The sequence below is a fragment of the Talpa occidentalis genome, unplaced genomic scaffold (assembly GCF_014898055.3).
Source record: "Talpa occidentalis isolate TD23 unplaced genomic scaffold, MPIMG_talOcc4v2.1 talOcc4.9, whole genome shotgun sequence".
Taxonomy (NCBI): Eukaryota; Metazoa; Chordata; class Mammalia; order Eulipotyphla; family Talpidae; genus Talpa; species Talpa occidentalis.
In genome coordinates, this window is record NW_023605305.1 from 28,948,341 (window position 1) to 29,053,268 (window position 104,928).

A 104,928-nucleotide genomic window follows, 5' to 3' on the forward strand; every position below is an offset into this window, starting at 1 on the left:
GCTTCGCGAGTTCAGGACGGCGCTTTGCCGCTCCCTGCGGAGCGCGGGTCTGGGCTCCGCGGGCTCTGCCTGCTGCCTCGGAGGCTCCCCCACCTCCCGGGAGGGGCGGGGGCGAGGGGCCTGGGGGGGGGTAGGGAGGTTTCCCGGGCCCGGGGCTGGTTCTCAGCACCCCTTCCCCAGCCAGCCTCCGCCAATCCTGCCCCCTTGAAAGGGGTGCGGCCACGAGCCCCTTCCCGGGACGGCTGGAAATCCTGGGGGATTCCTGGGGACCTGTTGCGGGCGAGGAGAGGAGAAAACGCGGGCACCAAGCCCACCTGTAGGCTGGGCTGGTAGAGGCCTGGGTGGGAGTCTGAGGTCCCGACTTCCCAGAACCTCGGACAAGTGTCTCCTTCGACCTCCGCCGTGGTCGTTGGCTCGTCAGCTCCCCCATTCGCAAGCTCCTGCCGGGCCCCGGCCAGGAAGCCTTCGCCCTGACGGCCAAGGAGGTGCTCGCTCATCCTCGCTCTGCAGATGCAAGGAGGCGGCTCAGGGCTGCTGCCTCTATCTAGGCCAGCACTTGGGGAGGTGGGGTGGGGGGCGCAGGACCGGGGTGAGTCTATGCCTGGTCTCCTCCAGCTTGGCCCGTGAGGAATGTGACTTCCAGGGCGCAGCCTGATCAGCGCCCCCCATCTTTGGGTCTCAGGTGTGTTGTTTCCAGCACTCAGCTCCCCCCCTACACCCCCGACGCCCCCCACCTCCCCGCAAAGCGTGGGTGAAGTCAGAACAGCTCCGTTATTGGACAGAACTGGTTTCATTTATTGAGCAGACAGCTGAAAGAGAGGACCTGGTGACCAGGGCCTGCCCATGTCCCTTGCCGGCTGAAATACTGGAGGGTTCTGGAGCTGCTTAGAGGTGAGAGGTCACTTTCAACCCCACAAGGAAATGGGGAGAATGGGGAGGTTGATTTCCCTCAGGCTGGGGGAAACCACAGTCCTCACAGCTGGCTCATACTTGTGAAACTGAGCCCCTTCATGGAGGTGTGTCCACTGCGGTCAGGGATTTAGTTCCTGAGGTCTATGCAGAGGACATGGAGGGTAGAGCCTTGGATGGGGCTCCCCAGCTTTCTCTGTGGGACTCAGTGAGCCCCATCTGTACAGTGAATGACCTCTCCCGCTTTTGCTTTGGGAGAAACCTGCTGTGAGCCTGGCCCTCTGCCCCCACCCTTGACAGGGGGAAAATAGTCAAGGGTCACTTAGAGTGGTGTGGGCTATGACAGGGTTGGGGGGAAGCACTGGGGCTGTGGGAGCACAGGGAAGTCAGGGGAGGCTTCTGAGAAGAGGTGTATCGGCACTGATGCTTGGAGAACGAAACTCTTACTAGCTTGTCTTTGGTTCATCAAACCAAGACAGGTCACGAGGGGCAGATGTCCCCGGAGAGTGCGTGAGAAGCAGTGCTTTCTGCATAGCCATATGCACCTGGGCCCGGCCCTCCCTGCCCCAACCCTGTGAGTATGTGGGGCCTTGAGGTGGCTCTCCAGGGAAAGTCTGGGGAATTGCTTCTCCATTAAATTTAAGCCTTTAACATTTATTGTACACCTACTGTGTGCTCTGATGGTGCTCAGTACTGGAAAAAAACAACCACACAGTAAGCTTAAATAGGATTGATTATTTATTTTGTGACAAAGACAACTTCAACCTCCCTAGGGGGGTCAAGAGAAGGGGACACAGGTGGCAGAAGAGGATGAGAGGGCGTGTGATTAAGGGTGTTCTTGGAATGGGCCTCTAAAGGCGAAGAGTCTTGATAGGCAGAGAGGAGTGGGGGGCAGGGAGAGAGCCTCCAGAGGAACACAAGGCAAAACTTGGAGACTGGGAGTCTCGATTGTTCAGGAACAATGAGTAGGTTGGGAAGAAAAGGGAAAGCTGGAGGTCTCCCTTGGAGCCAGATCACAAAAAGCCTTGAATGGTGGAGTCAAACACCAAGTGTCTCAGGGCAGCGTTCTGCTCAGGAGCCACCTCCTCCCGGAAGCCTCCAGGTTCCAGCCTCACCTGGGCTGCTGTCCTGGCAATGACCATTTGGTCTGCTGGGGGACCAGGAGCCCCTCAAGGCTCTGTCCCTGTCTGGTTCACTGTTGCCTGGGGTGTATCACCGAGGAGTTGCTGTTGGTTTTGAAATTCTGAAATGAATATGCTGATATTCTGAAAAGTTTTTGATATTGTGAAAAGAATCTGCTAAGTTCTAGAGACCCAGATCCCGGTCTTAGGGACTGAGGGGCTTAGCTAGAGTTCTACGCATGGTTCCTGCAGGCCTGTGCTTCACTTCTCTAGCCAGGCTGAAGTAAGGGACGGGTGTCCCTGGGCCCCAAATTCCAGAGAAAGTAGTCAGTAGATAAAAAAGGGAAGGAAGTGGAGCTGCAATCCAGAAAGAAAACCCAGGTCAAGAACCTGAAACAAGAGGTTCCCCCTGGGGAACCAGCGACACCTTGCTTCAGGCCAGGACTGAAGCAGAGCCACGTGGAATCCGTCTCCTGAGCCTTGGTCCCCGCGAATGTAGGTCTGGTGTCTCCAGGGCCTGGCTCACCTCTGGTTTAGACCCCAGGAGGGTGGTGGGCTGGAAGGGGCAGACCCTTACACCTCAGCCCTCCCCAGCCCCCCGGCCTCCTGGCTTCAGCTTCTCCAGGGTCCTGCTCACGGTGGACAGGCTGCTGCGGGCTCCTGTGGGGAAGACCAGGATGGGGCTGTCTGAGGTGATTATTTGGTGACTCAGAGTGAACCAGAGGGGTCCGAGCAGGATGGAAGATGCCCAGTTTCAGCAACCAGCTTTGAGAGCTGGCTTCCACCATGGGAGAGGATTGTGAGAAGCTGAACTGGGATGTGAGACCGAGGGAAAGGAAGGGGCACCGAGGTGGCCTCTGTTCTGGTGTCCGTGCTGGGCACCAGAGTGAAGCCCCGAGGACAAACAGGAGCTCAGCTTGGCTTGGAGCAAGAGAGTTTTGACTAAATACGTGGAAGGAAACCAGCTATGATGGGAAGCCTCTTCCGCGTGTCCCTCAAGACTTCTCCCTGGGCCCCACAAAGCTGCTGAGTCAGACAGGGAAGATGGAAGACGTGCTCTGGAATTTCTGGAACTTACCCTCTTTATTGCCATTAGTGCTGGATCTTCCCTCCCCATGATCTGGCCCTGGATGGGGGTGGATCCTCAGGCTCCCTGAGGGATGAGACCCCCCCCCCACCAAGCCCTTTGGTTACTAAATCGTTCCCAAGTCAAGTCCAGCTCTGGGAAGGAAAGTCCTTCCTGCTGTCTAATCTAGTCTCCATCTCCTGCTATCTTTTCTCTTCAGGCCCCCCGTGAAGAAATGGGCCCTTGAAGGTGAAAATGGTAGCTTTTTAAAAGGGGGTGGGGTTTCTGGGGTATAATAAAGTAGGGGTATAATAAAGCCACACTGGACTGCTAGAGATGGGAGTATGTATGAAGGAAGCTGAGGTAAGGTGGGGAGCTGTTCAGAAAGGAAACAGAGGGTCTTCATGGGGGCTCAGAGATGAAGTGGGGTTATTTGAATATCTTGGAGGGTTTGGGGGAGATGGAGTATCTCTTAGGGGAGATGGGAGCTCAGAGCAGGCACCTTTGTGGTGACAAGCAGCAGGTTGGAGTGGCTGCTCTGTTGTCATGGCAACACCTGCACGCCCATGTGTGAGCGCGTGCACATGTATACAGAACCAGGAGCAGTTGTGTACATGGGTTCAGCTCCACTGCACATGGGTCACAGACTTACCCACAGGGTCTCCCACAGGCCTTGGCAGGGGCTCAGCAGGGCGGGAGAGGACTCACCTAGTGTAGGCAGGATGTGGTCCAGGTTGAGCTGATCCTTCAGGAAGGGGTAGGCCAACATGAGGAGCCCTGAGAAGTGAGACAGAGGGGTTCTGTGATGGGAGGGACCTGGATAGTGCCAGCTGAGTGAAGCTGCGGGTGTGCTGCGAGGGGGGTAGGTTTTTGAGGGTGCATGGGAGGAGCAGGAGTGGGCAGGGCTGTTGGTGCAAATGTGAGCTTGAGAGTGTGTGCAGGAGTGGCTCCCCAAAACCCAGTGCCAAGAGCGGGTGGGGATCAGTGTCTATCTGGAATAGCAGCTACAGGCTATGAAGGCCCAGACTCCGGCTCCACCCTGCCCAGGTGACTAGCAGGTTAGCTTCCTGCCTTCTCAGCTGCCTGGAGATGGGCCCAGCCGACACCACCACCGACACCACCACCGACACCACCACCGACACCACCACCGACACCACCGACACCTCTCTCTTGCTCCACCCTCCTCTAGAGTCCCCAGGGTCAGACTGGGGGCTCCTTGGGGTGCTCCTTTCCACCCAGGCCTGGAGAGAGGGAGACAGGAGGGCAGATCCTGCCCTGCCCACTCCCGCTTCAACCCCAGACCAATCAGCTGTGGTCTTGGCGGAGTTCCCAGGGTCAGAGGCCCAGAGCCCCGGGCTGCTTTTGGCGTAGGGTGGTGGACTGGGGTGAGGGATGGTCCTTGACTTCACAGGGGGAATGAAAGTGGGACTGGCACTCAGCAGAAGCTGCTGAGACACACAGGAAAGAAGGGAAACGTCTCTGAGCTGGCAGCTGTCTTGGCTCAAGGAGAGTGCCGCTGGGTGCCTGTCTTTTTCCTAACCCCACCCACCTACCCTCATCACACTTATGAATCCCACCAGAAACTCAAGAGCCCGAGGCTCTGGCCTGGGCAGTGTGTGGGGGGACATTCAGAGAGGAGTGGGGTAACCAGCCGCCTCCTCCACATCTCCTCACCCCCACTAGCCCATGGAGGGAGCCACACCCCGACCTTCAGCTCCCTCCCCGTACCCTCTGACTCACTCTTCTGTGTTCCATCCTCCCCAACCAATTCCTGTGGACCCAGCCCTTCCCTCCATTTCCTGTTCACCCGAGGGTGCCCTGCTCCCTCTCAAGCCCAGCACCTGCTCACCCAGACCAGCTGCACCAATAAAGATACCACCCACGGCAGCTGCAGCTTTGGACACCGAGACGCCGATGATGATGCTGCCGGCCGCCAGGCCGAGGCCCACACAGGCCAGCTGCAGGCAGCGGAAGTCTCTGCTGCTGATAGGGTTGTCCATGCAGGCCTACGGGGCGCCGCCTCCAGCCACTGGGACCAGTCCCCCGAAAAGCCCTCAAGGTCTGTCTTCTCAGATGACCCCTTTGTTGAAGTTCAACCTTCAGGCTGGGAGTTTCTGAACAGTGAACTTCTGCGCCGGTACCTCTGGATTTGTCTGTAACCCTGTCCCACAGCTCTCTAGCCAGCCCCCAGAACCCCTTAACTAAGGGCTCGACCAGAGAGCCCAGCTCACTGGTTCTCCACGAAAGGCTTCTGCAGCTGGAGACTACACTCGGGACTCCTTCCTGTCCACGTCCTGCCGAGGCTGCCCGCGTTCTCAAGAGCTGGGCCTGCCCCTCAGGGTCCTCCCCTGCCAGCCTCCTCTTAGGAGAGCTCAGCCTACGCTCCCCTGCCCAGGACATCCTGCCCCAGCTCCCTGGAGCCGGCTCAGCTGCCACGGAGCCTCGCCTATTAAAGTTTAAAACAAGGAGGGGCGGGCAGGGGGCCGTTGGCCCAGGGGACAGGGCTCCTTGGTGCTGCAGGCAGCGGGGAGATGCTGGGTTATTCATGAGGCTGCAACATGAGCTCTGCCTGGGCCCCAGAGGCCCCCAGGGGCGCTCAGACCAGGTTCCACTGTTGGCTTCTGAGGGCATAGGAGGAGCTGGTGGCTTTGTGGGAGGAGACTCCCCAGCCACGCGCTGAGGGCCCACTCTGCTGTCCTCTGCCCTGTGGCTTGGAGGCGCACCTGGGCCTCTACTAGGGGACTTGGGGACAGAAGCATGGAGGACACCCCGGGGGAGGCTCAGGAAACAGGAACAGCGCCTGGGCCAGGAGGAGGAGAGGGGGAGGTGTCCCTCCAAGTCCAGTCTCTCCCTGCCCGCCTTCCCATCCTGCTCCCCATCCCAACCACCTCTGGACTCTTGAGCAGGGCTGAAGGGCCCTAGCTTGAGGTTGAGCTCAAGGGAAGCCCTTCTCAGCTTGATTTGGTGCTCAGCTAAGCCCCTTCCGGCTGCTAATGGCTAAGACGCTGAAGCCCTTCCAGCTGTCCGGCATCCTTGGTGGGGGGCAAGGGGAGCTGACGGGGAAGAACAGCGGTCGTGGGGGTATGGGGAGGAGGAAGGTTGGTTCAGATTAGAGGCTCAGGAAGAGGAATCAGCAAGGCCTGGGTGCTGGGCAGCGGCAAGCAGGAAACCAGATCAGTTGGGTGCATCCGGACCCAGGACTGAGGTCCTTTGCCGGCCCCTCTGACCTGCTCACAGGATCCACCCCTCAAGCTGGGGGGCGGTGACCCAGCCCAGCTCAGCCCAGCCCTGTGCCACCCCCCAGGTCATCCTTGACCCCAGAATATGGCCCTGGCCCCAGCCCTTTGGCACCAGGGTACAGTTCCCAGGGTTCCATCACCAGCTCCCCGGCCTCCCTTCAGAGCCCCAATCTTTCTCCGCTGCATCTGCAGGCCACACAGCCGGACCAAGGCCTTCTACTTCCCCTGCCTCCACAGCCACCCCCTCAGCCCACCCCCACCTCCGTGACCCTCCGCTGTGTCTTCCTGGCCTCTGAGTTTAGAGAACACCTTTTCTCCGGCAGGATTCTGCTCGGCCAGCTGCCACCCTGCCAAAATTCCTGGTGGCCCCTGAGCGGGTGGGCTGTCGACCACGGCTGCCGTGTCCCCACGCTAAGTGCCCACCGTCTGTCCTTGTTTCCGTCTCCCCTGTACCATGTCATGGGCAGGTTCAGGGAGTGAGCTCGACGGGCCGCCATGGCTAGAAGGGAGCTGGGCGAGGCTGCTGGTCACAAGCACAGAACTCGGAGGCTTGGGCACTACCACCACCTTGGGTCAGCAGGAGAGGGCTGTGGGCCCCAGGGGGGCTCTGTCTCTAATAGGCACTTCCCTTGGCTGTGGATTGGGGGCCCAAGGCGACCAGGGTTCCTCAGCCTCACCTGAGGGAAGGCAGGATGTGTGGGGACAGGTGTGGAGAGAGGAGGTGTCGACTCGGGTTGAGTTCCTGGTCCCAATAAGACTCCTGGAGCTGGACATCCCCCAGCACAGCTGCTGCCACCGACATCCCTGTGCCTCCCACCAGGATGAGGTCTGATTATCCCTTCAATTAGGCATCAAATGACAGCCCATGTCTCTGTCACACGTAATTGATCCCCCACTGACTAGTTTTAGAAGGAACCCTTGATATAATTGTCTATGAAAATGTGTTCCTAGAAGAGATGCTCTGGGAGGCCGAGCACCCTCCACACAGCCTCTCGTCCCCACTGGGTGCTGGTGTTGGACAGCCAGGGCCTGTGATGGCACCGCCAGGGGTGTGACTCCCACGTCAGCAGCATCGCAGGCTTTGGGCCTCGCCTCCCACCTTGCACTGTGGGACCTGGACCAGCCCTGCCTAAGCTTCTCTTCCCTCGTCTGGTGACTGCGGATGGCAGAGACTGGAGTTAGGGAGGCTTGTGCACTTGAGTTCCAGATTCCAGAAGAACACTCCGACCTCCAAACTCTGGAGACCAAATTCTAAATTAGTTTTCTTTGACATTGTAAATCCCTCAGGGCAGAGTCAGAGGAGAAAATATGGAGGAGAGACACATTAAATCATTATCAGTTACAAGCTCACAGGCCCCCGGAACCAGCTCAGCTCATCATAGAGTAGACGGGGAAACCAAGGCACAGGGAGGCACTTCCCCAGTGCTCCAGGCAGGGCCTCTAGCTCAGCTGGGAAGTCCTCTAGCATATCTCTGGTCCTGAATTTCTAACTTGTCTTTTTTGAGGTGGGAGGAATTGGCAGCCCCACCATCAAAAGGAGGCATTGTGTTCAAAAGAATCATTCCAGCCTTCATCTTTTCGCTCATGACAGGAGGGTGTCATTAAAAACTGCTCAAAACTTTTGTGATGCCTGCTTCTCCTTTGATTACAAATATAGAGAGCGAGGCTTGCCAATTCTTTCCTCAATATAGGCTGTATCATTTCTGAAAAATAAAATACATGCTTGTCCTTGGGTGCTGCGTTTATTCTAATAGGTAAATGAGTTAAAAGAACCCATCTATGTGGGTGATGGAGCTGGAAGCCAAGGCACTGGAGCCTGACCACCCATACACTCCCCCTCACAAGCCTCAGAGCCCTCCTCCCTGAGGCCTGGCCCCCCACCCCCCACTCCCTCCCCCAACCCCAGCTCAGGGTGTGGCTAGAACCTGGGTCAGGTCGAGCTGTCACAAAATCTCTCTTTGTCTCTGGGAGAGGCCAGGGCTGGAAGGTGCCTGCCAGGTTCTTTCCCTCCCATAAGCACCAAGTCCCAGTGCGGGTGGGGGTAGAGTGGGTGAAAAGGACTCGGCTTGGTTTAGTTCTGTTTATTTTCCTTGAGGGTTGAGGACCCTGGAAGAGCGTGATTAATTCACTGATCCCCCGGGGCCAGGGCTTTCCTGACTGCTCTGAAGCTGAAGTCAGGAAGCAGCTTCCAAGGCAACTGCTACCATGGCAACAAGAGTGCCAGCTATGGTGGGGGGGTTGCTCCTCACTCCCCTCCAAACGGAAACAATCGGAGCAGTGGGCACAGGACCAAGGCACTCCTGGTCTCGCAGCTGGGCCTGGGGCGGGAGAGTCGGCCAGCAGGTGGACACCAGAGTCTTGCTCCCTGTGCCTGGGGCCCCAGAGGTGGCTCAGACAGGAGTCCTCAGGGTCCATTTGAACCAGGAGGGGCTGCGGCCAAGGTCCGCTGACTAGATTTGAGGCAAGAGGCCTAAGGTCTGGAACATTCCAGCCAGGTGGAACCAGCTCTCCCTTAAGTCCCAGTCCAAGAGATGGAAGCCCTAGAGACAGGAACTGGTTGCCATGGTTCTAGGTGCCACAGCCTCCTGCAGTGTGTCTGCCACACCTGCCTCTGCCCAGCAGTCAGACATACAGCCTGGTTCTCAGAAAGGTCACCTAGTAGACAGTGGCAGGACTAGAGAACCCAATCGGGCTTTTGCCTGGCTCTACCACTGCCCCTGGAGGACAGGGGCTCCGGCCCACAGGAGCCGAGCAGCCAGTCAGCAGCAGCAGCCCGCAAAGGACAGAGGCCAGCCCATCTGCAAAGTCCCTATCCATTTCCACCCACACAGCCCTTCTGTAGACAGAGGGCTCTGGGAGCCAGAGGAGGCAGAGCTCGTCTCCATGACAGCAGGAGCTGAGTAATTCTGCCCCAGGATACAATAAAAACCACCATAGCTAACATTTACCAAGCACTCACTGTGTGTGCCTGGAATTGCTCTAAACACTTACTAATTTGCAATTTTCACAACAGCGCCATGAGGTAAGCATGGTGAGTCACTCCGAGATTAAGTGACTTGGTCAAGGCTTAAAGTTAGTAGTGAGAGAGCCGGGATTTGAATGTAGGCCACTGGGTGCTGCGATTCTCTGGGAACTCTATTTCTCCCATCTTTAGGTGTAGAGCCCTGGCAAGCTGTTTCTCCTTTCTCTACTTGGTTTCTATGTCAAGCGGGATAATAGTGCCTTACCTTAGGACTGCTGTGAGAATTAAAGCCAATGAACTTCTCAGAATGGACCTTTTATCTAGTAAGTGCTAGCAAAGCCAGAGGGCACAGTGGCGTTCAAACAGTGCCTTGGAGCAAGTGAGTGGACAAGATGGGGGAGGCCAAGTGGTAGAGGGCACAGCCTGAGAGAAAGCAGAAGCAGGAGAGCCTGCTGCAGCCCCACACAGGGCAGGGAGTGGGGAGGGCTTGGTCCAGGCAGCTCTTAGAAGGCACATTCCTGCTGGGCCAACCTGGACGAGGACTGAGCCGTGGCTGGAGTCTGGAGACAAAACTCATAGCCTGGTTCTGATTCGCCAGGGACTAGATTTTGTGCCAAAGGCTTGGATCTCACAGGCGTATCTTTCCAGCCCATCCCGCTCCAGGTAGATAAAGAAGGGAGGTGAGGGTTACTGCAGAGGGAGGTCGGTCACCAGAAACTATGCCATCGCCAACAGGGAGGCACCACGGTGGAGAAGAGCAGTGGCCCAGTCCCCCGCCTGCCCTCAGAGCCAAGAGCGCCTAGTCCCGTCTCCCCTGCGCTCTCCAGGGAGAAGGGCTGCCAGCAGGGCCCAGTCTACTGCCCTCTCAGACCTTTCTTGCCGCCTCCTTGAGAACAAATGAAGGTCCTCCCCACTCCAGCCCTCTTCCCTGGCTATTTGGCGCCACACAGGAGTTGTCTGCCGTGCACACGGGCTGTGGATGTGAGGCGCTCTTTCCCGGGCACACAACACCGCCTCAGGAAAGGCTGTGTGCCTGCCAGGCAGGGCCCATCTGCTGACGCGCTTTTTAAAGCTGGTCTGTGAGATGGTGGCTGCACTGCCTGGTCCAACACTTGGTGGGGAGATCCTGAAGGGCGGAAGGAAGCCCATTCTCATTCATCTCTGAGCCCTGACCCAGAATAGGAGATTGATAAATGTTTGATGAATTTCATGTCCTCATCTAAAAAAAGAAAAGCAGTGATGTCTCCTTCACCTTGTTTTATGGATCCAGTGAAGTCCTATATTTAGAGGGTCCTGACAGGGGCACCTTCTCCCCGCCCAGCTGGTCTTGGCCCCTCTCTGGAAGGTCTGTCTCCTCAGCTCTGCTGGTAAAGAAAGGACTGCCAGGAAGACCAAAGCTGGAATTTAAAACAGTTTTATTAAAACAAACGCAGTGTACACTAGCATCACGGTGTTACACGAACTTCTGTCTGACTTATGTGGATCAGTTTTCTCCAGGCCACTGGGCAGGGCAGCTAATCTGCATGGATGTGCCCTCGGGCTCCCTGGTAGCGGGCGCCACATTGCTCAGACCAGGCAGCCAGGCTGCCTCTGACCTGGCTCCACATCTGGCACAGAGGCCTTGCACTGCCCCTGGCAGGTCCCACCCTGTACACCAGACCTGAGGGACATGGCAGACATGGCCTCTCAGTTGCCTCTCTTCTTAATAACTTAAAATCCGGGTAAGAGGGAAGACCTGATTAAAACCCCAATGCAAGAAAGTCCAGGAAAGAGTGACCTACATGCTCTGGAAAGTCTGTGGGCTTGCAGTGGGAGTTTAAAGTCTCATCTTGACTGGAAAAGCATGGTTTAAAAAAAAAAAACAAACAAAACGAAGTAATACTGACTTTAGCAGCAATCCCAAACAAGGAAGATGATGATAAATGAGGGATTCATTCTGGTCACGGCAAAGAAAGATTATGTGCTTCTCCGTGCTACAGACTGGAAGACTGATCTGGCTTCCGGAACGCAGACGCTCCCTGCCCTTCCCTGAATTGAGGGTAGCTTTGCTCGGCAGAGGGGGAGGACATCCAGAGGACAGAGGAAGGTGGAAAGACTGGAGGGGGGCAGGCTGTGTGACAGCAACGAGAGAGGGAAGAGGCCTCTGTCGGACTTCTCCAGCCCAGCTCCCTGAAGGCTGCGGGCGCAGCCCACCACTGCCATGAGCACAGGCTCCATTCTGGATCTACGGGCAGGCGAGCTGGTGGGCAGAAGCCTAGCACTGACAACACTGCTGCAGGCGATTATGCAAAGTGACAAGTGATTGCTTTCCTTTTCAGAGACAATCCCTTTGGAAAAAGCCTTTTCCTGAAGGTCTCTGGGCCTTTGTGGACAAAAAGGCCTGAAAGGTGTTATGGACCAGGTCTTTCTGCTTGCTCTGCAGACTCTGACCACACAGTTTTCCAGAAGGGCAATGCCTGGACGGGCCTAGGGCCTGGAAGGTGCGAAGGAGTGTGTCAGAGGGCTGGGGGTGTCGGGCACGGTGCCTGCCGTGTCTCCGCTGCGGCCTGCCTGGGCCAGGGCTCTCCGGCGGGCCAGGCGTGACTTCGAAGGAGGGGAAAGTTTCACAGAGCAGAAGCCCTCAGTCAGTGCCTCTGACTCTTCTGCCAGTTCGTTCTCCTCGTGCTGAGATAGCTGGCGGTTAAGGGCTATGGCCTCAGCTGCAAAGAGAGTCAGGTCCATTGTGCTGCTGTTTCTGCAGGGGCAGGGCAAAGGCACAGAAAAGAGGCGACGGGGCTCAGTGGGGTCAGCCGGGTCAAATCCTGACACCACCACCAGCTGCTGCTTTTCATACTCCCACCAGATTTGTCTGAGCTGGCACAGACTGCCCTGCAAAGTAGTTCTTTCATGGGGTTGACTCTCACTTCACTGAGGCTGAAGTGGCTTTGGGCCTTAAGTACAGTCCCTGGCCTGGGGAGTCAGGCCAAATGCCCCCTTCTGTTTCAAGCACCCGCCTCTGAGCTCCCGTGGTTGTGCACACAGCTCTGCCCAAGGAAGGGCCCTGGCAATTGAAACTCACCAGGTATGCCCTGCTCCTCACCAGGGAGGGAGTGCCAAGAGCTGGGGCTGTGCCTTTGTGTCTGTGTCCCCAGAACCCAGCTCAGGGCCAGCATATAACAGGCACGTTGGACTCAGCGAGTAAATTTTCTAAGGTGGATCTGAGGTTTGGGGTCTTAGGATATCCGGAGGTGTAGCTCTAGAGAATTAGGTGGGAACCCAAGCAGGGCAGTGGCATTTTGGCTCAAATGAAATTGGAAATGTAAAGGTGTAAGACTTCTCTGTGTAGAAACTGGCTATGAGGTTGGTTCCCACAAAGCTTTAGCCTTGGCCCTTTGGGATTAGGGCACTGCAAGCTGGAAACACAGTCTAGTGTTAGAAGGCACCAGAGTCAAACAGATCTGGGTTCAAAGTTTAGCTCTCCAGACTAGTGTGTGGCTTTGAGTAAGTTAGCTGGAGCTCTCTCTGGTTCGCTTTTCTCATCTATAGGAGGGATAAATGTGCTGTAAACACCACAGAGGTAATGTATGCAAAGCCCTGAGCCCCACATCTGGCATGTGCTCTATGCTGTACAGTGGCCAGCGTTATTGTCTAGCAGTGTCTCTAACAATTGGTCCCAGTGGCTTCTACGTTCCTGTTTCCTGCTGCTTTCACCAACCCAACGCAGAAGACAGCTTCAGTGTCAGTAGCCAGAGAGGCCTCTTTTTGGGTGTAAATGCTGATTAATAGTTAGGATTCAAGTGGATATACACCACAGCACAAAGAGAGGCCTGAGAAGTACTGGAAGGCAGGGGAACCAACCAAGTAGAAGAGAGGGCGACAGATCTGTTATAGAGAGAGGAAGAGAAACGGGCAGAGAGGCAGGGAGCCCCTTCAGGAGAAGGGTATCTGAGCGTAGTGATGTGTTCTCTGCCCCCACCTCCACCCCAGTGTGTCTGAGAGCAGGAGGGTAAGTCACAGCCAAAGAAAGAAGAGTGCTGAGTGTCGTGGGAACATTTACCTCTGGAGGACTTGCGGCGTGGGGAGTCCCCTTTCTGGAGCTTGCTAGAATGGGAAGGATAGATGTGTGGGTCAGCAAGGCTTCCTCTTCAAGAGCTGCCCCCACCCAAGTCAGCACAGAGTGGGTAGAGGCCCTGGCCCAGCACCAGCCTTAGGCCACATGTGCTCCAGGTCAGACCTTCCAAGGAGGGAGGGAGCAAGGTACATCTCCAAGCCACCTGCCCCTGCCTGCAGGGCCTCTCTTTGCCAGGCAAGGTCCTGCTCCAAGACCCAGCTCAAGGGTCACTTCCCCTGTGACATATTCCCTCTTCCCTGCTACCTCCCTAGATCCTGGTCCTTTGGGGCCCCTAGGGCTTTTGATGAGCATCTGTCATGCCCGCCCTGTCATTTATCCCTCGTCTCCTTCTCCCCATAAGAACATGAAGGCAGGGGCAGGGTCTTACTCATCCCAATGTCTGGCATGTGGTTGCTGCTCAGTAAAGAGAATAACTCCGGGGTGGCTGGGAATGAGCTGCTAAGAGACTCTTGGATTGGGTCCGCATCGGGTTGTAACACAGGGCAGGTGATGCTTGCTTTCTTCCACTGGCGGGGCCACAAGACAGGCTAGGGCCAGGAGACACAATAAACCACAGCAGGTCTGGCACACCCCCTGGAAGGGCTGAGGCCAGGAATAATGATTAACCAAGGAGGGATGGTTAACATGGTTTCTAGTGAAGAACTGGAGGCTTAATTTGGGGATAATATAACGTGTCCTTCAGGAATGATGTACCCAGACCCACAGGATGAGAAGAGCCAACATGCCCACAGTGTAGCCACACAGCAGGGCAGCAAGGCCGTGCTTCTGGATGTCCCCAGCTAATGATATTTTTGCATGAAGGGATGGTACTACAGGCCTCAAATATTGAAGCCACGCAGTTTTCTGGGCTGTGTGCCTCTACCAAAGTGTGATGGACATGCCAATTCCCCAGAGACCTCTGTCCATTCCAGAGAAGCAAGGTTAGAGCCAAGTCTGTCACAGCAAGGGGATCTGCCTGGGCTAGGTTAGTCCCCAGTCCACCCAGGTGCCCAGGAATGGAAGCTGCTACAAGATTTCCCTCAGTTCAGCTGATATCAGCCACCTGGGCTACTGGTCAGCGCTCCCTGGTATGCGACTTCCTCATGGCTGTGCCACAGGCCTGAAGAGGTGGACCATCACCCTTCCCTGAGTCACTCACCCCCTGCACCCATGGGTGCTGCAGAACTTGGGCAGCACTCAGTCTCTGCTTTGCATCGCGAACCAGTAGCTTGGAGATGAGATCTTTGGCCTCCTTGGAGATATGTGCCCAGTCCTTGTCAGGAAACTCATACTTGCCTTCTTGGATGCTCTCAAACAGCTTGTCCTAGGTAAAGAAGATTCCTCCTGAGGCCAGACTGCCAGGGACTGGGCAGCTGACCTCGGCTGAAGCTGCAGCTCATGTCTTGGGTGCCTTCCCTGACACCCACCCCCCAAGTCATCAACCATACAGCACACCCTCGGAGGGCCAGGGTGGTCATGCCACTTGGTGAGTGAGGTATCGGGACTAGAGAAGAAAGCCTACACTCCTTGGCCCTTCGTGCTGGCCCACCATGAGAGGGCCGTGGCCTCCTCCCAGGTCTCGTCTCCCACCATTAGCTTTATCCCACTCTTCTTCCTGCACGCATGCAGCTGTTGACATCTCTGTGCCTCTGCTGTTCCTTCTTGTATTTCTCACCCCTCCTTCCTGGGGCCAAGACTCATTCTTTACGACTCAGCTCAGGTGTGATCCTCTTGAACAATCCTCCCCTGAACAACCAGATGGGTGGAGGGCACGATTATCTTAACTTTGCAGCTGTCCTCGGATAGCAAAGGGAAGTGGCACTATAAACCCCCTTCCAGATCAGGAACAATTCCCAGTCCTGTCTGACATTGGACAACCACACTGAACGCCCCTCCAGGCCCCCCACTTTCCCCCACGCAGGCCTATGCAGTAGGGTCCCGGGGCTGCACTCACCTGGCACACCCTGCAGACCTCTCCCCGGTCCCAGCCACAGTCAGCCCCACAGTGGCCCACGAAGGGGGGGTAGCCGCTCAGCATGATGTAGAGGACCACTCCCAGGCTCCACAGGTCACAGCGCTTGTCATAAAAAGTGGCCTCGTCCCTGAAAACCTCCACCACCTCGGGGGCCATGTATTCCGCAGAACCGCACTGTGGAGGTCAGGGTTGGGAAGGGGAAACGGCAGAGACGAGAGAGGCTTAGTCACAGGGGGAGGACATGGCAAAAAGCAGAATGTCACAGGACTTGAACAAGGGGATGGCGCTGCAGAGGAAGCTGTCAGGAAAGTCAGAGTCTGCCTGTTACCCCAAAGCACTTAGAAAAGTTGGATCGGCTCGACATTTGTAAACTGAGTCCTATGATGCCCCACAACTGGCGATCTTGTCTTGTCCAGTCCTTCCCCTAAGTAGGCGAGACTTAGTCAAGAAGCTCTAGGAATCTGTCCCTGCCCCAGTTCTCGGTAAGCAGATACTTCCTGTCCAGGTACCTCAACAAACCAGGGGCACGGCTCTGGGAGGGAGATCTGCAGACACTCAATTCCGTAAGGCAAGGGTTTCTTAAAGTGACGTTCTGCTAAGTTTCCCTGCTAGCTCAGAGCAAGGAAGTATATGAATTTAAATTTGAGGCTATCAAAGCTAGGTGAGCTCTTGGAACAAATCCAATCTCCCACTCTTCTCACTTACAGATGGGGAAAACCCAGGCCTATGAGGAAACAAGGCAATTGGCTCAAGCATGTCAGTGGCAGACCCAGGACTGGAATCCAGGATTCTTTCCTTCCACCCTTGCAGAGAAAAATACTAAGATGAAAAATCCAATTCTTTTTGCTCACCTCTTCATTATTTCACCAAGAGATATCTTCCTCTCCCACCTACCCAACTAATGTGATGGGAGGATGGTAAGTGGAGAAAGGACGTTTTCTTTGTTATTGGCAATTAGAGTTAATAACTTTGAGAACAGGGCCTCCCTGGTGGCGCAGCGGGTGGAGCACAGTGTTGTGGAGCTGTACACAGCCTCTTCAGCACCAGTTTGATTCCCAGCCAGCCAGGGAACAACCCACATGGTGCAGCCGACCTCTCCTGACTCTCCCGCTCAGCAGTGTACTTCGGTCAATCTGCCTGTTCTGTTCCCCACTCTGTCTCTGGTGAATCCTCTCACCCCCCACATCTTGGGCCTGTACCCTAGCTCTTCTATGCATAAATAAATAAATCTTTAAAAAAATAACTTTGAGAACAACGTAGCTCAGTATAAAAGCTAATACAGAAACATTTCTAATAATGTTGTTCAGAATAAAAATACGGGCACATTTAAATGCATGCCTTAAATAAAAATTATTAGGAAAATTTACTTATGAAGCATACGAATCTCAAAGAATCATGATAATTATAGTGTATCGAGCATGTACAAGAGATGTCTTAGGATGAAGGAGCCCCCAGCAGCACTGTGTGAGTGTGAAATGTGAACTGAAAGCAGCATTGGATTGGAGCAAAGATAACAGCCAAGCAATCCTGCATGCATGGAGCCTGGGAACTCAGTTCCCACCACAGAGAGACCATGCGCTCCGTGCCCCACACAGGTGGATGAGCCATTTGTCTGAACGTGAAGAGGACCTGGAGCTGTCTGCATGCTTGTATGTGAAAGGGCTGGCCTGGGAGCAGGGCCTGTCTTTACCTGGTCAGGAGTCAGATCTCAGCCTCTTCTGAGAGGCACAGTTTGTCCGGTCATTGCCAGAGGACCCACCCCCACCTAAAAGCTCTAATGTCAGTTTCACTAGCAATGAACCACTTAGGAGGAAGGGTTTTACCAACATAAAGCAGTGAGTCAAATAACCCAGGTACCAGGAAGCGATGAAGATACACCTGATTTTCCTTCTTTAGCCCACTGTCTGGGCTCCGAAGCTTGGGTCAGGGGTGCTCTAAATGCACAGGAGCCCAGAAGAAAGTGGCCCAGAGGGCACGGCCATACATACTGGTGTAGTCAGCTCTGGTGTGGTGATGGGGGTGCAGGAATTGTTCAGTTTCACCTCACTACCCAAGTCAAAGTCACAGATTTTCACTGGAGACACCTAAAAAAGAAAGCCGAAAACAAAGATTACAAATAAAAGAAACTAAAGGGCTTAAGGAGCCCAGCATGACCCTGGGGGCTCAGGACTGCGTGCAGCCACTGCAGCTTCCTGTCACATCACCGCTCCCCTCTCTGGGTTGACTAGAATCACCTGCGGGTTTATCCTAAGTCCTCTTCCCCACACTCTTTACTTCCTATGCTGTGTGAGCTCATGGTGTCAGACTGCTGCAAATTTAGTATGAAACGTAGCAAACCTATGGAACTCTTGCTGACCAACAACTTGTAAGCAGAGAAATTAATACATATTCCTGAAAGGTGCACTCCTACAGCCCATTCAGTGGAGGGCAGAAGAATCTGAGTAAAACCCCTGACCATCTCAAGTGGCTTAGTGTGACTGACTCATTCTGGTTTGCTTGCTTGGTATTTTGTGGGTTTAAGCATGGAATGTCCTGAGGTCCAGGAAACCCCTTGGCTGCAGGCAAACTGGGATGGTTGATATCCAGGTGATATCAACACAGCGGCCAACCCCCCAGAATTGGATGTGTGCTGCCCACAGACAGCAAGATTCATCTCTGGGGCCAAGTGGGAGGGCAGTTTGTGTGCACAGAAAAGTTGGAAGCTATATAGTGAGTCAAAAATGCTGGTTCTGTGAGTCCCAGCTCAGCTATTTACCTGCTGGGGAAGCCTGGACAAGTCTCTCAATTACTCTTTCTTTCCTTCCTTTCTCCCTCCCTCCCTTCTCTCCCTGACATTCTTTCTCTTTCACCAAGCTTCTCTTTTAAAAAAGAAATTGGTAAAATATCCATATACAGAACATAAAATACAGCACATTTCACCATTTTTGGTGTACAACTCACTGTTGTATAACTTGTACCACTGTCTGGTTCCAAAACTTTCTATCACTCTAAACAGAAACCCTGGATCCATGAAGCAACAACTCCCCATGCCTCTTTCCCCAGTCTCAGTAACATCGAATCAACTTTCCACCTCTATAAATGTGCCTATTCCAGATATTTCATACAACATTTGTCCTTTTGTGTGTAGCTTTTTTCACGTAGCACACTGTTTTCAAGGTCCCTCCATGTTGTAGCTTGTATCAGAACTTCATTTTGTTTTATGGCTGAATAATGTTCCATTGTGTGGTTATACCACATTTTGTTTATCCATTCATCTGTTGATGGACATAGGTTATTTCTAGCCTTTGGCTATTGTGATTCATGCTGCAGCGAACACTGGTGTTTAAGTCTGTTTTCAAGTCTTCTGGGCATATACACAGGTGTGGATTGCTCAGTGCTGTGCAATACTATGTTTAGTATTTTTTTTTATAAAGTTGGGGCTCCAACCCCATAAGACTGGTATCCTTTTTTTTTTTTTTTAAAGATTTATTTATTTATGCATACGACAGCTGGGGTATATAGGCCAGAGATGCGGGGTGGTGAGAGGATGCACCAGAGACAGAGTGGGGTACAGAACAGGCAGATTGACTGAAATACACTGCTGAGGGGAGCAGCAGCGAGACAAGAGAGGTATGCTGTGCCATGTGGGTTGCTCCCAGCACGCTCCTCATGCTGCAGAGGCTGCGGATTGCTTCATAGTGTGGTGCTTAACCCCTTGCACCACCAGGGTGGCCCTATGTTTAGTTTTTTGAGGAACTTACAACCTCCACACAGATTATACCATTTCATGTTCCCACAAGCAATGTACCAGGGTTCTAATTTCTCCACATCCTTATCAACACTTGTTATTTTCTATTTTTCTAATTATAATCTAAATAGTAGGTGTGAAGTGGTATCTCATTGTGGTTTTGATTTGTATTTCCCAAATGACTAAGGATGTCAAACATCTTTTCATATGATTATCAGTCATTTGGATACTTTCTGGAGAAATGTCTATTCAAGTACTTTGTTTTTAAATTGGATTTGTTCTTTCGATGTTGAGATTTAGAAGTTCTTTCTTTCTTTATTTTGGATATTAAATTCTTACAGATAGATGATTTCCATATATTTTCTCCCTTTCTATGGATGGCCTTTTCACTTACTTGATAACGCCCTTTGACACTCAGTCTCTCTTAATTTGTTTTTCAACCACAAGAAAAGGGCACCAAACCTGTGCTATGAGGATCAAATGAAACAAAGGACAAGAAAGTCCACTGGCAACCAGGTAACAGAGTAGTTTAAAGCACCTCTGGAGTTCTGGGGCCAGACTGTCTTAGTTTTAATCTTTATTCTACAACTGGCCAGTTGAGGTGACTTTGGGTGCATTTCTTTTTTTTTTTTTTTTAAAGATTTATTTATTTATGCATACAAGAGCTGGGGCACAGGCCAGAGATGCGGGGGGATAAGAAGATTCACCAGAGACAGAGTGGGGAACAGAACAGGCAGACTGACTTAAATACACTGCTGAGGGGAGCAGAGGGCGAGACAGGAGAGGTCTGCTTGGCCATGTGGGTTTCTCCCTGGCTGGATAGGGATCAAACTTGTGCTGCAGAAGCTGTGGATTGCTTCATAGTGTGGTGCTTAACCCCTGGCACCACCAGGGAGGCCCTGGGTGCATTTCTTAATCCACCTGAACTTCAGTTTCCTCATTCATAAGAGGAAGATGATAATCATAACTACACCATGAGATTTTACAAGTACTGAGTAAAATGAGTGCTGGGCACAATGAAAACATTCAAGAAAATGTTAACTATAATAATCATTAATGATCATCATGATAAGGATAAATCATACAGTTATATATGCTGGAGTCACTGACAGGAAGTCATAAGATCTTATTTGAACCAGCACATTACTGTTCCCTAAAAAAGGGTCTTGAGCACCAGATGGCTCACACATCTATGCAGTCATTCCTGATTTAAGAGGTATCTCTAAGTCTAGACCAAGACTTGTGTGTTCATGCACTGGCACATGTATACACACACAGAGCTATGAATATGGGCTATGGGAATCGCCACGGCCTACCAAACAGAATTGTTGAATTCACACATGCTAATGGAAATACAAACACTCCCATTTACTACCAGACTGAGTTAAAGTTTAAAATAGGTTGCATTTGTTCAATACCAAGTATAAGTGTTTGTTTGTTTATTTATTTATTTACTTAGATTTATTTATTTATGCATACGAGAAAGGGGGTACAGGCCAGAGGTGCGGGGGCTGAGAGGATTCACCAGAGACAGAGGGAAACAGAACAGGTAGACTGACTGAAATTCACTGGTGAGGGAAGCAGTGGGTGAGTCAGGAGAGGCCTGCTGTGCCTGGCCCGGGATCGAACTCATGCTGCAGTGGCTGCGGATAGCTTAACAAGCTGCATCTTAACCCCTTGCACCAACAGGGAGGCCCAAGTGTTTTTTTTTAATGAAGGAAAAGATAAACAGCTGGGACTACATTAAAGTAAAAAGCTTCTGCACAGCAAAAGAGACAATAACCAAGATGAAGAGACACCCCATAGATTAGGAGAAAATATTTGCACGCCACAAAACTGATAAGGGACTGATATCAAAGATCTACAAAGAGCTTTTACAACTCAACAAAAACAAAACAAAGAATCCAATAAAAAAGTGGGGAGAAGAGGTAAAAAGACACTTCTCCAGAGAGGAAATGCAGGTGGCCAAAAGGCCCATGAAAATATGCTCAACATCACTTATAATTAGGGAAATGCAAATCAAAAAAGCACAATGAGAAACCACCTCACATCAGTAAGAATAGCCCACACTAAAAAAAACTAACAACAACAAATGCTGGCAAGGAAGTAGAGAAAAAGGAACCCTCTTACACTGCTGGCGGGAATGCAAACTGTGGAAAGCTGTGTGGATGGCCCTCAAATTACTAGAAAGTGATCTACTATATGACCCAGCAATTCCACTCCTAGGGATCTACCCAAAGGACACAAAAACATTAATTCAAAAAGAAACGTGCACTCCTATGTTCATTGCAGCATTATTTATAATAGCTAAAATGTGGAAACAACCTAAATGCCCCAAAACAGATGACTGGATCAAGAAAATGTGATATATATATATATTTACACAATCAAAAAAGATAAATTTATGCCATTTAAAGCAACATGGATGGAGCTGGAGGGGATTATCCTCAGTAAAATAAATCAGAAGGAAAAAAAATCAGATGGTTTCACTTATAGGAGGAAAATAGGGAAACCATACAAGGGATTGGAAAAAAAATGACAAAACTAGCAGGGAAACTATAAATCGAGACATTCATCAGGGGAGGGGGAAGGAGAGGGATAAAAACAGGAGGGAAGAGCACAAGAATCTGTGGTGATGGTTCACGGGTGCCTTGGTGTGGTAATTTTATGGGGACAACACCTGAGAGGAGAAATCAAACATTGCATAAAAATGAACAATGATGTAAAACTATAGAAATGAAAATGGGGAAAAAAGTTTTCTTATTAATAGGTCACTTTGAAAACAAACCCTTCTCAAGAACCTGCTTCCTAATTATTACTTCTGGTGGTACACACCACCTGGCATATATACTACAACAAAAACATCATTTATAGGCAGAGATTTGTTTAATATAAGGTTGGGTTATTTCTTTGTGACGCACATCAACCGCTCTAGGTAGATGCCTTGGACTAGAAAACATTCATTTTGTGAAGGTCTCGTATATTTTAGAAACTCTCAGACTTAAGCCAATCACACTGCTGCTAAAGAGCAAAGAAAGGACAAAGATTAGCCCTGCTTGGAATGTAGAAACACTATACATCAGGCATAATGTTCCCACGTATTATTGCCATGATACTCAGTCAAGTTGGTCACTGAGGCTGAGAACTGCTAATGGCCTAACACTGAAAGCAACGGTGGCTTCCCTGCATCGGTGTAAACTGTAACATCCCAAATCGGGCCCCAGGTACCTTTTCTGGAGATTCACATAATATATTTTCTGGCTTCAGATCACGGTGAGCAATGCCTGAGAGGACAAAGAGCAAAGAAATGGTTAACATATGCACATAATTATCAAACATTCCACACACAATTAATTTTTTCCAAATGCTGCTGTTCTCAGATTAATTCCCAATTATGGTACATTAAAAAATCAACGAGCTGCAGGAGGCAGAAGGAGCCAGAGACACAAACCAAAAGCACAGTTGATTCTGCAAGTTCTTGAAGCAGAAGCTTTAGAAACCTGGCAGGGATAAGAAGGCTAAATGAATCCCAGCCAGTCTACCTTTCAGCAATGTCAACCAAGAACAAGAAAGCCTAATACAATGACACAGAGCAAAGAGCTCTGCAAATGGCAATGCTTGGAACAGCAATGCAGAAATAATTAGTGCCTTGTTTGAGAGCATCTCAGGGGGCTGAGGCTGCTCTACCTCATTTCTTCTTGTGTGGCCGATTAAAAAAAAAAGATTCCTTCAGTGGGACTCCCTGAATGTTCAGAGGATCAAGTGTTAGTTAACAAATGCCCCAAAGCTTGTCTGACTCCCTTTCTCACCTGCTCTGCAAGTCCAGGACAGTTCTGCCAGAAGCTCAGCAAGGACAGCTTTGGCCTGAGAGTTCTGTTCTTAAGAGAGGCCACCCCTGCATTTTGGCCAGAGACCTCTGAAGGAGCGGGCAAATAGCAGCTTACCCTGTGAGGGGTTTAAAAGCTACTGATCTGACTAAGGTGGCACCTGGGGTAAATCACCTTCTAGACAAAGACAGGGAAAAAGAATCGACTCATAGGGTCATGGTGATCAACTGGCAGACACAGGAACCTCCAATTCCTCTTTCTTCCTGCAGAATGTACAGCTCAGAGACAGAAGGGTGGGAAGGTTGAGCAAAAGCCAAAGAGCTACTGCCTGGGAGTGCTGGAAAGCAGTAAGGGTTTCCTGGGCTAACAGGAAAAGCAGAATCTGTTTTATGAAAACTCCCTCGTTCAACTTCTCAGGCAGCCCTCCCATTCCCTACAGGAGGGCAGCGGCCCAGCCCACCTGAGGCACTTCACTAGAGAGGAAAAACCTGAGCTCCAGCAGCTAAGTAACTTCATCAGTCACCTAATTGAATGAGAACCCAGAGCAACTCTGCCCAGGCTGCACAAATTGAGTCAGGCTACAGCTCGCCGCACTAAAAGTGAAAGATATTTTCCATTACAGCAAGTGCTCCCACAGAAGGATCACGAGCCACACATGGCGCCTTACTCTCCAAATAGGTGCCGATGGCCCAGTCGGCCTCCAGCCGGAGAACTGAGAGCCACGCTGTAATAATGGGCCTGCCTCGGTGAGCATACCAGCCATCGAGCGGCTCTGGTTCATTTCCCAGAGGTTAAGCTGCAGTGTGTCCAGTATTTAAAAGTATGGAACTTGTTTCAGGGCTGACCCATTCTTGCCCAATTCATCTTCCCAGCGTGAAGTTATTTAGAAAACAGCCAAGTTCGGCTAGAAATCGTTTTTCATCCCCTCCAACTTCTAGTCACGTGGGCGGCTGGCCAGCTAAATGTTAACAAGCACTTCAGAACTCCTAAGACACCACCAGCCTCATTCCCTTTAGTGCATTATTGTAAAAAAAATAAATAAATAAAAAATAAAACCGCCTTTACCTCCCTCCGAGGTATGGATCTTGTAAAAAGCGTGACCCAGTTTTGCAATCTACAGAGGCAGCTCGGGGAGCAGTTGTAAATCTTTGTCAGGCAGGTGTTACCTACATGCATCCCAGCTTTCAGAAACAGAACTACTGCTATTCATCATGCTGTGGAAAGTACAGGCACCCCCTTCTAGGAATTTTCATCCCATGTGCAAGTCAGGCCCCCAATGTGGGTGCTGTCAATATGGAGATCTCTTTCAGCCACTGGAGGAAACAAGATGGACCAATGAACGTGAGCCCCCTGCCCACATGCCGCATCAGCCTGCACCATGGGGCTGGCACAGGCGGGACACACCAACAGCCTGTCTGCCAGCTGCACTGAGCATGCACATCTAGGGCGGCTGCCAACATCTACAGTCGTGAAGGGGACAGAGCTAAGTTACAGGTTATTTGCTCCATCCCACCCCTTACCAGGTAGAGTGCTTTATTCTAAGGGAATCTGTGTAAAGAATAAAAATGCTGGGCCTCCCCTGGTGGCGCAGTGGTTGAACACTGGGCTGCGAGGCTGCCTGCAGCCTCTGCAGCACTGGTTCGTTCCCCGGCCTCCGGCGAGGGTCCCACAAAAAAAAAAAAAAAAAAAAAAGAATAAAAATGCCTGTAGGGATGAGGGTGGAGGAGATGACGTTATTGAAGAACTACTATGTGCCGGGCACATAGTGCTAAACAAAGCAATACATGTGTATGATGCACACAAGGATAAAAGGGTTAGAACAGAGCCTTGCACATCACAAGGGTGACTAAGTGTTAACTACTGCCCATGATGTTATCATCTCTCCTAATTCCCATCATAACTCTGTGGAGCAGGCATTATTATTGAGTAAGCACACAGCTGGTAAAAAGGTGAAGCCAGAATTCACTTTTTTTTCCCTGAGAGTGCTGTTGGGTGAGTTTTAAAAAAAATGCATGGAACAGTCCAACATATTTATGAAAAAGTAAATATGTCTATCTTGCAAAAAAGATTTAATTTACCACACAAATACATATATAATCAGTTCTGGATAAGAGATTGTAAACCTAAGTGTATCTCAAACTATAGTAGTTTGCTAGTTACTATCATGATAGTCAACGGACATCTCTAACTTTACCTTGTTAGTAGAAAAATGCATTTTCTATTTATTGTGAACAGCTATGGAACTACATATATACCATCATGTCAATTTTGAAAAAGGAGATAAAGGTGATGTATTTTAACAGACTAGGAGGAATAACACCCAAGTAGTTATATTAGAAAAGTCACATTATGCACAGGCTTGCAGTCCTCGTTTGGCAAGGAAAAGGAGATCATCTATATATGCGCACATGCACATATACGTTGTTCAACACAAAATTTATTCATTCTCTTACCTGCCCTTTCTCCTGTGTTTCTACCCTGCTCATTAGCTCCACATCTAGCCACCATCAACACCAGAAACCTAGGTCTTCCCTTGCTCTCAGGGGTGGTCTGCCAGCTGCACCAGTTCCCAGTCTAGCTGAGCCTGTCCCTCTCCCGGGGGCCCTGGAAGCTGGCTAGCCCGACCCACCAAGCAAGGCAGAGGCTTGGCTCACCTTTGGTGTGCAGGAAGTCAAGGGCAGCAGCAACATCCCGTACCACTCGGCTAGCTTCTCGTTCATTGAAGTGCTTCCGCTTCTGGATGTGGGTTAGGATGGAGCCTGGAGAGCAGAGGGCACAGGAATGCCTCTTCTGGTTCTAGGCAGTATGACTTCTCAGAGGCCAGGCATTCACAAGTTTGGGATGGGGACATAGGTTTATTCATCTCTAAATGTCCAGCACCAAGTGCGGTATCTGGCACAGAGGAGGTGCCAGCACAAAACTGTACTGAACAGATCTGGACTGCTATCTCCTGCTATCTATCTGGTATCAGCTATGAAGGACACAGAAGGGAGAGAGAACAACTATTTAAATGACCAAAAAATATAAATGTCATTGGGGTACATTTGAATTCTGAAATTAAAAAGAACTAAAAGCGAATCCACACGGGGTTGGGGGACCTTAGGAACTTTTCCTCCTCTGCATCTGATCTTAGATGCACACAACAGTACAAATTTCTAAACCGAAATATGAGAACCTCACTGGATATGTAAGACTCTAGAAAAGAGAAAAAAGCTGTTTCCCTCAACTTTCTCATATTGTTATCACTATCATCATTATGTTAACAATGACTAACATTTATTAGATAGTTACTATGTGCCAAGTACTACATAATACTCTTTAAATAGATTATCTTATCCTTACAACTGTACAAAATATAGTTATCCTCATTTTATATGGAGAACCTGAAGCCATGAATGGCTAGGCAACTTGCTCAAGATCACACACCAGTCAGTGGTGGCATCAGGACTCAAGCCCATTAAGACCAGCCTCTGTGAAGATGGCCCTCAGCGGATTTGTGCCCTGATTGCTGGGGGGAAAGGTTGCCTTGAGCCAACCACATTCCCTTTGCCCACTGGGTATGGCCTCAGTGGAACTGTACTCTAAGCGATAAGCTCCCAGATAACCCCGTTGCATCTCGTATTCAGACACATCATTCACAATCCTGGTGCTGCTGGGCTGGGTGGAGGCGGACCCAAGAGTGAACATATGGTTCGTTCTGTGGCCTTTGCTCACGACCAAAAGTCAGGGTTCTTATCTCTGTATCCTAGAAATGGCACACGTTTACTTATTATCTCTGGTTCTTGACATAGGAAGGAGATGAAAGATCTTTCATGTGTCATATTAATTAATCAAAGGACCCAACATGCTAGGGAACATTTGGGGGAAACAAGCTCTTGGCTAGTTCTCAGGCCTAGAGTCTCTTGTTTCCAGCATACCCAATTGGTTTAAAAATGTTAAAGGCTAATGTGTCACTATACAAAGGATTTCACATAAACTATCTTCTTTCATCTCCACAGCAACCCAGGGAGGTAGGTGCTGTCATCATCCCTATGTTACAGATGAGAATACTGTTTAGAAAGATTACATACTTGCCCAAGGTCACACAGTTGGAGTTAGACTTAAACTTAGCTTTGATGGTTTCCAAAGCATGCTCTGCACCGAGCCCCTCTGCAGCCCTCCACTCAGCCCCAGACATCCTCCTTAACATTCACCTTGCAAACATGTCCTAGGGGTTGGGTGAGTGATGAGGAAGAAAAGGGCATCTCTATCCCTTTCTCTGTGTCAGGAAAGCAACTTTAATATCCATCCCAGTGATTACATATGTGGGGGTGACAGCAGTGGTGGTGGTGAGGAATGGCAGCTCCCATCTGAAGGATGGCACATTCTCAGGCCTCCTCCCTACTCTGGGTCTGTGTCCTAAACAATGGGACCTTCCTCCCCTCTGGTGAGCCTTCCTGGACTTCACAATGTATGCAAGAGCTTCCGGCCCATAATTAATTTAGTTAAATAGTGAACACACCAAAATAATGGATTGATAAATTGATGACTGAATGTATCTATATATGAGCTCTATTGTAATGAGAAGGTTTTTGTAGAATGTCCACACAGGTGACATTCTAAGCTCTGCAAAATGCTAATTATCATCCTTGCCTCCGGCCTCCCTTCTCCCAAATCAAGGGCAGTTTTAAGTCCTTCATCCTTTTTATTAGCTTGACTCGTTTTAGAAGTCTCTGGGATTCATGATGGATGATCTCCATCCTGGATCTTAATCAGAAGTCCAAACACATACTCAGCAGTAAGTACCTCCTTGCAGTTTCTCAAAGACCAAGTAAAACCTTGTATCATCTTCAAAGAACTCAATCAGCTCCAAAATGTTCCTTAAATAGGGGAAAATAGGAGGAAGGGGAGAAATGGTATTACATATTAAAGCTTAGAAATATGCAATGAAAATATACAACACCCTATAGCAGGGCAGAAAACAACTTAGAATCAAAATGCTTATTAAAGACCCGTGTTTGAGAAGTAGCCAGTGGTGTTAGCAAGATTCAGGTCACCTTATCTTTCCATAATGTTTAGTCTCTGGTGTTTTCACCAAGTCTGTGCTGTCAAACCCCAACCCTAAAACCCACTAGGTAGAGTTATAAAAAAGTCTCGGTCACATTAAACTGAATAAAATCTGCAGCCGACTGGAAGCAATTGCGGCTAATAACACTGAATAGTAGGTGTGTGTCCTGGAGGCAAGCAGCAAATAATTACTTGCCCTCCCTCTTGCCCATAAATCACGGGGCAGTATTTACATTGCCTGGAGAAAATGGAAACATCTGTCAAATAGACTTGGGGCCTAACGTGGGCACCGCTAGACCCTAACTGCTAAGCGCTGCTTAATGAAACAGCCGCATTCCGGCCACCACAGCACTTGTGGCCTTCCCCCGTGAGCACTCTCTGTCTGCCTGAGCATTACCGTGCTCTGCCAACAAGGTCGTCTTGTAACTCAGTAGGGAAGTCACCAGCCTGGATATCGGAGGTGTTGGGGGCTTTTTTCTTTTAAAGAATGAAATAAACCAAGTAGAGTCTCTAATGCTGAACTCAGAAGCTGCAGGGTTGAAAATAAAAATCTGTCCCTCATAAAAAAATGCTGACCACTTTGGGAGACACCAGGCTTTTACTAGTGTGAAGGCGTCCAAATAAGATGGCCAAAATGGCCTAATTTAAAAGAAGATTGTAGAGGCACTGCCTGGAGTTAAATCAACAGCAGCCCCCATCCTCCAAGCTTAATGACAAAGCCATCAATACCGGGCAGGGCCACTGGCTCCCTGCTGACCCTGCTGTGGAGGGAGAGGGAGTGGGAAGCAGAGTCTTAGAGGTGACCCTGATTTAAAGCCACAGTGGGAGAGCCACTCATTTGGAGCTGGAGGTGAGCAGACTAAGAGTGGGCTAAAACTACCTTGGCCCAGTTATTGAGTACAGGGTGTTACACAAGGGTTCCTAACTCGGCAGTAGATGCACGTATATATATATTCTAGGGACAGAAAACATCAAATACTTTTAATGGTTCTTTACATTCTCACTTATTAATTAAAACAGGTCCCAAAAGATTTCTACCAGGTAATACTTAGTCTCATTTCCAGAGACACTTGAAAGAAATAAAACCCAATTCTGCCCCCAAACAGACACCAATTCAGATTCCTCACTCCTCTAACTTGCCTGAATTGTTAATACTTACAGTATCTCGGCCTAAAGAGTTCCTTTGCTGCTGCTGCTTTTCTCCATCTCTCATTGAAAGATGAAAGGAGCTATATGCATTTGGGGCGGTGTGGGGGGAGGATCTAAATGCTAGAGTAAGCAGGTGGTAATAAATAACCTTTTCTGTGTCCAAGCATCCCCTCAGAGATGCACAAGTTACCCAAAATTGTACTCACTCGTTTCCTTGACACTGATAGAGCGTCTCCACCTCTCGAAATACCCTGCTCCGGCTGTGCCCTGCTTGTTTTTCGATGATCTGTGGGAAGAATAAAATCTGTCATATACACTCACCTGACCTCAAAACACCCCCCAGCAGGGGCCCTCTGGGAGAAAACATGGCCAAATTCAGGCCAAACCCTGAGTAGGCCTGGGTGACATGGCACTGTGGCTCCCTCAGCAGAGCAAGAGACGGTCCCGAGGACTTTCCAATCTGTTCTACTCTGAAAAGTTACAGAGAAAATTCAGGATCAGATTACCTTGAAATTCCCTCCCAACCCTGAGACTCTAGGATTCTTCAGTTGGATGCTGGTAGGGAAGACCCTAACAAGACCAAGAACTGGGGAGTCATGCTGGGAGAAGAAGCCTGTCTCCAGGGAGCTTTCAAAGACCAGGAAAGGCATAGACAGAACTTCTAAAACCAAAGAATGGTCAAGTCAGGGGTCAGTGTTTGCACAAAGAAGCTAGAGGGCAAGGAGGAAGATTTTACTCTTGTGATTCAACTTTGAAGAAAAGGTCTATCATCCATAAATGTATTCAGATCTTTGAAAAACAATTCATATTTTTAAAATGTGTTTTTTACCACGCTGACACATATTTTAAAAATAAATTAGTAATTTATACTAATCTGTTTCCAAAAAGGAATTGAGATGACATATATTTTTTAAACCTATGAAGCAACGGCTTCAGCAAAAAGGAACACAGCTCATCAGAAGTGTTCTCATTTATAAATCCATAGCTAGAACGATGGCTACTTGGTTAAAAGGAGAAAAAAAATGCCTCTTTTAGGAGCTGAAATTTGGCTGTGCTTCGACCTGGTGGATTTGAAATAGCATGAACCCTTCGATTCTAGTTCAGTGGTTCCCATACTTTGGTGGGCATCAGAGTCTCCTGGAGAGCTTGGTGAAAATAGACTTCAAGCTCTATTAAGCCTCAGTTCCCACATCTCTAAAATGAAGATAATAATACCCGCCTTCCTACTGTTTCATGCAGTGGTTTCAGAGATGAAGATAAAGTGAACTGGTTGAAGTAGAAATATTTTACAAATTACAAAGTGCTATATTCTATATCAAGAAACCAGGGCCTCTGTGGGCTGTGTTAGCATTCCAGGTAATTCTGATATACATGCAAAGTTTAAAACTGCTCTACACCTGGGACTCTCAAACTTTAGTGATTATCAGAATCATCCAGGGAGCTTGTTAAAATTCATATTTCTGGGCCCACCCCTAGTTTCTGATTCAGTAGGGTTGGGACAGGGCCAGACTCCCAGTACTTCTAGTCAGTTCCCAGGCAATGCTGATACTGCTGGTGCTGGGGCCACCCTTTAAGAACCACTGCTCTAGCTCCATCCCTTCTTCCATGGGGAGTTGGCAAATGGGAGCACAGAGGGGCCAAGTGAGCCACTCCAAAAAAGCCATGCAGCTAGAAGCCACCTTCCTGACCCAAAGCGGAGTGCTGGGTGCTCATTATCATGATTCTGCACTTCATTTGTACAGCAATTTGTAATTTGTAAAATGTTTCTACTTCTACCAGTTCACTTTATCTTCATCTTCAAAACCACTGCATGAAACAGGGAAGGAGGGTATTATTATCTTCATTGTAGAGATGTGGGAACTGAGGCTCAAGTCAGTGACTTGCTCAAACTCAAAGAATAGTAGTTTGTCCAAACACATATTCAGGTAGGCATTCTAATTCCACATCTGGTTTTCTGTTCCCTGAAGCTGACTTCATCTGTCAGAATAATAAACAGCAGCTTACCATGAGTCAGGCACTTTATACATACTAACTTACTAAATACCCACAAAAATACTATGTAGATTCTATTATCATGACTGTTTTACAGATGAGGAAACTGAAGGACAGAGAGGTTAAACACATTAACTTGTCCAATGTTACACAGTAAATGATTACAGAAACCAAGATTTGAAGCCAGTGAATGTAGCTTTGGAGCTCTCGTTCTTTCTGGCCACTGTATTGTGAAATACTAAATTTATCTGGCTTAGAATGAGCTAGGACTGATCATTTTCAAAGTGAAGCCTGGCATCCAGGGAGACACTCACTTTGACAGCATACTCTTTGCCATTCTGCAGGCTCACTGCACCTTGAACTTTGGCATAGGCTCCCTCTCCAAGCAATTCAGAGGTCAGCTTGTACACATCTAGAGTTGAAATGGATGAGAGGAATAACAAGGTGAGTCACCCTTTTGTAAGCTAAGATGGAAATAAGAGTTTCTGTCACTCAGCTTCCCTGGCCTGACAACACAGGCACAGGGTAACTCCACTACACTCTTAGACCGAAGATGACTAGGTCTTCCAGCCTCTCAGAACCCCGCTTCTCAACAACCAGACCACATGGTAGGCATCTTGTTCCTCATGTCAGAAATGAGGTCAGTGGAAGGGTTTCAACTTGACACACACATCCTGAGCACCTACCATGTGCCAGAAAACATTAACCTCGTACTAGGGACAGAGTGAAAAATAAAACATAGTCCTACCTTTGAGGGTCATAGTCCACTGGGGAAGATAGATACACAGGTGACCCCAGAATAAACCAGGCTGGGGTAGGTACTACCACAGAGGGATAAGACACAGTAAAAAGAGCAGGGGGTGGGAGAAGTTATATTTCTTCAGGGAATCTGGAAGATCCTCACTGATGGGGTATGATTAGTTGAGCTCTGTACTAGCATTGGTGACACAAAGGGGGGATAAATCACCATTTTATTATATATCACACTCAAATGAAGTCATTGGAGATTTTTAAGAAGTTTCTAGAAATTAACCACAGGAAACAAGAGACAGAAGATGCAAACAGATGCTTTGAGGTTTTTAGGGTATTGAGTCAGAGGTTTTAACAGAGTAATAGGTCTGGGTTGAAAGAACATTTAGGTGACCTGTCCAAGCTCACAAACAACACAAGATCTTTGAGTTCCCTCCAAAGGCAGTCACATTTCCATCATGGCCTCGGGGGAGCTGACCTCTTCTCCTCCTTTGGCCTCCATTCTTCAATGTTTTCCTCTGGAGGTGGCCTAGCTTTTAAACCCACAGACTGAGCAGAGTACTTTTTGACCAAGAAATTAGATTTTATCACTCTTAGTCATGGGAAGTACTATAATTGCAAAAGCTTTCCTTGAATAACAGGAAATACTCTTGTGTTCATCAAAAAAGAAAGACCTGTTGATTTGGAAACCATTCTAGAAACCTTTGGGTGTTTGTACAATCCCCTGCATTTTTCCCTGCTCCAGCTACTATTTAAGTGAAACACAGGCAGCCAGACAGACAAACACTGCACTAACTATCTTCTTGGTTCCATCACAGTTTGGTCTTGCAGCTGTTTATAAGAACATACTACTATTTGTGAAGTATTTTAAATCACATGCTTCTCTCACCAATGAGATACGAGCCTTTGATATGTCAGGATAGGCTGGTGGTTGAAGGGCCAATATTTCTGACTCATAAGAGGTTTGTTATTAGAATAACTCTACAAAATAATCCATTCATGGCTGGAGAGTGAAGAGATTCAGGAAATTTACAAGCTGTACCTTTACAGTGGGGAAGACTTTTGGGTCGCCAGCTAGTCATCCCCCTGATAGTCCTTATCTCTGAAGGGAGTAAAACTGTGGACTAGAGGATGACATGCGACATGACTTGGGGATACAGGTGCTACTGTATTGAAGGACTGACTGGCAGCTTGCTTTTACACTTAAAAGATTTGTCTACTAAGGCCTGCTCTCACCTGAGAAGGCATCCACCCACTAAATCGTAGGGCCATCCACCAGGTGCTTCTCAGTTCTGAACTGTAACATGCCCCCTTAGTGTCTGTGCTTTCCTATCATCTACATTTTTGGGGCATCTGCTCCTACCTGTTCTTCTTTAACCACACTTGGGGACCTGACTGAATGCCACTGTTCAGGAAGAAACACAGCCCCTCCTCCAAAGGAAGGGTCTTTTCTGACAGCAACTGAGCATGAGGCTCCTTTCCCCACAATTTCCAAACTGTGACCCAATACCTCCTATATCTCATTTTTTGTCCTGACTTCTTTCCTCAGTTTCACCTACCTGCCAGGCAGCCCCTTCTTTATGTTCCACTTCCTGTTCCCTGCATCAGCAGGCAGCACCTGCCCTCCAGTGATCCGTGCACAATCCTCCCCATGTACCAGCCTCACCAGGATGAGGGGAGGGTGGAAGATAAGAGAAGGTCTTGACTGTGAACTGTAAGGGCCCCTGTCTGGCCACTCTTGTATCCCCTACTTCTGGCATGGAGCCAGAGAACACAAAACTAAACATTTACTAAGTGAGTGCAGAAACCAATCAACCAACCCAATCAATTCACTAGTGTACCTGCAGAAGAGGGACCACAGAGGGAAGCTATTTCAGGTCTCACAATGAAAAAAAACCAAAAGAGATGAAGGGGATGTCACGTCTAGGAGATGAAGGGGCTTGTCACAGCAGCGCTTTGCAGGAGTGGCTGGCGATTCACTTTACCTATCACATGTCCAGTGATAAGAGGACCACCACTGGGTCTGGTGCCTCCCACAAAGAGAGAGTTCAAAATATCTGAAGACCCAACATCATGTCCCCCCAACACGACATATATTCTTAAAATAGAGTCAAATTCACAGCACAAGTTGCTACAATCTCTAGAAGCCAAATCCTCTGATTAAAGAAGATTGAAATTTTATTTGCATCATGGCGCATGCTATCCTCCTCTTATAAGGTTTCAGCAGCCCCTCCAGGAACAGCTGAGGAAAAGATCACTTTATATATGAATCTGATAGATTGGTCTTACTGTCACTGATGAAGGGCTCGAACCATTTAAAGGAGGCCTGAGAGCTTTTCCCATCCCTGCTCTCTCTGCCACTCCCTCGTATAAACACTCTGACCCTTGTCACACAGATAACCATGAACTGGCTTTAAGATGGTGCACTCCATGATCTAGGCCCACTGGCTACCAGGATGCTCCTCTCACGCCTGGGGAGTCAGATGTAAGAAAGTTGTGTGACCAACCTTCAAACTTTCCTGGCAAGGAGTCAGTCGCTCGGGCCTTCCGCTTCTTCTTCCTCCTCTTGTCGCTTTGTGTAATGGGGAGAGGTTCACTGCTGCCCATCTCTGTGAGAAAAGAGGAGATGTAAGGGAAATATCACGGCACTGCTCATGCTATAAATTCACCCAAAAGGGGGAAAAAAAAGTGTGTGTATATGTGTGTGTTGGGGGGGGGCGCAGGGAGGACCTTTATGCTGATGGTTTTTAAATATCTGTGAAAGGTATTGATTTGTTTTGACCCAGAAGGCAAAACTAAAGGCAAAACCATTATAGAAGATCATTAACTTGTGGAAAGGAACTCAGAAAGACAGGTTGGATTAAAAGAAGATAGCAGAAGTCTGCTTTAATTGAGCTCATCAGCACATGGATTTATCTCTGCTGTTGATCAAACAGCGGCACCCAAACAGAACCACTGGTACTTAAAATGAATCCATAGGCAAAATCCCACCTGTGACATCCTCCAGTCTCAGCACCAGTAAAGCAGCACCCAGGGAGCTAAGCAAAAGCTTGCGTGTACATATCTGTCTTTCTCACTGGCTTGGGAGAGGAGCCACACAACGAAACCATACGTTCAGCACCATCCCTATGGATGTGCACAGGGAAACAAAAGATCTTCGATGTAGACCACCTCTGAGGAGGTACAGGAAGGCAGGGGATGGGTTTGAGAATGGCTCTAAATTACCTTCTGTGGAGACTTGAGTGCCTATGGAGCCTAGAACATACTCTCCCCACCTCAGATCCTTACATAAGAGGAGGCAGGTAGAGTCCCTTCAGAAGTCTGTAGTTAACATGTCTACACTGAATTGCTGGATGAAGTCATATACATATAGCAAAAACATTATTATCTCTCATGGGCAACCCCCTGGGTCCCCATGTTAAAGGAAGGATTCGTGAGGCAAGTATTCAGATGTCAGGCAGACTGGGCAGGAAAGGTGAAGGACAGAAAAAAAAAAGCAGGAGACTGAGAGGGGGAAAGAGAAAAAGGAATAATGAACCAGTGCCCAATCATAGTACTGTTTCTAAGACACTCTAGTAAGGGCTTTCCCCTGTTAAAGATAAATTACTTATAGAACATGTCATGCCCCTGATCCAGAGTGGTGCCTTAATACTCTTTGCCTGCAGTTAGAAATAATAAGATTTCTCTGAAGTCTCTGGGTCTAAATCCCCACCAGGGTGATTAAACCTTTACATCCTTCTAAAATAGAGGCACTCGAGTGCTGATGGGGCATATGATGTGAGAGACTTTTAGACCAACCTTCAATAAACACAGGCTCTGGATTGTTGAATTTTTTTTTTCTGAGATTTTGAAATGGAAGCTGGCTCTTTGCCCATGGAGGGGAAAGGCCCACGCTCTTCTCAGAGGACCCCAGCTGAACACGATCAGAGAAATGGCAAGTCTGCTCGGAAGATTGATTAGAGCCGGTGCACGTCTATACACTGTTCTCAGAAACAAGTACACAACAGCCATTAGGAGAAAGCACACAGGACAGGACTTTCAACACCACAACCCAAAACGCATGGTAGGCAGCCAAGTGTCTGACAGCTCAATTTAGGTGTTCTTTCCTTCCAATTCCTTTTTCCACTTTGGGTACCCGGTGACAGCCGGTTTTCATTTATACTTTAGAGAACAGACAAGCACCCAGATAAAAGGAATCCACAGAGGATCTCAAAATGTTACTCTTACCAACAGCTTTAAGCATAAGGTATATCTGGAGACTGCAACACACTATAAATTAAAAGAATTAAACTTAAATATCAGCACTGAACTATCCATGCTCACCAAAGTAAAAGGCAAAAGCTGCCCAACATAGTGAGGAGTCTACAGAAACAAGACACACGGTCACTCATCTCCAGGAGTGACCACTGGGGGTGGGGGCAGAGGCCACTGGGACAGCAGGCTGAGAAGGAGGAGCCACGTCCCTTTGCCTTGCCCTTGCGTGCAGTCTGCGTCAACCCTCGTCCCCATCTATTTTCTCACCAGCCCTGGGAGCCAAGTGCAGAGTGGACAGATTTTGGGTTCACTTCCCATTCTCCTTTCTCTGCCCACACTCTGATGGAGAACCTAAGGACAAGCAAAACAGCCAAAGGCTGGCAGTGTAGACAAGCAGCAAGAGAGCTGGCGGCATTATATTTCACAGGGGATGCTCAGACATACTTATGATTCGAGCTAGAAAACCTGTTAGCGGCAATTTATGCTTGGTTTTTACCACAGCAGGACTGAGGGAGCCTCTTGTGGAAGAAGCATACCTCTGAGCACTGCCATACATTCAACATTAGATTTTATGACTTCACACACAAAAAGATAGAATACCTGGTCTATTCTGCATGGATTTCAATGGAAGAGGGTACGCCAGGAGGGACAAATGGTTAAGACTTTCCTTGGAAACAGAATTTGTTGAAGGAAGAGTTGTGTTGGAAACTAGGAAAAAAAATGTAGGAAGACGGTGAAATGAAATAAACATGTTTAACTTCCTTTTCTAAACATTGATGGGGAGCAGTTGATAGCTCCCCATCTGGATGTTGTCCACACGCTTTATCTTAACACAGTCCACTAGCAGGGTCTGTGGGACCTTAATTCATTATGCTGCAATCATTTGATAAATGTGTTTTCAGGATGCAAGTCTCCACAACCAAACTGGCTCTTAGCTTACCTCCTTCACTTGGCCTAAAACTTCTCAGTCATCAAAACCCAGCTCAAAGTCTCCTCCCCTATGAAGCTCCCTGATAATCCCAGATGAATTAAGGTTTGTGTAAACACTTCAGAAATCATCTAGGTGCTATGCAAATGGATGGTGTTAGTGTACAGAACTAATCCTCTGCTCTCAAACACCCTGTTAGAAGCTATATTAGATCACTAACTTTTTAAAACTTGGCCTTGAACTCGTCCCAATGTTCCTAAAGCACAGGACTGCCACCTGGTCATCTTCATCTCCCGTAAGTCATGGCATTGTCAGATACATAGCAGCAGCCATCACTAAATGAAAATGATATGAAAGGATGTACTTACTCAGTGCTGGGTGCACTGGATTCACCCAGGTCTTTTAAGTACCAAGTGCACACACTGAAGGAAATATGGGTACATCTTTGCCCTGCAGACAATGCAGAGTGAGGTTATTTGGTTCTATGAATTTCCTGATAAACTTCCTCTCAAAAAAAAGTCCTATAATCCAGAAGGTTCTTAACTTTCTGGTCAGAAACCTGGTCCTTGCTGGAGGATTGGGCAATGTGTCTGTTATTTCAAAAGAGGAAGTGAGCACTTCTTTTGACACACCCCAGCTGGTGTGGAGGATCCCAGCACTTCCACTGGTCCAGCTCTTGCTTCTTCCTGGGCAGGGCACAGAGGCCTGCATTTGCATATACAAGTGGAATTAGAACTAGAGAAGAAGCACAATGCCGACAGGAAAGGGCTTGGCACCAGGAAAGGCCAAAGTGGAAGTCCTGGTTCGGATACTTCCAGACACAGGACTAAAGTCCACTTACTTTTCTTCTAGAATTTGTTTCCTTACCTATAGAGTAGGTTTAAAAATAACACCTGCCCTTTTCCAGAAACCTTGTGAGGACCTAGTGATACATTTATTATAAATATGCTGCAAAAAAACGTGTATGTGCACACATACGAACACACAACACAGCAGCAAGGCTACAGAAATAAGCAAAAATGTTGATACTAACACAATTTGAAAGCATGTCAATTGTGTGCCAGGCACTGTGCTGGATATTTTATATGCCTTATCTCTAATTATAACAGAAATCCCAAAAGATAAATATTTTATCATATTTCAGGTGCGGACAACCGAGGCTCAGAAGTTAAATAACCTATTAAATACTGGACATCTCTTAGTGTTTTAACTGGGATGCAAACTGAATGCTGCTCTTTCAAGTCCAGGTCATTCTAAGCAATTGTTTTCTCTGTATGATGAGTGGTCCTTATTTTCAATATTTGTAATATTCTCCAAATTGTATGCAACTGAATTGATTACTTTCATTATGCTATTATAATTTTAGCTGTTTAATTTTTCAATAAAATATACAATACTTTTTCTACAATGCACACTAACTATATAGTTTTTTTTTTAAAGATTTATTTATTTATACAAGCACTGGAGTACGGGTCAGAGGTGTGGAAGGGTGAGAGAATTCACCAGAGACAGAGCAGAGAGCAGAACAGGCAGAAGGACCGAAATACACTGCTGAGGGGAGCAGCAGGGGGGACAGAAGAGGTCTGCAACACCATGTGGGAATCTCCCTGGCCGGCTGGGAATCAAACTGGTGCTGCAGAGGTTGCGGACAGCTTCACAGTGCTTTGCTTAACCCGCTGTGCCACTGGGGAGGCCCCTAACTACACAGTTTTTAATATCTTATCTAAATTTCCTTATAATGAAATTCAACATTCAGCAAAGAAAAACATTTTAGGAATACTGGTGATTTGAAGAAAATATTTTTTTAATCCTGAAAAACAACAGATGCTATTTTTATCTTTTTTAAATGCTATTTTTTAAAAGAAAAACATTTTGTAAAAACAAAATAACACAATGCAACAGTGAACATTCAAGCCTCAGAAATACCAGTTTAAATACTGGCTTTCTACCACTATGTGAGTTTTGGCAAGTTTCTTAGCTTCCCTGAATATCATATACAAAATGAGATTAGTATAAGGCCTGAGTTGTCTACATCATGAGGATCAAATAAGAAACTAGGTGTGAAAGTACTGCAGACGTATTCATTCAGTAAATGCTGTATTTATTGGACACCTACTGATTGCCTGGTGCTAGACAGTGAAAATATAAGAGAGGGTGGGGGTGGAGAGGCTGGATTAGGGTCAAAATAAGGGGGGGGGTGCAACTGTATGGGGAATATAACCAAAATGAAAATGCATACATTGTGCAAAGATGAAACATGATGTAAGAATTATACAAAGTAAAATATTAAAAAAAAATATAAGAGAAGTCACAATCTCTGTCTTCAACTCTTATGGAGTTGAAATCCACAGGGACAAATGCAGTGACAGGGAAGGGCAGGAGCTGTGGAGCAGAAGAGAGGCATGTAACTCAGTTTGGAACTAAAGGAAGGGACCGCGAGGCTGACAAAGGATGAGTGGGAACTGGCCAGGGTGGGATCTGGGAGAGAAAGAGGAAGAGTATGTGCTAAGGCCTGAAGGAGAGGCAGCAGGGCTGGTTAGCACTGAAAACTACTGGGGCCAGCTGGAGCACAGAGAATGTGAGGAGAGAGAATGACACATCAGAGGACGTGGTGAGCAAGGGCAGATCATAAGCAGTCTCACCATCATAATATTGTCACTGTCATCAATAATAATAGATATTTCTACCTCTCCACATATGTTCATCTTATTTCTCTATTAAAATAAGAGTAGGGGGCCTCCCTGGTGGTGCAAGGGGTTAAGCACAGCACTGTGAAGCTATCTGCAGCCTCTGTAGCACAAGTTCGATCCCCAGCCTGCCAGGGAGCTACCCACATGGGGCAGCAGACTTCTCCTGTCTCGCCCGCTGTTCCCCTCAGCAGTGTATTTCAGTCAGTCTGCCTGTTCTGTTCCCCACTGTCTCTGGTGAATCCTCTCACCTCCCTGCATCTCTGGCCTGTGCCCCAGCTCTTGTATACATAAATAAATAAATCTTTAAAAAAAAAAAAAGAGTAGGCATGCATGTGCTTCTCTTTTTTGTAAAAATGTTAGCCAACAAATATTGATTGTACTAGAAGTATAAAAGGTGTGAAAGAGACAGATTCAAGAACCAACTTGGCTCCTGCATGGGAAGAGGGTCCCAGGGAACTCACAGGGCAGATGAGGAGGGACCAAGGAGTCTCACCTGTTGGGCTACAACAGCATCAGATATTCCTGACAGGTAAGTACCTATTTACTCTTTTCCCCACAAGGCCTGCTTCCTGAAAGACCAGTGGCATTTCTCCATAAACTCTTGTGAGCCACACTGCCCCCAAAGTTGCCAGATCTGTTCTCCATATTCTGGTAGGGATTTAACCAGCTCCTATATCTGGCACGTGATACCAGATTATCATTTTCCCCTAAGAACATGTCTTGCTGGTTAACTCAGCTCTGCTAACTTAGCTCACGCTCCTCTCCCAACCATTCTAAAGTTGTCTTCAAAGCCTATCATATTCCTCTTCCCAACCTATAAGAGTTATTTCCCCCAGTCATGAGAAATTTCTAGAGAAAGATTAGTAGTGAAACCAAGCTGATGAATATAATGATCAATTCAGCTACCTTCTCAGTCATCAGCTGGTTGAGGGACCCAAAACAAGTGAAAAGCTGAGAAAATGAAAGAAAACTGAGGAAATGAGAGGAAGGGGAATAGACACTCTTTTTTTTTTTTTTAAAGATTTATTTTATTTATACAAGAGCTGGGGCACAGGCCAAAGTCATGGGAGGGTTAGAGGATTCACCAGAGACAGAGCAGGGAGCAGAATAGGCAGATGGACCGAAAGCGCTGCTGAGGGGAGCAGCGGGCGTTCTTAAGGAAGAGGCCAAGACTACAAGGTGTGAGCTAGAGAAGGCCCTGGGGAGACTGAGGCCAAGCCACTTACCTCTTTGAAGTAGTAGCAATAGTAGTTCCACTGTACACTATTACTACTAGTTAGAGAGAACACAAACTTATATGATGCTCACCACATTTTATATAAACTAACAATTCTATGAGATAAGTATAATCATTACCCACATTTTATAGATGAATAAACTAAGGTACAAAGAGATTAAGTAATTTGCCCAGGGTTACACAGCTAGTAAGTAGCAGAGCTGGGATTTAAATCTAGACAGTCCAGCTCAGAATTCAAGTTTTTACTTACTGCACGACGTTTAAACATTAATATTGACAGGCAGAAGGAGGCAACCAGAGTTAGACAGGCACATGCTAAATCTTGTGATGTGCTGGGATTGAGATATTGATCATCTCATCAGGCTGAACAATATCATTTTCTGTATGTGCTGTGATGTTAAAAAGGTTTTGCAGCACTGCAACAGCTTACATAGATATAAGGGCGTTGTTACCACATTATCATTACTTCATTAATCTAAAATCTAACCAGAAGTTTCTTCTTGCTCTGTGAAAGCTTTGTACTTGGGGTTTGGGCATATTATTTAGGATGAACTACAAACCAGTCCAACCACACTATTTCATGGCAGTTCTGGTATCACGTACATGGCTACCTTCTTCTTCTGCCTAACGTTTTGGCTGCTTGTGGTTTCTGATGATATCAGTACTAGGTAGGGGACAAGGTCAAAGAAAGGATACACTCACGCAGAAGCTAGTCAAACTTAATGCATGATGGATGAAAGGAGCTACGTGTAAAATCAGCTCAATCAAAGGATGGTCTGTCTGTGATTCCAAGGGGCTAAGATAGCTCACAGTTCTTTCCTGAGAGTTCTGTGTGTAGTGAGACTGGGTGGTAGCTGCAGCTTGCAGTGTCTCACTCAAAAGTGAAAGCGGGTGGTCTGAGGCCTGCTAAGGGGCCAGCAGGGTGATGATTCAAACAGGCCTCCGCTAGGGCTTGGACAGAAAGAATCTCAGAAGCCGGTCTTCTCCCTGCTTTCTGATTCTGGGGTTACTAGCTCTGAAGCAGCCTTCAGAGCTGCCATTGCATCTCTTGGTGGAGGAATGGCAAGGAGAAGGACATGGATGGAGCAAAGGAAGTGTGCATTTGGAAAATACCAAGCAGCAGCAGAGGTCTAGGCTTGTGTGAGCAGTACAGTATAAAAATGCCTTAAAAAAGGCAGGTTGAAGTCATATCACCCAAGGTTATTAATATGGCCTACAAGGTCCTCCAACATTTGGTCCCCATCTACTTCCTAGCCTCACCAACCAACAGTCAGTCACTCTTTCAAGTAAAAATGAAAACGGTGGCTAGTGCAGCTTGCAATTCAAGCAACTGCACAAGTACTTTTCCTTAAGACAACCACTGTGCTTTAGTATGAGACGTGCTTTGTAAGTACTTCCATTTAGTCACACAGAATATTAAAAAGATATGTACTCAAAGGTTAATATTCAATAAAATTTTTACAGTGTCATCAAAGACATTCTTAAGTGAATTTATGACATGCACTTACAGTCTAGGAGAAAAAAAACGAAGTAACTGCTGAAAACTCTAAATTCTGTGATAGCAATAAGAATCAAAGACATTCTTAAGTGAAATGACATTTCTAGGGAAAAAAAACAACAAACTCTAAATGTGTAGCAATAAGAATACAGTGATGGCTAGTACAGTTCAATGCCACTGCCTTGATTTGTGATAAGGCACCAGCAGTTTACCCACTGTTGCTTTGAAACAACAAATAACATCTTAGTACTATCGTGAAAATAGTTTTGACCTTGCAGATAGCCTGAAAGGATTTCTAGGACCCCTGAAGTCTGCAGAACACACTTGGAAACCACTGTTCCAGGCAATGGAGGAACTGGGTATGACAGGAATCATGCTTTAGGGCCATCACACTGGCTGTGAAGTGCAAAAAAAAACCTGGAGACTGGAGAGGGGCTGCAGGGATGAGTAAGGAAGGCCTATAACTTAGGAGGGATAGAGAAAGAGGTGAGGAGTCTTACAGAAGAATCACTGTGGTCAGAATGAAGCCAGAGAGGCAGAGCTGATCTAGTCCTGCCAAATGATATGATGGTAGAGAAATCACAGACTGCTTGCCTCTTTGAAGGAAGGGATGGTGTCTAATTCTTCTCTGTACTCACTAACCAGTATGGAGCTAGGCAGAGTAGAGGACTGGGTATATGATTATAAATATGTGTGTGTACATGAGTGTGCGTGTGTGTGTATGAATATATAACCAAATATATATATATATATATATATGGTTAATTTATTAACCATTCTGATAATCAAGAGAGCAGTAGTACCATCAAAGAAGAAGAGAATTCAGGGGTCTCCCTGGTGGCACAAGGGGTTAAATCTCAGCACTACAGACCTATCCACAGCCACTACAACACGAGTTCAATCCCTGGCCAGGCAGCTACCCACATGGCACAACAGACCTCTCCTGTCTTGCCGGCTGCTCCCCTCAGCAGTGTATTTCAGCCTATCTGCCTGTTTTGCTTCCCACTCTGTCTCTGGTGAATCCTCTCACACGCCCCTCCCCCCCACCTCTGGGCTACACCCCAGCTCTTGTGTGTGTAAATAAATAAATCTTTGGAAAAAAAACCGTGCCTCTGGGAAGCTTCAGAAAAAGAAGGGCAACAGCAAAGGAGTAAAAAGATTCACAGATCAGGTTAAAACCATTTTTACCCAGTCCACATTTGACCCAATCTATGAGTAAGGCATTATTTGTACTTGCCAGGCATGACAAAAACTTAGGTTAGCATGTAAGGTGGAACAGATGATATCAAAATATCATCTATATATTAAAAAAATTTTAATAACCTGAAAAGATGTATCTCAAACTATTATTAACAATGGTTGCTTAGGGGGGATAAAATTGGGGGGAGGTGGATGTACAGAATTTTACTTTTCATACTTCTGCTGTATTTGTTTTGTTATGATATATTTCTTTTACTTTTAAAAGTAAATAAATGTTTTTTTTTTTTTTTTTTTAATTTTCTAGAGGCATGTCTTATTTATCTATTTGTTTGTTTGTTTGGTTTATACATGCACTGGGTACAGTCAGAAGCCGGGAGGGTGAGAGAATTCACCAGAGCCAGAGCCGGGAGCAGAGCAGGCAGAGGGACCGAAGTACACTGCTGAGGGGAGCAGCGGGCGGCAGGAGAGGTCTGCGCGCCATGTGGGACCCTCCTCTGGTGGCCGGGGAGCAGCCGGGGATCGAACCGGCGCCGCAGAGGCCGCGGGCAGCTTCGCAACCCAGCGCTCAACCGCTGCGCCACCTGGGAGGCCCGTAAATAAATGTTTTACCTTGTGTTCTTCCTTAATACCCTCTCTTTCCTTTTATCCCTGGTAGAAATGTGCTCCTCTGTACTGAGTGACTATCTTAGGCATGTCAGGAAGCCCAGTGAATCCTGTCAAACTGAATACTGAAGTCTCTGACCTACCCCTTCTTCTGGAAATATCAGATCATTTCTTGACTTGAAGTAATCTACATGTTTAAGTAAAAGGTGCATCCACTCTTACCTATAGTGTTGCCAAATTTTGAGAAGTGAATTCTCTGTAAACTTGGAATTCCAGATGAAATAGCACTGGTTGGGGGTTGCTGTCTCCCAGCTAGAGAAGTGTTTCAAAGTCTTTGTATGAAGCAGACATTCTTCAGTCTTCCATTGTCCTCTGCTTCATCATTAACTGGCATGAAAATCTTCAAAACGCAGAAATAGAAAGGATATCAAAATGCTGACTTGTTTAAAAGGACCAGAGAAAAGATCACCCTAAGTGTCCCCAAGCCTATGCCTTATCAAAGTAAATAGGTATACAAAAGACAATCACAGATTTCCAAAGTCTTTAAAAAATCACATTTGAACATGCCGAGAATATGCATTTGGAGATTTAACAAGGGTCTGGGTTTAAAGTTCTCAGATTCTGTTTCCTTTGTGGGATTCTAGACCCCAAGTCATAACTGGACCCAAATGATAAAGACACCCTGTTCACTGAGGAGTCTCATGCAGAAGGTGAGGTAAAAGCTGACACTTCTGCTGTCCACTTTTAGAGATGAAGGAGCTCTGACTCTGTCTCCTAGTGCCCAGGTCCAGGTCTCACAGGGAGGAGGGAGCTGAGCCAGAAAGATAAAGTACATGCTGAGAGCCGCAGTCTACCAATAGGAACAAGGTTTCATGCCAAATGCACAATTACTGCTAGTTTTCTACCCGATGACTTAATTTTCTGTATGTCCACTGCTTTTTTAGAATCTCTTGTCTCTAGCTATCACATGTCAAAATTAACTTGTCGATTTCTCTTCCAAATGAATATGCATGTCCCCTTTTCCCAATGGAAAAGCTCTGAAAATGTGGTTAACATCTGCACTGTGGCCCTTGTGCCAAGATTTCTAAAAAGGTCTTCTAATTGGAAGCGGGATGTGTTTCACCATTAACTCAAGTCACGAGTCTCAAACTGCACTTGTCCCCAACCCCCACCTACTGATTCCTTCCTCTTTGCTCTTCTTGGTTAGATGATATCATCCACCCAGCCACAGAACCTTTAAATTATTTCCAATGTCTCTTTCTCCTCCAACCTCACAAGCTCCAAACACTCATATGGCCAGATTTTTCTTCAACCTGGAACATAGCTCTTTGAAAAATAATACATATTCATCTTGCAAGACCCACCATCCATTGCTGGAAGTCCCACAAGTCACAGAAGCAGTGTTTGACTCTCCTTTCTACACTATCCGGCATTTAGTCAAACCCATAGGATACTATTCTGATACCTGAAGCTGGCTATACACACAGATATGTGACTCTCCCACCAGACCAGAGGCTTCCCGGAGGCAAGGACTTAACCTTTTTTATCTTTGTATTTATGTCTAATGTAGTATTGGCACAAAAAGGTGCTCCAGTCAATATCTAAACTACTTCATCTGCAAACTATTTCTTTACTGTAGAATAGAGAAGTTAGCACATAGAATGTAACTCTTCTTACTGTGTTTTCTTATCTGTTTTTGTTTATTTTTATCTAAACAAATCCTGCAGTCCAATGGAACTATTTCCCATGCCTAAAAGCAGCTAAGGTCATACTTCTTGTCCTTAAGGCTGCAACACTTCCAGGAACAACTTTAAACACTCTGAACTTTAACTTTTTGTCTTTAGTCTTGCCACAGATTTAACTCTCTTGGTCCCTTCTTGTTGCTTGTAGTAGAGTTTGGCAAGTTTGTTCTGCCAAGGGCCAGAGAGTAAATACTTCAGGTTTTATGTGTCACGTGGTCTCTGTCCTAACTACCAGATTTTGTTTCTGTAGGATGAAAGCAGTCACAGACAATATGTAAATGAAAAGTTGTAACTATCTTTCAATAAATGTTATTTATGGATACTGAAATTTGAATTTCATGTCACAAAATATTCATCCTCTTTTAATTCACCCCCCAACTATTTAAAAATGTAAAAAATATTCTTAGCTTACAGTGCATACAAAAACAGTCAGTGAGCCAGATATGGCCTGTAGGCCACAGTTTGCCAACCCAGCTCATGTCCAAGCTCACCAACAACATTCCTCCTGCCCACTCCTATTCTTTTCCACCTCTGGTAGGCCCACAGTGAAAATAACCCACATAATTCCTCTATGGACTTTGTGTTCTCACATTTGGAGTCACTCTAGGGCTGAGGACATAGAAAGCTTGTGGACTTTCAAGTCATCAGGAACTAGATTCCAATTCTGGCCTTATCATCTACTAGTGAGGTAGCCTTGGACATAATATTTAACCTCTCTGTGCTTCCCTGGAGGCACTAACACGTCACAATGTTATTGTGAGAATTTAATGGTCTAATATGTGTCAAGTTCATGGTACAACGCCTGTCATTGAGTACGAGCTCAGTAAATAATCACTATTATTCTAATTCGGGACATGGCTTCCCATGACAACTGTGGCCCCAGAAAGAAACCCAGCTACTCTGTATACCACGACTGGGAAGGCAGAACATACTGAGAGCAAAGTAGAAAGGCAGAGAAACAGGCTATGAGTAGTAGGTTTTCAGGTATGTGACATAGGATTCCCAGTGCCTGGTCAGTGGTGATTCCTGCTGGCACCATTCCAAAGTCCTCTGACCTCTTTTCCTCCTCCACAAGAACGTCTGATTCTCGTACTACCTAAACCTTCTTAGCATCCCTTACCAAATACACAGATGAGCCCTGGAAACCTCTCCTCTCTCTTGCACCTCTTCTTGTTATAGGGCTGGAAGAGGGTATATGGGCCAGACCAAACAGATTGGCCTGCAGTGGGTCTTACATAGGCTGGGCGGCCAATTCTCACAATTCTTCATGAATTTTCTGCTATATAAAGAATGGAATTTTTCCAGAGCTCAAGAACTACACTTTCTGTAGAAGTTTTATGGCAAAACAAAACAAGTATACAAACAGGGGAACTGTCATACCACTTTTAAGACCAAACATCAATGCGAGACAGATAAGACTAAGGCTTGAGATATCTTGGTCCTTGGTCTAGAAGGTTACATCTGAGCCTCCCACTTCCTTGCTCCAAAATCTCTAAAAGATGTTCACCACCTCTGGAATAGCCAAGCTCCTATCCTCCACAGTCATGGCCCTGGTCCACTCCTCTTGCGTTATATCTTACCACTCCTCCACAGGGCCTTGCCCTATAGTCCAGACAAAATGTACTATTAGTTTCTACCTACCTGCCCTAAACAATTTCTCACTCCCACACTTGTGCATAATTCACTCACAGCACAGTAACATTTTAGTGCATGGTAATAGCTAGCAGTAGGGCAAAGACTGGGTAACCAAAGGTTAAAGAATGAATGGAAACACCTGAAATTATCTTTCCTTAAACTGTTGTAAAAGTTGTACTCTTATTAGCAGGCTAAGCACAGTCTGGGTCACTGCCAAAAAAAAAAAAGAAAAAAAGAGAAAAGAGAGAGAGAGAACAAGAAGAAGCATGACCAATGTGATCCAAGCAATAGAAAATAGGTTTTAAGAGTGTAGTAAAAGAAACCACGGCTGTTGTTTAGCTTGGAGAAGAGAAGATGAGGCCTAACTCAGTTCTGGCTTTAAGTACACAAAAGGTTCTTATGAGAAAATCTTGATCTCCTCCTCCCTTTATAATCACCAGGAACTTCTCCATATTCATGGAAAATAGAACAAGAAATTCTTAAGCTAAGGTCAGATGGGTTTATGCTGACAAGAAAGAAGAACCAAAATTAGGTACCATTTTTCCAGAAATACTGCTATTGTACTTTTTGGCAAGTGAACTGGAGGGGGTCTTGCAAGGCACTTTTGTTGAATGCTGTGCAAAAGGGAATAAATATGCTATTGTAGCTCTGTTCCTTTTCTGTGGAAAGAGGTGTGTAAAAACCCAAGCCATGTAAGATTTTCTAATCAACCACTAATTTTTTTTACTGACCCTTTTCCTACCTGTATTTTCTGGCATGTCATGACGGGATAATTTCATATTTCGAAGATCACTGATGAGTAAATGCAAAGAAGAGAAGGTAACACTATCAGAGTAAGACAGTAGGGAAAAAAGCCTAATAAATATACTCTCAATCAAAAACAATACTTAAATGAACATTAGAATTAATATTACTATTAAAGTTAAAACATTCATTGAACCCCTCTTCTGTGCTAAGTGTTTAACATAAATTATCTCAATCTTCATAACAACCCCTCATGCAGGTAGTATTTGTACCCCCATTTTATAGATGAAGAAACTGAGACAGGAAGGTTAAAAATTTTCCCAAGTCACACAACTAGGGAACATAGAGCCAGGACTCAAACCTGTGCAGGCCAATTCTAGAGACTATATGCCTACCTGCTGTCTCTAAATAAAAACGATGAGAGGCTGGAATCTGAACCCTGGTTTCACTGTGTCCAGGTTCATATTCCAAGTCATTTTCTTATACTTTCCCAAGGCAGGAAGAGCACAGCAATGCATGACATTTGCAAGAGAAGAGATCTCAGAACCTATATTGTGGAAAAAGTATCTGAGATTGAGGACTCATAGATGATAAGCAGAACCAGAACCTGAATGCCAGCCTCTTGATTCCAAGTGTAGTCCTCTTTCATTGATTCGTTTGTGGAATTTAAGGGGAGAAATTGAACAGTATGTGCCAAATGGGTTACCTCTCCAGACATTTTCATTATAATCTGCTAATCTCACATTAGAACCTGTGCCTAAAAAGGGTGACAGCAGCCTCTGCAAGCCAATTATAAGATTCCACCAGCTAATAATGACAATGAACTGATTTATGGTACAAAAGGAGCTACTAAAATACTCACATACTAAACCAATAAGCAGATTTAGACCAGGAAGCCCCCATTCTATGTCAGTGGTTCACAGTTTAAGCCCGAGACTGGACTTTTCCAACAGCCTCCTCACTGATGGTGCCCATTCCGGGACATTCTTTGCTTCAGTCCAGATTCCATTCTATAGCCAGAGTAAACAGTATCCTGGTCATTTGGAGCCTTGCCTAGAACGGGTCTTGAATCCAACACTCAGTTTGGACAGGGCCACTAGTATGCTAGTAAATTATAATCATTTAATAGCGACCTGACCTTGGGCAAGTCTCCTTAATCTTTCTGAGGTCTGCCTTCTTCATTTTAAAATTGGAGCTAAATATCCCCATATTACAAGATTATGAGGATTAAATAAATTATAGTCTGCAAAGCATCTAATGTATTGCAAGCCACAAAGTAGAGCAAACGCTAGATAGATGTTATTTCTGCTCTCCACTTCCCTGCCTACATTGTGGCCACAATCTAACAATTCAGCTTATTTCTCCTCTCCACCAACTGCCTTTGTTTCCTCAAACACACACACTCACACTCACTTCATTTCCACCTCAACACCACTGCTCAAGTTGCTGCTTCTCACAGGACTGAACTATCTCCAAGGCCCAGCATAATTTTTCTACTTTCAGGAATCCTTCTCTAGACCCCCTTAGGTGGTGTCGGGATTGATTTCTCTGTTTCTCAAACTCCCACTTTGTTTACATTCTTTACTACATCTGCTACAGTCAGTCTGATTTCAGTTATTTATGTACTTATCTATCCTCTCAACTACACTGGAGGGAGAAGCTGAGAAGACAACTTCTTATGCGGCAGGAAATGTGTGTTTTCCTCTGTGTATACTTCTCAAAACTAGGGTCTTGTACATAACAAGAGTTCAATTATGTGTTTATTGAAGCGAATCTTTCCACTCTTGCCTGGTAATATTTACAAAAGAATCTTGGACTGAGTTTATTAGAAAATTCTGCATTTGCTGCCTGATTTGATAAACATACAATTTTTAAATGTTCCTAAACTAAGATCCACTAATACTCATGTTTACTCGTTTCATTCCTTCATCCATTCTTTTCAACATATTCTGGACTCCTCTCAAAACATCCTTCCAGGCTATAGAGACACTGCTAGAGGATGCATCTGACTTATAGAGGCAAGGTGAGCTGGGAGCAAGTTCTCTGGAGAACTGTTTCGCCCCACTAGTTAGGAGGACTACCATTAAAACCATACTGAAAGTCAGAGCTATGGAATCAGAAATTAGATCCAAATGATTTCTATCTGCCTCAGTTTCCAAGACTATAAAATAACAGTTTTGAGATGATGCATATAAAGCACTGAAAACAGTCTCTGCCACATAGTAAGAACTCAACAAACGCTAGATATGATATTAACAATGTGGAAGAGTAGAAAAAATAGTCAGGACTTCTTACTTCTAGTGCTATCTCCACTGCTGATTCCTTGTATAATCTATTATTGATCATGTCCTTTCCTTCTCTAGGTCTTTCCCGAATGTGTAAAATTAAAGCAGTAGAGCCAGAGGGCTCCCAAGGCCTTCTACCTTGAACAATGTATCTATCTATGATTAACAAAGAGCCCTCTAGTCTCTATGCTAAAGCTGTCAGCAAGGGAAAATGTGAATTTGTAGCTGCTGGACCCCAGATGAGAGTCCCATTCCCAGATGGGATGGCCAAGGCAGCACCTATGAGCTTTCCCCGTGTGAACTGGCTCACATTCGGTGCAGGTCCCTGAACAGAACCCCACCTCCCTTTCAGGAAAACTAGGCAAAGCAAGACAAGAGCCTTAGAGCAAGAACAGCAATAAGAACAGCAATTTAAGTTCTGCCTTGCACAGAACTCCTGCATTTTCTTGCCTTTTATTCTTATAATTAGGGCATCATCAATCTAAAATAGGGTTCTCCTTAGGCACAAAGAGAAGGAAAAATACAAAAGCCCACTCTGAACCTGAAAGCTCATAAAACAAAAACCAAAGCAAGTAAATAAAATATTTCACTGACTCATTCAACTATAAACACTGCGGAGGACTATTATGTGCCAGGCAGAGGAGGGAGGAGAAAGACGTGGGCTCTTGCCACCAGTGTTATCATTATATATGGGGTGACATCCCCAAGGCAGACAGTGATAAGAGTTATATGCTTTGCTATAGAAGATGGAAATTGGAACAACTAATTCAGTAGGAGAGTCAGAGAAGCTTCAAAGATAACAAGGCCATCTGAGACACGGCTCTTGAGAAAGAGGGACAAGCAAAGGAACATGTAGGGGGTGTTTGAGAAACAAAAACTAGTTAATTTTGACTGGGGCACAAGGTGCAAGTTTGGGAGAACAAAGGGAAACAACGCAGGATAGAGGTTTGGGAATAGATTATAGAGGCACCTGTCTATGAGGCTGAGGAGTCCAGCCTCTACATAGTAGGCAATGAAGCCCTCCAGGGTTTCTGAGTGTATATATATGATGAAAACACCATCTCAGCAAGATCACATGGGCACCCACCAAGAAGATGCAAAAGGAACCAGGTCACTAGATTACTGTGGGACCACATAACAGGAGGACCACATGCACTTCCTAAGCACGCACTGGAAACCAACAGTTCACGTTCACAGAGCTTCTCTCTCCCGCTGTTTAGTTTCATGCAATCTGAGTTTAAAGGTACTCACATGCCCCAGACTCTAACCATCAAAATCTGTTAGGGCACTAGAGTGACAGGCCTCCTAGACCAAGTCAAGAACTCAGCTAACCCTTTAGATTACAAAGGGAAGAGCTGAGGTGGGAGAAGTTGAGGGAGGGGACACCAAAATCTCTAGCTGGCCCAGCATCTTATACAAAACCCAAATACTAGGTGTCCTCCTAACATCACATGCAGCCTAGCTCTCTTTAGAGCTGACGCTAAAGGGAGTAGGGCTGAAAGTACCTGGCTGATGGCTCTGAGGATCCAGTGAAACAATATACATCAACTGCCAACCACAGTGGTTGGCACACGGGCAGTTGTCAATGAGCATTACTTCCTTTTCCACCCTGCAAAGTCAAACTGTCAATCCCACACCGGAGCTTCAAGACCTAGATCGCCTCACCCTCCCCCCAGGGCCTCTCTAAAGTACCTCAATCCAAAGTGACCTGATTCCTAGAAGTCACAGCCACCATGTACTCAGCACTCCTTTCATGACAGGTGCTACACTAGGTGACACATGGAATCTTATTCAACCTCCGCGATGACTTCCTATGCCCTTTCCCTTTCCTAAAGCTCTGTGAAGGGAAATGACTTGCCCCAGAACACACACCTAGGAGAGGTGAGATCTGAAGCCAGGACTGCCTGACCCCAAGGACAAACACTTCCAATACTTCATTCCTGTCACCCTGGCCTCTGATCTGCTACTTTCAGAGAGGTAGCCTGCAAACTCCCAAAAAAGAGACTGCATCTGACACTATAATTCCCCCCTCACTGAGCCGCCCACAAGTCAGGGGGTTTTAAATGAAAACGGATAACTTTAAAATTAGGTAGCACACAGATGCTATAAATTCCTCACAGGAAAAATTAATTCATGTTTTGAGCTGCCTGAGCCTTAAGCCCAGCCAGAGAGCCCGACAGGGACAGAGCTTCAAGCCGGCCCCACACTGAGCTCCGACCTCGGACACCTGTCACAACCCCAGCCCCGGGCTCGGCACACTCGGCGTCGCGGAGACAGCCCTAGGGAAGCGTCCTTCGGCTGTTCCCTGGGCAGCAGAATCGGGTCGTGACCTCGGGCGGCTCTGACGGCCCTGACAGCCCCGTCCCGACTCGCTCACAGAGCCCCCCCAGCCCGGTCTGCTCAGAGGGCTACCTCTCTGGCTCGCTGTTACCTGAGCTGACTCCAGGCGGCACCGGTCGCGCGCACCCCCACCTGCAGCTCCCGCGGCCGAGAACGCGGAAGAGGCGGTCCTAGGCCCGGGGGGTGGGCCCGACCGCAGAAGGGCGTGGGGAGGCGGAGCCGCGCATGCGCCTAGCGGTCACGCCTGGCGAGGTCTCGCTACTGCGCAGGCGTGATCGTTGAGGGGTGGGGCGAGGGGCGGGGCGATGGGTGGGGCTGGGAATGGGGCTGGTCTTTGGACGCTGTCTTTTCGGTGTGAACGTGGGGAAGTTGGGGAAGCGCCTGGGGGGAGGACACCAGGCAGCAGCAGGTGTAATTAACATTTTCCGAGAGCTTCTGCAAGCCAGGAAGGAATTTTTCAAGTGCCTTTTATCTCTAGGGGCTTCTGCCAGTCTTTTCTAAAATGAGAACTGATTCTGTAAAATTTCTCAAAAGGTGTGGGCGTCTGCAGCTTCACTCCTTGAGTAAAACAGTACCTTAAAAAAAATTGTAAGTTCCTTTCTTGGATAAAAGCATGCAAATAAATGGATGCCTCAGCCAGCCCCTGACTGTCACGCCCTTAGGCTGCAAGTGTGATGAAGTAATGTGAGTGTTGACTTGGGTTTATTTCAGGTCCTGACTCCAAGTGTGTTTCTTCCTTGGTGAAATGGAAGTAAACATCCCTTCCCTGCCTGTCTCAGGATTGTTGGGGGAGCCTGGTGAGCAGTGCTAGTTAGAGAGACTCTTGGACTTCCTTCTCATTATCCACCTGACGAAAGTTTGTTCCCTTGGGCTTAGCCTTCTCATCTGTGCTATGGAAGGAGGTCTGGAACTTTAGGGAACATACAGGGCTTTGCTAGATTTCCCAGTCTGGGAAGGCTAGAGAAGGAGGCCTCCCGGGCATCTGTTCAGTCAGCTCCAGAGTTCCTCCGTCCAACCTAAGGTCCCTGTGCACCCTGACCTCTCCCACCTATCACTTCCAAGCCCACCCAAGCCTCATGTTATTAAGACCATAATAGCCAGTTTCCCCCTCTGTCTCAATGTCTCAATAGCCAGCTGGTCCTCAGTCACACATGTCTGTTCCAATCTAGGCTCTCAAAGGTGCTATCTCCTCCACGGGGCTCCCATTAGCCTCTGAGATCAGGGTTCTGGGAGGGCCTCCCAAATCAGGCAAAGCACCAGCCAAGCTGTGACTCCATTTAACACACCACGCAGTTCCCAGGGGTGGGGTAGTGGCAGCAGGACACCTCAAAGAAGCTGCAGTGTTCATGAGGGCCAAGGGTGTTGGGGCATCCTTTACTCAACAGGTGGATGCCCTGCCTAAAGGTGGGGACAGTGGCTTGCTTCCTCATTCCCTGTTCCAATTATTTTTATGGATTTTGAGCCAACAGAAAAACAAAGTCTTCTACAGTCTGTCTTTTTACCCACAACACATAATCTCTCCTGCAACACATAACCCTGCCCTGCCATTTTCCCATGTGGGAGTTCTTTTCTTTGTATTGCTGAGCCCCAGCTCTCTCCTTTTCCTCTGCCTCTGTCCTTTCTAAGCACCCCTCTCTGAACTTCTCAGAAGAGTTCTGTGATTGGCTTCTTGATGTATTCAGACATCCCCATGTAAGGTACAGATGTTGGCCTCCCAGTTCTGAGAAACCTACCCTTACTGCCAGGTATATTTGAAAACAACCCAGAGCCTGAACTGAGAGTCCAAGCTGCCCAGTAATTGAGGAGGCAGTGAATGACCTGTCATAGGAGGTCTGTAACCAGAGTTGCCTCTTAGAATGCTGGACTGGGGCCTCTGATGAGCCAGAAAAAGGGACGGCAGAGCACAGGGCCTTACAGGCCCTAGAGCAGTGAAAAAGGGCATACTGGGCACCAGGGAGACAGGCAGATAGTCAAGGCCCAACTTGATTCAGTAAGCTATTTTATGTTGAGCATTTAGAATTATACCAAAAACATAGTGAGCACTAGCTATTATTATTGTCAATGAGCCACAGACTTTGAGTAATGGAGGAACTTAAATCAGTTCCTTACCCGTACCTGTCAAAACTAGATAAGAGAAACTGAGGAAAGGCAAGGCAAAGAACCTGCTGTAGTACCTTGGGGGCTGGGCTGTAAATGGAATCCCAGCCTCTGCTTCCCAGGAAGATCACTGCACAAAGCCTGCTGTCTCCTTAAGTAGAGGGGAGAACCTTAGGTTGACCTTGCTGGCTCTTGACAACCAAGTCATTTTTCAACTCCTGTCTGGGCAGCCTGTGGGTTAGGGCAGTGGAGTAGCAACAAGAGTGAGCTAAGAGACGCATATATTTGCTGGGGAATAAGCTCAAGGGTCAGCCCCATGTCCTGCCATCCCCATTTTGAACTCTAACAAGTACCCAACAAAGAGCCTTCTCTTAAGCAGGGTATCCGCTGCTGTGATTAGGTATGGGACTGCATTTCAGCCTTGTCCCTTAAACCACTAGCCCCTATAAACCATCCATATTAGGGGATGGGGTGAGAATAGACCATGAGTGGTAAACAAGGAAAGACTCCTCCAAGAGACTGAGTTTCCACAAGGCAAGGGCCAGCCCCCCATGGGTCCTAGCCCAGCCTAGCCCAGAATTTCCCGATCCTTGGGAAAAGCTTGGTGTCTCTACCCTGGAGAGCTGGGCCAGACATGACACACCAGTCAGCCTTTCACGTGGCTTAGGATCTCAGGACAAAAAGCCCTCCCTGCCCAATTCTGCCCAGTTCCTTTCAGGGTCTGCTTGGAGCCATGTGGCACCCAGACCACAGCAGTGTCACTCCAGTTCTCCTCCTTTATTTTACCAAAAATAACAACAAAATCTTCTGTTTCACAAAATTAGATCATCCTCTCCCCCCTCAAGATTAGCACTGACCACAGCCTAGAGTCTATCATCCAAACCCCAGCCCACCCTGGGGGAATCTGATTCCCCACTCCAGAGCCTCTGACAAAACGACTGGGTCAGTGTGTTTCTGGAAACTTCTCTGGAAGCAGCAGTCCCAAGTCCAGCTGGCTGGTCCCAAGAGTCCCATCTGCTTCCTCAGAGTCAGGCAGTTGCTGGGCCACAAAGAGAGGCATGATTTTGGAGGCATGGGCTCAGCAGACATCCCCTGAAGAACTGAGGGGGTGGTGGGGCGCACTGGCCTCAGGCTCTAAGCAGGAACAGCTGTGTCCTGGAAGGGGGCTGTCAAACCCTCTTTCCATGTGCATCTGATCACCCCATGTGGCATGCTGCAAGCCCTGGGGTGGGAGTCAGATCCCTGGTTTCTATTTCAGTTCCACAAAAAAGCTCTGCTGCGAGGTCTTGGCCAGTTTCTTCCTCCTCTCCTCTTGGCTTCAGTTTCCTCCTCTGCAGGTGGATGATCCTGCGAGTGAGACTGGGTGATCCTCACACATCTTTGCTGGTTCTCCACGCTAGCCTCCCATCATGGAGGCTCTGGAAAGGGAGGGCCCATTCCTGCCCCAGTTTCCCCCATGTGGCTCTGGGCAGTGGGCTGGGCATGGGGTGCTGAGTATTGGAGTGCTGAATGATCATTCCAGTTTCTCTGGGATAGCTATACTCTGATATCCAACCAGTTGATATGCCTCAGGGATGATTGGGAAGGAGGGAACTTCTTGTAGCATGGGGGCTCTCCAAGCCTAGAAAAGTCCACTTGCTAGCTACAAGGTCCTTGGTGTCCTGAGATGGGAGACAAGACTCTGGCGTTTCCCAGTTTCCACTAGCTCCTTGGGTTGGAGGATTATCTTGTGGTAGGCTTCAGATCCTGGGAGCCAAGTCTATAGATTCTGGGAGTTAGAATGGAACACATGCTTCCCAATCGAAGGGTCAGGAACATGAGGGACCACTCCCAAGCCCCAGGAGGCTCTCCATAATCAGGCCTTCCTGGAGGCAGAGGGATGAGTGAAATGACAGTACATACACATCTCTGGCTCAGCAAAATCAGACCTGTGTCTGTTCTGGGCCAGAGGTTTGATTATTCATGGCAAGGCTCCCCTTTCTATCACCCCACAGCAACCCAGAACTCATGGTGACAGGAGATGGTAGCCGGGAAGGTTAGAACATAGAGATATATCTACAAGCACATCTTATGCACTTACACACATGGTCACACACACCAGGCAGGGTCGCTGACCTGTCATTACTCCCACAGTGGCCATGGTCTGATGGTCCCAGTCACTCCTCCTTCCATCCATCCACTTATGGAGTGCCTACTTGTGCCAGGGAGGGTCTAAGGCGGCTGGCTTTCACAGCTAACACAGCTCACAGTCAAGATCTCTCTCTCACACTCCCGCGCATGCACATGCACACACACACATGGACCGCTCACTCATTTGTTCCTTTCTTACCATTACCTCAGCCACATCCAATAGGCTTGGGAACCCCCATGCAAGGGTCAAATATCAAAGCAAAAACTCCCGAGCCAACCCTGCCCCAGACTTCATGCCAGAGGTTTGACTCCTCCTTCCCTTCTGTTTGCCCACCTTTATGTTCTCCCCTTCTCATTCACAAGTAGTTAGAGGACACGTGGACTCACTCCTGACAACCAAAAGTCCAGGGGCTTTGGGTGTATGGAGGGGTCCCAGGGCATGAGAGTCATCTGCCACCAGATTCCTGAGGGTCCCTGGCCCTAACCACTCTGTATTCGGATGGTCAATCCAACAGGCAACAAGGTCCATGCTTGGTCCATGTCAGTGACAGATCCGCTCTGTCATCTCCTTCTGCAGAGACACAAGGTGGGGAGTCGTCAGTTACAGCTCAACTGCCAGGCAGCCCCTTCCCATGCCATAGAGTCTGGCTGCTCTTCTGCCTGAATCTGGCCCCTTCCTGCCCCCAACTCTAACTCCAGTTTGCAGATCTGAGTTTGTAAACTGACACGTGAATGAATTCTCTATTAAGTACTGAATCCATGTTAAGTGAATTGCCTTCAACTAATTCATCATGAGTATTGGATTTTCTTAGAGCAGGTAGCCTTTGGATCTAAAACTCATGGAACTTAGCCCCGCTCAGGGAGGGGAGTGTGGGCTGGGCCTCACCAGTGGCTCCAGCTCCCGCTGGTCCACCAGGCTGAACTCTCGGATGAAGTAGTAGAAGTGCTTGTAGCAGGTGTTGACGTGTGCTTCGGCGCCCATGCTGAGGATGCTGTCAAAGTGGTGGATGTAGACGTGGACAAACACTCGAAAGAGGCGGGTCAGGATCTTGGTGCAGACCTGCTGGAAGTTCTTAGGGAAGGGAACTCCTGGAGATGGGGATGGTCACAAGTGGGGGGATCAGCATCTTAGTGATGAAGCTCCACCCAGCTCTGCCTCCCCCTCTGCTAGGCGGCCTTTACCCAGATGGCCTCTTCCCTAATATACTTCTCTGTGGGAGACACGAGAGATCATGGTTTGCTTTCTCCCACACTTCCCTTTTTTAAGGAAGCAGGCCTCTCCCCTGCTGAAATACAAATCATTGTCCACATTTTCCCATCAAGCAAAGCAGGACTTTATAACCTTGTTGGGGTGACTAATCAACCCTTCTTAGATTATTATGAAAGTTGTGCCTAAACTCTCCCCAGAAATATATGCATCTGCAGGTATATGCACGTGACACCATTGGATACACTTCCCAGGTGGAGTTCCTCAACACCCGAGGTTCACTTTTTTTTTAAAGATTTATTTATTTATACAAGAACCGGGGTACTCGCCAGATGTGTGGGAGGGTGAGTGGATTCACCAGAGACAGAGCAGGGAACAGAACAGGTAGACTGATGAAATGCACTGCTGAGGGGAGCAGTGGGCAAGACAGGAGAGATCTGCTGCTCCATGTGGGTTTCTCCCCACCCCGCCGGGATTTGAACCCGCGCTGCAGAGGCTGCAGACAGCTTCATAGTGCCACGCGCTCAACCGCCTGCGCCACCAGGGAGGTCCTGAGGTCCATTTTTAAAAACATGGGCCATCAGAATTAAATCCTAATTTCTTCAAGCAATGCCTGATCAAGACTTTCGTGATCTGAACCTGACCTCCCTCACCAACCCTACCCCACACCTTCCTCTTTTTCCCTGTTCACACAGAAGGTGCTACACCCCCAATCTTAAATATTAATATATCTTCAAGAACTAATTCAGATAGCTCTCATTTCTTCAAATATTCAATTGCACTTACAAAGAACCTTCTATTTTTGAACCTGGCCCTGTGTTATGTGCCCTTTGCACCTGTGGCCTCTAATCCTTAAAACCACGCCACTGCTGGAAAAGACAGTCCTTCCAGAAATGATAAAACAGCAATGCACAAAGATAAAGCCACTTGTCCAAGGCCACAGGACTATTAATTAGAGAGCATATTTAAGCCTACTTTGACGGCACTGCAGCGCCCCTCAGAGATAAATTATATAAACCCTGCTTGAGAGAAGCTCTAACATCTGAAAAAAAGGCACAGTTTTCGTACAGTCCCCCCCATTCCTTAGGTTGGGGATCTTTTGGTGACTATGCTTTCTTTTTTGCTGTGGCACAGCCATTCAGGGTTAAAGCACAGAAATCTGGGGTCTCACTGGCCAGGGAGTTAAGGTCAGGAGGGAAAAAGGGCCCAGATGCAGCCAACACTGGCTCAGCTTGCCCCAGAGGCCTTCCCCTTTCTGACGGAGTCCTGCCTCCCTGTGGGCCCTTCCAAGCTCAGCCCAGATCCCTATGACTCGTCCTGCCCATCAGACCTGGGATCTGAGCTCCAGTTCTGAGTCCCTCCTAGTTCGGTTTGCTGTCCTTCTCTTGGCCTCAGTTTCTTCCCATGTGAAATGAAGATACTCATTGTTGGGCATGATAGTGCAGGAAATGGCTGGGGAGGGGCCGTAGGCACTGAATTGTGACTCAGTGCCCGGCTTTCCTCAGCAGGCAGACTTCTCCCCTCTGGGCTTGACCACTCTGCCCCACCTATGTCTGATTCTCATAGCTGTAACAGGGAAAACCAGAGGCCAGATGGGGCTGGGGCAGCTGTGATGCACACAGTGTCATGTCTACTCTGCTCCTGGGCCAACACTCCCTACTGCTGCTCTGGGTTGGGGATGCAAGGCCATCACTCATCTCTCTCCCCACCCTTACCCGTCTGTGCTGTGCAACTCAGATAAGAAAAGACCTGCGCCTGACAAGGGAAAATTCTGCCCTTCAAGCCCCTAGAGGTGAAGATACCATCCCATCCGGCCCACCCAGTCCCCACCCTTCCTTTTCCCGGGGCCAGGACTCAGAAGGAACTCCCAGGAGGCTGCAAGTCAAACAGCCCAAGCAGGCTAGGAACACACTGAGGCACCTGTACTGGAAGATTCTGAAAATCATAATATACATGGTCTTGCGGGTGGGGGCACACTCAAATTTCAGACAAGAGCCCCAAACTGAGTGTCAGGAAGTCCTAACTCAAGATGCCAGCCCTTAAGCAGGCCACCTGATTGAGCCTCAGTTTCATCTTCTATAAAATGGGGGTGAAAATCACACCCCTTCCCCCATTATAGAATTGTTGCATCATACTACACACTTCAGCTGACCCCAGCTCCCTCCTGCCTACCCGCCTGCAGGCACTCACCAACACGCGTGGGAAAGACATCCTCATCGTTGATGAGGCCCTCGATCCAGTCCATGAGCAAGGCCATGTAGCGCGGCGCGGAGAGCTTGGCCGGCCGCCGATACTGGCGCTCGTCCTGCCAGCGGTACTCATAGCGGGGCCCTCCGGCCATGACCGGACAGCTGGTCTCGCTGCAGCGCTCGGCCATGGTGCCATAGATGAGGTTAATGCGGTTGAAGAAGTCCACCACGTGCACGGCGATCCAGTCGTCGATGTTCTCCCCAGGAGGCAGCCTCACCACACTCCGCAGGTCCAGGCCGGACTTGAGCGATGCCTGGGCCTTCTTGTACAGCTCAAAGCGCTGCGTGCCCGGCTCGAAGCGCTTCCGAGGCCGGAACGTCTTGTCCTTGGCGAACACCTGCTTCAGGCACAGGGCCATGGCCAGCCAGGGCTGAGGGCCAGGTGTCCAGGGGCAGGACTTGCGGCTGCCCTGTCAGGGACAAGAGCCCGGGAGCATGTTGGTTGGGTTCTTACCAAATGGGCTTCCCACCACACTTGCCTCTCACCTCTCAGCCTTTGGCTAGACTCTGCAGGGAATCTAAGTCCTCCCATCCCTCAGTCCAGCATCTCAGCCTTATTTCCAGGTGACCCTGAGAGTCCCCCACCAAGCACGCAGAGCCCTCCTGCTTTATTTTTTTGCCCTTTCATTGCATCTTACAGAGGCCGGGGCTGGGTTCCAAACAGGTGCTCCTCCACTTGCCATTGACCATTAGAGGCTTCCTGCAGGCCTGCCAGGAGGCAAGGACGGATGAGGTGACCTCTGCAGGCCCCACAGGCCAGCTGGCACAGCGTGGGAGAACCTGGTTGCATTGTACTAGGCGTAAGGAGAGGGTTCTGCCTTCAGCTTCCTCTGGGATATCCCGCAGTCTATCCGGCCACCGGGGATTCCCAAGGAGCGGCAGGGACTTTTCTACCAAAAATGTCCTTTCCTTTCATAACCCTGAAAGAGGAAAGGCCCTCATATGGTCAGCTGGGCAGTCTCTGTGGCTGCAGAAGCTGGAGGAAAGGGGGAGGGTGGTACCACTTCCTCCAGCAGTAGCTGGAGAGCCTTCCCCACAGCCAGCCTCCTCCGGCCTGAAACCAACAAACCATAGGCTCCACCCCCTGCACCTGACCTGTATATTCCTGGAGCACCTACTATGTGCCTGGCAGTAGGAAGGATGAAAATGCAGTTGATCACCCAGCAGGGACCACCTAGAATTTAGATGAATTTACTTTGCCTCTAGAATTGAAGGCTCTCAGACACAGAGCAGACTTTGGAGCAGAGCCCCAGGCTTGGAGGAAGGTGTCCTGGGTTCCAGTCCCAGCTGAGCCATATAGAGGGAATGGATTTAGCCCATGCAACTTCCTGGGTCACTCCTTTATAGGTCAGGTTCTGGAACTCTCGGGGTAGTCATCTCATCTCCCCGGGAGTGTGTGAGCTTAAGAGAGAAATGCAGCTGCAGGTACTTATGAGACTGGAATTTAGCCACGAACTGAGCATTGATGAGACCCCAGACTGATGCGAAGGCTGAGTGTACCCCAAGCACTAGAGTTCTGGTTGCAGGCTGAACTTTGACCTGGCTCTGACCCTCCTCAGTTTGAGTCCCGAAACCTAGCTCTAGACTGAGGCTTGAATATAGCCACGAAGACTGGCCTTGACCTCAGCTGACACTGGAGCATTTCCTTCCTCACATCTCTAGTACTGCTGGGACAGGACTGGGGAAGAGAGGATGGGATCAAGGTGACACCTGGGGATAACTAAATGTACAGCACGTAGGAAGAGGTGTCCTGTCAGGCAACAAGGCAAGCTAGTGGAGAAGTTTAGAACAAGGATTCTTCCTTGTACTTGCATCAGGAGAGGCCAAGATGGGGGCTGTCAAGTAAAATGGGAGGAGATGGAGAATAAGGGCAGTTCTCCTCACAGGATCTTGTCTCTTGAAAATAACCTCAAAGATGTGGAAGGTCACCTCATCCATCCCCTGTCCTCAGACTGGAACCTGAGCCTCCTGACCCAAGAGAAGGAGGTTTCTCTGCTCTGCTTGCTACCTCCATTCTAAACTCTGGGGCAAGAGCTTCCAAAATCACTCACACTGCAATTAGGTGGGGTTCCTGGGCTCTTCAGTTTGCAGTTACTAACAGACCCTCACCCTGGCATTTAATACCTCATCTTACCTTTCCTGACCCCTTCCCTGCACCAACCAACCTGGACTTCTTCCTGATTCCTGACTGTACGCCCCACTTTGCTGCGTCTGTGTTTTTTTTTTTTTTTACCCTCTGCCTGACTGCACATGGCCAGGATGGATGCTATCCCTTCCCATAGCCCCCTCTACTGAACCCAGGTCTCTATCTCCTTGAGTGGAGGCTGCTCCCCCCAGCCTGAGGGCCTGGCGCATAGCCCATGCTCAGGCTTTAAGGAAAGCTTAGAATCAAGAGCCTTAGAGTTGAAATAGCCCTGAGAAAACAACTGGCCCAACCCACTTCTTGTACAGATGGGGAAAGTGAAGCCCAGAAGAGGACCTGAGGTACCTTCACATAACAAAACCCGTGCAGGGGCTCTCCAATGTCAGAATTGGGAACTGGGACACGGCAGGGCTCAGTAGGACAAGTAAAGGATCATTTTCTTGCACGGGCTGGCCTCTGGCCTGAGGAAGGGGAAAGGCGGGGAGCGGAGGACGAGAACATCACACACTGATCCTCTCCCACACCCCACAGCAATTTGGGTGTCCTGACTAGTGAACCCCACCTTCCCGTTGTAGAACTTCACAGTCTGGGTCTTTCAAACCCAGGAAAAAGTAAGCTCAGCTGGGGTGGGAGTAGAGGGATCTATCTATGCCACTTGTGTCTACAACTTCTCTTCCCACCTGACCTATATGCCCTGAGTTTCTATGCCTCACAGAACCTTTCTGTCCCTTTCCCTGAACCATGGTCATTTCTCCTCTTAGCCTTGTTTCCTAACTTTGGGGATTCTTTTACTCCTAAAGTGGGCAGTCTCTCGCGGGTGGGCATCTGGATGTTCCAAATGAAGACCCAGAGTGGCCCCGGGCCTGTTTCTGACCTTTAACTCCCTGACAGGGCCACACCTGCCACTCCCAGGGCCTGGCCCCAAATATCTGTAGGGGCTGGCCCCACTTTGAACCCAGAATCCAGCCCCAGCGCCGTGCGATGGGGTGACACGGGGGGCAAAGATCCGAGGGAAAAGCGAAGGCGGAGCCCCTGCTCTTGCCTGCCACACTCACCAGCCAGGGCCACCCCTCGCCACCCGCTGCACCCCTTACGGCCGCTCTCCCCCGACAGCCAGCAGGAAGGTCTGGCTGTAGGACCCAGAGGAGCAAATCTGACATTTCCGCTCCTGAGGACACGCCCCCGCAACCACCGCCACCCCCAACTCCAGAGTTTCGCCGCTCGGAGCCCGGGACCTCCGGCCGAGGACCGTGGGCAGCCGCCCCTCGCGCCGAGGCCGCCCCCCCGACGCCGACGAAGAGCTAAAGGGGCAGCCGGGCAGCCGCGCCGTGCGCGCCGCGGGGCGAGTGGGGCCGGCGCTCACTCACCCGGGGCGCCTCGGCGGGTTGGCGCGAGGCCTCGCGCGTCCGCGGGGTCCAGCCCCAGCGCGCCGGGTCGCCTCTGCGAGCGCTCCGGGCCTGCGGGTTCTCTCGTCAGTCCGCGGGTGGCCGGCCTGCCCTGCGGGGCCCGCGGTCCACCTCCCGCCCCGGAGTTGACGCCAGCTCCGCCCCGGCCTGCCCGGCCCCGCCACGCCGCGGCCTCGGGGCGGGGGAAGGGGCGGGGATAGGGGACCCCCACCCCCGGAGTACAGATACACGCCCGCCTTTCCGGAAAGGGCTTATCGTTGTCCCAGCTTCCCTTTGGGTAAACGACTGAGCTTCTGGCTCGTTCCTTGTCTCTGGTTGCTAAGGAAGCTGAGAACACTCAGCTGTAGAATGGGGACAAGCCCAGCTTCTCTGGAGCAGAGACAAGAGCTCTGAGCGGTTTCCTTGCTTCCTAGTGTCATCTGTGTCTCACTTGGCCCTGAGGACAGTAAGGGATCAGGTCTGTCCTAGCATATCCCGGTTACTGGCATAGTGCCCGGCACAAACACCCTGTTTGCCGAATGAATGAATGAATGAATGAATGAACGAATGCATGCTTGCATGCCTTGGGAATGATGAGTGGGTCCTTCTCCCAGAACCGAAGACTGACCCCAAGAGTGCTCAAATCACAGATTCCCACCTCCTTGCCTTCCGGGGCTGGCATATATTCCCAGGCTGAACTGATCCTCCTGATTCCTCACTTAAAGTCACCTATTTCCCACTGCTAGACCTTTGTTACAGCGGTTCCCACTGAATATCTTCTTTCCCTACTTTCCTACCTAGATTCCTCCCCTGAGGACATACATAGATCCTGCACCAGTATTTCGTGCACACTTGTGGGTCTAGGCCCAGGGACCAGTTGGTTCTGTTTTGGGTGGGAGGGAAGGTTGGAGGCAGACAGATGGGTTACAGAAGTCACCCATGGGGTCTGGGAAGAGAACAGGTGGGTTAGGGGAGAGCTGGAGGAGGGTGGTGGGCATTTGACTTGGCACAGATGCTGCTGGGGGCTCCTCTTTTGTCTGGATCTTCTGCTTGCTAGCTGGCATGAGAACGCACTGGATCCTTCAGGTTCTTAGTTCATGGAACTGAGGATTCATTCTTATGTTGAGTACCTATTTTTTTTTCCCAGTCTAAAGTTCTCTTTATTTTGCTGAGTCTTAATGCGGCCCCAAATCCCCTGAAAACAAACATTTGTGTATGCAGAAGGAGTTCAGATCTGGTCCTTCATTTGTTTGATATCCTAATCAATACCCGTGAGAATTAACCCTGCTGTGAGAGCATGGGATCAGGTGATGAAACTGACTCAGTTGTTGACCTCTGCTGACCACAGATCAGTAGGGGGGCGAGGGACAGCGATAACACAAGGTCAGTGCTCAGTCATCCAGCAGTGAGAACATGGTTATGGACTAATGGCCAGCACTTTGTAAGAGCGGGGTTATCTGCAGGAAACACGTGCAACATCCAGTCTGGGCAATTAAAGGGTTTAAAGGTGGCATTATTCAGAGCTATGATCATGGTATAGTGATACCAAAGGCTAGCAGCGAGGCCCTATGTTGTCTGCTCTAGGCTGAGGCTGTCACCCCTAGGCTGAGGGGTGCTAGGAGGGAGTGATAAAAGTGGAAGCTGTGAGGAAGGGGCTATTAATGGGAACTGTTCCCTAAGCTTGAGGGGCATAGTCAGCTCACAGCAACTATATTGTGAAGAACTGGGTATATAAAGGGGCCTCATTTCCTTTCCTTTCTCCTTCTTTCCCTCCCTCCAATCTCTGGCCAGGTTTCCCCACTGGCCAGATCCTACCCAAAGTTAAGCATGAGGAAACCTGTTGATTCAGCCATAGAGGTGGGCCTTTTGGAGCCTAGAGCTGGACGGAGGAGGGTAGAGAGTGCAATGGAAGGACAGTGGAAGATACTCAGCACATGTGCTTAAGGGTGACTTTACAAAGGAAATAGAAACGGCTTGTGCTTTCCTTATCATTCAGTTCTAAATATTTCATAATTTCATTGTCATTTCCTCTTTAACTCATGGATTTAGAAGTATGTTTTTCAGTTTCTCAACCTATGGGAGGTTTATGTTTTTCTTGTTGACTTCTAATTATATTGCATTGTGGTCGGAGATCATGGTCTGTAAGATTCTTTGGAATGTGATTTGACTCCCTCTGTGGCTTTATACATGGTCATTTGCTGTACCTCCAGGACGGACAGGAATTCACTGGGTAAAGAGTGGAAAACATAGGATCTTACATGGTGGGAATTACAGATGATACATTTTAAAGACACTTTAGATGTTCCCAGCTCATTCATAGAGTCCCGGGGCATCTGCCTCAGTATAAGCTGATGGGATGGCAAGAGGGGGTTAGGAGAAGCCAGAGATGCCTCAAATACCTGTACCAGCTTCCAGTGGCTATTGGTTTGAGCTGGAGAGATTGTCTTTTTCTAGAAGGCTGTTTTGGCTGAGAATACCCAGACCTTAAGGTCCTATCTTTCCCACACATTGGCTTTGTGACCTCAGGTTACTCCTGCCTCTCTGATGGCATGCTGTTACCCTGCAGCATGCACTGCACAGGACAGTCACTGTCCCCTGCCACTGTGTCCTGAGATAAGTGGCTCAAATAAGGCCCTCTCTAAGAAGTTTGGTGGGTGCCTTTTGAGGACCTAGGAAGGGAAGCACCCTCTTCCACTGCATAGCCCAGACACCTCAGTTTTATAAAACTATATGCAAAAGGAAAAAAAAAAAAAGAGAAATGCATGCATATAAAAACAGGCAAAATGTAAATGAAGTCTATAGTTTTAATTAACAGTGTACTAATACCAATTTCCCAACTTTGTTAATTATTTTATAGTTATATAAGAAATAGAGTGAAGAGTACACAGGAACTCTATGTACTATTTTTGCAACTGCTATATGAGTTTTAAATTATTAATATTAAAAATAAAAACTGACAGGAGACATCTCCAACTGTAAGGTTTAGATCTTGTATGGATCTTGATTTGAAACAACTTAAAAGTCATGAGCCAATTGGGGAAATTTGAATATGATGGCACATTTGATAATAGAAACTATTATTTGTTTCAGGATTTTTTTTAAGTACTTCTCTTTTAGCAATCTATATAGAAGTATGTATGGATGAAACAGTATGATGTCTAGCATTTGGAGGGAAAGTGGATAGGGTAATAAATGAAACCAGATTAGCATTTGTTGAAAATTTTGGTGTTGGGTGACAGGGACTTGGGGCTCTAATTTTGCAATGTGTGAAAATTTCAACAATAAAAGTTGAAAAAGGAAACACATACAGAATGAAATATTTTTTGTTTGTAAATGGTCACATTGGTATACACCAATAAATGTAAAATCTCAACAAAAAAGGAAAGAAAAAGGGAACATACAAAGGGAAGATTTCTGGGCCGTTCTTTTTTTTTAAAAGATTTATTTATTTATTTATTTAATTGTTTGTTTGTTTATTTATTTATGCAAGCAAGCACTGGGTACAGTCAGAAGCGCAGGAGGGTGAGAGAATTCACCAGAGCCAGAGCGGGGAACAGAACAGGCCGAGTGACACTGCTGAGGGGAACAGCAGGCGGCAGGAGAGGTCTGCGCGCCATGTGGGACCCTCCTCCATGTGGGACCCTCCTCTGGTGGCTGGGGAGCAGCTGGGGATCGGGGATCGAACCGGCACTGCAGAGGCTGTGGGCAGCTTCGCAACCCAGCGCTCAATTGCTGCGCCACCGGGGAGGCCCTCTGGGCCATTCTTACAGAGATTTTGTTTGAAAGTCTCTGGGGTGTACTAACTAGCAAACTCCCTAAACGATGTTACTACAGAAGGCTAAGGTTTGAGAATCTCTTCTATAGACTAAACGTGTCACCCCAAATTCATGTTGAAATCTGCCCCACAATGTGGTAGTACTTGGAGGTGGGGCCTTTGGGAGGTCATTAGGTAATGAGGGTGGAACCCTCACAAGTGGGATTAGTGCTCTTATAAAGGAGATCCCAGAGCGCTCCTTGGCCCCTACCATGTGAGGGAGGACACGAGAAGGCAGTCATCTGTGAATCAAGAAGTGGGCCCTCAGCAGACCCTGAATTTGCCAGTGCCTTGATCTTGGACTTCCAGCCTCCAGAAATGTCAAAAATAAATTTCTGTTGTTTGTAAGTCACTCTATAGTATTTTGTTATGGCAGCCTAAGATAACCTCTCCCTGTTCCCTCTATTACTCATGCGATGGGGTAAAATGGAATACCTCCCAGAGGACTGGGGTGATGTCTCTTAGTAATATTAGTAGTAAATTAATATAGTTTTAACATCTTAGAGAGGCAGTATGGTGGGGTGGAAATAGCACATCTGTCTCATTCATTCATTTCATAGTATTTACTGAGGGCTCATTAAATGTCAGGGGCTGTCTTTGACCAGGTGCAGACCTTGCCCTGGTTTTATGGGTGATGACAAAGGTCCCTATCTTCTGAGGAACTTCCTTCCATCAGGCCCAGGCATCTGAGATTGCAGAAGGTCATAGTAACCAACAGGGCAGGAAGGGTCCTTGGCCATCAGTTTAATCTCCTCAGAGCACATGGGAAAACCAAGGAATAGGGAGAGAAAAGGATAAGTGATGATAATCAAAACCATTCGGTGAACCCTCATTTTATACAGAGGGTTCTTGAATGTGCTTGAAATGTGTTGTCTTATTTCTTCCTGTCATCAGCCCTGGGAGAGAGGGAGGTTTGTTTTTCCAGAGTTGTTGTCTTGTCCTCCAGGGGGAGGGATGGGATACAGAAAAGAAAAAAAGGTGAAGGAACAGGACATGTTAGGATGACAACCCAAAACCTGCCCTGTGGTTCTCTCTGGGAGAACACCTTGGTTTCGTTTTAGCTTCAGTACTTGGAGGTCAGAAAATCGTGTCCTCCACAGTCAGGAATCAGCAATCTAGGCAGTGGGTGGAGTCCACTTCCTTGTGGAGACACACACTGCACCCCATGGCATCTGGATGCCACAGTAAGTAGAGCCTGTGACTTCCTGTAGCTGCTATCCAGTTTGTTGGGCTTTTCCAAGAAGCCCCTCTAGGAGCTCAGTTTTGCCCAAAGCCAAGGGAACTCCTTCCAGCAAGTCTTCCGGAATTACATGAACTGCCTGAACCAAATCACCTCAGCACGGGCCCTTGGTACAGAAAGGTCTTAGTGCTTTGCATATACGATCCTTTGTTGAGATTCTGGCTTCTCCTTTGGACTATGAACTCTGAAAAGTGGGTTTTTGTTTTACTTCTTTCCATGAATCCTGGTAGCCACAACTGACATAAGGAACATTCTGGTTTACAAAGTGCTTTTGCCTTTCTGGTCATTTTTGAATCCTGAAACAACCCAGGATTGGTTTCAACAGGTGAAATGACTTGGCCGAGTGGTAGAGCTGGGACTCAAATCCAAGCCTCCTAACTCTAATCATGTGTCTATCCCCAGCCCCCACTGCCTGAGTGCTTAGCAGGTTTTAGAGCTATTGCATATGACCCACCGGTAAGTTAGGGAAAGAATAACAAATCAGTTTGAGAAAGAGGCCTAGACACTTTTCTACAGAAAAAGTACCATCTCCTGGGAAAGTAGATGATAATGCAGACGTTTGTGCCTAGATCCATGTTAAAGCAATTAACAGTATTAAGTCCATCGATCATCCAGAGTAAACTTGTCACCACCTTGGATTTCTTGCTTTCCATACCCACGTAAAAGTCTGCTTGGGCAGGCCATAATCCACACTTTCTATAGATAGCACCCAAGAGAAAAGGCCATTTAGTGTGAGCTAAGGGTAGAAGAGGAGAGACAGGAAGGAGACCAAGTACAGAGAAGAGAAGGGGTTCAGGAAGCAAAAGGCTATGAGAAGGTTGCTTGGTTTCGAGAATGGCAGGTTGCCCGCCTCTAAGAAGGCACAAGGAAGATCCCACTGAGACACCCAGAACTTCCTGGACCTTGACAGCAATTTTCTCTTCATAGAGATGCCCAGAGGACACAGTGCAAGGTGCTGGCTCTGAGACAAACTGAGAAGGGCTAGAAAGTTCTAGTCAATCAATCCCAGCTTCCAGCTGAGCTCCGTAGCTGAGTTCCCATCCATTCCCCATCATTGCTGCCTATCTGGCTCTTCAGACGTTATCCCCCTCTGCTCCTCACCAGAGGCAAAGCAAATGCGCCCTGGATGGATGGGGAGCTTCAGCCTATAGAGGCAACACACAATTCTCCGCATGGTGGCAGGGGCCAGGGACAGATAATCCTGGGCAACAGATAACCCAGAATTTGACTCCATGGGTGATGAGCCTGGGAAATTCTCAGTTCTCACAATCAAACAAGGAAGCCATCTGAACTCCAAGAGTCTGGGAAGGTCTCTGCTTTTCTTACGATTCAATGTCCTCACCCTAAGCATGCTGGGAACAGTGAGGCTCAGCCCAGAAATCTTCCCTAAAAGCAGACAATAACCATTTAAATCCTTTCAGATATTTTCCTGTTGGGTTGCCTGGCACCAAAGTGCAAAGAAAATTTGCAACAAAGAGAAGAATATTGCTACCAATACCACATGTGACCTCAGGGAATTCATTTCAGCTGATTTGGGATTTTCTCATGAGCTGTAAAATAAAAGTAAAATCAAGGATTTACTGCAGTGGTTCCCAAAACAGGCCAAGCTTTGGAATTACCTTAAGAATTAAAAAAAAAAAAAAAAAGTTTTCCAGCTCCCATCATAGATCACCAGAATCTGTATTTCAGTAGCAAGGCCCAAGACTCAACATCCTTGACAAGTTCTTTGGGTGGTTTCTCTTAAACTGTAAACTGTTATGTCTGGGGAGTTGACAAGGAATTAAGTAAGGAGAGGGCTAAAGCCAGGAATACCTGGTTTCAGATAAGCCATCCACAGGCAATTAGATGGGTTCTGCACCTTGGTCTGGAACTCCACAAGTGTCCCTGGCTCCTGATCCAGATGTCACTCTGGGCCTGCCCATCTGCCTGCTCTTGTTCCTTGCTTCCCTTGCCCAGGTGTGGGCACTGGTCCAGCTGGTGATAGAGGAGAGAAGTAGTGTTCACGCCAACCTATATGATCAGGTCTGGATTTAATCCAGCCTTCCCCTCCCTTGCTCCTACCCACCAGCTGTGAATCCAGTTTTGAGATTTCCATTTTTTTTTTTTTTTTAAGATTTATTTATTTACGCATACAAGAACTGGGATGTAAGCCAGAGGTGTGGAGGGTGGGGAGTGAGAGGATTCACCAGAGAGTAGGGAGCACAACAGGCAGATCTACTAAAATACACTCCTTAGGGGAGCAGTGGGCGAGGCAGGAGAGATCTGCTGCACCATGTGGGTTGCTCCCTGGCTGGCCCAGGAATGAACTGGTACTTCAGTGGTTGGCAATAGCTTGATAGCGCTGTCTTTAACCCTTGTGCCACCAGGGAGGCCCGAGATTTCCAAATGCTTCATGCCAAGCTCTCTGGCATGATTACTACTGTTTGAGCCTCTTTAAATTCCCGGAAAAGAATTTCTGAAAATGGCAACATAGTGCAGGAAAAATAGCACAATAGAAACTTGTGTTCTAGAAGCAGAAAGTCAATGTTCAGAAGTAGAAGGTCCCACATCCTCTACATAGATATGTGCCCTGAAAAGGTAAAACATTTAATCTAACAGTTACTATTTTGAATTTTCACTATGTGTGACACACTCTACATAAACTGTATCATTTAATCCTTTTCTTCAATTTTGAGAGAGGACTAATATTTTTAATTCACAGATTAAACACAAAAGCTCAGAGAGCGTGTATAACTGGTCTAAGGTTAGTGAATACAAGGCAGAGCTGGATTCTAATGTAGACCTTACTCTTAACACCCATGATGCTGTCTCTGCAGTGTTGTGTTCTGTAAAACGGGAGTAATAATATCCTCACAGTATTGGTGCAAAGATCAAATGAAAGAAATTTAGGTAGTGGAACAAACATCTTAAGAGGGTCTGTTAGGAGTCATTCACCAAGTGAGGGTCAGCAAAACACCTCTATGCTTCCTTGATTTCCCTGCAAAATCAGAGTCAAAATATAAGATTTGTTAGCTGCTTCCCATGAAGAGGCAAGGTCAAAATGGGAGGATAAATGTGGGTTTAAGAAATAAGAATGCAAGATGGGGATCTGTGACAAATCACGAATGTAGGAACAATACCAACAAAAATGATCTGGGCATCATAGTGGACCACAAGTCAAATATGACTCAGTAGTGGTGTTTCAAACCACGGTGTGTGCGTGTGTGTGTGTAAGCAAAGCAAGGGCTGTACCCTTAAATCTGCCCAGAAATAAGTATCCTTAGCTTTAAGGTCTCAGCGCTGGCTGTTCTCTTTACCTGGTACTTTCCCCCAACTCAAGTATTAGCTGTCACCCCTGCAGAGAGGGCTCTCATACCCATTAAGTTATTGCCTCCACTTCACCTTCTCTCACATTAAAAATTTTTAGCATTGCCATTATCGAAATAATCTTATTGGTTTATTCATGTGTTTTCTTTACAAAAATGTGCTCCAGGAGAACAGGGGCCACATTTGTCCTGTATCCTTCTGTCTCACCCAGTTTCCCGTAACTACGCTAGGAATAAAATAGGTGCTGAATAAATGTCAGTGCATGCTGAATTGAGGTTAGATCAAATGACTAGGGACCTGGGGATTTATACCTCTACTCGAAGAGAGCGCAAAGGCCAGTAGTGTGGAGAATACAAAAAATAACATGTGGCTCCCACTTCCAAACTGGTTGGAGAAGCAGCAGCAGCATAAACATCCTAAGAAAAAGATGAGGGAAACTCTTAGCAGGCAAAGAATCAGAGGCAAGACAGAAGTGGTGGCAGGAACAGAGTTCGAGAGCAGGAATAATCCTACTTTATATTTCTGTGTCTGCACCTAACATGGTGGTTGAAGAGTAGGTTGTGAGCAACTGCTGAATTGCCCTGAGCAGACAGCCCACCAAAGTGATGCCAGCGGATTAGGTGAGAGACAGAGACTTCATGTATAATTTGGTACCTTGGTTTGCAAATATTCATACTAAGTTCATGGTCTATGTGTGTCACGAGATTCTCTTAAATTCATAGTATTAAATATAGGCACACACACAACAAGATAATGTTTTGGCTAAAATCTATGTCATTTTTTTATTCAACAAACAACTGAGTATCTTCTACGTTCTAGGCCATGTCCTTGACACTGAGAATGGAGATTAATCCTGGCCCTCAAGGAGCTCACAGTCTACTGGGGAAAAGGGACACATAAATAAATAAGTATAATGTAGAGTATGCAGAAGGGACCACTGTGGGAGGCAAAGAGAAAAGGAACACAATCCTAAGGTTAATGTCCACAGGGAAGAAAGATCTGGCTGATGGGGCATTTTTTGTGAGGAATACCTAAGACAATGGTTCTTAGTGTGGCTGGCTCCTTACCTACATCAGAATCAACTGGAGCACATATCAAAATAGATTGCCCAGTGCCTCCTGCAAAAACTGACTCAGCAAATTGAAGGTCTGGGACCTGGCCATGTGCATTTTAAAGTTCTCTAAGCAATTCTACTATGTCTTAGAGCTTGAGAACCTGTGACATAAGGTTTACTCTTTAAACTGGAATCAAGAATGATCGGCACACCTGAAATGCTAACTTGTATTGTTCTTGCTAACTTGTGTTATGGGAGTAGGGAAGATAAAAAGGGGTTGATATTAAACTCTATTATAGTCTATATATATTAATTTAATTCACACAATAATCCTATGAGGTAGATATCATCCCCATTTTTTACAGATGAAGAAACAGAATCAGAGAATTTAAATAATTTGTTCAACACTATAGAGCTAATGAATCCCAATTCAGTTAACTCTTAACTCACTTATCTAAAGCCTATCCACTTCCTATAACAGCATGTACCAGGAGACAAATTCACTGATTAAATGTTGTAATTTTCATTTGGTTCTGTGCCAGATCTTGCTATTGCTATGGTAAAATATAAAGAATAGCCAGATGGTACTTTGATCTTGTTCAGTGTAATTGTCAAAGGATACATCCATCTTTGGCAAAAGAAAATTTAGGGCAAAGCTGGGAGGAATAATAAAATGAGCAGCCAGTTCTTACTTCTTTTCCAATCATTTTCTCACCTCTGGCAGAGGTGTTATGAAAACATACCATGGCTGGAACTGGGTCCATCTGGAGGGAAAAAAGCAAACATAACTGGATACCCACAAAAGCAACTCCATCTGATTTCAAAGATTCCTGCGACTCAATACATCCACACTCAAGTTTCTCAAAAATGAACTGTCAGAGCTAGGGACAGGTCCAGAGTTTACATTAGGAAATAGCTCAGCCTTCAGAGAAACTGTGAAAAATAGCAACTTCTCCAGATTGTTAAACAAATACTATCTGTCTTTCCCTACACATAGACTCCCAAGTACAACAAAATACACAGGTCAGAAAATAATGATAAGTTCAATTCCATTTAAAGAACTTGGGGAGAGGCGCAACCAATAAAAAGTCTCCTGTGATAAAGAAAACCAACCGCAAATATTGGTTAAACTCTTACTCAACATATTCAGTTACCTATAACCAGATCTTAGGCAGGAACTGCAAAGTGGAACATGACAGATTAAGAAAAGGAAATGCACAGTAAAACATGGTTGACACAATACTTGGGACCTCAGGTTCAGAAGGCTGGTGAGTAACCATCACCCTCTTTTATCTCTGAACTTGGAGTTACAATAGGACATGACAAGCCAAACATGAGTTTGCAGTGTTGGAGAGCTCTGTTCTTATTTTTGGCGTTTCAAGCAACTACTGGAATCCAAAGATGAGTTCTGATCAAATTAGTCCACAGCAGTGACACATGGACAGCACACAACTTAGACTTCACTATGTAGTGTAACAAAGATGGTAAACCAGACTTTATTTTATTGCTACATTTTCCCCACACCCAATCTGGGGACATTTGCTTCCACCCACTTTTTTATATAATACTGGCACAACTTTGAGTTGTTTAAAAAAACAAAACAAAACATGCAAATCTAGGTTGATCCTATCCTTACAAAAGTGTTGTTTATTTACACTGCACATATTCACTTAGTTCAAATACACCTCCTTCTAACAGGCAGAGTCAAAGAAGCAGGTGCCATAGACTGTGGTTTAATAAAATACAGGCATTGTACCTGTGTGGTTAACTATACCTGAAATCTACTGCTACTCTAAATCAGCTACACTTTAAAGGCAACTCTAGGGGGCATAGAGGTGAAGTTATAATCCTGATCACAATACCTGGTTGTTCTAGAAGCAAATAGGATATTTGGGTTATACTTTTGGCCAGCCAAGTGGTGCATAGGAAGAATTTACAAAGCCTACAGCTAACTACAGCAGGTCTTCAAGCTTATTATCGTGTCTTAAATTTATGATGAAGAACTAATCATCTGCAAGCTGTGAAGTCAAAAAAAACCAAAATGCAAATGTGTTGTTACACTGTACCATCAAGTCAACCATCTTGTGGATCCTTGGCTTCTCTGGTTAGGAATTTAAACATTTAAAAAAGGAAACTTCAAGTATGCTGGGAGATAATTATCAGAATGTTTGGGTACCTTCATTCCTGAATATCAAGTAATAGGGCTCGCCTCCATGATTAATCCTTAGAGTCTGTTCATTGTAGATGTGGAGCTCCTTCCCCAGAGTTCAGAGGGGTGGGTGCTGTAGATTCTCCAAGGCTGAGCAGACTCTATCAGTAAACCCTTCGGCTTTAGGTTTTATCCTGGTTCTGGACACATTTCAGTTCTGCTCCAAGACCACTTTGCTCCAATTCAGCGATGACAGACATATATTTGAACTCATTTGGTCTGAAGTTAAAGGTTTCCACTAATTCGTAGGTCTCTTTGCGATCAGTAGCATAAAAGAGCTGAACCTGGTTGGCGATACACTGTGCCTCAGCAACACTCTGTAAGATAAAAAGAAGGGTGAGATCTTTCCTAGCACATGGTTGCCAAGTTTGATGTCTGAGTCTTGCAGTGAGCAGGGGCCCTCACCTAAGCGTCGCTGCTTCCAGAAAGCTGCCCTGACTCCTCTATCCCCCATCTTGATTAGATGTCTTTTTTTTTTTTTAAAGATTTATTTATTATTTATTTATACAAGCACTGGGTACAGTCAGAAACACAGGCGGGCGAGAGAATTCACCAGAGCTAGAGCAGAGAGCAGAACAGGCAGAGTGACAAAGTACACTGCTGAGGGGAGCAGCGGGCGGCAGGAGAGGTTTGCACACCATGTGGGCCCCTCGCCCGGCGGGCGGGGATCGAACTGGCGTTGCAGAGGCTGTGGGCAGCTTTGCAACCCAGCACTTAACCGCTGCGCCACGGGGGAGGCCCAATTGATTAGATGTCTTTTTCTAGCATATCCAAGTTACCCAGGCTTAGATCCATCATAGTATTCATCATAACATAATATATTTAAGCATTTTTTTTTTTAAAGATTTATTTATTTATTTATACACGCACTGGGTACAGTCAGAAGCATGGGAGAGTGAGAGAATTCACCAGAGTCAGAGTGGAGAGTAGAGCAGGCAGACTGACGAAACATACTGCTGAGGGGAGCAGCGGGCGGCAGTAGAGGTCTGCGCGCCATGTGGGACCCTCACCCGGAGGCCGGGGATAGAACCGGTGCTGCAGAGGCTGCAGGCAGCTTAGCAGCCCAGCGCTCAACTGCTGCGCCACTGGGGAGGCCCCTATACTTAAGCATTTTTAATCTTTTTTCTCGTCTTCCCTAGTGTGAATTCCTCAAAGTATGTGCTTGTTTTACATCCCTGCACATAGTGACATCTGGTGAATGGTTGCTGAATAAATTAATGCTTATATTTGAAATTTCTCTTTCATTCACTTCTTTAAATAACTGTTGTGTTTCAAGGGTGAGGGGGGAAAAAAAGAGCAGAAGAGCAACAGTAACTACCCAGATCCAAGAACCAGTCTGTGAGTAGTAAGTTATTGACTAACCAGACAAACTCTTGAATAAAACATGTTTCTGGCACCACCTCAGTCAGAAAACTAGTGTCAAAACCAGGTGTGTTTTGTAAAATTTTAGCTTTAAAATTTGTCCACTTTATGACACACTCCACTTTGATGGCACCCACTCTCCCTTTCCTAGAGAGTATGCTATACTGAGCAACTTGCTTGTAACAAAAGGACTATGGTGGAATGATGGAGAATGACTTCTGCTATTAAGTCATAAAAGACATTATAGCTTCTGTCTTGCCATCGTTCTTGAATCACTTGCTCATGAGGACACACATTCAAGTAATCTTAGGAAGAAGCCAATGTGTCAAAGAAAGGCGGTCTCCTACCCATAGCTGTGTGAGTAAAGTCAGAAGTGGATTCTCAAGTTCAATTAACCTTCTGATGACCCAAGTCAACACCCTGACAGTGTTTCATAAGAGACTCAAAGTCAGAATCATTTAGTTACATTGCTCCTGCATTTGTGACCCAGATATTTTGAGGTATTAAATGTTTGTTGTTTTGAATTTTGCAGTAATTGCTTTGTGGCTATTTATAATCCACCAGCAAGGCCCAGGAAAAAGAAGGGTCCACGTTCTCTAAAGCCTAGTAGCAGGTAGTGACCAGACCACTTACTCTGTTACCACAGGAGAGGTGAGCACACACTCAAAACTTGAATTACCTCAAACAACTCTAACTTTTGTTTCCTATATGATTTCCAGTTCCAGTTGGTCAGAAGCACTTTTTCATTGTCCCTGTGTTCAGATGGCCAAAATCAAACCTCAAAAGATATTGGAAAATTCCCACTAAAATGCACTGTCAAAAGTGTGCTGTGTCTAGGTACAGAATGATGGAGACGAGTTTATAAATACCCTATGCTGCTCTCCCTCCATTTCCTCCTGTGGGGCTTTCAGGTCATTTCTTACAAGCAGGCACTAATCTCTGAGACTAGATCTTCAATCAAAAGCCTTTTTCCAAAGTGCTGGCTATTTCAAATTAATAGAATTTTAGAGCTGGAAGGGGCCTCAGAGATCAGCAGTCCTGATTTAATAGGCCTAGAAACCAAAGCAGATGAGGTTCAGGGATAGGCCCAAGGTCATGTGCTAGCAAATGGCAGAGCCAGGACCAGATCTCTGGACTCCCAAGCTGGTACTCCCTCCACTTCATCTGATACTGTGTCTTGTGAGGCAAGATAATTAAGACTGTCAAGGTCAATAACTCTTCATCAAATTTTACTTTTCTTATACTCAAACATGCCTCAAGAACAAATAATTTCTAAAGTGCAATGCTATGATATGAGGCAGATACCACTACTCTTTGAGCCTCTGCCCTGCAGGGATTCTCATAATCAACTTCTACATGAGGCAGAGGATGGTGGAGGTAGAGGTAATTTTAGCTGTGTTCACTCTAAAATAGTGCAGTTCGAACTATAGGGTCTTAGGGGCTTTGTGTAGATGCTTCAGATGCCTTTACCTGTTTCAGCTGTTATATCCTAGGGTTTTACATACCTAGATTTTGCTTGTGTAAAGACTTCTGACTACTAGCTTGAAGACCATTAGCATGGTGGACAGGAAGAGAAGACAGAGGGAGATGTATGCAGCTAGCTGTCTGTCATGGAGGTTATGGAAAGCATACACTCCCCTCCTTATTCACTCCCGTCTGTTCTCTTAATTCTTAGCATTAAGTAGTGGCCTTAAGGCTTTTCTAAGGTCCAAGATAAACATATTAAATCCCCGTGTTGCTCAATAAGTTGGAGATACTTTCTGTAAAGGGATGAAGTTTGTATTTTAGGTTTTATGGGCCCTACAGTCTGATGAAATAACTACTCAACTCTCTGTTATAGAGCTAAAGCAATCATAGATAATAATGCATGGCTGTATTCCACTAACACTTTATTTACAGATACTGATATCTGAATTTCAAGCTTTTCACAGGCCACAAAACATTACCATTCTTTAGTTTCATCCTGCAACCAAATAAAGACGTAGAACACATTCTTAACTCACAGGCCTTCTAAAAACAGATAGTGGATTGGATTTGGCTCAGACTATAGTTTGCTGACTTCTGTCCTAGAAAACAATTTCCTATTTTCTCTTTTCAAATGTCTAACACCTATTTATCTATCCTTGTTCTCAGTTGATGACCTTTGTTTCCGAAGAAATCTGGAGAGAATGTCTATAAGCTACTGTCATTTTTATTCATTTAACTGTATTTGTATCCTTATATCCTGATTTCTCTCCTGTTGTTCTATTTCTAGCAAAGATCAACCCCTCATTCTCAGATTTACCCATTCAAAAATACCATTTCAACAATTTCTCCTGCATTATCAGTACTTCCCTCTCTACTGGATCTTTCCATTAACATACAAATATGATGTTATTTCTCTCATATTTAAAACAAAACAAAAAACACTTTTGTCTTCATGTCTCCCCCTCCACCTAATGCCTTTTTCTCTCTTTTCTTACAGGAGTCGTTTATGCTCACTTTCTAAATTCTTTTCCCATCCTTCCTTAAATGTACCCTAATTATGCTTTTATCCAACCACTCTTCTGAAACTGCTCCCATAAATGTCTTTCATGCTGTGAAATCTAGTAAATTCTCAGTCCTCATCTCATTTGCTTTACCGGCAAGTGAGATTTGGCCAGTTGAGCATTATTTATTCCTTAAAACATTGTATCTTAGCTCTGAGGGCATTCTACTATTTTAGTTCAGCTATTAAAGGAGTTCAAGTGAGATGTAACCAAATGAATTATAAAAAAGCTTTGTTTTTAAAACTTTTGGACTTTTAAATTGCACGTAAGTGATTGAGGATCCATACTAACTTGGTTTGGAGGAGCTTGAGCAAGACAAAATTAATGTCAACTTCAAGTAAGAAATAAGTACATGTAGGTCTCTGGAATTTTACCTCTTGTGGATTTTAGTGGAAGAATAACACCTTCAGGGCCACCAGGTATATCCAAAGAAGTAAAAGTCAATTCTTACCAGAAATGTGGAGTCCATTTCTGCTGTCATGAGCACTATGCCTTTTTCATCCTTAAGTTCAGGGTAGTGATATAAAATCAGTTGGCTGGTTGCAGCATCCCCTCGGGTCTGTAAGGAAGAACACTTATCAAGGCTCAATAAGGTACCACCACAAAATACTGCAATTTCAGAGCAATAGAGAGTCTGGAGGAAATTCTGGCTCTTAACAGCCCCTTGGGTGGCTAGTGAGTGGAGGACTGGTATGTGAGGGGAATGGTCAGGTCTGCCAAAGTACTGTGAAACTGACAGTTTGCATGGTGTTATTTGTGTCTTCAACTGAAAAGGTCTGGCTTTTTTCCCAGAAAATGTTTACAGTAGGCAGTGAATCCTTCATCATGGCCATATATTTAAAAACAAAATGGCACAAGCAGCTACCAAATCAAGTTCTAAAGAAAGCAATATGCCTATGTAATTGCCACTTTTATGGACTAGTGCATTTCACAGTTGAAATCCAGTCCCCTTGGCTGGCTCTGAAGACTGAGCTCTTTTAAGCTGTAGCAAACAGCTGGAGAGTTTGCACATGGGTCAGATTTGTAATGCGCATTTTAAAAATATAATCTGGGTATGGGTACAAGGAAAAGAATAGGAACATCATAATTTCATGAGGAATGGACAGGGCAGTGGTTACCAGACCTCAAGTCCAAACTAGGAAGAAGGCTGGCTTCAAAGCTAAGTCCACCTACAGTGTAGAAACAATCATACATCTAAAAAAGATCTCTGGGTTTTATTTCTAAAATTTCAGGAAGAGTCTTATCAATATCATACTATTGCTAGTTTTTTTTTTTTTTTTAATAGGGAAGATATGTTTATTTTTCTATGTAAATATCTAGGTGTCACTAGGGCAATCTTAAGAACACATTTCTAACATTATACTGATTGTTATACTGATCATTTAGTCATAAATATATTTCTGGATCTTTTCCTTATATTTGTATCTGAATTTCATGAGGGCAGAGAAATACCACAGATCTCCAGGATCTGGCATAGTCCCCAACATATCAGCATGCTGATTAAGTTCACAGGAGTCAATAACCCAGAATCAAGCCCAGCTCTGTTACTTATTAGCAGGGTGAACCAACTTTTCCAAGTCCACTTTATTCTCTGCAAATAGAAATAATAATAGCAACGATCTCATGGGATATTTGCAAAGATTAAGTAACGCTACATATAAAACCTCTGACATGGAGTAAGTACATCAAATATGGGTTATCATAGTATATGCCCAATAAATGATCACTAGCGGAGTTATAAAATAACTAAGTAAAATGTTGCCCTTTCATTCTATTTTCTACTCCCTTTTCCCAACTCCAAAGCCATTATGAAACTAAGGTTAATTTGCCCTCACACCCCTACACCAAAAAAACCCAAACATGTAACTTTCCTTTTAAGGTTTGTTTTATAGCAAAGTTTGAAACTTATATGGAAGAATTCAGATACCACTGATGGAACCAAAAGAGACAAAGGGAGTGGGGGGAGGCTCCACGTTTCTGCCTGCATGGACCACTTCATAACTAACCATCAAATTTTATCAAGCCTCACAGCTCCCTCCTACTTAATTCCCCCAACCCATATTCCTCCATTCTTATAAAAATTCCTGCCCAAAAGAGGTTCTCTTCCTGTCTCCTTGACAGGTGACCTTGCAGTAAACCTCTTTTATTTCTCATAATATTGGCTTTTATATACATTGGCAGTGAGCCCACTGACTGACAGCAACTATACGTTTTTGGGGGGTCAGATTTGACCTCCAAATATAGAATATCAATCACACTTATAATCTGATCTTTAACATTTGGGAATAAAACAAGGAAAAAGAAAGGAAGGAGGTAAGCAAACAACATCATCTATGGGATAGAAACTATGCATCTTACAGAGTTAATAAAACATTTGTAAGACACTGAGCCCTCTTTAAGACTTATAGTTCAGGTTAAAAAGACAACTAACCACTATAGCACCCAACATATAAATTATGACAATTTATTGATGCCACAGCAAATACTACTGGGAGTTAGCAGACACTCTGTGCCCTTGAGCCTTAGTAAGGACTCCTATCAAGGGGTAGGCTTTCCTCCAGGGGACAAACACAAGCCACCTACCTGAATATTTATAAGTGCAGTGAAGTGGAGTTCAGTACCTGTCCATTGTCCTACAAAGAACTCATAACCTTCCCTTCTTGGTAGTGCACACAGAAACTATGGGAAATAAATATGAAAGGAGAGATCAATAAATAAAATCATTTGCTCTATGTCCTATACCTGTATTATTCACTACATTTCTTCAATATTTGATTAAAACTTTAAAAATTATGAAATTCCTATGAGATAATATAAAAAATACTTATATGCTTTCCAACTCACCTAAGACATAAAGCATGAGAGATACAAGTAAAGCTCTCTCATAACCCATCCCAATTACATTCCTATGTGTATTTGTTGCCTGTCACTCCCATCAGGTTTTTATACTTTGAATGTATAGTATATGCATAGTATATGTATATTCACAAGAAAATAAGAAATAGTACTGTTTACATGTTTAAAAATCTCACTTATCAAATCATATGTAATCTTTTGCAATATGCATTTTTCACTTCACGTTAATACTTCTGACAGTTAGCCATGTTGATAAATATAATGTGAATTCATTCATTTCATTGCTGTATGAAATTGCATAGAAATCTACCACAATTCACTCTCCTCTTTTTTAAAAAGATTTACTTATTTATGCATACAAGACTTGGGGTGCAGACCAGAGGTGCTAGGAGTGAGAGGACTCACCAGAGACAGAGTGGGGAGCAGAACAGGGAGATCTACTGAAATACACTGCCGAGGGGAGCAGCAGGTACAATAGGAGAGGTCTGCTGCACCATGCGGGCTAGTTCCCTGGCCGTGGATTGAACTCGTGTGCTGCAGTGGCTGGTGATAGCTTCACCAGCTGAGACTTTTAACCCCTGTCCACCGGGGAGGGGCCTACTCTTCTCTCTCTTTTTTTAAAAATAATATAATCTGGTGCCCCTTTTTTTTTTAAAAAAAGATTTATTTATTTATACAAGAACTGGGGTACAGTCAGAGGTACAGGAAGGCGAGAGATTACACCAGAGACAGTGGGGAGTAGAACTGGCAGAACAACAGGAGAGGTCTGCCACGCCATGTGGGTTTCTCCCTGACTGGCTGGCAATCAAACCTGCGCTACAAAGGCTGTGGACAGCTTCACAGCGCTGCACTCAATTTGTTGCACCTCCAGGGAGGCCCCCTACTCTTCTCTTGATGAACATTTGGATCTTTTTCAATTTCTAAACTTTATAGTGCTAGTGAATTTACTTTTGCTCCAAATAATGTAATCACTTCATATTTTATCATCTGAGGCTGATATTGGAGTGAGGCTCTAGACTAAACACTAAGAAAATACTCGTTTTATGGGCAAGATGTTTATAATTGGGAATGAGTAGAGAAAAGAAGAGTGTCAAAACAAAACAAAATATAAGCAGTGTAATATACATTAGTCATAGAATTGTTTCCTTATTGCCAAATTTTCAGACTCCTTCCATTAATAGTATATTAGATAACTTCTATACCTTATTAGGGGTAAAACTTTTTTTGGAGCTTGATTAAAGTATAATTAAGATGTAATGAATTGCACATATTCAAAGTGTACAATTAGATTAGCTTTGACATGTATACTGTGAAAACACTACCAGAAAATAAAGAATATATCTACTACTTCCAAAAGTCTCCACAGTAATTCATATCTCTCTCCTCAATTGTCCCAAAATAATCACTGACTTGGTTTCTGTCACTACTGGTCAGTCTACACTCTCTTTAATTTTGTATACAGAATTTGTACTTCTTTGGGATTTAGTTTCTTTCATACAGCATATTTACTTTGTGGTCTATACATGTTATTATACATATACACATGTGAGACAGTATGAAGAGATTGGTAGAAAATATCCCGCTTGGCAACATAGATAAGCAACCCTCATGTGACAGCCAGAAACTTACTGTTGGACATGACTGAGCCCGGTTCCAGATCAAATCAAATTTCTCTTTCTGCAGGTTAGAAGAAAGTAAAATTAATTCACAAATAAGAAAACATAAAAGGCCATAATCACATTTAAATTTACCAAGATTGAACTCTCTAGCACTAAAATATAATAAAACAATTTCAAATTCCATCATTTATAAATTCCTCTTTTGACACAGAAGAAAAACCAGATATGTGCTTTGCTGTTCAATTCTAGACAGAATTGTGTTGTTTCAAATCCTCTAGGGGACTCGCCAAGTGTTGGAGGTATAAGGTCACTGAGTATGTCCGAGGGAGAACTAAGAAGGCCTGTTCAATGATTCACCATCAGAAATCTAAAGTATTATGAAAAGTACAGATTCTTTCAGTCATTGAACTCATGAAATACAAGGCTATATATGTATAAGAGGTAGGAAAAAAAGGGCAATATTCTCACAATAACCAAAAGGCTTTACCCTTTTGTCTATATGTTTTCTTTCTTAATTTATACTTACGCATGTAAGCTGAGTATATATTTGTGTACTTGATATAAACTTAACTTAAGCTACTTCCTTTTCAGGGAAAAAGAACTGAAGAAATAGCTGATAGCCCAGTACCTCAAATGCTTTCTTATGGTATAAGTCAGCAGGAGGACAATTAAGTCAGAAACCTGGCTTTCTAGTCAAAGACTTAATGTTCAAGTAGAAATCACTATCTCCAAGACAGGCAATTCAAGAAGGGAAAAACAAAAAAAAAAAAATAAATAAATAAAAAAAAATAAAAAAAATTAAAGGCCACATGCTAAGGGGAAATGCCAGAAAAAAGACTGAGTCAGCTCAGGTGTAGGTCATTTACAGACAGGGAAAGAAGAAAGTTATGCTAGAGACCCTTTCTTAAATTCCAATAGCTTGGTTGGAAAACACCAAAAAGAAATAAAAGATATTAGAAATTGCTTAGCAACATGAACTTATACCATGCTCCCTTGTCAGAGACTGACTCAAAGAGACATTTCTGAACTAGAAAGAAGGAAAACAAGAGCCATAAATACACCATATGGAGCTTCCAATCTTTGGTGCTCAGGGCATAATAAAAACCCTCAGAGCTATAAATGCAAGTTCTCAAGAGGCAATAAACATAGGAAAAGTAAAGGCAACTGCCTACTAAGGTTAGAGCCCTGACCTTCATGCTATAACACTTTCATTTTCCCTCCAAACTACTTACAGGAATAACTGCGAAGACTGTATCTTTTGTTGCAAAATACTGCTGCCAAATCTGTACAAAAAAAGAGAGGGTGTCTGTGACATGTGGGTAATCTTTTCAACCTGTTCCAAGAAATGGTGACAGCTTTCACTGCTCAGAGTAATATGCTACTTGATAAAAGGGAGGAAAACACAACATAATGCTTTTATTACTAATACATGATTACAAAAAAGATTTAATACCACCTACTCTACTAGATGATTAAACTGTAACTCTTAATAACAAATTCCTGCCAGAGAAATGGATTCCATGACCTTGCTAATCATTTTTCCCCAAGAAGGGCCTTGCGTGTAATAGATAATTTCTTTTTTTCACATCTTATTTTCCCCTCTCAAAATCCACACTCCCCAGCCACTGTGGATCTTCTCAGAGCCAGGACATTAATCATTCAGAACCCAGGGTCTGGAGTCAAGCATAACTGGATGCAAATCTCAGCTCCAATCATTTCCTGGCTATGCTATTTCAGGCAAATTGCTAAAACTAAATTACATCCAAAACAATCATTGATAAAATAGCACTAACATCAACCTCATAGAAATGTAAAGATTAGGTAAAATAACATAGGTTTGTATTTAGCACATCATATAACAATGCAAACCAGAGCCCAAGATGCTCTGAGGGCAATAAAGGGACACTTTACGAAATAAGGGAACAAGTACCAGAGGAGATATACCTTGAACAATGATCTGGAGTTAGCCCGGTAAATGGGGAGGCCGGGAAGATAAGCATGCAGGACAGAAGAGAACAGACAAATGCTAAGCAAAGAATGGCAGCATCAGCAAGGCACAGAAGTCAGGGAAGGTACCATAGCTAAAGTGATACCTGAGTTATCTGGTGGTGAAGAATGTTAGAGTTGATTTGAAACCCTTCTAGAGTTGCTTTGTCAACTTACCCATTAAAATATAGGACCCTAGCCAAAGATACTAATTAAATTGTAATACCAACATAGGGTACTAGGACCTGGGCAAAACATTTTATCAATGCAGTCTAGGATTGTTTTGCTTTATTTACTTTTGTATGTCAAAATACTTACTTCTTATTTAAGGACAGCGTATCTTGCTTACTTTCATTGAATTTATATTACTTTAGTTTATGAATTAACACTGAAGTTTATGAGATAGATCGATGTTTCCTAACATAGCTGACCTTGGTTACTCAGAATTATCTTTTTTTCTTTTTTGAAGTTTTATTTATTTATGCATACAAGAGCTTGGGAGTAGGCCAGAGGTGCAGGGGTGGGGAGGTGGTGGTGAGAGGATTTACCAGAGGCAAAGTGGGGAACACAACAGGCAGACTGATTCAAATATATTTTGCTGAGGGGAGCAGCAGGAGAGACAGGAGAAGTCTGCTGTGGCATATGGGTCACCTCCCTGGCTGGGGATCAAACTCGTGCTGCAGTGGCTGTGGATTGCTTCAAAGTGCTAATGTTTAATCGCTTGCACCACCAGGGAGGCCCCTCAAAATTATCTTTTTTTTTTCCCAAAGATTTATTTATTTTTATTCAAGAACTGGGGTACAGGTCAAATGCGTGGGAGGGTCAGAGGATTCACCAGAGATAGAGTGGGGAGCAGAACAGGCAGACAAACCGAAATACACTACTGAGAGGGAACAGTGGGCGAGACAGGAGAGGTCTGCCGCACCATGTGGGTATCTCCCTGGCCGGCCGGGAATTGAACCCGCGCCGCAGAGGCTGCGGACAGCTCCACAGCACTGTGTTCAACCTGCTGTGCCACCGGGGAGGCCCCTCAAAATTCTCTTAATGAACACAAACTTGTATCTAAAATTACAGGTCTAAATGTTATTTGTCATATGATCAGGCCTCTTGGGCCTGGCTTCTCTCCCCCCTAAAGGACACGCTTGGTGTCCACTTTCTACTGGCACTTCTTCTCAAAGGCAAAGTTTGAGGTCTCCTTGAGAGTCTATATAAAACTCTATTAACAGAAGCTATTTTTTATTTCTGTCTTTCCACAAGGCTTAAAACTCCTTGAGTGCAGGGGATTCTCTCATTTGTTTCTGTGTCTGGAAGAGTCTGATATTTAATACATATTCAATATTTGCTGAAATAAATGATAAAATAAAACACTTAAAAAAACTATGGCAAGTGGCACAACTTCATATAAAGGAATATGACGACGCAGAGTCAAACAGACATGGGGTGAGTCCTACCACTACCACTGACCAAGTTACTTAATCTCTTTAAGTTGCAGTTTCTTCAGCACCAACTTTACAAGGTGGTTATGATAGCCTAATGAAATAGTGCATATGAAGCACTAAGTACAGCACATGACACATAGTTGACTGCTTTTATTATTTTACTTTCTCAATATTCCTATAATATAGTTCAAGGACCTCTAAGAAATGCCAAAAGCTTATGATAGTCTAGAGCAAACAGAATCACAGACATGAAAATGTAAAGAGCAATGCAAATCAAGGCATATGGAATGACTGACAGGACAGATCTTGTCTGAGAAGTTTCCTATAACAAAGGAGGACTCTGAATACCAAGGAACATGGGAAGTCACTGAACATTCATGAAGTTACTAACATAATACTTATTTTTATTCATTTATTTGAAAACATAAATATAGCACTTTCTGTGCCATGCATTAGTTTAAGTGTTTTCCACATATTAAGTCATTTAATTCCCCCAAATAATTCTGTAAGTACTATCATTAACTTTACTTTACAGAAAGGGAAACTAATGCCCAGAAAGGTTAACTAACTTATCAAAGTCATTCAGCCAGTAAGTAGCAGAGCTACTTAAAACTGGCAGTTTGGTTTTAGGGTCTGTGTTCTGAAATACACTATTTTCTCCATATGAAAGCATGAAGAGGAGTCAGCTGGTAAGGATATCACAGGGGAAGAGGGAGTGGGCAAAATAAGAGCAGGGAAACGTATTTAGAAAAGCAGTACACTAACCCAGGTACAGAGCAGTGATATTTAAAAAAAATGTGGGCAACAGGAATGAAAGACAAAGTGAGAATGTGAGATGATTAGATATAAGAAGTGAAAACAAGAAAAAGTTTTCTTATGTCACTATTTTCACCACTTTTGCTTTCTGTGGCTACCTTTCATTTTGGGTAGAAAGAAGTGTCAAGAAATACAGGCTCCTTTCTGCTTTCAGATTTGGTTCACAGAGTACACTTTTTCATAAAGTATGCCGCCCATTTTCATTCATTACCTGTTTTATTTCTTCTCCAGTTTTGTCTTTCACCATCTCAATGTTAAAGATTGAACTGAGAGTCTGAATAAGAACATAAAAGGCAATTAACTGTCACAATTAAAAAATGAAACAATAGCACTCTGTAAGTCTTGTGGGAAGCAACATTTCAGGACCATGAAGCAGGTTCTGAATGAACAAAAATAAGGAAACCAGCTTGCTCAGAGGAGTTCCCAAGCCCACGCAGGTCCTCACAGTTCTGTTCCCCAGAGAGTCTCTATGTCACCAGGTACTTCTGGTTATTACTTTCAATTTAACTTCTGTTCTACAAGGGGTGGATTCTTATTTGCAAATTCAGTGACAAATGTTTTTATCTCATTTTTAAAAAACTACTTTCTATAGAAAGGAAGGGCATGACTGCATATTCTTCACACTTTCTCTGGCACATTCAGGACCAATACTATTCTAGGAGTCCTATCAAGACACAAATATTCACAGAAATATTTCTCATTGCTATAGTGGGAAAATCACCTTACACAAAATCACTGAAATATGGTATGTTCAAATTTGCAGCCTCTGGTTACAGACATTTCATGACTTCAGATTTGGATATTGAATTAGAAACCTACCTTATCTTTAGTGAATCCTCTGCTCACAGACTGTTTCCCCAAAGCGTCTGCCTGAAATACATGAGATAGGATATTAATCTATTACTTTCTCTTAACAAAAAGCCCACCTATTTAGGTGCGGTGCTCAGTATCTCATTAAAAATTGCTTGTGGGCTGTTCTAAGCCTCCCACTCAATTTCTTAGTTTGAGACCATGTCTTTCAGAGGGAAGGAGGACAATCTACACCTGGGATTCTGTGACTTTTCTGCATAAACTCTCCTTTCACTACTCTGTGCCAAACCTGTCATAAATGATACCATAGAATTCAGACCCATAAACAAGACAAAAATTTGGTATAGAAAAACTTGCTGGACATACTCAGATCTCTTTGGTCACATTCCTTTTGCAATGGCGGCACCCTAATGGGAGCTGTCCAAAAAGGAGAATTTCATTTTCATAACACTCACTTTCAGGCATTTTCATGGAAACAAAAGAAATCCTCCATTTACACAGCTGCCTTCCACTTTTCGATCACTAATACTGGGTTAGTCTTTCCCCTACAATGTCCCTCTAATCCAGTCTTCACTTCCATTTGCACTTATGGAAATAGTAAACTTTAGCTTCAAGTGTAAGCTTACGGCATTTTATCTAATCTAAGACACCACTGATCTTAAGGTGTATCATTAGTTTATGTATCAGAAAACGATGCCAATTAAATATTAACGTAATACTTTCACATAGCATCAATTTTAAGTCAATTTTGGACATGTTAAAAGGTTTTAAAAATGTGGACTTTAGAAACAAAGAAATAAAGTAGTTAAAATACAGTTGAACCTATATGCCAAAGTCTCAAGAGCAAAGTATTTCACAAAAAATTTAACTGGATACTTTACTCCTCCCCTACAGATGTACCGTGGGGACAATATTTTTGTTGTCACAATAATAAAATGGATGTATGCATTTATAGATGGGGTAGGGGTGCCAAATAAGCTATAATTTTGCAGATGAGTTCTCATAATGAAGACTATTCTCTCATCTTACACCACTTTTCAATGTTTGGCAAGACATCCTTATAGGTACAAAACCTTTTTTATACTTACCTAGGTCCAGAATCTAATTTGGCTTTGCTTTTATAACATGGCTTTAATAAACACCGAATTTTTCAGAAAGGCAACTATTATGTACTGAGAGAAGATGATACATTGTGGAATCTCATGTGGGCTGCTGCTAACACTGGGTTTGAGAGTTTCTAAACTCACCAATACAATATCCCTGCTCTAGTCAGCACTTGCTGCTTATAAGTTCATGGTGATTTCACATACAGGTGAAAGCATCTGATGACAGCATTAGCTCTCCCAGTGTAATTGTGCCCCAGAATTTACATAAAAACTATGTGTCTTATTATGAACATTGATATTTTCCCTCTGAAATTATGTGTGACGGTGGGTTATAATGTCTACATTTCATTTCAATGTGGGAAAAGGAAAAAAAAAAAACATAACATTTTTTGTAAAAAGTTGATGGTGGATCATTCTGACTCAAAGAAAAGGTTTTGGGAATGGACAGTATGGGTGAGCCATGCTCTTCCATCTAGCTAGATAAGAAAGATAGTAAGTGACCATGAAGCCAGGAATTGCCATAATTCAAATTATGTATCTTGTCATTATGAAGTTAAATGTTCTGATTCTGTTTACATAAAGAGGCAAAGAGCTTTCCCATGTAATATTGGAAGTTTATAATACAATAATATTTCCAAGGTTCCAATATATGCAACCTTGACACTATAAATGTTTATAAGAAATTATACTTGTTAAAAATATTTTATAGAGGTGTTTGTAAAGTTGTAACTATGTTTATCATAGGAGGTTGAATTTGCTCCCCAATCTTGTAATGATTTAGCCCACTGACTACAGATCTTGTTAAGTAACTCAACCAGTTAATTCAAGTCTGAGTGGATTCTCTTAAAATTTAGGATATCTAAGGCAAAAATTATTCTCCAATATAAAATAAACATTTCTCATTTTAACACACAGCTTAGGATTCTAATTTTTCACTATAACTCCTTATTTTAGGCCCACCCAGCCCACACCTGGATCACTGCCTATTCTTCATGCTTCTTTCTTGACTCTCCCATTCCAATATGTTCTAGAAACCACCTAAGATTAGTATCTTTCAAACCACAGTTTATGAAGTCAATTTAGTTGATTGTGGCCAAAGTCTTTTTAAAAATGGGGAGGGGGGTCAATGCACTTGCACTGATTTGTAAAAATTTTCAGTTGTAATCATACACCCACACTGAAGTATGAAGTGAAATATCTTTCTTACTATGGGTTGGGGTCAAAAAGTTTGAAAAATACTGCATTTAGACTGATCATCTTTTACACACCTTTCAATCTGCTTTCCCCCCCGTTTTGATTCTTATTTAAGTATAATGACAGCTAACATGTATTAAGCACTTATTTCCCTCATCCCTACTGTCAAGTGCCATGTGTACTTTGCCTTGACCACTCAACTGCACCTCCTGTGAGAAGGGACGACCCTTTTAATCTCTGAATAGCTCCACATGGCCACAGTATTTTACCAGAGAGAGCAGGATATGGATGGAGACCAAGCTGAGAAGAGAGTGGCTAGATATGTTCATCTAGCTGACTCATCAATGAGCCCACTTCCAGAAGGGCCAGGGGGTGCAGTGTAGAGCACTGGTGAGTCAGTGACACAAAATGGCAGGTCTTACCTTCTGTTCCACACTTCTGATAAAATCACCTTGCCTGGAGTGCCCCACTGGCTGCTTCCGAAATTCACTGCGCTTCTCCAGTCGTGACTCAAAAGCAGCTGGGTCAGATCTGATCAAAGGTAAAACAAAGGTTAAACTGCTTGGGTCTTTTCGGATTTTGAAATAGCAAAACATGTTCCACTTCCAGAAAGAGAAGACACAGGCATTCAGAAACTGAGATTTGCCTTCAGCTAGTTAGGCCTGAGCATAGACCTACAAATCAAGAAAGCGGAAAAAGAAATCCTTATTCAACCACTGTAACATTTTCCTCTTGCATTTTTTCTCTATGGTGACAGAGGGCTTCATCCCTCAGGCACTTACTCTCTGGACACTTAGTTCAAATCCTCAGATTGGAAGGGTACTTTGAGGTCTCCTGTGGGTTACTGCCTCAGGCAGGAATCCTAGGTGTCAAGCTTTCACTTGCACACACCTAGTTCTAAGACACTTCCTCCTCCCCAAACACCACCCTCTCCCAGCAAGTTAAACCTCTGTTTATTCAGAGCCAAGTGATTCAGAGGCTTCAGGAAACCTATTTTGCAGAAGACTTAGCACCTAAGCATCTCTCAGACCCTCTCTCCAGAAAACGTACTCCAGTAGATGGAACATCAGAATTCATCCTTTTATGCCAAAATAGGGTTGGTCTTCAAGTCTGAAGTCCAGGTTGGGGGTGTGTTTTTTAAGAATGTGTCAGACTGTGTAGCCAGTGATATGATACTTTGATGAGGACATCATCCAGGGAATCCAGTTCCTCAACTATGAGACCTGTAGAGTCGTGGGTGAGGTCTGCAGGATCCAAGGACACCCTGGTCACCTCTCGGGTGGAGTCTGTCCTGATCAAGCACTGTAGGTAGTCCCTTTTCCACAAAACTCATTTCTAGAGAGAACATCAAATACTACTTCCTTCACTGCTATGCACAGGGGCACATCTTTCTCCCCTCCAGGCTGATCAGCAGTGCCCTGACTAGCGAAGAGTCAAACCAGGGGTACTGTGTAGCAGGGGTGGTGCCTGCCTGGCCAGGACTGCGGGCACCAGGACCAGGTCAGTGGCTAGAGTCACATCTGGGTCTACAAAGGTGAGCAGATGGAGAGGGCAACGGGTGGCCTAGGCAATATAGCCCATATACTCACACCTTGGGCATCTTTTATTATTAAAAACATCCGTAGACTATATCTCTCTCTCTGTAACTTACATCCTCAGGAATAAGAGGATTGTGAATTCCTTTTATTACATAAGAGGTATAATTTTTTTTTATATGTGTACTTGAAAAATCACTCTTAGGCCACGCCCTAAATTTCTTTTTTCTAGGTTAAATTTCCCATTTTATCTAGTCTTTCTTCATAGATGTGATTTGTGATCTTTCCTCACAGTGGACCTGATCTCTGGGCACCCTCTAGTTTTTCTACACTACAGATATAGTGAGCCTGGAGCTAGATTAAATCCTCCCAATTTACCAAAGTAGAGTGTGATGCAAAAACCCAGAGAACGGACCACAAGGGGGTTAGCAGGGCACAAAGCCTTTTTGTTGTTGGCGTATACTGAACTTGTGCTAGTCCCCCAAGAGGCCAGGTTTCAGTGAGTATGCCCCAGCACTAACCAATCAGGACTGTAAATTCCCTAAAATTATGTCACGAGGGTAGGTAAACTGGATGATAGATGGGAACTAGAATTCTGGTGATGAACATAAGGTCGTATATACAGACGCTCAGTTAAAAGGCTATAATTGAAACCTAATATTATAAACCATTCTCCTTCCCCAACCCTGTCTCCAAAAAAAAAAAAAAAAAAAAAGAATCTTATGATATCCTATCTGTTAGGTTATGGGCCCTAAGGACAGGCCCTCTCCTTTAACTTGGCCCAAGTTCTACTGACCCTTTTTTGGCCTCACTTTCCTATTCCCCTTTCCATTTTCCTCTACCTCAACTTCACCTTCTTTTTCTTTTGTAACCACAAAGCTTTCCCTCCCATCTCCCTGATACTTGTCTCGTATCAGCTTATCATCTCCTCTCTCCTTTTCATTGAGTTAACAACTTATTGTCTCTTGCCTGCTGGTTACTTTGCTGGGCTCTGGAGGTACAGAAGTAAGTACAGTACCTACATCAAGATGCTTACTATCCAGTGGGAGACATGTATGTAAGTACATTAGAATATGTAATGTAGAGGGCCTCCCCGGTGGCACAGCGGTTGAGCGCTGGGTTGCGAAGCTGCCCGCAGCCTCTGTGGCACTGGTTTGATCCCCGGCTGCTCCCCGGCCACCGAGGAGGGTCCCGTATGGCGCACAGACCTCTCTTGCAGTGCCCGCTGCTCCCCTCAGCAGTGTACTTCGGTCCTTCTGCCTGCTCTGCTCCCCACTCTGGCTCTGGTGAATTCTCTCGCCCTCCCATGCTTCTGACTGTACCCGGTGCTTGTATAAACAAACAAACAAACAAATAAATAAATCTTTAAAAAAAAATATGTAATGTAGAGATTATGGTGGAAATTTGCTCATATGTTCCCAAAAGGTTGAACTAGCTTCATGCCTCGTACCATTGCTGCTGCAGCTGCTCCTCCCTTTATCTGGAACACTCACCCCCAACCCCATTCCTTAATTCCTTTGTGCCAGACCACAGAGCTCAAAGGAGTTTTGGTAATAAAGCCAGAGACTGGCAGGTACTAGAGCATGAGGGTGTTGTGTAGAACACTAAAATGGACATTGTCCAAAGCCAGTGAGTTGCTCCTGTATCAGGAGATAAAGACTGTAAATGTTAATGGGAATCATCTTGTGGGAAGGAGTATAATACCAGCTCATGAATAAGAATGAATGAGAGCTGATGAAGGACAATACTTCAAATACATTTCTGTGAAAGGGATCAGACGCTGTAGGGTAATGTAAGTAAAAAAAAAGTTTTTAGATGACAAATACTTGAGTATATCTGAATACTGTTAGGAGGGTAAAAATATTCACTTATTCCATCATTCTTTCAAAAAGAGATGAAAGATCATTCCAAAACAGCAGTGAGATGGTGTGGAGTGGAGGGGTCCAATGCTGGAATTGGGGAAGTCTAGCAGGAAGATGCTCTTAATAGTCCAGCCAAAGATGGATGTGTAAATGAAGTCTGTGGAAGCAGAGGTGAGACAGAATTCAAAGAACGTACAGTGTTCATAAGGCAACTGCCTGCCTTCCTTGCCAAGCTCTCTCCCAGTCCCCTTTAACTTTCAACTTTGGTCTTCTTCAGCTCATCCCACTTCAACTCTACAGACTTACCCATGGCCCTGGTGACCCACATCAACCCCTCTAATCTCTAGATCCTTCCCTTTGGAAGCTGAGGAGCAGTGTGGGAGTCAGATGAATGCCAACCAGTTGTGTGCGACTTTTGTTAGTTTTCTCACTCTCTGACCCTCCAATTTCCTCATCTTAATGCCAGGGTTCAACTGATGATCCCTTCCCACCCCCAATCTCCTTTCCTTACAGTTAGAACCCTCAGCCAGGAAACTCAACGAGTTCTAGGCCAGGCCTCAGCTGACTCAATATGTGACTGTGAGCAAGTCGAGTCTCTTCTCTGGACGCCTCCATTTCTATCATAAGGACAGTAGTCTCTGACCCGCCTGCCTCATAAAGGCTGTCATAAAGAGACCACCTCACAGGATGGAGAACTCAAGCCCAGAGCCGACTGGGCACCTGGGAAAAAGGGGCTGGGCTTTGCAGAGAAGCCCAGCTCTGACACTAGCTGTGTGACCTGAAGCAAGTGACCCAGCCTCTCCGAGCCCAGACACCCCATCTGTAGAGTGGGCCAGTACCAGCGTCCACCTCGCAGGACTCTGCTAAGGACTCAAGCGCCACATACACCAGAAGCTCGGGCCGCATGCCACCCCTCCTCCCTGGCCGCCGCCGGCTGGCCGGGCCCCGCACCTGCGCAGCTGCTGGATCTTGTCGCGGTAGCGGTCGTAGAAGGGGTTGGCCTCGAGCTCGGCCTGGACCCTATTGGCGTCGGCGCCCCCCGGGGGCTGGCCCGAGGTGGGGCGCACCGGGAACACACGCAGCTGAGCCGGTGACACGAGCCCCAGGCCCAGGGCACGGCTCCGCACCGCGCACAGTCCCCGGTAGAGGCCGGCCACCTGCAGCACTGCCGGGCCCGCGCCGCCCGCCGCCGCCACCACGGCGGCAGCCATGCTCGCCCCCACCTCCTCCTCCTCCTCAGGCACGTCGACCTCGGCCCGCGGCCCGCGCGTCCGCTCCATCGTCCTCCGGGTCCGCCGCGCCTGCGCTCCGGCACCGAGGTTCCGCGCACCCAAAGTTCCGGGTGCCGGGGAGGACGAGGCTGGCGGAGGGGCTCGCCGCTCCCGCCCCGGCCCCGCGCGCCCCGCGGCTCAGGGCGCTGCCGCCCGCTTCCTCCCGCGGCCTGCTGGGGCTCACGCCCTGTCTGTCCCGCGGGACCAGTAGCCTCTGCGCGCCCAGCCTGCTCTTGAAAGCCCTTATGACCCGCGGTCCTCAAACATCCTGCCCCCCTTTAAATTCTCGGGGCTCTCTCTGTCGCACTTGTGTCCCCCCAGCTATAATCACAGCTTCTCTTTACTGAGCGCGTTCACCTGCAGGATAGCATCTGCACCGTGGCCTGTGAGACTGGTGTTAGTCTCATTTTACAGGTAGGAAAACAGGCGTAGGGTCATTAAGAAACCCATCCACGTTCTACCCAAGCTACTCTTTTCAAGACACCAGCTCTTCCAAAGCCTGGTCTCCCTCAGCTTCCTGACATCCACCTTGGACGCCGGCCGAACCACTACTTTTCTCCTCAAAGGGAACCTTAGAATTATTCTTGACAAGTATTTTTTCAGGCTATTTTTTTAAAAAATATTTATTTATTTATACAAGAGCTGGGGTACAGGCCAGAGGCGTGGGAGGGTGAGAGGATTCACCAGAGACAGAGTGGGGAGCAGAATAGGCAGAAGGACTGAAAGCACTGCAGAGGGGAATGGCGGAGGAGACAGGAGAGGTCTGCCGCACCATGTGGGTATCGTCCTGGTCCGCTGGGAATTGAACCAGCGCTGCAGAGGCTGCAGACAGCTTCACAGCGCTGCGCTCAACCTGCTGCACCACTGGGGAGGCCCTGTTCAGCCTATTTTTGATCCCTGGAATGCTCTCTCCTTCCTCTTACTCCACCCAATGTTTCTACCCTTTCATGCCTTGAACCAGGTGTGAGCTCCTCTGAGTAAGGGATAATAACATCAACATTTCTGTCTCATGTGCCCCTAGCACAGGGAAAGGTCTGGCACAAGCCCTCCGTGAGGCACTAGTCAGTTAGCTTTCATGGAATTCCTTTGCTGGTCTTACCCGGCAGAACCCTCTCCTGAATGGTGGACCCCTTAGGGACAGGGACAGAGCCTTCAACTGTGCTAGCCCACCTACACTCACAGAGAGCTCTGGGCCCTGGCCTATGTTGGGAGAGTGTGATAGACTCTTGAGATTACTAAGTCCTTTAAGGGTGCTAGCCTGCACCTACCTCAGATCCCCGTGCTTGCTCATCCCTCTGCTTGGGTTTGCTTGCTTAGGGCTCAGTTCACAAGTCAGCATCTCAGAGGGATTTTTTCACTCACCATCCCCTTATATTCTTTATCCCATTACCTTATTTTATTCTCTTTATAGCAGTTATAACTTATGAAAATGTCAGGTTATTTATTGTTTACATTAATTCATGGGGCTTATATTCTAGTGGGGTGAGAGTGACAGTAAATAAATATATGTTAGGTGATGCTACATGCTATCCCCCAGAACACAAAGCAAGCTTAGACAGAGATAAGGGGACATTTGACAGAGCCCTTAAAGAAAGAAGGGAATGATCTCTCTGGTTATCCTGGGAACAGCCTTCCAGACAGAGGGAAAGGAAGCACAGGCTGATGCAGGAGCATGCCCAGCCTGCTGTGCACCATCGGGGAGGGTAGTGTGTGAAGGAAGTATGGGAAAGGATAGTTAGATGGTTCAGGGCTTCATGCGTTTTGTTAAGTATTTTGGTTTTATTTTATTTTTTAAAAGATCCATTCATTTATGCATACAAGAGCTGAAGTACAGGCTAGAGGTGTGGGGGATGGGAGGATTCACCAGAGACAGAGTGGGGAGCAGAACAGGCAGACTGACTGAAATACACTGCTGAGGGGAGCAGCAGGCGAGACAAGAGAGGTCTGCTGCACCATGTGGGTAGCTCCCTGGCCAGGGATCAAACTCGTGCTGCAGTGGCTGCAGACAGCTTCATAGGCTGCATCTTAACCCTTTGCGCCACTAGGGAGGCCCCAGGACTTTGGTTTTAAATCTGAGTGAGACGGGAAGTAGGTTTTGAGCAGAAAAGTAACATGATCAGCTTTTAAAACAGATTCTTTTGGTTGCAGGTGGAATATGGGAAATGAGGGGCAAGATGGATGCTCTCCCAAGAGTGACTAATTTGTCCTGGTTTATCTGGGCGTTCCCAGGTTTTACCACTGAAAGCACTATATCCTGGAAAACTCCTCAGTCCCGGGCAAATTGGGATGGTTGGCCTCTCTATAGGGAGACCAGTAATCCAAGTAAGAGGTGGTGGTGCTTAGAATAAAATGATAGTGACAGAAGGTGGTCAGATTCTGGGGATGTTTTGAAAGCTAAGTCTAAAGAATTTACTAATGGACTAAATGTAGATGTAGGAGAATGAAAGTCATCAAAGATGACTTACAAGTGTTTAACATGAAGATGTGAAAGGATGGAGTTGCCACTTACGGAAAAGAGGAAGCAGATGTTGGATGATGATGGATGATCAGGAATTACATTTTGGGTATGTTAGAGAGATCTTAACAGACTGGTAAGCAGGCTGTTGTGTGCATGAGGCTAAAGTTCTGAGGAGCAGACTGGGCAAGAGATAAAGTTGTGAGTTGTCAGTGTACATGATATTTAAAGCTATGAATCTGGATGCGATCACTAAGGGGATGATGTAGATAGAGAGTTAAAGACTGAGTCCTAGGGCACACTAACATTTTGAGATAAAGAAAAAGAGGAGAAATTAGTAAAGGAGACTGAAAAGCAGGAGCCAGTGAGGTAAGCAGAGAAAAACTCCAGAGGTCTGAGCAAACAGTTTGTTAAGGGGTCTGGCTGGCCTGGTCAGAAGGGAAAGATATGTGAAGGGTGGAGAAGAAGATGTGGCAGAGAAGAAATGTAGGGCCAGATGGTGGCGAGCTGCCACAGGGCCTGATACCCAGTAAAAATGTACAAACACTTGTTGAAAGTAATGAAACTATAAAGATTGCAAACAAGGAAGGCAGTGTTGACCATTTAGTTTCCTTGAGCAACTTTTCTTCTGACAACTTGGTCATAGACTTCTTGAGGGCAGAGCTGCCCAAAGCTCTGGTGTCCCCTGCCTCACTCCCTACTGGTGACAGGTATCCATCAACTGTTCCTTAAAGGGACGGGGGGGGGGGTTGGCCTTTCTTGGGGGCTGTCTGTGGGTTTCCCCATATGGGGTAAAGAGCAGATGACCCAGGTGGTGGGTCAGTCCCTGATAGATGCAGCAGAGATTTTCTATGCTCACGATGCTCAGATGCTTAGATGGAGTCCCTTCCACTAACCAAGACTTCAGAATCACAGCCCCTGGAATGCTCGGTGCTCGGAACCCCAGGTGACTTGGCGGAAACTTTAGGGAACAATGGGCCTGAGTATTCCAAGGACTCCTATTGGCTGGACAGATGGGTAAATGAACTCATTCTCCCCAGAGCTATCAGCCAGGTACCAAGGCTCGAGCTTATGGATTCCCAACGGCAGGACCTGAGCCTCCCTGGCAGTAAGTGTCCTTCAATCACTCCCCCTGGCTTTGTGCCCTCTGGCTCGGGAGCACTCCAGGAAGACCTTTTGCATGGAGGGGGTGGTGGCTGCCTGCATGGTGGAGTGCTCAGCAATTAGGATATAGTTTTTTCTAGAAAATGAAGGATTCCTTGAGAGCAGAGATCATATCTCTGTGGCCAAGCAGTGGAGATACTAGGAATATCTCATCATAGATGAAAGGTTAAAGCATGTAGTAGAATAGGATGGGACACCTGTGATGTCAGCTGGTAAACTTTAATTTCCTTGATGAGCCTTGATTTTAGTGAGGCTTCTCAATCTGATGGGCTGCATGGGTCCAGGACTGGGAGCCAGAGACTTGACTAAGCTTAGGCAGGCCATGGTGCCTCTAGACCTAGCTTTCCTTATCTGTAAAGGTCTAAAGGTAATTCCTTAAGGCTCCTGGAAACTCTGCTTTGACTGAATAAGAGAGGCACATCAGGGAGGAGGGAAGGAACAGAGTGGTTAAGTGATTGGAATAATTTAACTAGGTTTAAGGACAGGAATGTGAAATGGCTTGGATCCTAAGCTAGAGCTATCAACCAGTTTGCCTTTTTTTTTTTCTTTCTTATTGCCTTAGTGTGGGTCTCATTGTACTTTGCATTCCTGGGGCTGTGTTCTGTGATAACTGGCTGCTGCATTGTCTTTCTGCACTGGAGGAAGAACTTGCAGCGGGAAGAGCGTGCCCAGGAGTGGGTGGAAGCGATGAGAGTCACCACATTCACCTACAGCCCACTGCTGTACTGGGTTAACAAGCGACGATACCAAGGCATGTCTGCGGCCATCAACATGGGCCCGCCCTCTGCTATCACCAAGCCTGAGGCTGAGGTTCAGAATTCAGAGTCAGAGTTGGACATCCCTGAGAGCAGCTGTGCTGCCCAAGACAGCAGCCCCAAGACAGAAGCCCCTGTCTCTCTGCAACCTGTCTTGCAGCAGGTCCTGCAGCAGCAGTGCCAGTCTTCTGCGATGCCTCAGCCCCATGCAAGCTCCCCACTCTCAATTCCCATCTTTCGGGAGGTGCCCATCACCCTCTCCCTGGGCAACCTACCCCCCTTGCTGAACCACTCAGTCTCCTACCCTTTGGCCACCTGTCCTGAAAGGAGGGCCCACTTCCATTCTCTTCCCACACTGGCCCATGGGGACCACTGCTTTAATGCCAAGCCTTTTGCTTCAGAATTGTAGTCTGCTCTCACTGAGAGTGGGAGCTGGAGGTAACAGCAGAGCCAGAAATTAAGCTACCTCAGGAAGGTAACTGTATTAACAGAGGCCAGGGCATTATGAAAGATTAAAAAAAGTTCAAGGCTCCCTTGTGTCTCATTTGTTGTTAGGAGTGCGATGTCCTTCCCAGTTGATGGGGCACTTTGCAAACCAAGGTCGAGTCTCGCCAATACAACTGGGAACTGGAAGGTTGGCTGTGGGGAGATACTTTGAACCAATACTTGTGATGGGCTCAATATTCCTCTATTCAGTATTTACTTAAGACCAGAAATGTGTCAGACCCTGGAATAGGTAACCAAGGCGTTGCCATCTTTGGGGACATCAAGTACAGTTGACATCCAGACAGATCCAGACACAAGAATGATAACTGCTGAGTGTGTGTGCGCTATGGTGATTCATAGGCATCACGGTGCAGACAAAGCAAGTCAGCATGGTCTCATGCAGCCACATTGCACTGCCAGTTGAACTGCATCCTCTGACAATATCTATGATGCACTGAGTCCTTACGTGGTAGTTATCTCTACATTATTGCTCATACAAGAACATCGCTGAATATCACCTCTGTTTTCCTACCGATAAAAAGATAGTTTCTAAGGGCATTCACCTTATCATTTTTATGTTGTAGAGCTAGGTCTCACTTACATCTGCCTGGCATCAAGGTCCCTGATATTCCCATCATACACCATGGTGTCCCTTCGCTAACTTGTCTTGTCAGAAAACACTTGGCAAGTGATTTATTAGGTATGTAGGGTATAAATAACCTGGTTCATAGATTGGTCAGTGAGTCCTCTAAATATATATACAGAAATGTATCCTTTGTCCTTTTAAAGGAATTCATGTCACCTCCAAAAGTTAAGATCTAGTAGGTGGGGATTATTTTCTAGTAGCTGGAAATGATACTAAAGACAATAATTTAAACTGGCCCCAATTTAAAAATAAGCCCAGCTCTGCTCCAGGATATACATTTTTGAGAATGAAGAAATCATCTATTTGTGACTAAACTAAGCTCTTCCCTGACATGAAAGGTCACCCTGATTGTGTAATGTGTATGTATGGATCCCCCACATCTAGCAAATACGTATAGTTTCTTTTACCTTGTGTATGTGAAAATGCCCCAGTCCTTCCATGACACTCTTCTTGCAACGGATCACAGGCCTATTTTTTTTTTTAAGGCACTGGAAATTTTTTTTTTTTTTTGGCAAACATGCTCTTATAACTGAATCTCTAAATACTAAATAGGCCTAAGTGAAGCTATCTGGCTGATAGGGGCTCATTCTTCCCTCACCCTACCCCTCCCACTCCTGAGGATGCTGAAGAACTGTCTTCCCTTCTTCAGGCCATTTTGTGGTTCTTCAGGCAGATTCCTCACCATTACTTTGAGACTACCATCTGTTAGTCTATGCTTTCAAAAGTCAGAGGAATTAATAAAAATAGGGATCAATGCAGATATATACATATTTTTCCTTAGTAATCAGTATGGATGGGGGCTTTTATCATAGTGGGAGAAGAAAATGTTTTATTTAGATAAATTAAAAGGGCAGAATTACTGATGAAATAAGCAAAGCTCAAATCAAGTCATGGAAACCTTGAGTTCACTCCCTAAACTGAACCAAAATTGCTTATACATTACCAAAATAGCCCCACTAAAGCAAAGTAGATTTACATTTCTTAATATGAGAAAACAACAAGGTAGGTTAGGTTCATATAACAAACAATACACGCTCTATAAAGTCTCAGAAACACCCAAATGTGTTCTGGTTTGGATATGAAAGAAGGGACCACATCTATCTGGTGTTGGTAAGCAAGCCAATGAGGTGTGTAGCAAACAAAAGCTGTCACTAAAAACAACTCAACGGCAGGCCATTATGAGTATGAGCCCATCACAGTCAAAGTCTTCAACTGTGACCAGGAAGACCAGCGGGGGTGAGGTGGGTGGGGTGGGGTGTGTGTGTGTGTGACGGGGTCATGTCCAGTAACAGTAGTAAGGAAATGCCAGCAGAAGGGAGAGCTGCAGCAGCAGGTGAAGGCTGTCCACTCAGCTCTGCTGTATCAGACACGGTCTTGGGCGCCACACATTCCTGTCTGCCCTTAGGGACACCACAGTTACAACAACAGGTTCTCTCGTGTTGGTTCTTCTCTTCCAGAGATAACTTTCTGCCTCTGATTTATAGAGAAGCTGTTTAAGTATACATCATGCCAGCTAGTACAAAACAAAAGAAGAAAAGGAACAAGAAGCAGTGCTTTGGGTAACCCAGGAAAGTAGTAGGAGCTGCAAGTGAAAACCTAAAAATACTTGAGGCCAGAGCCAAATTCACCATTACAACCCAACCTTCCTATCAAAGAAGGGATGTGACAGGTGAGGTTTAACTGCAGCTCAACAGGAGTCAAAGGCTGGGTAAGTTAAAACAATTCACAAAACTCCCAAATGAACACTGAAAAATGTGCATATGGGGCTCCTAAGCCAATGCATCTACTCAGCTTTGAAAAGGATTTTAAGATGCCCTAGTTCTGCCTGGAAGACAGAGCACTTTCTTAAGCAGTATGATAAGGGCAGTCACAGGTGTGAGTGCAGCATTCACACCTCTGCCAAATTTGGCAGAGGCAGAGGAAGGTTCCAGACAGCTGCCTCAGGACTGATGCTAGCCAGACAAGCTCAAGGTGGGAAGAACAATGATAAACTAAAAAGCAAAAGTGATTTCTCTATGTACAGCCATCTGATGTGAAAGAAAGGCACACATAACAAAGAGTTAAGGTGTCCTCAAAGTATCTGCCTATGCAGGAGAATTTGAAACAAAAATGACAAGCTACATTACCCTCAAGTATATTTCATATAAATCAGTTCTCAAAAAAATACCTTCCAGGTACAGACATTCTATTTATGGCACAATATATACAAATAGAGCAGTATAATTCAATTTATTGCTAGAATTTTATTTGGTTGTTAAAATCTGTAAGGGCATATATATTAAAAAAAGGTAAGGGAGGGGGGTATGGAAGGCAGCCAAAGAGTAAGAGTTATCTTCAAGTCACCTAAGTGTCAGTCTGATTTTATACGATATTTTAATCTTTTTAAGAAAAGTGAAATAGCTCAGATGGGCAGGGAAAATTTTTTTTCTTCAAAAGAGAAGCATGAGCCATAATGAAGTAAACAGACATGTTTGTGGGAAAACAATTCACTTTGCTTTAAGTAAATTTTAATATTTCTAGAAAAAAATTCAAGGTTAGCCAACACCAAATTGAACATCCCATCAAGAAGAAAAAAGCCCTTAAATGTTTAAGGGTGCTTGACTGCATTCGTGGCTAACAGAGCAACTTGGACAAAGTTAAAATGGAAACGAGATCTAAAGTCTGTGCAATGAAGGCTTTTTTAGTTTCTCCCTGACTTGGCCTACAGCACAGATATGTTTTACAAAGTTTTTCCTTTTATGTTGCCCAAAGACTGCTTCTAAGAACACAGCATACACACAGGGAGAATTCCCTTCAGTCCAGTGCTCTGTTGTATCAGGCCTACAGAAGTGTTTAAAGGGAAAAGTACGGCACCTGCTTGTATGAGATATGGAAAAGCCAGCTATCCATCTTTTGGTATGATCTGGACAGAAAGCCTTAGCTACTTCTGAGCTGGTAATTTTAAGGAGGCCTACTATGATTTCATGATTCCGTCATAGCCTTTTTGGCTTTGGTCAGCCCACAGAGAAATACATTTGGTTCTTGGCTAGCTCCCAGGTAAGGTCTCAAGGAAGTTTCCTGGGTCAAAATAAGAAGCATTAGCTCTTCTCTAGAGTGCCATGGTATCCAGGCTGAGATAGTCTCAGAATGGAGATAGTCTCAGAGGTGGAAGTCAGATACAGCTATAATGAACTCTTGTTCCTTCTGTGGGTTTTT

General features: G+C 46.0%; 5 protein-coding genes across 17 annotated transcripts; 1 reads left to right on the forward strand and 4 right to left on the reverse strand.

Annotated features, from left to right (window-relative positions):
* Positions 1–1,644: 1,644 nt before the first annotated feature.
* On the reverse strand, positions 1,645–7,539 carry KNCN (kinocilin). 3 transcript variants are annotated; one of them, XM_037499545.2, is made up of 4 exons: positions 7,013–7,539; positions 3,805–3,873; positions 3,109–3,183; positions 1,645–2,690 (listed from the first exon to the last, which is right to left on the reverse strand). In XM_037499545.2, exons 1-4 carry the CDS (start codon positions 7,107–7,109, stop codon positions 2,611–2,613), a joined length of 321 nt encoding a protein of 106 aa, XP_037355442.1. In that variant the 5' UTR covers positions 7,110–7,539; the 3' UTR covers positions 1,645–2,610. The 3 variants fall into 3 exon arrangements, with proteins under 3 accessions (XP_037355442.1, XP_037355441.1, XP_037355443.1); XM_037499544.2 differs by lacking the exon at positions 7,013–7,539 and adding an exon at positions 4,946–5,096; XM_037499546.2 differs by lacking the exons at positions 3,805–3,873; positions 7,013–7,539 and adding an exon at positions 4,946–5,096.
* A 2,919-nt stretch (positions 7,540–10,458) lies between these two features.
* Positions 10,459–53,140, reverse strand: MKNK1 (MAPK interacting serine/threonine kinase 1). 9 transcript variants are annotated; one of them, XM_054690906.1, is made up of 15 exons: positions 53,101–53,140; positions 44,486–44,663; positions 37,404–37,485; positions 36,708–36,815; positions 34,361–34,462; positions 31,418–31,515; positions 29,318–29,397; positions 27,702–27,775; positions 25,571–25,675; positions 22,318–22,373; positions 17,351–17,446; positions 15,342–15,536; positions 14,547–14,711; positions 13,334–13,377; positions 10,459–12,031 (listed from the first exon to the last, which is right to left on the reverse strand). In XM_054690906.1, the coding sequence occupies exons 4-15, from the start codon at positions 36,721–36,723 to the stop codon at positions 11,764–11,766; spliced, it is 1,299 nt and encodes a 432-aa protein (XP_054546881.1). In that variant the 5' UTR covers positions 36,724–36,815; positions 37,404–37,485; positions 44,486–44,663; positions 53,101–53,140; the 3' UTR covers positions 10,459–11,763. The 9 variants fall into 9 exon arrangements, with proteins under 9 accessions (XP_054546881.1, XP_054546884.1, XP_054546883.1 ...); XM_054690909.1 differs by lacking the exon at positions 53,101–53,140 and adding an exon at positions 52,175–52,833; XM_054690908.1 differs by lacking the exon at positions 53,101–53,140 and adding an exon at positions 48,383–48,520.
* A 2,706-nt stretch (positions 53,141–55,846) lies between these two features.
* On the reverse strand, positions 55,847–64,221 carry MOB3C (MOB kinase activator 3C). The gene is made up of 4 exons (XM_037499865.2): positions 64,203–64,221; positions 60,634–61,102; positions 58,123–58,325; positions 55,847–57,807 (listed from the first exon to the last, which is right to left on the reverse strand). The coding sequence occupies exons 2-4, from the start codon at positions 61,049–61,051 to the stop codon at positions 57,778–57,780; spliced, it is 651 nt and encodes a 216-aa protein (XP_037355762.1). The 5' UTR covers positions 61,052–61,102; positions 64,203–64,221; the 3' UTR covers positions 55,847–57,777.
* Positions 64,222–73,301: 9,080 nt separating this feature from the next.
* On the reverse strand, positions 73,302–96,236 carry ATPAF1 (ATP synthase mitochondrial F1 complex assembly factor 1). Of its 2 annotated transcripts, XR_005122882.2 has the most exons (10): positions 95,908–96,236; positions 91,982–92,090; positions 89,269–89,319; positions 88,661–88,723; positions 85,441–85,491; positions 84,219–84,266; positions 82,317–82,412; positions 80,185–80,292; positions 75,811–76,160; positions 73,302–74,398 (listed from the first exon to the last, which is right to left on the reverse strand). XR_005122882.2 is itself a non-coding variant. In XM_037499155.2 (9 exons), the coding sequence occupies exons 1-9, from the start codon at positions 96,234–96,236 to the stop codon at positions 75,966–75,968; spliced, it is 1,050 nt and encodes a 349-aa protein (XP_037355052.1). In that variant the 3' UTR covers positions 73,305–75,965. The 2 variants fall into 2 exon arrangements, 1 of the variants encoding a protein (XP_037355052.1); XM_037499155.2 differs by having other exon boundaries at positions 73,305–76,160.
* A 3,433-nt stretch (positions 96,237–99,669) lies between these two features.
* TEX38 (testis expressed 38) lies at positions 99,670–101,150 on the forward strand. 2 transcript variants are annotated; one of them, XM_037498359.2, is made up of 2 exons: positions 99,670–99,790; positions 100,409–101,150. In XM_037498359.2, exons 1-2 carry the CDS (start codon positions 99,754–99,756, stop codon positions 101,008–101,010), a joined length of 639 nt encoding a protein of 212 aa, XP_037354256.1. In that variant the 5' UTR covers positions 99,670–99,753; the 3' UTR covers positions 101,011–101,150. The 2 variants fall into 2 exon arrangements, with proteins under 2 accessions (XP_037354256.1, XP_037354257.1); XM_037498360.2 differs by having other exon boundaries at positions 99,671–99,790; positions 100,488–101,150.
* Positions 101,151–104,928: the final 3,778 nt, after the last annotated feature.

Excerpts from the sequence above, each read along its gene's own strand:
- MKNK1 (XM_037498498.2), bottom strand. Across the intron at positions 22,374-25,570 it reads TGACTTCCTGCACACCAAAG|GCATTGCTCACCGTGATCTG; the intron begins GTGAGCCAAGCC and ends TTGTCCTCTCAG. Across the intron at positions 14,712-15,341 it reads AGGTCTGCAGGGTGTGCCAG|GACAAGCTGTTTGAGAGCAT; the intron begins GTGAGTGCAGCC and ends TTCTTTACCTAG.
- TEX38 (XM_037498359.2), top strand. The coding sequence starts at position 99,754 with ATGGATTCCCAACGGCAGGACCTGAGCCTCCCTGGCA. Across the intron at positions 99,791-100,408 it reads GGACCTGAGCCTCCCTGGCA|TGTGGGTCTCATTGTACTTT; the intron begins GTAAGTGTCCTT and ends TTATTGCCTTAG.
- KNCN (XM_037499544.2), bottom strand. The coding sequence starts at position 5,096 with ATGGACAACCCTATCAGCAGCAGAGACTTCCGCTGCCTGCAGCTGGCC. Across the intron at positions 3,184-3,804 it reads CCACATCCTGCCTACACTAG|GGAGCCTGAGGATCCACCCC; the intron begins GTGAGTCCTCTC and ends CTCATCCCTCAG. Across the intron at positions 2,691-3,108 it reads CACTAATGGCAATAAAGAGG|GAGCCCGCAGCAGCCTGTCC; the intron begins GTAAGTTCCAGA and ends TCTTCCCCACAG.
- MOB3C (XM_037499865.2), bottom strand. The coding sequence starts at position 61,051 with ATGGCCCTGTGCCTGAAGCAGGTGTTCGCCAAGGACAAGACGTTCCGG. Across the intron at positions 58,326-60,633 it reads TGTCTTTCCCACGCGTGTTG|GAGTTCCCTTCCCTAAGAAC; the intron begins GTGAGTGCCTGC and ends CCCCATCTCCAG. Across the intron at positions 57,808-58,122 it reads AGCGGGAGCTGGAGCCACTG|AAGGAGATGACAGAGCGGAT; the intron begins GTGAGGCCCAGC and ends GTGTCTCTGCAG.
- ATPAF1 (XM_037499155.2), bottom strand. The coding sequence starts at position 96,236 with ATGGAGCGGACGCGCGGGCCGCGGGCCGAGGTCGACGTGCCTGAGGAG. Across the intron at positions 82,413-84,218 it reads GGGCTCAGTCATGTCCAACA|TTTCTGTGTGCACTACCAAG; the intron begins GTAAGTTTCTGG and ends TATTTCCCATAG. Across the intron at positions 76,161-80,184 it reads AAATGGACTCCACATTTCTG|AGTGTTGCTGAGGCACAGTG; the intron begins GTAAGAATTGAC and ends TTTATCTTACAG.